This window comes from Triturus cristatus, chromosome 2_1, assembly GCF_964204655.1.
Source record: "Triturus cristatus chromosome 2_1, aTriCri1.1, whole genome shotgun sequence".
In the NCBI taxonomy this organism is placed as follows: Eukaryota; Metazoa; Chordata; class Amphibia; order Caudata; family Salamandridae; genus Triturus; species Triturus cristatus.
In genome coordinates, this window is record NC_140581.1 from 22744923 (window position 1) to 22889101 (window position 144179).

General features: G+C 49.9%; 1 protein-coding gene across 1 annotated transcript; it reads left to right on the forward strand.

Moving 5' to 3' along the window:
• Window positions 1-28154: 28154 nt before the first annotated feature.
• On the forward strand, window positions 28155-106826 carry LOC146863631 (cyclic AMP-responsive element-binding protein 3-like). The gene is made up of 10 exons (XM_085627694.1): window positions 28155-28345; window positions 61810-61947; window positions 77510-77837; window positions 78977-79068; window positions 80079-80171; window positions 80537-80643; window positions 85633-85701; window positions 101875-101959; window positions 102064-102148; window positions 103381-106826. Exons 2-10 carry the CDS (start codon window positions 61810-61812, stop codon window positions 103773-103775), a joined length of 1392 nt encoding a protein of 463 aa, XP_085483820.1. The 5' UTR covers window positions 28155-28345; the 3' UTR covers window positions 103776-106826.
• The last annotated feature ends 37353 nt before the right edge of the window (window positions 106827-144179 follow it).

The following is a 144179-nucleotide window of genomic DNA, read 5'->3' on the forward strand; positions in this document are numbered from 1 at the left end:
AGACCACCCAGCCCATTTTTTCACCTTTCCCCCTACATAATAGGTACAGTGCACTGTCTGATCTGGGCACTTTGGACTGACCATCAACCATCTCGTCAGATTCAGCAATCAGGAATTATTCTAATACACTCGGCCCAGCAGGGGATTCACTTATTGATCCAACTACAGTGATTGCTAATGATGATAAGGTGCCCAAGGGCAATAGCTATGTTTTTACCCCGGTACCATCTACTAACAATCTGGCAATCCTGAGCTGGAATGTAGCAGGTTTAAATGCTAAAGTCACAAATGGGGACTGGGTGGACTGGGTTTCTAAAATTGATATCTTGATGTTTCAAGAAACTTGGTGCACCACTCCTCTATTTTTTGATGGTTTCAGTTGTTTTAACCAAATCGTTCCAATACCTGCTATGGGTAGACCTAGCGGGGGATTATCAACATGGGTCAAAATAGGTGCAGATGTCAAAATTGAACCACTGGAAACGCACAATAGAAACTTCCAGGCATTGCTTTATATTAGTAGTGTTAGAATATGTTTAATACATTTTTATAACAATGATTTTAAAACACATCCCAATATGAATTTTATAAGGCTGTTTAATTTTATCGACGATATTATAGAAGGACAAAAGTGTGGCAAACTTGATGGGATATGTGTAGGAGGTGATTTTAACGCACACATTCACCGTCAAACTCCTCCCTGTAAAAGAGGTGAAGAATTATCCAACCTTCTGGCCACAAGGGACCTAATTAACGTTATGGAAAAAGCAAATACTATGGAAAATAACTGCCCCGTGGCTACTTATATTGGGCATGGGAGTGCTTCCACAATTGATTATGTATTTATGACCCCTACGCTTGTGGACCTTTTATTAGAGGCCACAGTAGTTAGGTCTATATATAGCGACCATTACCCTATCCTATCCACTCTTAAACTTCCTTACAAAAAGTTGAAGCGGATAGAAATAGGGGCAAAAAACCTAGTCGCGTCGACGGACAAGCTCAGGGTGGTCTGGAAGGGGATTGACAATAAGGGGGTGTTAGCCCGAGTTGTAAAATCCTATCCTGGATTAGTATTCACCTGCCTATCCTCCGACTGCCCTGACTATGCGATTGTGGAAGCATTCACGGAACTGTGTAGGACTATAAAGAAGGAGATATCTAAGCCAGTTTTAATTAATACTAATGATAGGGATCAGGGTATCTAAAATATGCCCACTACCACGGATAGAGTAATCTCACAGTTACACGCACATGCATACATCATACGCTAGGGCCCATTTCACTAACATACGCTCAAATACTCTACCAGCAATAAACCTGTGGAAAGAAAACACCTAAACACCCTGCATCGATATCAGGTCGATCAGATCTGGTTTTGTGACTGTCCTAATCAATAACACAATCTACACAACATTTACAATAATGATCAGAAATATAAACCCAATAATTGACAAGAAAGAAAATTCAACACCATGTTTAAAATTATATTGCTTTATCTAAAATTAGTCAAAATAAATCAATCAGAATAAATCATTTCTCATAATTACCTATTCTAACTAAGTGTCAGAACGGGTCAGGACAAGTCTCTCGGTAAAGTCTCTCAAGACGAAGTCCCTCAGCATCGATCCTCAGCAACGCAGATTCACGCGGCAAAGGCAAAATGGCAAGTGGCAAAGCCCTCCCTAGGCTAACATTTTTTATAGTAAAAATTACAATGGAAACACACATAAAGTTTGCAATATACACTGAATCACTGAGCAGAGCGAGAAGGAAGAAATGTAACATTGCTACATCTGAAAATCTCCGCTCAGGAAAAGTCACAAGACGAAAACTACGGAACAGGAACCAAAAAACTATTAAAGTATCCGATTTGTTCAACTTCCCTCGGCAGCCGAACCACAGTTCATTGTTCATTTCTAAAACTCCTTTGTTTCCCAAGGCTACCCTGGATGTTCCATTTCTTTTGGAGATCCTCCAAAACTGCTGCTGTCCTCATGGAAAGTTTTCATACGAGGACCATGGTCAGTCAACTTCAGGACCATTTCCAGCAGGGGTCTCCCTCGTCACGTCTTTCATTTTACAAATCACGGGCAGGCTTCAAAATTCAGCCATCTTAACACAGGCCTCCATAGGCCACAATAGACCATCTTAATTAAAGAGACAAAATAAACGTTACTACAGCATAGTGATTAAACAGTGTTAATCCCACTAATACCCTTATGTGTATGCATTTATCTAGCTTTTGCAACATAAAAAAGCATTAATTCAGACAGCGTTTTGTGCTCAAAATAAACAGCACACAGCAACGTTTAAACATGAAAACCTGCACGTTATTTTTTAGAAAACAGAAACAGCACACACATGCTAACCCTCGTGTAACTTTCTCTTATGTTAAGACAAACGGATTGATTAATAAAAACACACTTGCACAAGACAAATAATTAATTGTTATTTATTAATAATTAATAAAACGCATAGACATACTAGAGCTTCAAAAGCCCCTGAATTTTCTAAATGAAAACTCTGCTCCAGCACTAACATTAACCCTAGATGGTTTGATAACTCCTGCTCTCGAGCAAATAGAGATTTGAGAGCTGCCCTAAAGGCTGACCCACCAGATCAGTCTTTGGTGAGGACCCTGAGGTCTAGTTACAAACGTACTTTAAGAACACGATCCGAAGAGCTTTTAAAAACTCATTGGGAATCACTCGTACGAACTGCAGCAACAAAGGATGTTGCTGGGTTTTGGAGCGAGGTCAAGAACCTGAAATCACTTGGCTCCAATATCACTCCCATAAATTGTAGCATACCAGGGGACGTATGGGTGAAGCACTTTACAAATATTTACATGGCATCGACTCCTCCCATTGAAAACTGTCAATCATCTAAGTTTCCGCACATTTCAATAACGGAAGTAGAGGATGCAATTCTTCAAAGCGCAGGAAATAAAGCGCCAGGGCCCGATGGAGTATCTATTGACTTAATAAAATCAGAGCCTGACCTATGGTCCCCACTCTTGTGTAATGTTTTTAATAACTTATCCACTACCTCATTGCCCGATTCTTGGTCCAATAGCACCATCGTACCCATCTTTAAAAAAGGGAACAGACTTGATCCTGGGAGTTATCGCCCAATATCATTAATTGACAATACACTGAAGATTTTGGGCAGGGTCATTTTTAATAAGATCAGTACTTGGGCCGAAGAAAACAAAATTTTACACCCATGTCAGTTAGGTTTTAGAAGCAATGTAGGGACGGTTGAACAGTGCTTGAACCTAAACTTAGTTTTAGATAAATATATTATAGCTAAAAAATCCCCACTTTACCTAGGTTTTATGGATCTAAGCTCTGCTTTTGATTTTGTCAACCGATCCCGCCTATGGACAGCCTTGCTGAGATATGGTTTGGATGAACCTTTGGTCCAATTCCTGGCCCATTTACACAGTGATTTAAAAGCCTGTGTTCGTATTAATAACGATGGTGAAGTTTCGGGCGAGATTTTAATCGGCAGGGGTGTAAGACAAGGTTGTGTCTTGGCTCCCCTGCTTTTTATCTTATATATAATGAATTAAGCACATCCTTGGATAAATTGACTACTGATGTCCCGCTCGTCAACGGCAATCCCCTCCCTGTATTGCTTTATGCCGACGATGCGGTACTATTAGGCCGTACACCTAATGCACTCCGCACTTTAATTTCAGGCTTTGTCTCCTATACGGCCGACCTTGACCTATGTACAAATTTTTAAAAATCTTATATAATGTCTTGTGGGCCAAAGAAACATAAAATCCGCCATATTACGTCAGGGAATAATGTTTTAAATAGCACTAGCACTTTCCCTTACTTAGGTCTGTTGTTTTCCGATTTCGGATCCTGGCAACCTCACGTTGCCAGAAGGAGGAATAAACTGGGCAAAGCCATTAACTCTATAATTACTTTACGCCAACCACAGCATACTGAAGTCATTCTATCACTTCTACAAATCTATAAAACCCAGTGCGTCCCTACAGGAACTTACGGTGCCGAGGTGTGGGGATACTCGAGTTGCACCAACATTCAGACAGAAGAAAATAAATTCTGTAGGAAGGTCCTGGCGGGAGTTATTTCGGCACCATCATACGTGTGCCATAGAGAATTGAATCTCCCATATATAGAGGACTTTATAAAATCTAGACCCGCTTTGTTTTGGTTAAAAATCTGGCGTAACCCAGCCGCCTCACTGACCCGTGACATAATTTTAGATAGCCTAAAAAGCGAGCGGGCTTAATGCGGTACAGATGAGCCTTTTAAGCGTAGAAATGGGGCATCTTTTCTCAGCACCCGAAACAATTGACTCATCACATAAGACTACAGTGAAAAGGGCCTTATTTGATCTGTATCGAGTGAACAGAGAAAAAATTGAATTTACAAAGCCAGCAATTCTTGGGTACATACCCTTACAAGTATTATGTACTAGACCATTTAACATGCCCCAAGGCTACCTACGCAAGAAACTGGGCAGATGGAATCGGAGTTTGCTGTTTAGATTTAGGGATGGGAGTGTGGTAAACTTACTCTGCTTCCCCTTAGGTTACACCCATAATTTGGGAAATTCATCTTGCCCATGTAACCTGGGTGGAAAGCAAAGTCTGCTGCATTTCACATTGTTCTGTGGCTTTTATGTAAAATATACCAAACACTTTCTAATCCCCTATTTGAGAGCCAATGCCCTGACGGATTTTAATGAGGCTTTTAGAGTTCTACGGATGCTAAGTACTGACGATGTAATTTACAGAGTTAGTCACTTTCTTCAAATTGCTGTCCGTTCCCGTTCCTCAATGAATACGACCTGAAGTGTGTTCATTATTCTGCTCACTCAACATACTGTATTTTGCACAATGGTTGTTCATTTACCCCAATGAATTTGGCTTGACAGCCTGTTCATTATTTGCACATTGTATTTTTGCACATTAGGTGTACTTTTAGACATGCTGTTTTATAAGATCTGTTTTCATTAATGTATCCGGTTGTTTTATCACTTGCACATTGCATATTTGCACATTGGATGTACTTTTAGACATGCTGTTTTCCTAAGACCTGTTTTATTGTTCATTGGGATGACTTTTTATGTATTTTAACGGACGCATCCTTTAGAGCTTTCTGACGCGAACTAAATGAACATGTTAGTTTTAGAACTATCTTTGCACTATTTGCACATTGATATTTGCACTTATTTGGCGTTGTATAGGAATGTTTGACGTAATTTGTATGTACTTTTATGGATGTTTTTGAATATATCCGAATAAAGATCATTTTCTATTGAATTGAACTAGCCAGGTCGTCACACTGAAGATTTGAGGTGACAAGTGAGTCCACCTTCAACCCAGAACTCTTCATGACCTTGAGCAGGGTGAAGATTGTTTTAGAGGGGCTATTACTCGCCGAGAATTTTCCAGCTATGAACTCTGCTCTGGCTCTCCGGGCCAGTTTATGATAGAGCTTAATAGATGCTCGGTACTTGTTTTTAGCTATCGCATCATAAGTGCGCCTCCAGGCGCGCTCAAGTTGTTTGCAGTGTTTTTTAGCTTTACTCAGCGACCAAGGATTAGATTGCCCTCTTTTTTTTACACTCAATTTGGCTGGGATGCAACTATCCGAAACAAGCGTCAGCCAATCCTGGAAACGCGAATTAGCATTCTCAACGTCAGGTGGAAGCTGAGGCTTGTGGTTTAACATTAAATCCATAAAATGGTTGATGTCTAACTTGTGCCAAGGACGTTTTAAGACTGGTACGGGGCAGTTCAAAACAGGCTTTCCTTGTCACCGCAGGGAGAAAGAGATGAGAAAATGATCTGACCAGACCACAGGGATCGGCGACAGAACCTTTAGGGAACCCAAGTTGGAGAATATAGGGTCCAACAGGTGACCTGCTACATGTGTGCTCTTAGGGACACATTGAGCCAGCTGACAGGCCTCTAAGTCTGCCAAAAAACTGGCGATCTCCGATTTGCCAACGTTTTCAAGATGTAAATTGAGGTGACCCAAAATAGTAAAATTCTCCGCTTTACTAGCTAAGGGGATACACTTTATTCAGCAATTCTTCCCTGAACACTTTGGATGGCCCTGGAGGTCGATAAATAAGAAGACCAGTGACAGTGAGATTATGATTTAGCATTATTTAGTAAAAGGCGCTTTCGCTGTCAGGGATGTCCTCCTTAATAAAACTGCAGTGGTACGACTCTTTAAAAATTACTGTAATGCCACCCCGTCATTGGGCCTCAACACTCTGCAACCGGCCGCCCTAGTTCCGCTGAGGGTGTAACAAGAGTGCATTCTTGCCCCTGGGGGACCCCTGAGTCTAACCCCAGAATACCAATTCCCACAACCGAAAACTTATTTTTGAACTGATGACCCTATTTTCCTCCATAGGATAACATTGACTGTTTTTCTGTGAAAAGTTTGTAAGTGTGGAGTTGGAAAATCTATGAAACCCTTTAAAACTGTAACTAAATAACAGAAATGCTTTTACTTACCCGTTTAAAGGAAATGTCCCAGTGCAACCAGGTATAGTGCACTGTGTAAGAAAGGTAACAGCGGTGGGGCCGGGTTGGTTAAGTAGAAGCTAAGGTCCATGCAGGTAAAAGCGGTGGGGCCGGGTTGAGTAAGTAGCAGCCACGGTCCGTGCAGGTAACAGCGGTGAGGCCGGGTTGGGAACGTAGCAGCCAAGGTCTGTGCAGGTAATAGCAGTGGGGCCGGGTTGGGTAAGCAGCAGCCGCGGTCCGCGCAGGTAACAGCAATGGGGCCGGGTTGGGTAAGCAGCAGTCACAGTCCATGCAGTTAACAGCGGTGGGGACGGGTTGGGTAAGTAGCAGCTACATCTGTGCAGGTAACAGCGGTGGGGCCAGGTTGGGTAAGTAGCAGCTAAGGTCCGTGCAGGTAACAGCGGTGGGGCCGGGTTGGGTAAGTAGCAGCCACGGCCTGTGCAGGTAACAGCGGTGGGGTGGTGGGGCCGGGTTGGGTAAGTGGCAGCCACGGCCCGTGCAGGTAACAGCGGTGGGGCCGGGTTGGGTAAGTAGCAGCCAAGGTCTGTGCAGGTAATAGCGATGGTGCCAGGTTGGGTAAGTAGCAGCCAAGGTCTGTGCAGGTAACAGCAAAGAACTCTTCAACATCATCAAGGAGTTCGCCCAACCCACCAGCAAGTCCACCGACATCCCTCCCTCACAAGACCTCTGCGACAAACTCAGCACCTTTTTCCACCACAAAATCAAGAGCATCAACGACAACTTTGATGAAGACAACCAACACACTGAACCCTCACCAACCACCCCCGACACCCTGAAGCCAGCGATCGACAACTGGACAGCCCTCACCACCGATACACTCTGAAGACGATGAAGTCAATCCACTCCGGGGCCCCCACGGACCCATGCCACCACCACATTTTCAACAGAGCCGCCGACACCATCGCACCCATGCTCTGCCACACCATCAACCGCTCCCTGGCAACCGCCTTGTTCCCTGACAAGTGGAAACACGCTGAGATCAACCTCCTCCTGAAGAAACCCTCGGCAGACCCCACCGACCTCATAAACTACAGAACCATCTCCCTGCTCCCGTTCGCAGCGTAAGTCATCGAGAAAGCCATCAACAGCCAACTCGCCACATTCATCGAAGAGCACAATATACTCGACTCCTCCCAATCCGGCTTCAGAAAAAACACAGTACGGAAACCGCCCTCTTCGCCGCAACAGAAGACATCCGCACCTTACTGGACAAAGGAGAAACAGCAGCCCTCATCCTCCTCGACCTCTCAGCGGCGTTCGACACAGTCTCTCACCGCACCCTAATACGCAGACTCCACGACGCAGGAATCCAAGACAAGGCCCTCGACTGGATCCACTCCACCCTATCCTCTCGGGCCCTACATCTACACCTGAGGAGTCCCCCAAGGGTCCTCCCTCAGCCCTACGCTCTTAAACAGCTACATGGCTCCGCTCACCCCATCGTCAGAACCTATGGACTCAACATTGTGTCATACGCAGACGACACCCAACTCATCCTCTTCCTATCCAACGAACTCAACACCGCCAGACACAACTTTCAAGAAGGCATGAAAGCTGTCGCCAAATGGATGAAAAACAACTGCCTACAACTAAACACCAACAAAATGGAAGTACTCATCATGGGCCCAAACCCCGACGCCTGGAACGACACCTGGTGCCCCCCCACCGCCCTCAGAAGCCCGCCCACCCCCACGGACCACGCACGCAACCTGCGTCACCAGATCAACTCCGTCTCATCCTCCTGCTTCCACACCCTCTGCCTCCTACGTAAGACCTTCAAATGGATCCCCCTTGAACACAGAAAGACCGTCACTCATGCCCTGGTCACCATCAGGCTCAACTACGGCAATGCACTCTATGCCAGAATAAACAAAAAACCAAACCCACAAGCTTCAGAACATCCAAAACGCCGCAGCAAGACTGGTCCTCAACCTGCCAAGACACAGTCACATCTCCCAGCACCTGCGCACACTCCACTGGCTCCCCATCAAAGCTAGAGTCACCTTCAAGATGCTAATTCACGCTCACAAGGCCCTCCACGACACCGGACCAGTATACCTGAACAGCTGACTCAAATTCCACGCACCCCAAAAGACCCTACGGTCAGCCCAGCTCTCCTACGACGTGGTCCCCCTCACCAGAAAGACCAGATTGGGAGGCCGCTCCTTTTCCTTCTGCATGGCTAGAGCCTGGAACGACCTTCTGCTCCACCTCAGACAGATAACATCGCTCCCCATCTTCGGAAGAAACCTCAAAACCTGGCTCATCAATAGACCCGCTTCTTGATGGACTGGAACCTGCGACACCCCCAACCCAAAAGCGCCTTGAGACCCTTACTGGTGAGTAGTCGCACTTTAAAAACAACCTGATTGAAAAAAAAACCTCACATTCTACTAAAAAGCCAATACAAAGTATATGTACAGTATTTCAAAAGCATGCATTACTAGTAGCTCTACTGCAATCAAACCAAAGTGCATATACAATTACAATTAAAACTGTTTACAAACTGCTGCATTACTACTGTAAAGTATTTGTTGCTTACCTGTGCCAGGGGTACTTGGTTCTAGAGAATAAAATAACTAAAAGAATATTTTTATACAAAACCAATTGGTCTGAAGTTCAGTCTTTGAGTGTGTGATATCATTTGTTGATTGAGTGTGTACAACAAATGCTTAACACTAGCCTCTGATAACCCCTTACTGCTCGATCACAGTACCACAAATAGAGATTAAGGTGCTATCTACTTTTACCTCTGCCTCCCTTTGGGGTTCCACTGGACTCTGTGCACACTATACATCACTTTGTTATAGTGTATACAGAGCCAGCTTCCTACACCTGGCTAAGCAACATAACTCTGACCAATCAGGACGGATCAGTGGAAGGCTGAATGTTGGCTTACAGATGAGAAAAATCTTATAGCTTCTTGTCTGTACATTTTAGGATACATTCAACAATAGCATCCCGCCTCCCTCTCCCCTACTTAATGGAGGCCGCTGCATGTCCGCGCAGTAGATGCGTGCAACAGGGGTGCCACTGGCTCGCCAAAGGCAAGCCCGTCTGCGCCCGTCCGCAACCCAACCGTGACCAGCACCAGAGACTCTGCATCTCGGACAACCCACCGCTACAACTCAGCCGCCCTCCTCAGACTCAGAGACTGCAAACAGGCCACGCCTGACACAACCCACGACCAGTTCTGCTGCCTCCACTGCCACCAGACCTTCTCCTTCACGACCAACCCTGCTTCCAGCACCACCAAAACCAACACCAGTAACGCCCTCAGATGCATCCCCCTCAACGTGCGCTCCGTGCACAAACATGCCGTGGAAATCTGGAAACCTGCTCCACTCTCTCTTGCCAGACACTGCCTTCTTCACAGAGACCTGGACCAACACCTCCTCCAGCCCAGACATCAGCACCACCATCACAGAAGGATACAAGATCCAGAGGAAGGACCACCCCAACCACCCGGGAGGGGGCCTCGCCATCGCCCACAAGAGCACCCTCCGCCTCACCACCTCCAGCGAAACTTTCCCCTCCGCCGAACACCTGCTCTTCCAGATCCAGACCAGCCCCAACTCCACACCCCCGGAACCCTGATCTACAGACCCCCCGGGCCCCTAGGCCCCCTTCACCACCACCATCACTGACCTCATTACACCCCACGCCATATCCTCAATGAACTACATACTCATCAGTGACCTGAACGCCCACCTCAACAACCCCAGCGACCCCAACTCCACCACCCTTCAGGACAACCTCACCAACATCTGACTTAACCTACTCGTCACCGCACCGACACACAGGGCAGGACACACCCTTGACCGCATCTTTGCAGCAGAAAACAGCGTCCACTTCAGCCACACAACGCAACCCCCATGGACTGACCACCACTGCGTACACTTCACCGTCGACAATCCCAAGGCACCCAAACCTGTCCACGCCCACCACGAAGGAACTGGAGCAAGGTGACCGACGAGCAACTCAACTCCACCCTCACCCGGGACAACCACACCCCGGCATCCGACGCCAATGCCGCAGCCAAGAGAATTCCACACCTGGATCGCCAACTGCGCAGACTCGCCCGCTTCGCAACGCCGACAAACAGCGCCCCAGGAAAGCCCCCTGGTTCACCACCGATCTCCAAGAAGCTAGACGCACCTCCAGACGCCTGGAGAAGAACTGGTGAAACGCCAAGACACCTGAAAACCACACCACCTACAAAGAAGCCGTGAAGGACTACCACAACCAAATCATAACCACCAAATGGTCTTTCATCCACAACAAAATCCTCTCAAACTCCACCAACTCCAAGGAACTCTTCACCGTCATTCAGGAATTCACCAACCCTCGCAGCGAAGCCACAGACATCACCCCGTCCCAAGACCTCTGCAAAAAGCTTGGAACCTTCTTCCACCTCAAGATCAAAAACCTCTAAGACAACTTCGCCAACCACCCATCAAACACCACAGCCTGCCCTTCCCCAGACACACCAGTCAGCCCACCATCAACACCTGGACTCCGATCACAGCCGAAGACACCACCTCGTCCATGAAAGGCATCCACTCAGGGGCCTTCATGGACCCCTGCCCCCTCACATCTACCAAAGAGCCATCACCACCATCGCACCCAAACTACAACACATCATTAACACCACCTTCGAAACTGGCACCTTCCCAGATGACTGGAAATGCTCAGAAGTCAGGCACCTGCTCAAGAAGCCCACAACTGACCCCACGACCTCAAGAACTACCGGCCCATCTTGCTCCTCCCCTTCGCAGCCAAAGTTGCAGAAAAAACAGTCAACGGAGAACTGACACGATTCATCGAAGACGATGCCGTCCTCGACCCATCCCAATCTGGATTCCGGAGCAACCACGGTACCGACACTGCCCGACTCGCCACCACGGACGACATCCGCACCCTCCTGGACCAAGGACGCTCTGCAGCCCTTATCCTACTAGACCAATCAGTGGCCTTCGACACCGTCTCCCACCGTACACTCATTGCCAGACTACATGACGCCGGCATACAAGGAACAGCCCTAGACTGGATCCGATAATTCCTTACCGGAAGAAGCCAAAGAATCAGCCTGCCATCCTTCCTTTCCGACCCCATGAATATCACATGCGGAGTCCCACAGGGGTTGTCACTGAGCCCAACCCTCTTCAATGTCTACATGGCTCACGGCCTCAACATCGTATCCTACGGTGACGACACCCAGCTCATCCTCTCGATCACCAAAGACCCCGCCACCGCCAGATTCAACTTCCAAAAAGGGATACACGAAGTAGCAATCTGGATGACCAACAGCTGCCTTAAGCTCAACGCTGAGAAGACAGAAGTCCTCGTACTTGGAACCACCCCCTCGGCATGGGACAACACCTGGTGGCCTTCCACCCACGGAAGCCCACCGACTCCCTTGGACCACGCAAAAACCCTTGGCATCGTACTCGACTCATCCCTCACCATGAACCGACAGGTCAACGCCGTCACCTCCAGCTGCTTCAACATCCTCCGAATACTCCGCAAGACTTTCAAGTGGATCCCCCTGAGTCAAGAAAGACAGTCACCAACGCCCTCATCACCAGCAGACTTGACTATGGAAACGCGCTGTACGCCGGCATAAACTAGTCCCTACTCCGAAAACTCCAGACGATACAGAACACCGCCGCCAGACTCGTTCTCGGCACACTCCGGCACAAACACATCAGCCAACACCTACGAAGGCTCCACTGGCTCCCCGTGGAGAAAAGAGTCACCTTCAAAATCCTCACCCACGCCCACAAATGCCTGCACAACACCGGACCCGAATACGTCAATGACAAAATCAACTTCCACGTACCCAAAAGAAACCTCCAATCTTCCAACCTCGCACTGGCCAAAACCCCATGCATCCACAGAGCCAGAGCAGGTGGAAGATCATTCTCCCACATCATGGCCAAAACATGTAATGAACTGCCGGCAGACATCAGGCACACCCCCTCCCTGAACACCTTCAGGAAGACTCTCAAGACCTGGCTCTTCAGCTGAACGGATCTGCTGACCCCCCCCCCCCACTCCTCCTCAGCGCCTTGAGACCCTCACAGGTGAGTTGCGCGCTTCACAAAACTCTGATTGATTGATTGATTATAAGGTTCCTCCTTTTTTGTAGCTGACCCCCACCCCTGGGACAACTAGAGGAGACCCTGAGGGTACCTAATATGCCACAATATTATAGTTTATCAATTTTTAAGTGACCCAAACACCAAAGTCGAGTTTGGGCACAATTTACATTTTTAAAGCGGTCTTGCAACACTGCACAATGACCTCAGGCTTCAGCAGTGCACACATGCAAGTGCAGAAAGGGCTGCTGGCCTCTAAACTGCCATGCCCTATTATATACTAGGGACATGACACCGCTCGCAAACATTGTTCGATCACACGATCTCAACATAATCTCATATGCCGACGACACCCAACTGATCCTCTCCCTCAGCAAAGACCCCACCACTGCCAAAACCAACTTCCACGCAGGGATGAAGGCCGTCGCCAAATGGATGAAGAGCAGTCGCCTGAAATTTAACTCAGACAAGACGGAGGTCCTCATTCTCCGCTCCAACCATTTCGCCTGAGATGACTCCTGGTGGCCAGCCTCGCTGGGAACTGCCCCGACACCCATCAACCACACACGCAACCTGGGGTTTGTTGTAACTTACGTTTATCTGCTGCGCAGCCAGAATGAGTGTGGCGTGGAATGTTGGATGGATGGAATGTTGGATGTCTGTGAGTGTCAGTTGGGTATGGGGCTGAGCAGAAGGACAGTTGCTCCTGGTGGGGTTTTCCTCATTTATACATGTAACAACTTAATAAAAGAACATAACTAATCTACGCTAGAAGTCCAGAACATCATTTGGATTACAACATTTTGGCGACGATTTAGAAGAAGAATCCAAGTATGCCACCTAAAGGAACTTAAAAAAAAAAGTGAAAACTTGACTGAAATAGAAAAGAGATGTCCAAGCTTGTTGGAAAACTGAAACCTGATAGGTACAGTAAATAGAAGCCAAGGAAACCACAAGGTAAAAGACTTTTTACGGAAATTAAAAGTATGTGTGTAATGCTGTCTGGCACCCAAACCCCACCAGTGACCCTGCCACCAGTCGCCCTAAAACCCGAGCGTGCCAGATCCAGCTGTACTTATCAAGGGCGAAGTACCATTAATTATTTTATTGAAACATCTTATCGAGGGCAAAGATGGGGCCCTGGAGTTTTCTGTTGGTGTTTAGCAGTGATGAAATGTCAAGTGAGGGCAAAGATTAAGCCCCGGTGTTTATTATAGAAATATATTACTCGGGGGAAAATACCGGGCCCCCGGTGAGAAGCTGTTAAGCAGTCTGTTGACTTTCACCATAAATATGTTGATCAGGGGCAAGGATCGGGCCCCGTTGTTGTCTGATCCTGTTTGGCAGGGATGAATTACATCGATTCTTTGGAAGTGTTGAGTGAGGGCAATGATTAACAGAAGGCTCTGAGGTTGACAAATCATGAAACAACGCTTATATTATTTGGCAGCAAACATTTTCAGGAGTAGAGATGTGCTGATGTTGACTGAATTACAACTTTATTCAATGGTTTTCACTGCTTTGTCAGGGTGTGCCGTGTATGTGCGGTTGTGTCCTCAGTAACGATTAACTGTTACAGTTTAAACTAACAAATCCTGCACGAGATGGACAACACACGCGCCAACTTACCTCCTCATGGGGACCTTCAGCGTCACCATGTCACCATCTCTTTTGTGACGACTCCTCACTCCATCGGCGTCAGTACTCCTGTGTGGTGATTATGGGTGCATGTTCGTGCCGAGAACCACCCGGTTCTACGTTGATATGCGTGCCTCCATTTTATGTGAATAACCCAGGCGTACACAGTTTACAGGATCAGGTATTGACAACAATGTCAATTGAGAATTTCAGATTACCAGGAACCTTGCTGCGCGGAGATCGGCAGTGGGTCAGAGAGATATGTGGCTATATTTTTAACAGTTAACCTTCCTGCCTTGCTGATGTGTGATATATCGTATTTTATTAAGAGCTGAAGATTACTGTGTAAATTGCTGTGAGAATATCAACAGCGTGTCCTTGAACTCAGAATGACTGAATAAAACACAAGTGAGAGGAAAAGAGCAAGCCTTCCTGCCTTTGCTGATGTGTGATAACCTGGTAAATTGCTGTGAGAATATCGACAGTGTGTTCTTCAATTCAAAATGACAAAAAAAAAAGTGTGAGGATAAGAGAAAAACAGTCCAGAACAGAAACCAGAGTTAATATTGACCTTAGAACCAGGACATCAAGTTCAAGAGTGAGTCAGACAGCATAAAATAGGGACAAGGTCCCAGAACTGGAAGCAGCGGGTCAGTGAGTCCATAATGGGGACAAATGTCCCAGAAACAAAACCAAGACAGAGAGTGTAAAAAAAAAAAAGAGAGAAGAGAAGAGTGATTAGTGGCCGAGAGCCCAGAACCGGGACAGTGATTCTAGAAGTTAGAGTCGAGAGTGAGCCTGGAACAGGGATAGTGATCCTAGAAGTTGGTCATTGAGTTAGAGTTTGGAGGGGACAAAGATCCCAGAACTTGAACCACGACTGAGAGCCCAAAAACAGGGACAAGGAGCCCATGTTGGGGACAAAGGTCCCAGAAATTGAACCACAACAGTTAGCTCTAAACGGGGACAAGGGTCCCAGAAGTGGAAGATTGTTGTGTATGAGTTGGCGTTGAGGTGTGTAAGAAGGGATGGAGGGGTCTCAATCCCCTGTAACATAAGGACCAGGATACAGCAGTAGATTCAGAGGATGTGAGCTTTTATTTACATAGTTCCAGCTCAAAGAAATAAGCAGACCACCCAAGGAACAGTCTCTGAAGAAGTCGGAGTTCTCGGGGAGCTCTGAGTAGTCCGGTCTGGTCGTTCTCCTTATCAGCCAGGGACGCTTCCGGCTTGAATGCGACAGGGGTCCAGAGGAGTCTCTCGGGTATAAAGGAAACAGAAACTGGGGGTTACTTCCAATATCGGGAGTTCCGTATATGAAAGGAGGGGGAGGGGAAGTGACGGGATCACCAGGGAACCTTTACCGTGCGAAAACGTACTTGTGTAGGGGAGGTGTGCTTTCTCTTGAAAAAAACCCACCCAACCGTCCTGTGACCACCGTCACCCACCCCTACCTGTTCCCTCCCCGTGAGAACACGAGCCCCCTTAATTAGGCCCGTACCTTGTGGTGCCACACTTCTCCAGAAGTGTGGCGGGGGGGGGGGAGCGTGGTCTCGTTGGCCTCCCGGCTTTCTCTGCTCCTGGGACGCCGAAGCCTCTGGATCGTCTCTCTTCTCCTCCTGCGGTGGCACTGCTTCGAATTCCTCCGACTCCTGGCTCCTAAGGACCTCCGTAACTGTTCGGGACGACTTCTCCTCTCCTGTCTGTGTCGCGCCGTGTTCTTCCGGACGCCGTCCTATGAATGGCACTGAGGCTTCTGATTGGTGGACGGCCGGTGATGTCAGAGGCGGGGTCCCATCCTCCGGGAATGTCCGCTCCGTCTTAAAGGGACCATGTCCATCCTGCAGTCGGGGCGGAAACGAATACGGATTAAAGTCCTCCCCCGGCTCGTGGCAGGTAGGGACCCCCTGACAAGGTGTTAGGCCACTCATTGGTTTGAGTCGTGTATGAGATGGCTGTGTTCTGTTAAATCACTCATTACTACATATTTGTTGTTGATTGATAGTATGTGATAAGTCACCCATTGACTTAGTGTTTGAATTTGAACCACGACGGAGAGCCATGTCCCATAATTGGAATTGGGAAGGGACATAGGTCCCAGAATTTTGAAACACTGTTAATGTTGTGTATGAAGTGGTTGTTAACTGTTCGGCCACTCATCGGGTTGAGTCGTGTTTGAGATGGCTGTGTTCTGTTTAGTCACTCATTACAAGGTACTATTTGTTGTATAATGGTGCGTGAATGAGACACCCATTGTCTTAGTGTTTGAGGTTTGTGGTAAGTGAGAGTAGTAGTTTTATTGGAAGTGTGTGTAGAAGTGTTATGAGGGTGTTTGTTTACTGACCTGCGGTGCGCACGTTGTTTCCTGATACATATATATTGTCTTAAGGTTTGTTCCCTGTATGTTGCTCGTCGTACCGGTCTGGCCAACTGGTGTGATCTGTGGCATATGGATTTTGGTGTATGATGCAGGATGGTGGTTTAATTCAGGAAGTGACGTGATACTTTGGTCTGAATTTAATGTGGTGTGAAATATCTAGTGTAGTTTCCCTGCGAGTTGTGATGTAGTATGGTGTTAAAGAATGTTTTTTTTTGTTATTCACTGTGTGCGAGATGAGATGTAGTATGGTGTGATAGGGAGATGAGATGTAGTTTGGTGTGATAGGATGTTTCTTTTATGTGAGTTTGATGAGATGTGGTATGGTGTGACAGGTTGTGATGCGAGATGTTTATATTGTATTGCATTTTTTTATTATTATTAGTGCATTGTATTCAATTTCTTGACTATATGTTATTTGCCATATTGTCATTATTTTAATTGTTTCATCTAATCTATTTCACAATGCATTTATTCCCCGTATAGAAGGGAGATATGTTGTAACTTACGTTTATCTGCTGCTCAGACAAAATGAGTGTGGCGTGGAATGTTGGATGGATGGAATGTTGGATGTCTGTGAGTGTCAGTTGGGTATGGGGCTGAGCAGCAGGACAGTTGCTCCTGGTGGGGGTTTCCTCATTTATACATGTAACAACTTAATAAAAGAACCTAACTAATCTACGCTAGAAGTCCAGAACATCATTTGGATTACAACAGGGTTCATCTTGGACTCTTCGCTGTCAATGACCCAACAAGTCAACGCCGTCTCCTTCTCCTGCTTCAACACCCTCCGTATGCTTCACAAGATCTACAGATGGATCCCCACCGGAACCAGGAGGACGGTCACCCAGGCCCTTGTCACCAGCAGGGTGGACTACGGCAACACCCTCTGTAGGAGAGTAGGATCTGCTTCACATGGGTACCCCCACTTTTGGCTGGTGTTTCGCTGTTTTTCGACTTTAGTCGGCCTGTGGCCCTGCTAATCAGGACCACAGCCTAGCTGCTTCCTCTCTAAAATGGTTTCCATGTACATTAGGTACATATCTAATTGGATTCTGGAGTGCCTTATAAGCCCCTAGAAAAGGTATACTATGTACCTAGGGCATAGGTACCTCAGAGGCCTACCAGGGGCTGCAGCATGTATTATGCCACCCCTGGAAAGCACTCCAAAATGACACCACAGGTCTGCTACTGCATTCTGCGTAAGGGTGCGCTTGCACCCCTTACTGTGGTATAGGCTACCTATATCACTACCTTATACAGACACATATAAACCTATGAGCCACTCCTATGGCAGGCCTTGACAATCCTGAAGGCAGAGTGCTTGGTTTTATGTGAGAGGGTGCCCAAGCATGAGCTGAGTCCCTCTGCAGCATTTGGAAATACTTCCTTATGGCTGTTCTGTGATACAGCCACACCATATACTCTTAAGTGCATTATAACCTCGCTGTAAATGCTAACTTTGGAATGGCTGCATCAAAACATGTCGTGTTTGGTGTCAAACGCTTTGGAATACTACCCCCCCCCCCATTCCACCCTTCTAGAGGGAGAGACATGTTCACACTGGCATAACCCGGTTAAATCCTTTCAAAGCCCTGGCATCACAAAATGGATGTCACTGCCACAGACACGGGTCTGGCCTCCTGCTGCTGGGGGAAACTCTGGCAGGGGAGGCCTGGACAATAGGTTTCCTGTCACAGGGAGGTGTAACCACCTCCCCAGACAGGCAGATGTGTATTGGGACAGGGTGAGTGCATTCAGAGAATGCATTGAGACACTGCCTGGGGCACACAAGGTGTCCTGGTGCATAGCCCAGTTCAAACCTGTTGTAGGGGCACTCAGCCCCTGCTCTGGCGCGAAACTGGACGAATGGGAAGGGGTGTAACCACTCCCTCCCCAGGCCCACCCATAGGTGGAGCCTTAGAGTTAGTCCATCCCCTAAACTTAGTATAAGTATAGGAATCCAGTCCCTAGGACTTTAGATTAACATGGACAAACCTCTGAAACATATATCCTGGACCTTCGACTTTCTATCACGACTAGAAGACGGAAGAAATCTCCCTTGGCAGGCACTAAAGAAAAAACTGACCGGTCTGCATTGCCCCAGAGGTGGATGTCCAGACTTCCCCAAGGCAACCCTGAGCCCACAGCAAAGCTGAGGCCTGTGGCTATCGTGGGTGATGTGGAACCGTGACCCCTGGACACCGTGAACGTTTGCAGCAACACTATCTTCCTGGTCATCCTCGAAGTTGTGCTTTGGGCTCTGAGTAGCTCCAGCCTTGAGCACCTCCTGCACCGAAGATTGTTGGCCTCCACTCCATGGAGGCAACCATATAGTCAGATTCCACCTTCCTGCAGTCACAGCTTCCCATAAAGCGCCGACTAGAGGGCTAGATTGATTATTTTGTATTTTGTGCATGGATTTCATGAACTGGTGCCTTCTTGCTATGTTTTGCTGTGTCAGTCCGAATTCCAAACGAATTTGGGCTGGGGAAGCATTACAGGGCAAATGAAATACCTGTTTGTATGTTTTGATTTGTAATCTGTCTAACATTTTGGAATCCCTACTATGCATCGTCATACTTGCATAGGTTAGAGAAGGAAGCAATTTTGCTTCAATAGCAGAGAAAAGTGGTTGGTAGGAGGGATTGTCGAGTGTTTTTGCGAGCAAACTGAATGCGTGTATTAAAGCATTGTTCTTCCTAACCATATACTGCTGGTGGGCATGAAAGTTCAAATTTTTATCAAAATTGAAACCCAAGTACTTATAGGTACTGACTTCTTCTATAATTACATTATCCAGCTTGATCTTTAAAGAGGCACCCAGATTGTTCCCAATAAGCATGGATTTTGTTTTGGCAATGTTTATTTCTAGTTTGTTAAGTTTGGTATACGCCGCTGTTTCTTTGATCAATCTTTGAAGTCCGATTTCTGTATGACTCAGCAGAACAAAATGTCATCAGCGAACGATAGATCATTAGTGAACCAAACCTTGGAGCAAGTGAGTTAACTAGATCCAGGTGGGTAGTCAAATCTGCCATAAATAGGTTAAACAGATGTGGAGCTAGCACACACCCTTGTTTGAGACCCCTTGCGGTTGGTATTTTCCCTGATAGTTTGGTCCCGTCCCCTACCTTAATTTCTTGTATACCCCAATGTCTTAATTTAGCCCATAGGAGTGGTTGATCCACTCAATCAAAAGCAGCTTTCAGATCTATAAAGCGTAGTTGTAGTTTTTTCTTTAGGCGTTTGCTTTTCTCTGCAATTAATGCTACTGTTATCATGTTAATTGAGGTACCATACCCTTTCCGGAATACTGTTTGCTGGGGTGGAATCAGGTTCTTAGAGTTTGACCACTCTATTAGGTCTTCCAATATTATTGATGCATAATATTTTGCTTCTGAGTCAATAAGGGCTATTAATCTATAATTAGATGGTTTTGTTTAGTCTCCACCCTTAAAAATAGGGTTTATTATAGATCCCCGCCAACCATCTGGAATCATACCTGTATTTTCCACCTCTTTAAATAGTTGCATTATCGGATTGGCCCAATATTTTGTGTCCAATTTAAATATGGCCTGCGGGATGCCATTTGGTCCTGGGGCACTGTCACTTCTTCCTGATTTATTAACATTTTTGACTCTAGTGAACGTACACGATGTATTATCTAAAGTGGGTACGAGCTCATGATAAGGCAATATTTTAATCCCGTTTGCTAATCCAGGTTCAATAGCTTTCTCAATTTTGTTAATTTTATTTACTTGCACCTGTTCTTCGTCGATAAAAAGTTTTTTCAGATACACTACCCAATCTTGTCCTGTAACATTCGATGATACCGTTACTTTATAAGTCTTGTTCAAACCGTTTATTGTTTTCCAAAATGCTTGTAGACCAACTTTGCCCAAAACTCATCCGTTGTTTTTCTTTTTTCTAGCCAAACATGTTTCTTAACCCTTTGCGTGCGGAGGACGGCCCCCGGCCGTCCGACATCACGGTGGGCGTGTGCGGAGGACGGCCGGAGGCCGTCCTAACCACGCCCACTCATAAATCACCCGCACCGCGGCGGAATTCGCACAGCGGTCAACAGGGTAAATTCCTTTTTAAGTTGTTTTAACTTGTCCCATGCGTCTGGTTGGTTGCCTCGTTTTTTTTACCTTCCTTATTTCTCTTCTCAGTTCTTTTTTTAGCTCTTTAATTTTCTTTAATGATGGGTGAATATAGATTTTGGTCTGTCTCGATGTTGAATTTGATTTCTGGTTTGTTACTTTAATCACAAATTTGATCCAGGTATTTAATGCGGTAGAACATAACGCTATACTATCCTCCAATATTGTTTTGGCTTTGCCTGCCAGTTCCGGAAGGCGATTAGATGACCAATTCACTCCGTGGGTAGTTACTGTCTTTCCTCGTCGATTGTTGGAACAGACTGGTATCTATCCAGATGTATGTTTATTGCTATTTGCTGAATTGAATTATCGCTATCCGTTGTGCACTTAATTTTAAACGTGCTTAATTGCTGGATTAGTGGCAAGGAAAGAATAGTATAGTCAATGACAGACCCTGAAGTTGGGCCATAATATGTTAAACTTGGTGGATTATCATCCGGCGTTCTCCCTTTACTTACTCTCAAACCTAAATGTTCTAGAGTGGTGACCAATTCCTTACCTACTTTATTAGGTTTCCTCCAGGGATGGGCCGTTTGATGGTTAACCGACCAAATTTCATTTTCTACTGTTAACAGGTCATCTGTGTCCGGTGTAAAAATAAGGTGGGTATTGAAATCTCCTGTTATAACTATTTCCCAATTCGGAGTAATATATCTTACTTTGGATATTTCGAGTATTAACTTTTTGAATGTTATTGATTTATCTTGGGCGTTTGGATGAGCGTATATGTTGAAGAAAATTAAAGAGGTTATCCAGAGATTGCTGCCAAAGTTGAGTCTAATAATTTGTATATTATTTGTAGTTGTCGACATCTGTTCTGATTCTACCTTAATGTTGTTTGATATGTAGACCGATAATCCGCCTTTCGGTCTTCCAAAGCGGTTCGTTTTTACGGCATCCACCTGATGTAGTGTAAATACCGGCAATTGAATTGAACCTGTCAACCAGGTTTCTTGCAGTGTTATGATGTTATATAGAGCCCAAGTTTCCACTAGGATCCTATCGGTAAACTTGGTTGTTGCACCTGCAATGTCCAGGAAAATATATTTAATTTAGCAGCTTGCAGGGCACATGTTGGTTCAGAAACTGGTCATTGCATATTTACGTATTTTGATATTAGCGGTGACCAATGCCTATGGTTATGCCTACTTTCTGTTGGAGTTGCTGTTTCTATACCCGTGGGTCCTCAGGCATTATGCAAAATCGAATATACAGAAGAATGGGTGCTATTCTTATTATCCCAATGAGCCAATGGAGCGGGGTAGCGCTGCAGTGTAGATTTTATTATTGTTATGCCCCATGACTCGAATTGCTCTTTGGCATCAAGAATTTGATTTGCTATTTTTTCTGACTTCCATGATGTTGCAGTTATCTCTGTCAGTTGATTGTGTGTGTTTGGCAGAAACTTCACCGATAATAAGAGTTGTTTCGATAAAACGTAATGTTCGCACCTCACCTAGCAGCCTCAAAATATTTCCCCTATTTAAAATATCTTGCTTGCCTCTTGAAATGTATTGGGGGATTAATGTGATTTGCCATCGGTCGCTGGAATCCTTTGTTTCTGTTGGTAAAATCTGTTCAGATAATGCTTCATTTATATGATCCTGCATTGAGGTGGTTTGTGAGTGACAGGGGCTGGGGGAGCTCCAGGAGACAGTGTGAGTCAGCACTAGGATGAATAGACCTATCTGCATTGGGAGTGGTGGGATGAGTATGCCGGGATCAACAAGCATCTCATCAGGAGACTGCAGAACATCTAGAACTTGGTAGCCAGAATCACTTCCACCCTCACATGACACTCACACAGCTAACCTCATCTCAAGGATCTACATTGGCTACCCATACCCAAATTAACACATTTTAAACTCCTCGCCTAAACTTTCAAGGCACTCTGGCCCAGCATACCTCAATAATATCATCTGCTGTCACAAACCTTCCAGCCACCTCAGGTTGGCAATACTCCTACTTGTTCACAACTCATGCATATGGAAAAGCAGATCTGGTGGTCGAGCCTTCTCCCACATCGCCCCTAAAGCATGAAATAATGTGCTGTTACATATTCGAGCCTCCTCTTCATTTCTTCATTCCACAAGAAGCTGAAGCCCTGGCTTTTTGAGTAACTACACTAGGCCCTAGGTTTGGCTAATCTCACACCTACTCAGTGCCAGTACACGCTCCTGAGTGAGAGTGCGCTTTACAAACCAACATAACATGACATGGCCCAAGAGAAGAAAATACACTTTATGGAGCATTCAGTTCAGACTCGTACAAAACCCAACCATGACTGAACTATTCTGTTAGTCTGGATGATTGCTTTTGTTTCCAATGTTTTGCGCCTGTTTGCCTCTGTGCCCACATCCATAATATGGACAGGCTAAGAGGCAAAATGGTTCCCTTGTTTGCATGGGGTCATGGCCTATGCAAATGATGAAACATCCTCTGAATATAGTGTTGGAGATACAAGTGTCAGCGCTCTTGGTATTACCAGGGCTTTAAGTGGGATGAAAAAACTGGGAGGTCTCTCAAAGAGGCATGGCCAATGTAATTAAGGGCGTGGCTTAAAAACATGTAAGCTAAACATCTGTGCTTAGCATCTTGTATTTTGCTGTTTCTGTCAGTCAATCAATCAATCAATCAATCATGGAATTTATATCGCGCACTACTCACCCGGAAGGGTCTCAAGGCGCTTGGGGGAGGGGGTCTGCTACTGCTCGAACAGCCAGGTCTTGAGCTGTTTCCTGAAGGCGAGGTGGTCCTGGGTCAGCCGCAGGTGGACGGGCAGGGAGTTCCATGTCTTAGCCGCCAGGTAGGAGAAGGATCTTCCTCCGGCGGTGGCTCTCTGGATGCGAGGGACGACGGCGAGGGCGAGGTTCGCGGATCGTAGCTGTCGGGTGGGCGTGTAGAAGGTCAGGCGGTCGTTGAGGTACCTTAGGCCCAGGTCGTGGAGGGATTTGTGTGCGTGGGTGAGGAGTCTGAACGTGATCCTCTTGTTGACAGGGAGCCAGTGCAGGTCTCTCAGGTGGCTCGAGATGTGGCTGCGTCGGGGGGCGTCCAGGATGAGACGGGCGGAGGCGTTCTGGATACGCTGAAGTCTTTTCTGAAGCTTGGCTGTTGTACCGGCGTAGAGGGTGTTTCCGTAGTCTAGTCTGCTGGTGACGAGGGCCTGGGTGACAGTCTTCCTGGTCTCGGTCGGGATCCATCTGAAGATCTTGCGGAGCATGCGGAGGTTGTGGAAGCAAGATGAGGAGACGGCGTTGACTTGTCTGGTCATCGATAGGGAGGAGTCAAGGATGACGCCCAAGTTGCGTGCGTGGTCCGTTGGCTTGGGTGCGGTGCCCAGGGCCGGGGGCCACCAGGAGTCGTCCCATGCGGAGGGCGACGGTCCCAGGATGAGGACTTCTGTCTTGTCCGTGTTCAACTTCAGGCGGCTGATGTTCATCCATTCGGCGACATCTTTCATCCCTTCGTGTAGGTCGGCTTTGGCGGTGTCGGGGTCTCTGGTGAGGGAGAGAATCAGCTGGGTGTCATCGGCGTAGGAAATGATGTTGAGGTTGTGTTGGCATGCGATGGCAGCGAGGGGTTTCATGTAGATGTTGAAGAGAGTGGGGCTGAGCGATGATCCTTGCGGGACGCCGCAGATGACTTCGGTGGCCTCAGAGCGGAACGGAGGGAGGCGTACTCTCTGTGTTCTGCCGGAGAGGTATGAGATGATCCATTCCAGAGCAATCCCCTGGATGCCGGTGTCGTTGAGGCGTTGGACTAGGGTGCGGTGGCAGACAGTGTCAAATGCTGCGGAGAGGTCAAGGAGGATGAGTGCCGCTGTTTCACCTTTGTCGAGCAGGGCTCGGATGTCGTCGGTGGCTGCGATGAGGGCGGTCTCGGTGCTGTGGTTGGCTCTGAATCCGGATTGCGATGGGTCGAGGGATCCGTTTGTCTCGAGGAAGGCGGCCAGCTGCTTGTTGACGACCTTCTCGATGACTTTGGCAGGGAATGGAAGGAGCGAGATAGGGCGGAAGTTCTTGAGGTCGGTCGGGTCCGCAGTTGGTTTCTTCAGTAGTGCGCTGAGCTCGGCGTGCTTCCAGCTCTCCGGGAAGGTGGCTGTGTCGAAGGAGGCGTTGATGATGTCTCGGAGGTGGGGTGCGATGGTAGAGGCGGCCTTGTTGAAGACATGGTGGGGGCATGGGTCGGTCGGAGATCCGGAGTGGATGGTGTTCATCATGCGTGTCGTGTCTTCGGGGGTCACTTTGGTCCATGTCTGGAGGATAGCGGCGGGGTGCGTAGGTTCGGTCGATGGGTGCGGGGGTGGAGCGCCGAAACTGTTGTGGATGTCGGCGATCTTGCGGTGGAAGTACGAGGCGAGGGAGTCGCAGAGGTCCTGCGAGGGAGTGATGTCGTTGTTGCCGGTGCTGGGGTTGGAGAACTCCTTGACGATGTTGAAGAGCTCCTTGCTGTCATGGGCGTTCTTGTCCAGTCGTTCCTTCAAAGATTTCTTCTTGGTGGTGCGGATGAGCTGGTGATGTCTGCGGGTGGCGAGTTTGAGGGCGGTCATGTTGTCGGTGGTCTTGTCGAGGAGCCAGGCCTTCTCGAGGGTGCGGCAGGACTTCTTGGAGTCCTTGAGTTTGTCGGTGAACCAGGGGGCCTTCTTGCTTCTGGGCCTGGTGACTGGGTTCTTCAGTGGGGCGAGGTCATTGGCACAGGAGGTCAGCCATTGCGTGAGGTCGAGGGCTGCTGTGTTAGGGTCCGTTGTCCTGACCGGTGGGTTCTGGCTGAGGGAGGTGGTGAGCTGGTCGACGGTGATCTTGCTCCAGTTTCTGTGGGGAACCTGCTTCGGGTGGTGGTGGACCGTGTTCTTCTTGAAGCTGAAGTGGACGCAGCTGTGGTCAGTCCAGTGGAGTCCGGTGCAGTGGCTGAAGGTGACGTGCTTGCTGGATGAGAAGAGGGGGTCGAGCGTGAGGCCGGCGTAGTGGGTGGGGGTGTTGACCAGTTGCTGGAGTCCGAGGTTGGCGAGGTTGTCCAGCAGGGTGGTCGTGTTGCGGTCGTTGTTGTTCTCCAGGTGGAAGTTGAGGTCCCCGAGGAGGATGTAGTCGGTGGAGGGGAGGGCGTGAGGGCTGATTAAGTCCGTGATGTCTTCGCAGAACTGTGCGCGTGGTCCCGGGGGTCTGTAGATGAGGGTGCCTCTGAGGGTAGTCTTGGGGTCGGTGTGGATCTGGAAGTGCAGGTATTCGGCGGTGTTGAATGCGTCGGTGGAGTCAGTCGAGATGCGAATGGTGCTTTTGTGAGCGATGGCGATGCCCCCTCCGGTCTGGTTGTTGCGATCCCTCCTGATGTTCTTGTAGCCGTCCGGGATGGCTATGGCGATGTCGGGGGCTGAGGAGTCGTTCATCCAGGTTTCCGTGAGGAAGGCGATGTCTGGAGATGCGGTGTCGAGGAGGTTCCAGAGTTCCACGGCGTGTCTGTGGATGGAGCGGGTGTTGATCAGGATGCACTTGAGGTGGTTGCTGTTGTCCGTCTTGGTGGGCGTGGTGCTTGTTCGGAGGCAGGAGAAGTTGCAGGATCGGCAGACGAAGGGTCCATGGGTGCGTCGCGGGGACGCTCGGTAGCATCCGGGGGCTCGGGCGGTTTTGAGTGCGATGAGCGTAGCAAAGTCGTAGGTTCTGCGGGGGGGCTGGCGGGCGCGGGGGCCAGGGGGTCTGGCGCTGGGCGCGGTCCAGGCGCAGACGGGCTTACCTTTGGCGCACCTTCGGCGCTCAGTCGGCGCTCAGTCGGCGCGCGTCCGCTGCGCGGTCGCTGGGGGGGCGTCATAAGTAAGGAGCCGGGAGGGAGGGTCCGCTGGGAGGCGGGAGGCTGGGTGGCCAATGGGCAGGGAGGAGAGGCGGGACTGCGGGGTCAGCGGCGGGAAACCAGGAAGTCAGTACATCCAGATGTATGATACAACAAGTATCATCATACCTACAAGTCAGTACTATTGGCTTTGTCAATGGTCGTTAGTTGCATAAGATAAATAAGCAGCAACTATGGATTTTATATAATATTAAAACAGCTTCCACTTAAAGCCCTGGTGACACCACAACAATGTTGCTGCTCCTGAGTTTCAAAAAGAGAAGGGAAATCCAGAGAGAAAATGACTCTCTTTAAAGGATTTCCCTTCCCCTACAACTCTCACCAGGCATGACGTCAGTACCGTAACTTCTCCACTAGTGAGAGGTGAGGAGTGTGAGCAGGTGCACATCCATGTGCCTGCTCTCACTGCAGTCACGAAAAAACAGACTGCCCAAAAACAGACCGCCTGTGCCAGGGCACAAAACAGAGCCCGATAGAGAACCGTTTCGAGGCCCCCTTTAAAAAACTGCCGGTGGTCAGCACCGGTGAGACCCGGCCCACTTAAAGCCCTGGGTATTACACAACCATCTGCGGCCCTTTCTGTAACCAGGGCACTATGTGTAATACGGCAGCAGAAGGTTACTTGTTTGGCTGCAATTACTGGGTTTACACTTGGCAGGCATGAAAACTGTTCTTGGTTGTCAACAATACTTTTTTTTTCCAAATGTGCTGCTGTTTTAAAAACTTTTTTATCAAGGAAAGTACACCGCAAAAAATTGACATGAAAATAAAAACTTACAAAGTTCACACTATGCAAAGAAATAGGTGTTGGGCAAATTGCAAGGAGTAAGTAATCAGTCTTCCTAGTGCGAAATGTCAAGACTTAGGTGTGGTAACAAGGATCGCCTTAACCTTGAACTACTAGAATCTGCTTGAATCCAGGTGCCTGTATTGAAGCCCGGCCCACTGCAAATTAAGAGGGTTGGGGCTGGAGTATAGACACCCGCTCTTACTCTCACATAACACTCTAGACGCACTATATACCCGTTTGGAAGAAGATCTGAAGTAAACCGTGGGCTTTTAGGCTACCTACAGAATTAACAAAAATTAACCTTATATTAGCCCGCCCGACCGAACGACTTGGCCCGTCCAGATGAAAATTCCTGGAACCGGTCCTGCTCTAGCTTAAGCCGCTGTGCGCGACAGCGCCACCTCCACTCACGTGCGTGAGTGTCACTCGCAAGGAGTGAGACCCGCGGCACTTGTACTCTTTGGGTGGGTTTGCTCCCAATCCTTCCTCAGTGTCTATCCTTCATTTCCGGGGCACGTCAGGTCCAGGGCGTCTTGTCTCTTATGTCCTCGCCTCGGGGTTTTCCAGGCTTGCGAGCCTCGAGAGAACTGTCAGAGCACCGGACCGATTTGCACGCTGGGACATGTGGTTTATTGTGCTTCCGGTTTCCTCTGTTCGCCGGCCCGTATCCATAGTGATGGTGTGATAACGAACCACCGAGACCGGCATGCCTCGCGCGGCTGACGTCTTTTCTGTGGTGTTGGAAGTTGCCGAGAGTACACTGCAGGAGCCGGGGCTGCGCAGCGGATATCGGGGTCCAGGAGAGCTACGAGCAGAGCGGGGTACGGGATACCCTGGCACCGGAGCCCACAAGCCAGGAGCTGAGCCAGCGGCACCGGCTGTAAGGTGAGAGCCCCAGGAGGGGAGAACCAGACCTGGAGGAGATCCGAGCTGGAGCCAGGCCAGATCCGTGGAAACCCAACCAGAGGGTCGGTTCAGCAGGGACGGAGCTGCGGGGAGAAGCTGCAGAGAGAGGGGCATGCACCGGAGGGCAGGACTGAAGGGAGGGGGCTGGGACGAGAGGGGCTCCATAGAGAGAGCCACACCCCTGAGGACTGCAGGGAGGGGCTGGGACCAGAGGGGCACCATGGAGAGCCACACCCCTAAGGACTGCAGGGAGGGGCTGGGACCAGAGGGGCACCCTACAGGTAGGGGCTGGGACCAGAGGGACACCATGGAGAGAGCCACACCCCTGAGGACTACAGAGAGGGACCACACCCCTGCGAACAGCAGGGAGGGGCTGGGACCAGAGGGACACTAGAGAGAGCCACACCCCTGAGAACTACAGGGAGGGGGCGCACCCCTGAAGACTACAAGGAGGGGCTGGGACCAGAGGAACACCACAGAGAGCCACACCCCTGGGAACTACAGGGAGGGGCCGCACCACTAATAACAGCAGGGAGGGGCCACACCCCAGGGAACTACAGGGAGGGGCTGGGACCAGAGGGGCTACATAGAGAGAACCACACCCCTGAGGAGTACAGGGAGGGGCCACACCCCTGAGGACTACAGGGAGGGGCCACACCCCTGAGAACTACAGGGAGGGGCTGGGACCTGAGGGGATTCCACAGAGAGCCACACCCCTGAGAACTACAGGGAGGGGCTGGGACCAGAGGGACATCATATAGAGAGCCACACCCCTAAGAATTACAGGGAGGGTCCACACCCCTGAGAACTATAGGGAGGGGCAGATACCAGAGGGGACACCACAGAGAGCGACACCCCTGATAACTACCGGGAAGGGCTGGGTCCAGAGGGGACACCACAGAGAGCCACACCTCTGAGAACTACAGGGAGGGGCTGGGACCAGAGAAACACCATAGAGAGCCACCCCCTGAGAACTACAGAGAGGGGGCCACACCCCTGAGAACTACAGAGAGACACCACAGAGAGCCACACCCCTGAGAACTACAGGGAGGGGCTGGGACCAGAGGGGCACCACAGAGAGCCACACCCCTGAGAACTACAGGGAGAGGGCCACACCCCTGAGAACTACAGGGAGGGGAAGGGACCAGAGGGACACCACAGAGAGCCACACCCCTGAGAACTACAGGGAGGGGCCACACCCGTGAGAACTACAGGGAGAGGCTGCACCCCTGAACTACAGGGAGTTGGCCACACCCCTGAGAACTACAGGGAGGGGCTGGGACCAAAAGGGACACCACAGAGAGAGCCACACCCCTGAGAACTACAGGGAGGGGCTGGGACCAGAGAAACACCATAGAGAGCCACACCCCTGACAACTACATGGAGGGGCTGGGACCTGAGGGAACACCACAGAGAGCCACCCCCCCCCCCCAGACCTACAGGGAGGGTCCACACCCCTGAGGACTACCGGGAGGGGCTGGGACCAGAGGGAAGCTATGGAGAGCCACACCCCTGAGGACTACCGGGAGGGGCTGGGACCAGAGGGACACCATAGAGAGCCACACCCCTGAGAACTACAGGGAGGGGCTCTGACCAGAAGGGACACCACAGAGAGCCTCACCCCTGAGAACTACAGGGAGGGGCCACACCCCTGAGAACTACAGGGAGGGGCCATACCCCTGAGACGAGCAGGGAGGGGGGGGGCCCGGGATCAGAGAGACACCAGAGCGAGCCTCACCCCTGAGAACTACAGGGAGAGACCGCACCCCTGAGAACTACAGGGAGGGGGCCACACCCCTGAGAACTACAGGGAGGGGCTGGGACTTGAGGGGATTCCACAGAGAGCCACACCCCTGAGAACTACAGGGAGGGTCCACACCCCTGAGAACTATAGGGAGGGGCAGATACCAGAGGGGACACCACAGAGAGCGACACCCCTGATAACTACTGGGAAGGGCTGGGACCAGAGGAGACACTACAGAGAGCCACACCCCTGAGAGCTACAGGGAGGGGCTGGGACCAGAGAAACACCATAGAGAGCCACCCCCTGAAAACTACAGAGGGGGCCACAACCCTGAGAACTACAGAGAGACACCACAGAGAGCCACACCCCTGAGAACTACAGGGAGGGGCTGGGACCAGAGGGGCACCATAGAGAGCGCCACACCCCTGAGAACTACAGGGAGGGGCCACACCCTGAGAACTACAGGGACCAGAGGGGGCACCACAGAGAGCCACACCCCTGAAAACTACAGGGAGGGGCTGGGACCAGAGGGACACCATAGAGAGCCACACCCCTGAGAACTACAGGGAGGGGCCACACCCCTGAGAACTACAGGGAGAGGCCGCACCCCTGAACTACAGGGAGAGGGCCACACCCCTGAGAACTACATGGAGGGGCCACACCCCTGATAACTACAGGGAGGGGCAGGGACCAGAGGGGGCACCACAGAGAGCCACCCCCTGAGAATCACAGAGAGGGGCCACACCCCTGAGAACTACAGGGAGGGGCAAAAAAAAGAGGGGACATCACAGAGAGCCACCCCCAGAGAACTACAAGGAGGTGCCACATCCCTGAGAACTACAGGGAGGGGCAGGGACCAGAGGGGACACCACAGAGAGCCACCCCCCTGAGAACTACAGCGAGAGGCCACACCCCTGAGAACTACAGGGAGGGGCAGGGACCAGAGGGGACAGCACAGAGAGCCACCCCCCTGAGAACTACAGGGAGGGGCTGAGACCAGAGGGGACAGCACAGAGTGCCACCCCCCTGAGAACTTCAGGGAGGGGCTGGGACCAGAGAGACCCCACAGAGAGCCACCCCCTGAGAATTACAGAGAGGGGCCACACCCCTGAGAACTACAGGGAGGGGCAGGGACCAGAGAGACCCCACAGAGAGCCACCCCTGAGAACTACAGGGAGGGGCTGGGACCAGAGGGGCACCATAGAGAGCGCCACACTCCTGAGAACTACAGGGAGGGGGCCACACCCCTGAGAACTACAGGGACCAGAGGGGGCACCACAGAGAGCCACACCCCTGAGAACTACAGGGAGGGGCTGGGACCAGAGGGGCACCATAAAGAGCGCCACACCCCTGAGAACTACAGGGAGAGGGCCACACCCCTGAGAACTACATGGAGGGGCCACACCCCTGATAACTACAGGGAGGGGCAGGGACCAGAGGGGGCACCACAGAGAGCCACCCCCTGAGAATTACAGAGAGGGGCCACACCCCTGAGAACTACAGGGAGGGGCAGAAAAAAGATGGGACATCACAGAGAGCCACCCCCAGAGAACTACAAGGAGGTGCCACATCCCTGAGAACTACAGGGAGGGGCTGAGACCAGAGGGGCACCATAGAGAGCGCCACACTCCTGAGAACTACAGGGAGGGGGCCACACCCCTGAGAACTACAGGGATCAGAGGGGGCACCACAGAGAGCCACCCCTGAGAACTACAGGGAGGGGCTGGGACCAGAGAGACACCACAGAGAGCCACCCCCCTGACAACTACAGGGAGGGGCTGGGACCAGAGGGACACCATAGAGAGCGCCACACCCCTGAGAACTACAGGGAGGGGGCCACACCCCTGAGAACTATTAGGAGGGGGCCACACCCCTGAGAACTACAGGGAGGCGCAGGGACCAGAGGGGACACCACAGAAAGCCACTCCCCTGAGAACTACAGGGAGGGGCTGGGACCAGAGGGGACACTACAGAGAGCCACCCCCTGAGAACTACAGGGAGGGGCAACACCCCTGAGAACTACAGGGAGGGGCTGGGACCAGAGGGACACCATAGAGAGCGCCACATCCCTGAGAACTACAGGGAGGGGGCCACACCACTGAGAACTACAGGGAGGGGGCCACACGCCTGAGAACTACAAGGAAGGACAGGGATCAGAGAGGACACCACAGAGAGCCACACCCCTGAGGACTACAGGGAGGGGCCATGCCCCTGAGAACTACGAGGGACCACTCCCCTGAGTACTACAGGGAGCGGCTGGGACCCGAGGGACACCGTAGAGAGCCACACCCCTGAGGACTACAGGGAGGGGCCATGCCCCTGAGAACTACAAGGAGGTGCCACACCCCTGAGAACTACAGGGAGGGGCAGGGACCAGAGGGGACACCACAGAGAGCCACCCCCTGAGAACTACAGGGAGGGGGCTACACCCCTGAGAACTAGGAGGGGCCACACCCCTGAGAACTACAGGGAGGGACAGGGACCAGAGGGGACACCACAGAAAGCCACTCCCTTGAGAACTACAGGGAGGGGCTGGGACCAGAGGGGACACCACAGAGAGCCACCCCCTGAGAACTACAGGGAGGGGCAACACCCCTGAGAACTACAGGGAGGGGCTGGGACCAGAGGGACACCATAGAGAGCGCCACACCCCTGAGAACTACAGGGAGGGGGCCACACCCCTGAGAACTACAGGGAGGGGGCCACACCCCTGAGAACTACAGGGAGGGGCTGGGACCAGAGGGGACACCACAGAGAGCCACACCCCTGAGGACTAAATGGAGGGGCCGTGCCCCTGAGGACTACAGGGAGGGGCCATGCCCCTGAGAACTACGAGGGACCACTCCCCTGAGTACTACAGGGAGGGGCTGGGACCCGAGGGACACCGTAGAGAGCCACACCCCTGAGGACTACAGGGAGGGACCATGCCCGTGAGAACTACAAGTAGGTGCCACACCCCTGAGAACTACAGGGAGGGGCTGGGACCAGAGGGGACACCACAGAGAGCCTCACCCCAGAGATATACAGGGAGGGGCTGGGACCAGAGAGACACCATAGAGAGCCTCACCCCTGAGAACTACAGGGAGGGTCCACACCCCTGAGAACTACAAGGAGGTGCCACACCCCTGAGAACTACAGGGAGGGGCAGGGACCAGAGGGGACACCACAGAGAGCCACCCCCTGAGAATTACAGAGAGGGGCCACACCCCTGAGAACTACAGGGAGGGGCAGGGACCAGAGAGGCCCACAGAGAGCCACCCCTGAGAACTACAGGGAGGGGCTGGGACCAGAGAGACACCACAGAGAGCCACCCCCCTGACAACTACAGGGGGGGCTGGGACCAGAGGGGACACCACAGAGAGCCACCCACTGAGAACTACAGGGAGGGGCAACACCCCTGAGAACTACAGGGAGGGGCTGGGACCAGAGGGGACACCACAGAGAGCCACACCCCTGAGAACTAAAGGGAGGGGCTGGGACCAGAGGGACTCCATAGAGAGCGCCACACCCCTGAGAACTACAGGGAGGGGGCCACACCCCTGAGAACTAGAAGGAGGGGCCACACCCCTGAGAACTACAGGGAGGGACAGGGACCAGAGGGGACACCACAGAAAGCCACTCCCGTGAGAACTACAGGGAGGGGCTGGGACCAGAGGGACACCACAGAGAGCCACCTCCTGAGAACTACAGGGAGGGGGCCACACCCCTGAGAACTACAGGGAGGGGGCCACACCCCTGAGAACTACAGGGAGGGGGCCACACCCCTCAGAATTACAAGGAAGGACAGGGACCAGAGGGGACACCACAGAGAGCCTCACCCCAGAGATATACAGGGAGGGGCTGGGACCAGAGAGACACCATAGAGAGCCTCACCCCTGAGAACTACAGGGAGGGTCCACACCCCTGAGAACTACAAGGAGGTGCCACACCCCTGAGAACTACAGGGAGGGGCAGGGACCAGAGGGGACACCACAGAGAGCCACCCCCTGAGAATTACAGAGAGGGGCCACACCCCTGAGAACTACAGGGAGGGGCAGGGACCAGAGAGGCCCACAGAGAGCCACCCCTGAGAACTACAGGGAGGGGCTGGGACCAGAGAGACACCACAGAGAGCCACCCCCCTGACAACTACAGGGGGGGCTGGGACCAGAGGGGACACCACAGAGAGCCACCCACTGAGAACTACAGGGAGGGGCAACACCCCTGAGAACTACAGGGAGGGGCTGGGACCAGAGGGGACACCACAGAGAGCCACACCCCTGAGAACTAAAGGGAGGGGCTGGGACCAGAGGGACTCCATAGAGAGCGCCACACCCCTGAGAACTACAGGGAGGGGGCCACACCCATGAGAACTAGAAGGAGGGGCCACACCCCTGAGAACTACAGGGAGGGACAGGGACCAGAGGGGACACCACAGAAAGCCACTCCCGTGAGAACTACAGGGAGGGGCTGGGACCAGAGGGACACCACAGAGAGCCACCTCCTGAGAACTACAGGGAGGGGGCCACACCCCTGAGAACTACAGGGAGGGGGCCACACCCCTGAGAACTACAGGGAGGGGGCCACACCCCTCAGAACTACAAGGAAGGACAGGGATCAGAGGGGACACCACAGAGAGCCACACCCCTGAGGACTACAGGGAGGGACCATGCCCCTGAGAACTACGAGGGACCACTCCCCTGAGTACTACAGGGAGGGGCTGGGACCCGAGGGACACCGTAGAGAGCCACATCCCTGAGGACTACAGGGAGGGGCCATGCCCCTGAGAACTACAGGGAGGGGCAGGGACCAGAGGGGACACCACAGAGAGCCACCCCCTGAGATCTACAGGGAGGGGCTGGGACCAGAGAGACACCATAGAGAGCCTCACCCCTGAGAACTACAGGGAGGGTCCACACCCCTGAGAACTACAGGGAGGGTCCACACCCCTGAGAACTACAGGGTGAGGCCGCACCCCTGAGAACTACAGGGAGGGGCAGGGACCAGAGGGGACACCACAGAGAGCCACCCCCCTGAGAACTACAGGGAGGGGCAGGGACCAGAGGGGACACCACAGAGAGCCACCCCCCTGAGAACTACAGGGAGGGGCAGGGACCAGAGGGGACACCATAGAGAGCGCCACACCCATGAGAACTACAGGGAGGGGGCCAAACCCCTGAGAACTACAGGGACCAGACGGGGCACCAAAGAGAGCCACCCCCTGAGAATTACAGAGAGGGGCCACACCCCTGACAACTACTGGGAGGGGCAGAAAAAAGAGGGGACAGCACAGAGAGCCACCCCCAGAGAACTACAAGTAGGGGGCCACACCCCTGAGAACTACAGGGAGGGGGCCACACCCCTGAGAACTACAGGGAGGGGGCCACACCCCTGAGAACTACAAGGAAGGACAGGGATCAGAGGGGACACCACAGAGAGCCACACCCCTGAGGACTACAGGGAGGGGCCATGCCTCTGAGGACTACAGGGAGGGGCTATGCCCCTGAGAACTACGAGGGACCACTCCCCTGAGTACTACAAGGAGGGGCTGGGACCCGAGGGACACCGTAGAGAGCCACACCCCTGAGGACTACAGGGAGGGGCCATGCCCCTGAGAACTACAGGGAGGGGCAGGGACCAGAGGGGACACCACAGAGAGCCACCCCCTGAGAATTACAGAGAGGGGTCACACCCCTAAGAACTACAGGGAGAGGCTTGGACCAGAGGGGACACCACAGAGAGCCTCACCCCTGAGATCTACAGGGAGGGGCTGGGACCAGAGAGACACCATAGAGAGCCTCACCCCTGAGAACTACAAGGAGGTGCCACACCCCTGAGAACTACAAGGAGGTGCCACACCCCTGAGAACTACAGGGAGAGGCCGCACCCCTGAGAACTACAGGGAGGGGCAGGGACCAGAGGGGACACCACAGAGAGCCACCCCCCTGAGAACTACAGGGAGGGGCAGGGACCAGAGGGGACACCACAGAGAGCCACCCCCCTGAGAACTACAGGGAGGGGCTGGGACCAGAGGGACACCATAGAGAGCGCCACACCCCTGAGAACTACAGGGAGGGGGGCAAATCCCTGAGAACTACAGGGACCAGAGGGGGCACCACAGAGAACCACCCCCTGAGAATTACAGAGAGGGGCCACACCCCTGACAACTACTGGGAGGGGCAGAAAAAAGAGGGGACATCACAGAGAGCCACCCCCAGAGAACTACAAGGAGGTGCCACACCCCTGAGGACTACAGGGAGGGGCAGGGACCAGAGGGGACACCACAGAGAGCCACCCCCTGAGAATTACAGGGAGGGGCCACACCCCTGAGAACTACAGGGGGGGCTGGGACCAGAGGGGACACCACAGAGAGCCTCACCCCTGAGATCTACAGGGAGGGGCTGGGACCAGAGGGACACCATAGAGAGCGCCACTTCCCTGAGAACTACAGGGAGGGGGCCACACCACTGAGAACTACAGGGAGGGGGCCACACGCCTGAGAACTACAAGGAAGGACAGGGATCAGAGGGGACACCACAGAGAGCCACACCCCTGAGGACTACAGGGAGGGGCCATGCCCCTGAGAACTACGAGGGACCACTCCCCTGAGTACTACAGGGAGGGGCTGGGACCCGAGGGACACCGTAGAGAGCCACACCCCTGAGGACTACAGGGAGGGGCCATGCCCCTGAGAACTACAAGGAGGTGCCACACCCCTGAGAACTACAGGGAGGGGCAGGGACCAGAGGGGACACCACAGAGAGCCACCCCCTGAGAACTACAGGGAGGGGCCTACACCCCTGAGAACTAGAAGGAGGGGCCACACACCTGAGAACTACGGGGAGGGACAGGGACCAGAGGGGACACCACAGAAAGCCACTCCCCTGAGAACTACAGGGAGGGGCTGGGACCAGAGGGGACACCACAGAGAGCCACCCCCTGAGAACTACAGGGAGGGGCAACACCCCTGAGAACTACAGGGAGGGGCTGGGACCAGAGGGACACCATAGAGAGCGCCACACCCCTGAGAACTACAGGGAGGGGGCCACACCCCTGAGAACTACAGGGAGGGGGCCACACCCCTGAGAACTACAAGGAAGGACAGGGATCAGAGGGGATACCACAGAGAGCCACACCCCTGAGGACTACATGGAGGGGCCGTGCCTCTGAGGACTACAGGGAGGGGCCATGCCCCTGAGAACTACGAGGGACCACTCCCCTGAGTACTACAGGGAGGGGCTGGGACCCGAGGGACACCGTAGAGAGCCACACCCCTGAGGACTACAGGGAGGGACCATGCCCGTGAGAACTACAAGTAGGTGCCACACCCCTGAGAACTACAGGGAGGGGCTGGGACCAGAGGGGACACCACAGAGAGCCTCACCCCTGAGATCTACAGGGAGGGGCTGGGACCAGAGAGACACCATAGAGAGCCTCACCCCTGAGAACTACAGGGAGGGTCCACACCCCTGAGAACTACAAGGAGGTGCCACACCCCTGAGAACTACAGGGAGGGGCTGGGACCAGAGGGGACATCACAGAGAGCCACACCCCTGAGAACTACAGGGAGGGACTGGGACCAGAGGGACACCATAGAGAGCGCCACACCCCTGAGAACTACAGGGAGGCGGCCACGCCCCTGAGAACTACAGGGACCAGAGGGGGCACCACAGAGAGCCACCCCCTGAGAATTACATTACAGAGAGGGGCCACACCCCTGAGAAGTACAGGGAGGGGCAGAAAAAAGAGGGGACATCACAGAGAGCCATCACCTGAGAACTACAGGGAGGGGCTGAGACCAGAGGGGACAGCACAGAGTGCCACCCCCCTGAGAACTCTAGGAGGGGCTGGGACCAAAGAGACCCCACAGAGAGCCACCCCCTGAGAATTACAGAGAGGGGCCACACCCCTGAGAACTACAGGGAGGGGCAGGGACCAGAGAGACCCACAGAGAGCCACCCCTGAGAACTACAGGGAGGGGCTGGGACCAGAGAGACACCACAGAGAGCCACCCCCCTGACAACTACAGGGGGGGCTGGGACCAGAGGGGACACCACAGAGAGCCACCCACTGAGAACTACAGGGAGGGGCAACACCCCTGAGAACTACAGGGAGGGGCTGGGACCAGAGGGGACACCACAGAGAGCCACACCCCTGAGAACTAAAGGGAGGGGCTGGGACCAGAGGGACACCATAGAGAGCGCCACACCCCTGAGAACTACAGGGAGGGGGCCACACCCCTGAGAACTAGAAGGAGGGGCCACACCCCTGAGAACTACAGGGAGGGACAGGGACCTGAGGGGACACCACAGAAAGCCACTCCCGTGAGAACTACAGGGAGGGGCTGGGACCAGAGGGACAACACAGAGAGCCACCTCCTGAGAACTACAGGGAGGGGGCCACACCCCTGAGAACTACAGGGAGGGGGCCACACCCCTCAGAACTACAGGGAGGGGGCCACACCCCTCAGAACTACAAGGAAGGACAGGGATCAGAGGGGACACCACAGAGAGCCACACCCCTGAGGACTACAGGGAGGGGCCATGCCCCTGAGAACTACAAGGGACCACTCCCCTGAGTACTACAGGGAGGGGCTGGGACCCGAGGGACACCGTAGAGAGCCACATCCCTGAGGACTACAGGGAGGGGCCATGCCCCTGAGAACTACAGGGAGGGGCAGGGACCAGAGGGGACACCACAGAGAGCCACCCCCTGAGAACTACAGCGAGAGGCCACACCCCTGAGAACTACAGGGAGGGGCAGGGACCAGAGGGGACAGCACAGAGAGCCACCCCCCTGAGAACTACAGGGAGGGGCTGAGACCAGAGGGGACAGCACAGAGTGCCACCCCCCTGAGAACTTCAGGGAGGGGCTGGGACCAGAGAGACCCCACAGAGAGCCACCCCCTGAGAATTACAGAGAGGGGCCACACCCCTGAGAACTACAGGGAGGGGCAGGGACCAGAGAGACCCCACAGAGAGCCACCCCTGAGAACTACAGGGAGGGGCTGGGACCAGAGGGGCACCATAGAGAGCGCCACACTCCTGAGAACTACAGGGAGGGGGCCACACCCCTGAGAACTACAGGGACCAGAGGGGGCACCACAGAGAGCCACACCCCTGAGAACTACAGGGAGGGGCTGGGACCAGAGGGGCACCATAAAGAGCGCCACACCCCTGAGAACTACAGGGAGATGGCCACACCCCTGAGAACTACATGGAGGGGCCACACCCCTGATAACTACAGGGAGGGGCAGGGACCAGAGGGGGCACCACAGAGAGCCACCCCCTGAGAATTACAGAGAGGGGCCACACCCCTGAGAACTACAGGGAGGGGCAGAAAAAAGATGGGACATCACAGAGAGCCACCCCCAGAGAACTACAAGGAGGTGCCACATCCCTGAGAACTACAGGGAGGGGCTGAGACCAGAGGGGCACCATAGAGAGCGCCACACTCCTGAGAACTACAGGGAGGGGGCCACACCCCTGAGAACTACAGGGATCAGAGGGGGCACCACAGAGAGCCACCCCTGAGAACTACAGGGAGGGGCTGGGACCAGAGAGACACCACAGAGAGCCACCCCCCTGACAACTACAGGGAGGGGCTGGGACCAGAGGGACACCATAGAGAGCGCCACACCCCTGAGAACTACAGGGAGGGGGCCACACCCCTGAGAACTATTAGGAGGGGGCCACACCCCTGAGAACTACAGGGAGGCGCAGGGACCAGAGGGGACACCACAGAAAGCCACTCCCCTGAGAACTACAGGGAGGGGCTGGGACCAGAGGGGACACTACAGAGAGCCACCCCCTGAGAACTACAGGGAGGGGCAACACCCCTGAGAACTACAGGGAGGGGCTGGGACCAGAGGGACACCATAGAGAGCGCCACATCCCTGAGAACTACAGGGAGGGGGCCACACCACTGAGAACTACAGGGAGGGGGCCACACGCCTGAGAACTACAAGGAAGGACAGGGATCAGAGGGGACACCACAGAGAGCCACACCCCTGAGGACTACAGGGAGGGGCCATGCCCCTGAGAACTACGAGGGACCACTCCCCTGAGTACTACAGGGAGCGGCTGGGACCCGAGGGACACCGTAGAGAGCCACACCCCTGAGGACTACAGGGAGGGGCCATGCCCCTGAGAACTACAAGGAGGTGCCACACCCCTGAGAACTACAGGGAGGGGCAGGGACCAGAGGGGACACCACAGAGAGCCACCCCCTGAGAACTACAGGGAGGGGGCTACACCCCTGAGAACTAGGAGGGGCCACACCCCTGAGAACTACAGGGAGGGACAGGGACCAGAGGGGACACCACAGAAAGCCACTCCCTTGAGAACTACAGGGAGGGGCTGGGACCAGAGGGGACACCACAGAGAGCCACCCCCTGAGAACTACAGGGAGGGGCAACACCCCTGAGAACTACAGGGAGGGGCTGGGACCAGAGGGACACCATAGAGAGCGCCACACCCCTGAGAACTACAGGGAGGGGGCCACACCCCTGAGAACTACAGGGAGGGGGCCACACCCCTGAGAACTACAGGGAGGGGCTGGGACCAGAGGGGACACCACAGAGAGCCACACCCCTGAGGACTAAATGGAGGGGCCGTGCCCCTGAGGACTACAGGGAGGGGCCATGCCCCTGAGAACTACGAGGGACCACTCCCCTGAGTACTACAGGGAGGGGCTGGGACCCGAGGGACACCGTAGAGAGCCACACCCCTGAGGACTACAGGGAGGGACCATGCCCGTGAGAACTACAAGTAGGTGCCACACCCCTGAGAACTACAGGGAGGGGCTGGGACCAGAGGGGACACCACAGAGAGCCTCACCCCAGAGATATACAGGGAGGGGCTGGGACCAGAGAGACACCATAGAGAGCCTCACCCCTGAGAACTACAGGGAGGGTCCACACCCCTGAGAACTACAAGGAGGTGCCACACCCCTGAGAACTACAGGGAGGGGCAGGGACCAGAGGGGACACCACAGAGAGCCACCCCCTGAGAATTACAGAGAGGGGCCACACCCCTGAGAACTACAGGGAGGGGCAGGGACCAGAGAGGCCCACAGAGAGCCACCCCTGAGAACTACAGGGAGGGGCTGGGACCAGAGAGACACCACAGAGAGCCACCCCCCTGACAACTACAGGGGGGGCTGGGACCAGAGGGGACACCACAGAGAGCCACCCACTGAGAACTACAGGGAGGGGCAACACCCCTGAGAACTACAGGGAGGGGCTGGGACCAGAGGGGACACCACAGAGAGCCACACCCCTGAGAACTAAAGGGAGGGGCTGGGACCAGAGGGACTCCATAGAGAGCGCCACACCCCTGAGAACTACAGGGAGGGGGCCACACCCCTGAGAACTAGAAGGAGGGGCCACACCCCTGAGAACTACAGGGAGGGACAGGGACCAGAGGGGACACCACAGAAAGCCACTCCCGTGAGAACTACAGGGAGGGGCTGGGACCAGAGGGACACCACAGAGAGCCACCTCCTGAGAACTACAGGGAGGGGGCCACACCCCTGAGAACTACAGGGAGGGGGCCACACCCCTGAGAACTACAGGGAGGGGGCCACACCCCTCAGAACTACAAGGAAGGACAGGGACCAGAGGGGACACCACAGAGAGCCTCACCCCAGAGATATACAGGGAGGGGCTGGGACCAGAGAGACACCATAGAGAGCCTCACCCCTGAGAACTACAGGGAGGGTCCACACCCCTGAGAACTACAAGGAGGTGCCACACCCCTGAGAACTACAGGGAGGGGCAGGGACCAGAGGGGACACCACAGAGAGCCACCCCCTGAGAATTACAGAGAGGGGCCACACCCCTGAGAACTACAGGGAGGGGCAGGGACCAGAGAGGCCCACAGAGAGCCACCCCTGAGAACTACAGGGAGGGGCTGGGACCAGAGAGACACCACAGAGAGCCACCCCCCTGACAACTACAGGGGGGGCTGGGACCAGAGGGGACACCACAGAGAGCCACCCACTGAGAACTACAGGGAGGGGCAACACCCCTGAGAACTACAGGGAGGGGCTGGGACCAGAGGGGACACCACAGAGAGCCACACCCCTGAGAACTAAAGGGAGGGGCTGGGACCAGAGGGACTCCATAGAGAGCGCCACACCCCTGAGAACTACAGGGAGGGGGCCACACCCCTGAGAACTAGAAGGAGGGGCCACACCCCTGAGAACTACAGGGAGGGACAGGGACCAGAGGGGACACCACAGAAAGCCACTCCCGTGAGAACTACAGGGAGGGGCTGGGACCAGAGGGACACCACAGAGAGCCACCTCCTGAGAACTACAGGGAGGGGGCCACACCCCTGAGAACTACAGGGAGGGGGCCACACCCCTGAGAACTACAGGGAGGGGGCCACACCCCTCAGAACTACAAGGAAGGACAGGGATCAGAGGGGACACCACAGAGAGCCACACCCCTGAGGACTACAGGGAGGGACCATGCCCCTGAGAACTACGAGGGACCACTCCCCTGAGTACTACAGGGAGGGGCTGGGACCCGAGGGACACCGTAGAGAGCCACATCCCTGAGGACTACAGGGAGGGGCCATGCCCCTGAGAACTACAGGGAGGGGCAGGGACCAGAGGGGACACCACAGAGAGCCACCCCCTGAGATCTACAGGGAGGGGCTGGGACCAGAGAGACACCATAGAGAGCCTCACCCCTGAGAACTACAGGGAGGGTCCACACCCCTGAGAACTACAAGGAGGTGCCACACCCCTGAGAACTACAGGGTGAGGCCGCACCCCTGAGAACTACAGGGAGGGGCAGGGACCAGAGGGGACACCACAGAGAGCCACCCCCCTGAGAACTACAGGGAGGGGCAGGGACCAGAGGGGACACCACAGAGAGCCACCCCCCTGAGAACTACAGGGAGGGGCAGGGACCAGAGGGGACACCATAGAGAGCGCCACACCCATGAGAACTACAGGGAGGGGGCCAAACCCCTGAGAACTACAGGGACCAGACGGGGCACCAAAGAGAGCCACCCCCTGAGAATTACAGAGAGGGGCCACACCCCTGACAACTACTGGGAGGGGCAGAAAAAAGAGGGGACATCACAGAGAGCCACCCCCAGAGAACTACAAGTAGGGGGCCACACCCCTGAGAACTACAGGGAGGGGGCCACACCCCTGAGAACTACAGGGAGGGGGCCACACCCCTGAGAACTACAAGGAAGGACAGGGATCAGAGGGGACACCACAGAGAGCCACACCCCTGAGGACTACAGGGAGGGGCCATGCCTCTGAGGACTACAGGGAGGGGCTATGCCCCTGAGAACTACGAGGGACCACTCCCCTGAGTACTACAAGGAGGGGCTGGGACCCGAGGGACACCGTAGAGAGCCACACCCCTGAGGACTACAGGGAGGGGCCATGCCCCTGAGAACTACAGGGAGGGGCAGGGACCAGAGGGGACACCACAGAGAGCCACCCCCTGAGAATTACAGAGAGGGGTCACACCCCTAAGAACTACAGGGAGAGGCTTGGACCAGAGGGGACACCACAGAGAGCCTCACCCCTGAGATCTACAGGGAGGGGCTGGGACCAGAGAGACACCATAGAGAGCCTCACCCCTGAGAACTACAAGGAGGTGCCACACCCCTGAGAACTACAAGGAGGTGCCACACCCCTGAGAACTACAGGGAGAGGCCGCACCCCTGAGAACTACAGGGAGGGGCAGGGACCAGAGGGGACACCACAGAGAGCCACCCCCCTGAGAACTACAGGGAGGGGCAGGGACCAGAGGGGACACCACAGAGAGCCACCCCCCTGAGAACTACAGGGAGGGGCAGGGACCAGAGGGGACACCACAGAGCGCCACACCCCTGAGAACTACAGGGAGGGGGGCAAATCCCTGAGAACTACAGGGACCAGAGGGGGCACCACAGAGAACCACCCCCTGAGAATTACAGAGAGGGGCCACACCCCTGACAACTACTGGGAGGGGCAGAAAAAAGAGGGGACATCACAGAGAGCCACCCCCAGAGAACTACAAGGAGGTGCCACACCCCTGAGGACTACAGGGAGGGGCAGGGACCAGAGGGGACACCACAGAGAGCCACCCCCTGAGAATTACAGGGAGGGGCCACACCCCTGAGAACTACAGGGGGGGCTGGGACCAGAGGGGACACCACAGAGAGCCTCACCCCTGAGATCTACAGGGAGGGGCTGGGACCAGAGGGACACCATAGAGAGCGCCACTTCCCTGAGAACTACAGGGAGGGGGCCACACCACTGAGAACTACAGGGAGGGGGCCACACGCCTGAGAACTACAAGGAAGGACAGGGATCAGAGGGGACACCACAGAGAGCCACACCCCTGAGGACTACAGGGAGGGGCCATGCCCCTGAGAACTACGAGGGACCACTCCCCTGAGTACTACAGGGAGGGGCTGGGACCCGAGGGACACCGTAGAGAGCCACACCCCTGAGGACTACAGGGAGGGGCCATGCCCCTGAGAACTACAAGGAGGTGCCACACCCCTGAGAACTACAGGGAGGGGCAGGGACCAGAGGGGACACCACAGAGAGCCACCCCCTGAGAACTACAGGGAGGGGCCTACACCCCTGAGAACTAGAAGGAGGGGCCACACACCTGAGAACTACGGGGAGGGACAGGGACCAGAGGGGACACCACAGAAAGCCACTCCCCTGAGAACTACAGGGAGGGGCTGGGACCAGAGGGGACACCACAGAGAGCCACCCCCTGAGAACTACAGGGAGGGGCAACACCCCTGAGAACTACAGGGAGGGGCTGGGACCAGAGGGACACCATAGAGAGCGCCACACCCCTGAGAACTACAGGGAGGGGGCCACACCCCTGAGAACTACAGGGAGGGGGCCACACCCCTGAGAACTACAAGGAAGGACAGGGATCAGAGGGGATACCACAGAGAGCCACACCCCTGAGGACTACATGGAGGGGCCGTGCCTCTGAGGACTACAGGGAGGGGCCATGCCCCTGAGAACTACGAGGGACCACTCCCCTGAGTACTACAGGGAGGGGCTGGGACCCGAGGGACACCGTAGAGAGCCACACCCCTGAGGACTACAGGGAGGGACCATGCCCGTGAGAACTACAAGTAGGTGCCACACCCCTGAGAACTACAGGGAGGGGCTGGGACCAGAGGGGACACCACAGAGAGCCTCACCCCTGAGATCTACAGGGAGGGGCTGGGACCAGAGAGACACCATAGAGAGCCTCACCCCTGAGAACTACAGGGAGGGTCCACACCCCTGAGAACTACAAGGAGGTGCCACACCCCTGAGAACTACAGGGAGGGGCTGGGACCAGAGGGGACATCACAGAGAGCCACACCCCTGAGAACTACAGGGAGGGACTGGGACCAGAGGGACACCATAGAGAGCGCCACACCCCTGAGAACTACAGGGAGGCGGCCACGCCCCTGAGAACTACAGGGACCAGAGGGGGCACCACAGAGAGCCACCCCCTGAGAATTACATTACAGAGAGGGGCCACACCCCTGAGAAGTACAGGGAGGGGCAGAAAAAAGAGGGGACATCACAGAGAGCCATCACCTGAGAACTACAGGGAGGGGCTGAGACCAGAGGGGACAGCACAGAGTGCCACCCCCCTGAGAACTCTAGGAGGGGCTGGGACCAAAGAGACCCCACAGAGAGCCACCCCCTGAGAATTACAGAGAGGGGCCACACCCCTGAGAACTACAGGGAGGGGCAGGGACCAGAGAGACCCACAGAGAGCCACCCCTGAGAACTACAGGGAGGGGCTGGGACCAGAGAGACACCACAGAGAGCCACCCCCCTGACAACTACAGGGGGGGCTGGGACCAGAGGGGACACCACAGAGAGCCACCCACTGAGAACTACAGGGAGGGGCAACACCCCTGAGAACTACAGGGAGGGGCTGGGACCAGAGGGGACACCACAGAGAGCCACACCCCTGAGAACTAAAGGGAGGGGCTGGGACCAGAGGGACACCATAGAGAGCGCCACACCCCTGAGAACTACAGGGAGGGGGCCACACCCCTGAGAACTAGAAGGAGGGGCCACACCCCTGAGAACTACAGGGAGGGACAGGGACCTGAGGGGACACCACAGAAAGCCACTCCCGTGAGAACTACAGGGAGGGGCTGGGACCAGAGGGACAACACAGAGAGCCACCTCCTGAGAACTACAGGGAGGGGGCCACACCCCTGAGAACTACAGGGAGGGGGCCACACCCCTCAGAACTACAGGGAGGGGGCCACACCCCTCAGAACTACAAGGAAGGACAGGGATCAGAGGGGACACCACAGAGAGCCACACCCCTGAGGACTACAGGGAGGGGCCATGCCCCTGAGAACTACAAGGGACCACTCCCCTGAGTACTACAGGGAGGGGCTGGGACCCGAGGGACACCGTAGAGAGCCACATCCCTGAGGACTACAGGGAGGGGCCATGCCCCTGAGAACTACAGGGAGGGGCAGGGACCAGAGGGGACACCACAGAGAGCCACCCCCTGAGAATTACAGAGAGGGGCCACACCCCTGGGAACTACAGGGAGGGGCTTGGACCAGAGGGGACAACACAGAGAGCCTCACCCCTGAGATCTACAGGGAGGGGCTGGGACCAGAGAGACACCATAGAGAGCCTCACCCCTGAGAACTACAGGGAGGTGCCACACCCCTGAGAACTACAAGCAGGTGCCACACCCCTGAGAACTACAGGGAGAGGCCGCACCCCTGAGAACTACAGGGAGGGGCAGGGACCAGAGGGGACACCACAGAGAGACACCCCCCTGAGAACTACAGGGAGGGGCAGGGACCAGAGGGGACACCACAGAGAGCCACCCCCCTGAGAACTACAGGGAGGGGCTGGGACCAGAGGGACACCATAGAGAGCGCTACACCCCTGAGAACTACAGGGAGGGGGGCAAATCCCTGAGAACTACAGGGACCAGAGGGGGCACCACAGAGAGCCACCCCCTGAGAATTACAGAGAGGGGCCACACCCCTGACAACTACTGGGAGGGGCAGAAAAAAGAGGGGACATCACAGAGAGCCACCCCCAGAGAACTACAAGGAGGTGCCACACCCCTGAGAACTACAGGGAGGGGCAGGGACCAGAGGGGACACCACAGAGAGCCACCCCCTGAGAATTACAGAGAGGGCCACACCCCTGAGAACTACAGGGGAGGGCTGGGACCAGAGGGGACACCACAGAGAGCCTCACCCCAGAGATCTACAGGGAGGGGCTGGGACCAGAGAGACACCATAGAGAGCCACACCCCTGAGAACTACAGGGAGAGGCTGGGACCAGAGGGGCTCCACAGAAAGCCACACCCCTGAGAACTACAGGGAGGGGCAGGGACCAGAGGGGACAGCACAGAGAGCCGCACCCCTGGGAACTACAGGGAGGGGCAGGGACCAGAGGGGACAGCACAGAGAGCCACCCCCTGAGGACTGCAGCTAGGAGCTTGGACTATAGGGACACCATAGAGAGCGTCACCCCCCTGAGAACTACAGGGACCAGAGGGAAATCTTAAAACTTTATTTGTTAAGTAGGGACTTTTGTTGTTTTCCACTCTAATAATAGTTGTGCAATAGAAAATAAACCTTTACAAAAGCTCTTTTTGAGCCCACGTAGTAGTTCAGGAAATACCCAGAATGTGCTTAGTGGGTAGGGTGGCACAACTTTACACAGCCATTCATGGGACTTTCATCCCAACAACATTACATTATCAGTAGCACTCTTTCTCTAGCACCAACGCTAAGCTTGTCTAATTGCAATTATTATTTTCATTGTAATATTTTATTAAATAATTTTCAGCTCTATGTAATGGCATTCAATTCAATGAAAATTTATGGATGGTCAATAATGAATTGCATATTTTTATAATCGACTTTTTTTTATTAATGTTTGCAAGAAACCACCATAACATGCAGTGCAGTTGTAATGTGCAGTTACTAGATAACAGCGAGACTCTTGGTACATTATGGACAATGACTCAGACAATAACATTCCCACCACCTACTACATATCTTCGCAGGTTTCCGGGGACAGGCCTGTGCCACATATATGGGTCAATCCATTTTTGCTCACTGTCCATAGGTTTTTCCATTCTGCAGTAGTGAGGGATTTCTAGAGTTCCAGTGTTTTGCTGTCCCCTGTTTATCAAGAAGTGTACCCCCAATGTCTGTTCTCCCCTGAGTGCCCCCAAGTCTTACAGCGGACCTACCTAATAGGGTAATATCGGACGTATTGGAAAGTTAGGTGAAAATACCTTGTTAATACATGGCAATAAGTGGCCATTCCCAGATCACATGAAAGACATTCCTCACCTATTCAGGGCATGAGAAGCACTCCGCCATGGGACAGCAGCCAGCCTGTCAGTCTCTGAGGTGCAAGGTAGGTAACATGCAAAAAATTACTTTGGACAAGGCCAAGCCGGGTAGACATGGTTAGCGTCCGGGGGCCAGTCTAGCATCTCTCCAGTCGCCTGCTAAATAATGGATTACATTTTACCCTTTGACAAGGTTATGGCACACGGTGCAAAGGCAGATGAAAACGTTGTTGGGAAGGTTGTTTTGTCGCGATAATGGTCATTCGAGGTATTGTTAGAGAGGGAACGGTATCTTCCCAGTGCTGGTGGATGGTGTCCGTTTGCTGGGGCAACATCTTAGAACCTAGCCCTGTACATTCATTTGCTCTCTTCCAGTTGTGCAGCTCATTTGGGTCTGGTCACTCACAGCAGTAGCTTCTGGTGCCAGAGTAAGGAGGTGTGCGCCTGGTACCCCAGAGATGGAAGAGAGCAACTTCACATCTGGAACTCTCCACCAGTGCTTGTTCTTTCCTCACTAACTGGGCTCGTGGCATTCAGTATCAAATTGTGTATCTGGTCTGTGTTCTGTGCTCTCGGTTAGCTGTGTTGCTGCGCCCATCACGCCATTGTGGTGTGCATCTTGGTGTAACGAATCTATACATAAAACTGATTAGTGGAATGAAGGGGCACATTGATAAACCGTCCCTAAATGACTCCATGACGTGCTGGTAGTGCTGCATTGCCTACATGTTGAGAAGGGTTGAATATTGCTGGAGAGATATGAAGATATTCATGACTGGTGGCACTTGCACATAGTGGGTGCCACTTTAATGTTGTGTACTTGTGATGTAAGGTGGATTTGTACAGCTCTGCTTGTCACCCGTGAGGGTATCCAGGCGCTGAGTAGGTGAGTGTAGGCGCGTGGTGAGGCTGGGCCTGAGTACAGGCAGACTCGATGGTCCCGCAAGAAGACTAATTGAAAAGCCAGGTCTTCAGCTTCTTGCGGAATTGAAGTGAGGAGTAGGCGCTGATGTGTTGGGATGAGGCCGCTCCACGATTCTCCCCAATACCTATAGGTGGCAGATCTGCCAGTATATAACAGTCCTTTGACTCTCAGCACTTAGAGGTCAGAAAAATCTTGAACAGGATCACTCAGAGGTGAGCTTTGAGAAGAGAGGAAAGGGGACATGATGAGTATCTAACTCTCATTGGCTCAGGTCGGCTGTGTGGCACGCGTTGTTGAAGGATCACAATTGTGTAAGTGAAAAGTTTTTGGCAGTAGGTCCTCAAGCTAGAAATCCAAATGGTAAATCCCTGTTACCCTTCCGTTTCATTTTTCCAACTGCCAGAGCTTCTCCCTACAAATAACCACTTGCTAGCGCTAAGTGCAGGTTTAGCTCATTATATTAAAGACATTTTGGGTAGGATACAATACATTCGTGGTCAAACTAAATATGAAAAAGAGTCTAAAAATGCAAATGATCAAAGGAAATCATTTGTCAATCTTTTTTTTCTCTTTTCTTGCATGGAATTTTACTGTCAAAACATGACCACTTATATCGCAGCAGAAAGAGTCCATATCAAAATCCAGTTATTTACACTTGTGCTGAGTCTTGCATAGTACAATCTTCAAGTTTTGATATTTGAAGTCATTTGCGATGTCTTGCAGCCGGTTGCGATGTCTTGCAGCCAGCGTGTTTCACGGGTCACCCCTCTTCTTCAGGGCTGTTGGGCAGTGAGAGGCCCATAAATCACTTGACAGAAAGGCCGCATAGTAGCCCAAAATATCTCACCTAATTAGAAACTGTGAGACTTTCATAGAAATGTTTTCATACTTGAATTCCTCTCACATGTACGTCATAGTAGTGGAACACTCAAATATTGATTAAATCACTCCATGAGGGTCAAAGTCAGCCATAGCCAAATCAAAAATACCATGGTAACAGCAGTCAAAAGCAACTGGAAACGTTCTCCAGTCAAACAGGCATATGATCAAAGATCTGTCAGCCTAACGTCCACATCATAGCTCCATGGAGCATTCATCAAGCTGTCGGGTCTGATGAAAAAGGTTTTGCTAATCTTTCACAAGCACTCCCTGTAGGAAGCTGGCGCTATATATAGTGTACCAAAAAGAGGTGTACTGTACAGAGTCCAGGTATTCCCTTATGAGTGGGCAGGGGCTTGCTCTAGCAATCCCAAGGTGCTCTTCTAGGGGGCAGTGTGGTCAGGCAGCCATAGGCTTATCACAGAGAAGTGTTAGACATCTGGAAATACACAAGTCAATAAATGGTGCACACGACTCAAGAAGGAGATCCACACCAATTTACAAAAATAACATGTATCTTTATATATGTTTAGGTACCAAAATCAATATGATCAGGTAAGTATGTTTCGAAATAGATTTAGGTTTCAAAAGTGCTATTTTCCTAGACAACATTGTTATCCTATGCATACAAGTTCTTTACAGTGACTTAAGGTGAGTATAGAGCAAGGTCCAAGGCAGCACCAGCAGGACACCTCCAGCGGCACCAGGGCGGCCAGGTGCAGTGGTGCAATACAGCGTCAGGTGCCCAATGTTGGTGTTGCAGGTGGCGGGTGAACAAAGCGGGGCAGCCGGGCACGCAGGTTACGTCCGGGCCGTCCGAGGCTTGGAGATGCTCACAGCGCCGATTCCGGCGGGAGGGTGAAGGTGCGCAGCGAGCCTCCGGCGAGCGAGGTGACGGGGGCAGCCCAGCACAGCGTAGGGGGAGCGGCTCAGATTGAGCGAGGCTCTTCCCAAGGCGGGGGTGGCTAAGCAGTCCTGGTCACGGCTCAAGGAAGGACTGGGGCACGAGGGTCACAGCTCCGGCGAGGGAAAGGACACCACAGTCCAGCGGCAGGCGAGTGAAGATCAGGTAGAGCCCAATGGTCCTGGGGCTCAGTTCAGGGGGCAAGCTCAGTTCCAAGCCCTTGGAGATCGTTTTGGAAAGCACAAGTCTTGAAAGTAAAAATAAAGCAAAGTCTTCAGCAAAAGGTTCCTCTTCTCTCCTTTGGCAGCAAGGTCACCACTGCAGGCCAGTCCCCCAGGATAGGGACAGTCTTCCTCCTTACAGCTTTCCCGGTGCCTCCTCCTCAGGCAGAGATTCTTCTTGGTCAAAAGCGGATCTAGTTTCTTAGGAGCAGGGCTCCTACATTTATACAGCAAATCTTTTGTTCTCCCAGGCCAGGGGGGCCCTTGCCTAGTCCAGTCCGGTTTCTGAGCACTTTGTTTACGCGATGCAGGCTTCTTTCAGAGTGCAGGGCAGAGTCATCAGACGCTCCACAGGGGGCGCAGCCGGCATTGTGGTGGCAGAGCACTGTCCTATTCAGAGCCTAGGAGTACTCCTCCCACCCATCTACCTGTCGATCGTCCTATTCACCACCAGGCTACCTAGCCCTGCCCATCTGGGTTCCCCCAGCCCTGTCACTCACACCAGCCAGACATCAGATACACATCACGCAGAGGCGGCTGAAATGTTTAGGCAAGCAAAGGCCAGCTTTCTAAAAGCGGCATTTGCAAACGCGGAATACTAAAATAAACCTTGGGAAAAGATGTACCTTATTATTCCGAGTTCAGGTATACTAAACTCGATCTTCTACCATGTTCCCTGGGTCGGCTGGGATCATAGGATGTAACAATCCTAGCCGCCCATACTGGCCTATGAGAACAGGGTAGCCTTACAGTAGTGAACAACAAGATGGCGGTAATTCACTACTAGGACATGCCACGCATCCAGGCTTGTCCTACCTTATGCTTACAACGCACCCTGCCCGTGGGCCTACCAGAGGGGTGACTAACATGAAGTTAAGGGAAGGTTTAGGGACCGGCACGTGTGGGCACTTGCCAGTCAGCATGTCAGTACCAGACTGCACGCAGGTTCTGCGATGGCAGACCTTAGACATATTTTACCGGCCGCTTCTGTGGGTGGCACAACCAGTGCTGCAAGCCCACCAGCGGTGTTTGCATTTACATGCCCTGGCGCTCCTGGCGCACTTTACTGGGGTCTGACAGTAAACCAAACAATCCAATCATGGAATCCAACCAACATATACAATTTACATAGGGAGCACTCGCACCGCGACACTGGTTGGCAGTGGCACAGCGCGCTGAGCGGCCAACACCATAAAAGCACATGAGGCACAGCGACAAAAAGAGGAGGGGAGACTCACGCCAAGGTGCCAGGTCTAACACGTGTCCCCTCCAGCTGAAAAGTGGGGAGAACTACCCTACCCCAGGGAGTTCCTCATCACTAAGGCGGAAAAATCTGGACAGACCGTCAGCATTGGTGTGATCTGTACCAGGGCGATGTTCCACCGTGAAATCCATACCCTGTAGGGAAATGGACCACCTCAACAGCTTTGGATTCTCACCCCTCATATGCATCAACCATCTGAGGGGCCTGTGGTCCGTCTGAACCCGGAAGTGAGACCCAAACAGGTAGGGTCTTAGCTTCTTCAGCGCCCAGACCACAGCAAATGCCTCACGCTCAATAGCACTCCACCTCTGTTCCCGTGGAAGTAACCTCCTGCTAAGAAAGGCTACGGGTTGATCTAGGCCCTCCTCATTAATCTGTGAAAGAACAGCCCCCACGCCATGCTCTGAAGCGTCTGTCTGAACGATAAACTCTTTGGAGAAGTTGGGAGCCAAGAGCATGGGCGCCGTGCACATAGCAGTTTTCAGGGCCTCAAAAGCTTTCTGATAGGTGTCAGTCCAAATCATTTTCCTGGGCTGCTTCTTCGAAGTCAGCGCTGTCAAGGGGGCAACCATGTTGCCATACCCCTTGACAAACCTCCTGTAGTACCCGGTGAGACCTAGGAAGGCTCTCACCTCTGTCTGGGTTTTGGGCGACTCCCAATTCAGGATGGTTTCTATCTTGGGCTGAAGGGGTGCCACCTGGCCACTCCCAACTTGGTGCCCCAAGTACATCACGGACCCCTGCCCGATCTGGCACTTACTTGCCTTGATCGTGAGGCCTGCCTTGCGCAGCGCCATCAGCACTTCCCAGAGGTGGCGCAGGTGTTCTTCCCAAGTGGAGCTGAACACTGCAATGTCATCCAGGTAGGCTGCACTGAACGAATCCAGCCCAGCCAACACCTGGTTGACCAATCTCTGAAAGGTGGCAGGGGCATTCGTCATCCCAAAGGGTATAACCCGGAACTGGTAGTGCCCATCTGGGGTGGAAAATGCTGACCTCTCTTTGGCCCCCTCGGTCAAGGCGATCTGCCAATACCCAGACGTTAAATCAAACGTGCTGAGGTAGTTGGCAGCCCCTAGCCGATCTATGAGCTCATCAGCTCTGGGGATGGGGTGTGCGTCAGTCCTAGTGACCGAATTGAGTCCTCTGTAGTCCACACAGAACCGGAGTTCGGGTGTGGCTCCCGGCGCTGCAGCCTTTGGGACCAAGACCACTGGACTGGCCCAAGGACTGCTGGAGGACTCAATTACCCCGAGTGCAAACATCTTGGAGACCTCCTCCTTGGTGCATGTCCTCACCCTGTCAGTCACCCTGTAGGCCTTGTGCCGCACAGGCGTACTATCCCCAGTGTCCACATCATGGACGCACCAATCAGTAACACCGGGAACCAGGGAAAATAGGTCAGAAAATTGTCCCAGCAACTGGCGACAATCATTCTGCTGATCAGGGGTCAGGGTGGAAGAGAGGATGACACCATCCACTGACCCATCTTGCTCCTTGGCTGACAGGAGGTCAGGAAGAGGTTCTGTCTCCTCTTCCATTCCAGCATCTGTTGCCAAGAGCATGCCCACTTGGGACCTCTCCAAGTGGGGCTTGAGGCGGTTGACATGTAGGACCCTTAAGGGGTTCCTAGGAGACTTCAGGTCCACCACGTAGGTAACAGGACTCTTGTGCTCCACCACCTCAAAGGGACCGGTCCACTTATCCTGGAGCGCACACGGCTCCACGGGGGCCAAGACCCATACTTTTTGTCCGGGCTGAAGCTCTACCAGAGTGGCATTCTGGTCGTACCACCGCTTCATCTCCTCCTGGCTGGCTTCCAGATTTGCCTCAGCAAGTTGCCTGAATCGCCTAGTCTGATTCCTGAAGGGCAGCATGTAACTATATACATTCTGGGGAGGTTTCCTGGGAGATTGCTCCCAGCCTTCCTTGACCAGACTTAGAGGTCCTCTGACTGGGTGACCATACAGCAGCTCAAAGGGACTGAACCCCAGAGACATCTGTGGCACCTCACGGTAAGCGAAGAGAAGGCATGGTAAGAGGACGTCCCACTTACGCCTCATGGGTCCTTCTAGGCGCATTATCATGCCTTTGAGGGTTCGGTTGAATCTCTCAACCAACCCGTTTCCTTGGGGGTGGTAAGGGGTGGTGAACTTGTAGGTTATACCACACTCTTGCCAAAGGGATTTCATGTATTTGGACATGACATTTTTACCTCGGTCAGACACCACCTCTAGAGGGAATCCCACTCGGGAGAAAATTCTCATCAGTGCACGTCCCACCACGGGGGCCGTCGCTGTCCTCAGAGGAATGGCTTCCGGGTACCGGGTGGCATGGTCCACCAGGACCAGGATGAACCTATTGCCCATCGCTGTCCTGGGGTCCAGTGGCCCTACAATGTCAATCCCCACTCGCTGGAATGGGGTACCGACCACAGGGAATGGCTGGAGTGGAGCCTTCTGCTTCCTTCCACTCTTTCCGCTTGCCTGGCAAGTCTGGCATGTCCTGCAGTGAGTATCCGAACTCCTGCGCATTTGAGGCCAATAAAAGTGGGTGACAAGCCTTTCAAAGGTCTTGTCCTTCCCCAAATGCCCTGCCAATGGCACATCGTGAGCCAGCCCCAGTAGGAAGGCTCTGAAGTCCTGGGGTACCACCAGCGCACGGGCTGACCCAGTTTCAGCAACCTTAGGCTCTGTATATAGGAGGTTGTTCTCCCAGTAAATGAAATGTGATCCGGACTGATCACCTGCGGCCTGGTCTGCAGCCTGCTGCCGCATACCCACGAGAGAAGGGCATTCCTTTTGCGCCTTACAAAAGTCCTCCCTGGTGGGACCTCCTTCCTGCTGCCAAGGTCAGCTCAGGCAGGTCTCCCAGTTCAGCTATCTGTTCCCCTGTAGGCTCCAGGGCATCCCCCTCAAGGTCTGCTTCCTCCTGGACCGTGGGAACTTCAGGGGCCGGCTTCCCGCGCCCCTCGCTCCTTCTCTCTGAGGCCGGTTCCTGGGCCTCCCTCTCAGGCTCCAGGACCTCTTGAGTCCCTTTACTGGCTGCCATGGACCGTGTGGTGACACACGCCCAATCCGGCATACCCAACATCTCCAGGTGAGCACTCCGCTCCACCTTAGCCCAAGGTGAGCTCTCCAAATCGATCCCTAACAAACAGTCTACAGGCATGGCGGGCCTCACAGCTACCTGAAGAGTACCAGAGACCCCCCCCCCCCACTCGAAGGGAACCTGAGCCACCTTGCAGTGCCTCTCTGTGTTGTCAGCGGGAACAACGGGATAGAATGCATTGGGGACCACCTGCTCTTGAGACACCAGGTGACAGCTGTCTCACTGGCTCCTGTAGCTCTAAGAGCTTCCACTCTATGGCCACCCACTGCCTGTACTTCTTAGTGTTCTCCGGCAGCTGGGTTGGAGGGACCACTTCACGGTCTCCTCGCGAGACTAGGGACATCTCTGCGGGACCCCACCCACCTTGGATACCCCTCTCCTCCCCCAAGGCTACACTAGTCACCTGCCGGGGTGGAGCACCAGTGGGTGCTGGTTTACCAAACAATGGGCACTTTACATCAGAGGCAAAATGCCCCAAATTGTTACACCTGTAACATCTTACGGGCCCCTTCTGAACAGGAGGACCTGTCGGGGCCCCGTTCGGTTTCGGGGGTGGGGGAGGCTGAGAACCTTTCCCTTGGTTCCCTTGGGGATTATTTTGGGGCCTTCTAGGGAACTCCCTCTGGTTACCCCTGTCCCCCCCACTCCTCTGCTGGGGACCCTGCCCACCTTTGGCGGAATCTCCCACGTGACCCTTGTGGACCCTGGTACTGACCCAGCGGTCCGCCTCCTCAGCAAGCTTCCTAGGGTTAGTCAGCCTACTATCTATCAGGTGCTGGCGTAGCTCAGGAAAACAATTACTGGACAAGTGCTCCCATGCCATTAAATCAAGAAGCCCTTGATAATCATTTACCTTACTACCCTTTACCCAACCATCCAGCGCTCTGCAAAAGAAAGTCACATACTCCACATACGTACTATTGGGAATCTTAGTGCAACCCCTGAACCTCTGTCTATATAACTCAGGGGTCAACCCATACCTAGTCATCAAGGCTTCCTTCATATGGGTGTAAGAATTATGAACATCAGCAGGTAAATCTAACAGTGTGTCCCGCCCCTCACTCAGGAACCGTCCCCACAACCCCGCTCCCCAATCTCTCTCAGGGACCCGGTGGGAAGACATGGCTACCTCGTAGGCTCTGAACCACTGCCCGATGTCGTCATTTTTAAAGAACTCCTTAACTACATCCTTGGGAATATAAACTCTTGGTTCCGCCGGTACTGGCGGTGTGCTGCCACCAGAGGGATTAAGCTCCAAACTTTTTGCTTTCAGCTCAAGCTCCCTCAGCTTCATTTCATGCTCTAATTGTAGTTTCTTTTCTTCCATGGCTAATCTCTGTTTTTCCATATCCCTCTGCCCATTAAGTCTTGCCATCTCCACTTCGTGTGCCCGGGTTGCTGCCCTGTCTGCCATCTCTTCTGGCGACAGGCCTCTGCCAAACTCATGGACACTTTCTGGTGGAACCATTTCCACCTGATTCTCTGGTGCCTTTGACTCATACCAGGCCCTCCGCGCCTTCACGAGTTGGGCCTTGTTTTTCAATCCAGTTTGGGCAATTCTGAACTTGGAGCAAAAACCTCTCAATTCTTCATTGGTATGATTCTGAAGTGCGCCTTCTTCCCAATCTATGTCCTCAAATCCAGAGATTATAGAGGCTGCCCTTCCGGCGGAGAGTGAACCAGGCATGGCTCTTAACAACGGAGATTCTTGGCAAAACAAAAACAATTTCTAGTCTTGTGGCTGTCTTACTGGTCTGCTCTCACTACGTGGTGATCAGTGGTTCACTATACGCAAACCACAAATGCAAATCCGTAAATCCTCACCGCTGCCACCAATGTTAGAAATGAGGGGGCTCTGGTTGATGCAGGTGTGTACCCACAACAAGCAGGGACCCTTTACTTCTTGTCATGGCGAAGGATGACTCCCCAGAATAACCCCTGCTCACCCTCTAGGTGCGTGGCGCGATCAGTCTAGGCTAAGTCTTAGGCGTACACGGTTAAGCAAATGCAATTACACATACAGTAAACCCCTTGCATGCACCACAAACGGACACCAATCAGGAAGTATATAAAAATAAGCTTTTATGTAGATTCAGCAGATTCAAATACAAGGCCCAGTAACGTTGAACTGATGGGGCCACAACTCTTGGAAATACGGTAAAGTCTCTTTGTTACGGAAAGTTCTTTAGGCGGGCACAAGGTAACTGTGGGCCTCAGCGCACTTCGTGCTGAGGCGGCGCCCGGGAAGCACACGGCAGATGACAGGGAAATCAGAACGTTGCGGACCCTGGATCCGATGCGAGCTCGCGGTCGAGTTCGTAAGTACAGTACCTTGTTTCTTGACGCGAAGGCGGGTGCGGGATTTCAGCGGCTCTTCGACAGAAGGGCGAGGCGGCGTCCGGGGCTCCCACACTTCACGATGGGGTCTGATCTTTAGGCTCACGACGAGCGGGGTGTTGCAGGTGGCGGGTGAACAAAGCGGGGCAGCCGGGCACGCAGGTTACGTCCGGCCCGTCCGAGGCTTGGAGATGCTCACAGCGCCGATTCCGGCGGGAGGGTGAAGGTGCGCAGCGAGCCTCCGGCGAGCGAGGTGACAGGGGCAGCCCAGCACAGCGTAGGGGGAGCGGCTCAGATCGAGCGAGGCTCTTCCCAAGGCGGGGGTGGCTAAGCAGTCCTGGTCACGGCTCATGGAAGGACTGGGGCATGAGGGTCACAGCTCCGGCGAGGGAAAGGACACCACAGTCCAGCGGCAGGCGAGTGAAGATCAGGTAGAGCCCAATGGTCCTGGGGCTCAGTTCAGGGGGCAAGCTCAGTTCCAAGCCCTTGGAGATCGTTTTGGAAAGCACAAGTCTTGAAAGTAAAATAAAGCAAAGTCTTCAGCAAAAGGTTCCTCTTCTCTCCTTTGGCAGCAAGGTCACCACTGCAGGCCAGTCCCCCAGGATAGGGACAGTCTTCCTCCTTACAGCTTTCCCGGTGCCTCCTCCTCAGGCAGAGATTCTTCTTGGTCAAAAGCGGATCTAGTTTCTTAGGAGCAGGGCTCCTACATTTATACAGCAAATCTTTTGTTCTCCCAGGCCAGGGGGGCCCTTGCCTAGTCCAGTCTGGTTTCTGAGCACTTTGTTTACGCGATGCAGGCTTCTTTCAGAGTGCAGGGCAGAGTCATCAGATGCTCCACAGGGGGCGGAGCCGGCATTGTGGTGGCAGAGCACTGTCCTATTCAGAGCCTAGGAGTACTCCTCCCACCCATCTACCTGTCGATCGTCCTATTCACCACCAGGCTACCTAGCCCTGCCCATCTGGGTTCCCCCAGCCCTGTCACTCACACCAGCCAGACATCAGATACACATCACGCAGAGGCGGCTGAAATGTTTAGGCAAGCAAAGGCCAGCTTTCTAAAAGCGGCATTTGCAAACGCGGAATACTAAAATAAACCTTGGGAAAAGATGTACCTTATTATTCCGAGTTCAGGTATACTAAACTCGATCTTCTACCATGTTCCCTGGGTCGGCTAGGATCATAGGATGTAACAATCCTAGCCACCCATACTGGCCTATGAGAACAGGGTAGCCTTACAGTAGTGAACAACAAGATGGCGGTAATTCACTACTAGGACATGCCACGCATCCAGGCTTGTCCTACTTATGCTTACAAAGCACCCTGCCCGTGGGCCTACCAGAGGGGTGACTAACATGAAGTTAAGGGAAGGTTTAGGGACTGGCACGTGTGGGCACTTGCCAGTCAGCATGTCAGTACCAGACTGCACGCAGGTTCTGCGATGGCAGACCTTAGACATATTTTACCGGCCGCTTCTGTGGATGGCACAACCAGTGCTGCAAGCCCACCAGCGGTGTTTGCATTTACATGCCCTGGCGCTCCTGGCGCACTTTACTGGGGTCTGACAGTAAACCAAACAATCCAATCATGGAATCCAACCAACATATACAATTTACATAGGGAGCACTCGCACCGCGACACTGGTTGGCAGTGGCACAGCGCGCTGAGCGGCCAACACCATAAAAGCACATGAGGCACAGCGACAAAAAGAGGAGGGGAGACTCACACCAAGGTGCCAGGTCTAACACTGAGCATTCCACAATCTGGCCGCATTGTAGGAAAAAGAACAGCCTCCTCTTCTTGATGTTTTTATTTTGGGTACTGTGACAAGCAGCGAGCTTGCTGAGCGCAAGCTTCTAGTTGGACGGTAAGGAATAATTAATGAATGATTGATTGCTGGTCCTTTTCCCCAAAATGATTTATGGGTTATGCAGAGTGCCTTGAACTTAGCTCTCTCCAACACAGGTTTGGCCGATTGCCGATAAGGGACGTCCAGGAGCAAACGCGCTGCACAGTTCTGAATGATCTGGAGTCTCGCCATGGTGGCTTTGGGAGCTCCTAGATAAAGTGCATTTCCATAGTCCATGCGAGACAGAATCAACGCCTGGACCATAATCCTTCTTGCCTGGAAAGGGAGGACTTTTCGCAGCATTCTGAAGACACCATAGCAGGTTGCCGATAGTTTTGCTGTGTGGTGTTTAAAAGTCAAGGACTGATCCAGCTACATTCCTAGACTTTTTATTTGGCCTTTTGGTGGAGGGGCAGGACCAAGGCAGTTTGGCCAGTGCAACTCCATGTTGGAGTTTATAGAGTTGCCTAGGAGCATCAGCTCCGTCTTGTCTCGGTTCAAATTTAGACAAGAGAGCTCCATCTATTTAGCCACCTGTTCTAAAAAAGGGCCTAGATTTGTGGGAGCGTTATCTGGGCGATTCAAGGCCAGGAACAGTTGTGTATTGTCTGCATATGTGTTGATTTTTATGCCAAAAGGTTGATCTATATCCGCTAATGGTCTCATATATACGTTGAATAACGTTGGGCTCAGGGAGGATCCCTGAGGCACACGGCATCTGAGAGCCATACCCTTTGACACTGTTTCTCCCTCGATAACCTGAAAGGTGCGGTCTCCTAAGAAGGGTTGAAGCCAGGTAATCACAACCCCGGTCACTCCTATGTTGTTGAGTCTGAGGATTAGGGTGTCATGATTGACAGTATCAAAGCGGTGCTGAGGCCCAGGAGGATGATTGCCGTTTCGCCACCCTGGTCTAAGATCCTCCTCGACTCTTCCGCCACCGCTAGGAGTGCTGTCTCTGTTCCATGTAGGGGCCGAAAGCCTGTCTGTGATGGGTGTAATAGGTTATTGGATTCTAAGAATCCTGATAGCACTACGTTCACATGCCTCTCGAAGATTTTGCTTATTGTAGGGAGAAGGGAAATGTGCCGATAATTACCCATCACCTCTGGGTCTAGATTAGGTTTTTTTTTAATAATGCCTTTACCATGGCACATTTCCATGAGAGAGGAACCACTCCAGATGTAATTGAGGCATTAATCAGATCTTGTGGTATTGCCAATTGGGGAACCAAATGTACAGTTTTGGTAAAGAGAGCAGGCATTGGGGACCTGGATAGCAGGAACCTAGTGCGCTTCTGTCAAAATTGCATTGGGCACCAGACAAAAGGTGGGGGGACCATGTCAAAAAGGGGCGCTTTTCTACACTCCCATCCTGTTGCTTGGGGGAGCATGGACGCTTTACTGCACGTGCCCCTCTGTCAGTGACCCCTCAGCTCATTCACCGTCTCATAAATTGATAATGCATTGCGGCTCAGTCCTGTAAATAAGTGGTACATAACTGATGGTACTTTGGGTTGGTGAGTAGCGTACCTGGGTACAGCCATGCCATTTAAACTTGTCTCGCAAAGTCTTAAGATTCTGGGCCTCTGACTTGCTTGCTATAGCTTCTCAGATGTAGAACTTCCAAGAAGTTACTAGCAGTGTCGTAGTCAGTATGGTTTAGTTGTGGACAGCTTGGATCTAGTGATAAAAGATATCCAGCGGTCCTGACCACTAAACAGGCTAGAACAGGTGATAAATGATTTCCTTACCAGGCCTGCTCATTGTTTAAGTTTGACAGACTTACACCTTGAGGACCTGACACTAACCACACCACTGCACACACTACGATTCCTGCATGTGTGATTTCTAGGTTTACGTTTCATATTTAGTTTCCTTTCTTTTACTCCAGATGCTCTGCTCAGAAGACATGGCTGAATTTGGCGATCAGGAGCTGCTGGATTTCCTTCTGCAGGACCGGCTTTCATCCCCTGAGTTCTTGGATGATGAAGGAAAAGCGACAGAGGACTGGGACTTACCCGAGCCTGATGTAAGAACCGTTGAAAATGAAGTTTTTTGAGCACAGTAGTGGAGGTCTCAGAATCTCCAGTGGGGGACTGACAGGAAACCTATGTAGATATAATTTTGATATTTGTGCAAGCCTACTTTATTTTTAGGTTGGGCTTGACCGAGGCGGACAGAGCTTTTGTCATTAATACATATGCATACAATGAGCGTAAGGGGCGTAAATATCTCTCTCCTCATGCTACTGGCTGTGTTCTTTTTGTTCATCAACTAAGAAGGTGATTTCCTTTCAATGCAGAGGTGGACTGTTTTGAAATCTAAAATGAATTCTTTCACTTTTTGTCACATGCATTCCTTGATGCCAGACATAAATTTGAAACATAAGCAATTATTTTCATTGCGGCACAGCAAAGTTACTTTTTAATGTATTTTTCAGGCTCTGAAGTGACTTTAACATGGCTTCCTAATGTTTTTTCTTCTTTGCATAGGAGTACCACCTTGCCCCAAAATGGCCAATCCAAGGTCTCTTGAGACACTACTTCTCTTTACTTCTGCTGTGACACAATATTTTTTTTTAGCTTTAAGTTCCTGGTGGCTTCAATTTTCTAACAAAAGGTGGCTAAGCCCAATGTTTGCACATCTATCCACTGTATAGGGCAGTAAACATGAAGCACAAAATTCAAGGCAACATGCAATGTCTGTCCTTTGTGGTGCCAGCGCCCAGCCACCTCAAGTGCAAATAAGCAACACTGCACAGCAGTGCAGAACAATATAGTAAAACTACGGCACCGAAGCGCACACACTGCACTGTTTTTTCTCCTTTTCTAACACCCAATCCTTGTTAAGAAAATCCAGTTTGAACATGAATGGTGTACTGTTCTCTTTTAATTCATGATTCAGAGTACATCGTTATTCAAAAAGAATCAGCCGACGTATTTCGTCCTCCTGGACTTTTGAAAGGCGGCAAGACCATGTATGACAATTATTTGTTTGGAACTTATTGACACTAATATATCGTGCCACCACCTCAAGAATGTGCCATCACTCCCATCTGCTGGCACAGCAACAAGGCTGAATTTTTAAAGTGCATCAAAGAAGAAGAAACGCCAAGAGGAAGGGCAGTGTTTGAAAGCCGTCACCACGTCCGGTTTAAAAAAGATTGCCTGTTATGTGATTAGCAGCAAATAGAAACAGGCTTGTCGACCCAGTAATAAGCATGTGATACCCAAAAGCAATGAATAAAAAAAAAAACAAATCCATATGTTGTTGAAAAGAGTGTAGACCTCAGTGAAAAATACCCATTTGGTATTAAAAGCCCTCACTCGCCAACCTGGTTGGTGACATGCTTCATCATCGGGCTCCACTGGGATGACCGAATGTCATCCCAGTGTGCTGCAACGCCAGGTTACTGCGGAGCGGGGTTCTTGTGTGGGGATAGTGAATTTAAAATATCCAATTAAGTCAAAAAATAAAACTTTAATAATTTTGCTAATTGGAAAAGACTAAAAGGGAGTGAGGGTCAAAAAAATAAAAGACCTGGTTCACTCCGCGGCGGTCAACATGTTTCTGCCTCTATGAGTGTTAGTCAGGCATTCTTCAGGACCAGAGTGGATGTGCGGAGCCCCGGTGGTATGAACACGCTAAGGTTCACCCTACCGTGGACTGCTGTGTGAAAAATTGTTATTTACAGTGAAAAATCCGCCAGAATATATTAATTATGGGGAGAGGAACGAGTTTATTCTGACATTGAGAAAGACAAACAAACAAACAGACAAAACAAGAGAAGAATCATCAGTGTTTGTCGCAAACTCGTACTCTAAATCTCAAGAGTTAAGACCAGTAGTGCTCAGAGGACAAATGAGTGCCACTAGATCTACCTCAGGTGCAGAAAGGTGAAGATATGTGCACCTAGGTGTATCCAAGTATCAGTGTTTGATAAAGCCAATGGCTCGATATCATATCGGAAGTGACTAATAGTCATATATCGGAACGCACGTGAAATGTTTGCGGCGTGCCACTCAAAATACGAAAAAATGGGGAGGGCTAGGGAATGTTTCAACTGCCCCCGATGCTCAATATGCAAGAATTTGGGTAAAATCTTACAAAGAGGCCAATCCGTTCGATGCCTCAAGGATCCCGGGAGGGGGGTGGGAGCAAAATGGCACACCCTGCATCATGGAAAAGGAGAGAAAAAAAAAGGAAAGAAAAAAGAGAGGACGGGTCACTATCTCGAATGGAGACGAGCGATCCCGCTTACCTTCTAGGGCGGGGAGCAGTGTAAATAACTTACGCCCTTGCTGCTCGGCACCCGTGTTCCACCTACACAGCCTCTTGGTGCCGGGTCCGGATGGTAGAGACCTGGGACCGGAGGTGCGTATAAGAAGGCAGTCTGAGAGTCCCCGGTCGGGCTGACAGAGAGAGCTAAGACGTGATTGGTATGGTGTTTTCTAAGCTCGTGATGTTGTTGAGTAATTTCAGTAGGTCCTTAGTATCCTTAAGGTAAGTAGTGGATTTTTGGACCAAGGGTTTCAGGAAATGGTCGCAGTAACGTGAGAGGGGTTCCAAAAGAGAGCCGATCCCCGAGACTATGGGACGTCCAGGGGGAGGGAATCTCTCTTTGTGGATTTTTGGGAGTGTGTAGAAGTAAGGGATATTTCCCGGTTCCTCACGTTACTGCGACCATTTCCTGAAACCCTTGGTCCAAAAATCCACTACTTACCTTAAGGATACTAAGGACCTACTGAAATTACTCAACAACATCACGTGCTTAGAAAACACCATACTGGTGACATTAGACATAGAAAGTCTATATACGAGCATCCCCCAGGACGAAACCATCAGGGTCCTGGAAGAATCACTTGACTCCACTCCTTGGGAGTATAGAACTACAAAGGAGTTCATAATTCAATGTGCCTCTTTGGCCTTGAAAAATAATTTCTTTGAATACCAGGGACATCTCTATCTCCAATCCACAGGTACTTCCATGGGGAGTACCTTCGCTCCCAGTGTGGCTGGATTGTACGTATATGCCTTTGAACAAGAGTTTATCCTTCCTGCTTCGAATCCACATCACTCTTCCATAGGCTTATGGAAGCGATACATAGACGATGTGTTATTGATCTGGCATGGCAGTAGCAACGCCCTCCAGTCTTTCCTCACATGGATCAATACCCTGAATCCAAACCTGAACTTCACATACACCTTTGATCAGTCTGAAGTTGTATTCCTTGATGTCGTGATCACTAAGACACAAGGCTCGTTTCAGACTAGGACCTATTACAAGCCTACCTCGAGGAACAACCTCCTCGAGTTCACTAGTTTCCATCCACGCACTTTGAGGGAGAATTTACCCTATGGACAATTTCTCCGCCTACGACGGAACTGCACTACCTTGAGCGATTTCAAGGCCCAATCTCATGATCTGACTACCAAACTGAGAGCTAGAGGGTATCCTTCCCCTCTCCTCTCCAGAAGCTATAAGCGTGCGAGAAATCAACCAAGGGATGTACTCCTAACTGACTATGTGAAAGATACTGCTTCCATTCCACTAACATGTGTTACCACCTATAGTACCCTATCCAACCAACTGAAGAAAACTATCAACAAACATTGGGGGATAATTAACAGCATTAATCGCAAGTGGGAAAAACCGCTCTTCTCATTTAAACGCGCTCAGAGCCTCCGCAATAGTCTTGTACACACACGCCCTTTGATGCTCTCTGATACCTCACAAAGAACTATAACTGAAGCATGGGGACTCCCCAAGATAACTGGACATTTTCCTTGCTCTGATTGTAGCATATGCCATCTGACCTCACACACTAAAACCCTCAATCTTGAACCCAACAAGGTCTGGACCCAAAGAGGTCATACGAACTGCAACACATCAAATGTGATTTACCTTATAACATGTCCTTGTGGTCTACGATACGTAGGGATGACGACGAGGAAGGTCAAACTCCGGATATGCGAGCACCGGAGCAATGTCAGGTGTAAACGTGCTACCACTAAATTGAGCGAACACTTTTTATCCGCCAACCACACAACTAATGACTTAAAATGGACTGTCATTGAAGAGATATCAACAGGCAGAAACATCCCCAAGACACTCTTTGAAAAGGAGCAGAGATGGGTTTACCGTCTGGGGACTAACCTTCATGGGTTGAATGACAATGTACCTTGGACTAACATTCTATAACGTACTTATGGTCAACAGGAGGGGTAGCGGCCACCTTTGGTACTCTATGTACTCGTGTGACCGGAGACCCTATCACTGAATTATGCAATTTTGCAGAATCTACGTTCCCAGCTATTATGACACACTGCTTGCTAACATAACTCGGATTATTACTATATATTATATCAGAGACAGCCGGGGTCACATTAGGTTCCTCTGCCCCTGATTTACTTATGCATTAGTTAGGCACCACCTGAACACGCGAGTTTACTGATCAGTTACTCCAAGCACAGCCAACCTCAGCGCATGCATAGTACTTTGCCTTTCCCCATATGTGGTCTGGTCCTAATAACTGGCCCCTCGGCACGTTCTCCGTGTGGACTGTGTTAGTCTCATCTGTGTCCAAATCGGAACCGGTCAATAAAGTTTTGTGCCCCCCCCCTTTTTTTCTATCTGACACGTCGCTCAATACGAGGAACGACTTCTTTTCACTCTTTCTTTTCCTTATTCCCATTGGATATCCTTACATCCAATCAGCAACGGAGTTGGGTGATTCTACCCAATCACGTCTTAGCTCTCTTTGTCAGCCCGACCGGGGACTCTCAGACTGCCTTCTTATACGCACCTCCGGTCCCAGGTCTCTACCATCCGGACCCGGCAGCAAGAGGCTGTGTAGGTGGAACACGGGTGCCGAGCAGCAAGGGCGTAAGTTATTTACACTGCTCCCCGCCCTAGAAGGTAAGCGGGATCGCTCGTCTCCATTCGAGATAGTGACCCGTCCTCTCTTTTTTCTTTCCTTTTTTTCTCTCCTTTTCCATGATGCAGGGTGTGCCATTTTGCTCCCACCCCCCTCCCGGGATCCTTGAGGCATCGAACGGATTGGCCTCTTTGTAAGATTTTACCCAAATTCTTGCATATTGAGCATCGGGGGCAGTTGAAACATTCCCTAGCCCTCCCCATTTTTTCGTATTTTGAGTGGCACGCCGCAAACATTTCACGTGCGTTCCGATATATGACTATTAGTCACTTCCGATATGATATCGAGCCATTGGCTTTATCAAACACTGATACTTGGATACACCTAGGTGCACATATCTTCACCTTTCTGCACCTGAGGTAGATCTAGTGGCACTCATTTGTCCTCTGAGCACTATTGGTCTTAACTCTTGAGATTTAGAGTACGAGTTTGCGACAAACACTGATGATTCTTCTCTTGTTTTGTCTGTTTGTTTGTTTGTCTTTCTCAATGTCAGAATAAACTCGTTCCTCTCCCCATAATTAATATATTCTGGCGGATTTTTCACTGTAAATAACAATTTTTCACACAGCAGTCCACGGTAGGGTGAACCTTAGCGTGTTCATACCACCGGGGCTCCGCACATCCACTCTGGTCCTGAAGAATGCCTGACTAACACTCATAGAGGCAGAAACATGTTGACCGCCGCGGAGTGAACCAGGTCTTTTATTTTTTTGACCCTCACTCCCTTTTAGTCTTTTCCAATTAGCAAAATTATTAAAGTTTTATTTTTTGACTTAATTGGATATTTTAAATTCACTATCCCCACACAAGAACCCCGCTCCGCAGTAACCTGGCGTTGCAGCACACTGGGATGACATTCGGTCATCCCAGTGGAGCCCGATGATGAAGCATGTCACCAACCAGGTTGGCGAGTGAGGGCTTTTAATACCAAATGGGTATTTTTCACTGATGTCTACACTCTTTTCAACAACATATGGATTTGTCTGGAATCTGTGGACCATTGCTCCTTCGATTAACAGTGCCCCCTTTTTGGATTTAATTTACACTGGCTTTGTTGATTTTGAATAAACCATTGAGGGGACTAGCCGTGTAGATCCCTTCCTCTCTTGTTGATTCTTTGTAAAAAAAAAAACACACAAAGCATATTTTCATTTGTGGTGCAACCCATGCATGTTATGTGGAAATGAACAAAAAACTTAAGTTGATTTTTCAATAGTTCAAGCATCCCGTACACCTCGTCAAATTCCCATCTTTTGATTAACAACGCTGTTGAATCCGTAATCGTTTGGAACTGTATAAAAAGACATCTGTTTGTCTGGGTATTGGTACAAATGTCCATATATTAAATGTTGGTGTACATACATATGACCTCGCCCCATCGTTGGAGAAGTAAAAGCATATGCACTTAACCCCTTATTCTTGTGATGCTTGTATGCCGATTAATGTTCCCCGGGGGCACCCATGTTCCTTCATTAAAACTGGTATGTGGATTGCAGGACCCTGATAAGCCTGCTAAATAAAGTTACATAAAAAGCATGCTATGATGTATAGGAAGGTGGAGGTAGTCCAAAAAATTAGAAAAAGAAAAAAAAAAAACACAAACACAGCAGGGTGAAACTTCTTTATTCCGTGATCTGTAAGTAGACCCCAGACGTCTAGCGTGTGTGAAAGTCTTTGCGTATCCAAAAGCGTGCTTGTGACGCTTAAAAATATGAGTAGAGGACGGACGCGGGGAATGTCCCCGATCACAGTGTAACCGCCATGTTGACGTGGTAAATGTATAGCATTATCCAATGTTGTCATGGGTGTAAACATAGAATATGCAGTCATAGGCTCACCTGCTCTTAGGGAATTTGTAAGTCATTACATGGTGCAAAATTATTTGCAGCTTCATCATGATTTGATTCATGATGTAGCCGAAGACAAGTCAGATATAAGTTAAACCCCACATATAGGTGTATCTTGAACAAAATAGAAAACGGACACTGTGCATGGCTTGGTCGTGTTGTGGCTGTCGTATCCATTTGTTAAATAAATTGTATTCACAATGTCGTCAAATGCTTTATACAGACTTGTTTGATCCATAAGATCGCCACACAGTAGCGAGTATGTGCATTTCTATGGGGAACAACGTTGAAGTAACATAATGATCAGAATGATTTGATAACTGGGATGAATTCCAGTAACTGTTAAAAACCCATGTGTAAATCTATTTTTGGGAGTCTGGATCCAACCAGTATAAGAATAGGATTCCCCAAGTGCAAGCACCCTTTAGAGTTTCAGACCACCCCAGTGAAACTACTGTCATGTGATGATTTCTAACTACCTCGTTCATACATGTATGTTACATTTTGTGGCTATTCGTCAGCCTATGCGATGGGTTCCCTTAGGGCAATTGGCAATCATTATGATTGATTGAAACTTAAGTATATGGCACCCTAGTTGCTTATATACCCTGTGCTCGTTCAAGCTGTGCGAGACCAAAAGACCAGTGTATGGCATTTTTGTCCATGTGTTACGGTTGGTGTGCATATCATTTATCGCCGGTGTGCTACACAACTGTGTGTCATTGTTAGTCACTAATACAATAGAAGAGAAACCAGTCATATATACAAGGAGACGGGTACATCTGTATGGGTACGCAACTTTCTACTACATCCTATATAGATGCAAACTTGTATGTTACTTAGCATAGTATTTAGAGACCAGTCTCCTGTGAAAGCAGTCCCGGTATTTAAAGAAACACATGTTATGTTATGTTATAAAGTTTTTGTATAGCGCCTATCACCGCCGGTCTCTAAGCGCTTAAACAGAAAGAACATAACATACTGTCACCCCGAAACCCCATGCCATCTCTGATTAGGCCGGAGATATAGCTTTTTTAAAGAGGTACGTCTTAAGTTTTTTCCTGAAGGAAAGTAGCTGTGAGTCTTCCTTCAGATTGGCCGGTAGCTCATTCCACAGTTGCGGAAGAATCACCGAAAAGGCCCTGCCTCCTTTGGTTTTTAATTTAAATCTGGGTTGAAACAGATTGGATGCCTGACCTGAGCGCAAGGTTCTGCCAGGGACATACCTCCTCAGGCGTTGCTTAATGTACTCTGGGGCTTTGCCAAAGAGTGCCTTATGGGCCACACAGAGACATTTGAATTGAACCCTGAACTTCACAGGCAGCCAGTGCAGCTTCCAGAGGAGTGGAGTCGCGTGGGAGTTTCTCGGTAGAGAAAAAATCAACCTGGCTGCATCATTCTGCAAGACCTGCAGCTTCCTCAGCAACTCCTGTGACAAACCAAGATACAGAGCGTTGCCATAGTCTAGCCTCGAGATGACTGTGGCAGAGACGATGGTTTGTAGGGTGGAGGCTGAGAGAATGGGAGTCAGCTTGTGTAATTGCCTCATTACACCCGTACAGGAGCCCACCACAGCCGAAACTTGAGGGGCCATGGTAAGATCTGCATCAATCTTTAGGCCTAGACTCTTTACCACCGTACCGGGAGAGGGAGTTTTTCCTAATTCAGGGGGCCAGTACAGATCACCCCAAGGATTAGCCTGGTTGGTAAGCACCAGTACCTCCGTTTTCTCAGCATTCACCTTCAAAAGGTTGTTGGTCATCCAATTGACCGTGAATCTGAGCAAGTTCCTCACTGATTCCTGAGCCTCCTTTGTTTCTTCTAGCTGCACCAGCAGCTGAGTATCATCTGCGTAGTTAAAGATTTCACAATTCCTACGCGAGAGTTCCTCCATCAGCGGTTGTAGGTAGATGTTAAAAAGTAAGGGGGAGAGTGCAGACCCCTGGGGCACGCCCCATGTCACCTCATTAATCCCAGACAGCTGGTCCCCCATCTGGACCCTCTGAGAACGTCCTGACAGGAAGGATTCTAGCCACTTGAGCGCCTGTCCAGTTATCCCCAGCTTAGCGATACGGTCCAGCAAGATGGTGTGGCTGACCGTATCAAATGCTGCCGACAGGTCTAGTAGAATCAAAGCGCATGGTTGTTTCTTGTCAGCTCTGACTCTCCGCTCATCAATGACCGTGGCCATAACTAGTTCTGTACTATGCTGTGGCCAGAACCCAGCCTGCCTGGCATGGAGTAGATGGTGTTCCTCCAAATAGCTGGCTAAGGTGTTCAGGACGTGTTTTTCTAGGATCTTACTCAGGAGTGGCAGCTGGGAGATAGGCCTATAGTTTTTCAATACCTTAGCATTGGCTCCCACTTTCTTAAGGAGAGGGGAGACTCTAGCTTCCTTCAACTGGGTTGGGAGGTAGCCCGCTTCTAGTGAGGCATTCAGTAGGCTCAACAACTGAGGCTGAATACCAGGCAAGGCCAATTTAAACATTTTGGGGGGACAAGGATCTGTGCTGGAGCCTGATTTAACATGGCCGACAAGCTCCACCAGTTGCGTTTCATCAATATAAGGGAAACTATTCAAGACCCCGGTTTCCAGCTGACTATCTGAGCAGGATAGCAGAGACAATCCGGCTGGAATCGTGGTGATATCTGTCAAGATGTCCTGAACTTTCTGAAGGAAAAAGCCTTGAAAGGTCTTGCAATCAGGTTGATCATCTGCAAGCCTTTTCTCGCCTAGCTGCGTAAGTTCCCTTAAAATCACAAAGGTCTCCCTTTGTTTGTTTGTGGCCTCCCTAATTCTATTCTCATAATAGGTGGATTTCCTCGCCAGAATGTCCATCTTATAACTGGCCAGAAGTGATTTAAAGGTTAATGATTCTGCTGGACAGTAGTTGAGTCTCCACCTTCGCTCCGCCTTGCGAAGGGCTTGCTTCTTTTCCTTGAGCGAGACGTCAAACCATGGGGCTCCCTTTCCCTTTGTTCTGGTCCTCTCCAATCGCTCCGGGGCAAGCTTATCTAGAGCAGACCGGATCCAGGTCATCAGGGCAGTAGTATCAGAGTCCAGGTTCTTCTGTGTCATCTTAGGGAGAGGAGAGGAAAGCAGGGTCGAGATTAAGGAAACAGCCTCAATCTTCTTCCAAGATCTAACTTTCCTCCTCGTTTGCTTTGAGGCAGCCGGCGAGGGATCTCCCGGAACCCAGCACTTGATTAAGGAATGGTCTGACCAAATACAAGGACCGACTTCAGTTATTTCCATAGAGGACAGGGAGGACCAAACGAGGTCCAGTGTGTGGCCCTTCACATGGGTAGGACCCGTTACTAGTTGTTGTAGATTAAGAGCAGAGAGATTAGTTTCAAACTCTGTCTCCGTGGGCTCTCTGGGAACCTTATCCCAGTGGTAATTAAAGTCGCCTACCACAATAAGGGACATATATCTAGAGGTCAAATCTGTCAGAAGTTTAAAGAAGATATCATTAAAATCAGGTGAACTCTGGGGTGGGCGATATACTAGCAACAGCAGGATGCATGAGGATTTAAGTGATATTTTTTATCCCTAGCAGCTCTGCGCAATCACAATTTTCTGCTATCATCTGTGTCACTTTAAGACTCTTTTTAAACAAGATGGCCACACCCCCCCCCCCTGATTTCCTTAGGGCGATTGTACCAAAATGCATCAAAATCAGGAGGCAGGGCTGCTAGAACGTCCGGTGTCGATGACGTACCCAGCCATGTCTCTGAGAGAGCAAGGATGTCAATCTCGCCCTCGGCCAGAAGTGAGAATACCTCTAAGTGATGCTTTTGCAGGGAGCGTGTATTTAATGTAGCAATTATTAGGCCTTGAGTCCTGGTACGGGTAAGTACATTCTCTCCCTGCAGCAAAGCCTCTGATTGTAGTGTGGCGTGGCTTATCCCATCTAACATCGTATTACCTGTGTTAAGGGACCTGAGGGTATCGGGCGAGTATATACGTGGTCGACCAGGGGGGGTGGCCCCCTGGCCCGGACGGGCACAGACGGGCTTTCCTCTGGCGCGACGCAGTGCGCGTGCGCTGCGCGCGACCATTATAGTGCCCTAAATAGCGTATGGCAAGGGGTGCTCATCCAGACTAGAGCGCTAGCCCCGGAAGCGTCGTGGGAGCGTTTCAGACCCACACCCAAAATGGCGGTCGGGAGTGAGGCAGCGCGAAAACACCCAAATGGTGAGTTTGTGCAAACAATTTAATGTGCAAGCAATGCGGGCGTTAGGGGAGACAGGAACGCGTTATTTATGCACTTTAAAAACACAACAAGTTCACATATTACAAAGCTAAAAACTCGGCGAAAATAACAACAAGCGGCAATAAATTTGGAATGACAGCGTTAGCGTGACAGTCCAGTCTGTAATGACATGTAATTCCTTGTCTACATTCATACCCTATCCTACCTCCCTTAGTTTAATGATCCAGTTGCTTTCCAACTGTCTAAGTCCAAGCATTCTTTCCCCACCCCTGGGTAGAGGACCTACCACATCAGTACCATGAAAGCTAATGTTCATTAATTCCTTTGTCTTGTGCACCGTGTTGAAAAGTGTGGCTATTGGGTGGTATGCAGTGTTGTTTCTGATGGCTCCCATGTGTTCTTGTATTCTTTCCGTCCGTGGTATCACAGTGCTGCCTATGTAGATCTGGTCACATATACATTTTATACAGTAAACCATATACTTTGTATTGCAATTAATGAACTTATAAATGGTGTACATTTTATGCGTATTATACATAAATGTTGTGGTTTTGTATGAGGCAAAGCAGCAGATACAACATGAGCCACATTTGTAGAGCCTTTTGGAGGAGATGGTAACCAAGGGCCTCTTTTTTGCGGTGGTACATAACTTGGACAGAGGAATTGTTTCAATGTTTTCCCACTGCCTTGTGTGATTATTGGTCTATCCCCAATTACCTCCTCTAAGATGTCATCATGGATCAGCAAGTGCCAATGTTTTGATAAAATTCTATGTCCTTCAGCACTCCGCGATAGATAGGGTGTAATGAATGTTATCTTTCTCTTCTTTGTTTTCTTCTTATTCGTGACCAGTAGGCTCTCGCGCTTTACATTTGTGCGTTTGCGTCATGCTTGTATTAGTACGTCCTTGATGAACCCTCTTTCAGTAAATCTACGTTCCACCCTATCCAATTCTTGGTTCGGTTTCCCTTTGTCACTACAGTTTCTTTTTGTTCTCAGCATTTCCCAGTTGTTGAATAACGATGTACTCTGAATCATTCATGAATTAAAAGAGAACAGTACACCATTCACATTCGAGCTTGATTTTCTTATCCAGGAAAAAAGCCGCAGTGTGTGTGCTTTGGTGGCGTTGTTGTTTGGCTTCATTTTCTGCTGTTTGGTGGAGCATTGTTAAGCTCCTGTCGGCTTCTGTGCACTGACACCACGGTACAGAAGTGTTTTGGGTCGCTCCTTGGCAAAGACGTCTTCATGATAAATATGAGTTTGTATCTGTGCCATTGAAACCTCTCTCTACATTCAATGCCAGTGAAAATACATGTGGGTAAATTAAACATGTTATTTGGAACAAGTGTACCAACAAATACACTTTCAGTCGTTTGTTACTACAAAACCCAGAAACGCGTTTCTAGTGATAACAGCACTACCTGCACCAACTTTGGTGAAAAACTACAGCAACTGTGAAGTAAGCGTACTGCATTTACCAGAATGCAAAGGTGTGATCTGTGCTGGAATGAGATGGTGTGCTCCCCCCTCCTTGAATTTGTTACTACTGTTTAACAGTTGATCCCATGATTTTGCCATGTACATCTGCATCTCCAGGGTCCTATGGGCGATGGTCATCTTCTGTAACTTAAATGTTTCACGTTCGCGGCCTATGCAGTTACGTTATACTTGGAGTTGCTTAAATAACTATGTGAGTAACTAACAATCATGAAAGGACAGGATGGTATAAACCATACTCGTGGAGGGGAGGTGGATCAGGAACCATTCTAGGCTTCGCATTGCGTGAGTCCTGACCGATCTCCTTACCCAGCAGTAGCAATAAATATCTTATTGCAATCTGAACATCTGCATATTAGACATTCAGCGATAGTGACTCTGTGTTTAAGGTCAAGTCGCAGTTTCCATTGAAACAATATTTTGCCTTTGCATATAACGTAGGTGTTATTTTGTGCAAAAATTTCCAAAATGTGATCGATTTAGGTTTGACTTATCACATTTTGTGCAGACCCTACCAGCGGAGAGAGAAAAATGAGAAGTATTAAAAAAAAAAAAAGAATTCTAAAAAAGTATTTCAGCTCCATTAGGAATCTTTGCTCTCTGCTACAGAAAAAAGACCGAACAGAATGCACTAAACTTGACTTCAAACTAGAACTTTATGCAGAAGAGTGTCTTGCTAGGTTTGCTGTAAATCAGGTCAGCAGTTTCAGCAAGGGGTGGCAAAGTTAAAATGGGAGCAGAAACATGTCCATCTGCTAATAACTTTGGTGCTGTCTAGTTGATCTGCATCAACCCATCGCGGGTATCCTATGTTTTATGGAAATAAAAGAAAGGGAGCGGGGGAAAAATATTTGATTTGGTAATCATTTTAGTGGTATTTCATCAATGTGCGCAAAAAGTGCCAGACACTTAGCTTTTTTGGCATGCTTGTGGTATGTTGAATTCTCTGCAGACCCATCAATGGGGCATGGTTAAATTGAAGGCAGATGGGGAATCAAGAAGTGTTCTAATAAGTTTGACAAATCTGAACTAAGTGCGTCGGGGTTTACATAGTTAGCTTTGTTTTGGTATGGGGTCGAAAAAGCTTTGATTGACTAACATCCTTAGCACCATTTGATGGATTTGCATTCGAGTTGTGATGCCAGAGTTGGGTTCTACTTGAAAACTGTATGTGCAGCTGCCGGGTGACTGTACAGCAGACTGATAGTCATACGAAGCAGGGTTAGCCGCCGTGCACACCTGCCACGCAAACCATAACTCACACCAAGTACAGTGCATCTGTCGTAAAACTCACAAAGCCAGGCTCCATCTTGAACCGGTTGACTTAGCCTTGGCCTTTGGTCCACATTCAGCATAGCATTATCTTTTGCACAACTTGTAAAAGAGTCAATTCATCTAAACAGTGACTTTTCTATGACATAAGGGGGCACAAGTCTTCCACAAGATACGCGATATCTACGTTTCAAAGTTTGACAATAGACGTGTAGAATAAACCTATAGTCTTGAGTTGATGTATTTTCATTATGCTGGTTTAGACTGGTTATGTCTCGGAGTGTTGGAAAGTGCCCCATGTAGGCTAAAAGTCATTGGTCAACTCTGGATCAACTCCATGAATTGCCCACAGTTTTCGGAAGGCCTTCATACCAGGTGATCATGAGAGGTCCTGCCAGACTGCTGTAGCATCCACTCTTATGCCACAAGTCGATACGGGAAGGGGCTGATTGTGTGTTTTCTTTCCTGGCTGAATTCTGATGACCACAGCTGATCGGCTATGAGCAGGTGTGCAGTGCGCTGGGCCCCTAGAGACTCTAGAGGCAACTTAGCTACTCCATGCTCTCAAATTGTAGCACATAGTTGCAGTTTTGTGCAGCTGAAACTCGACCCGAAGGAATTGGGGGCTTTACTTGAGCAGCAGTAACATTACATCACATTATACCAGTATCTTCCTGTAATTATTTAGCTCGGGGTAGGGCCGCTGTGACCCATAGGAGTTTGGATCTATGTTGTGCACAAAAGGGTGTTGTGAAGTTGGTGGGACGTGTTCTCTTGTCTCTGAGAGAGAGCAGTTGTAGTGTGAGACTACTGCAGGTTTACTGTGACACATATATGGCTTTAGAGCTGTGTTGTACATGATGCGGTGTGCACCAATTGAACATGTTCTGCTTTGGACACGTATTTCACATCTGACTCCACTGCAGATTCCTTGGCTGTGGGTTTTCCGTGTTCTTCAATAATAAATTGCAATGTTGTCCTTTCTGAAACCCTAGAGATGGTGCATGAAAACGGGGGGCTGAAAACAGGGTAGGCAGCCCCTGTATTCTAATGGATGAATCTGTGAATGCAAGAGAGGTGGCGCTTCAGCAGCTTGGTGGTCCTGTGTAACCTTCGCTGTGAGATGCTCTAAATATCCTCCTCGCTTGCAGGGAACAGAGGTGAAGCCCTCACCCACAGGGCACCCTTGGACTCACCGCAGATTGGGTCCTTTCCGGTACTAGACCGGGGAGTGTGCGTCCAGGCACTGGAAGCTTCCTCTCGTGTTGAATCACATCTGGTCCACGCTACACGTCACTCTTGCTTCTGCACACTTTAATTAATCCTAGTGATCGCCTCACCACCGCCACTCTCCATTGGCAGCAGGTGGTTGCTGTGCTGGGGCTTGGGCGACAGTCCCTTGGAAGGCTAGAAGTGCCAGGATACACAGAGACTGTGATGAGAGAGCAGGTGGCATGCCGCGACTCCGTGGGCCGACTAAGGGCTCTGCTCCCGTCATCTTAGAGCTGCCCTCTCACAGAAGCCGACTGTGCAGCCCCGCCATGGCGGCCCCATCCCTCATTGACCACTGGATGCCGTGCTGCTGTAATTGCAGCTCCGACAGTCGCGGGCACTTACCTGCTTCACCCTCAGTGCTGTGGTGGTCAAAATATGTGACTAATGCATTTTAATGCAGTGATGCGGACCACCACATTAAAATGCGTTTGTCTAACGCCTGATGCGTTGTACTATGCAGGGCTGCTGTTCGGGTTCAGTGAAGAGCTGAGGGTTATCAGATGCACAACAAAACCATGAATTCTTTTTGTTTTTTGCAGATGTTGACTAAGAATGACATGGAAGATTTTCTCAGCTCTATACTAGGGCCCTTTGAAGATGACTTGGGCGTCACACAACAGCACTCTCCTCCAGGAAGTGACAGTGGCATATCTGAGGACAATCTACCTTTTTGCAGTCCGAACGCATGGGAAACGTCTCCCTCATCCAGTCCCAAAATCTGTGGCGTCTTGGACAGCCCTAGAAATTCTGAGATTGTGCAGTTCGATCATACATACTCGCTTCACCAGGACTTGCAGGATGCGGAAGAATCTGTCCTTGAGAGTGTGCGATCGGAGACGTCTGAAGGAGATGTCTTCATTGATCTAGGTAAGGCTGGGATCCTGAGTTTATACCTTCACCGTGGTATGAGCGACTGAGTAAAGGCAAGGCCTTCAGTGTCCCTTTAGTTGAATGTTTTATGGTTAAAAGTCCTGTATGATTTTAGACTTTTAGTAGATTTGCTGTGTTGGTCTAACAATCTCTGTATTTCCTGTCAAAGAGCAGTATTGGGTCAATGACTGGGTGTCTTCAGAGAAGGCTGGGAGTCCGGGGGGTGGCTAGGCATGAGTTTGTTTTGCCATTTACATGATGGAATGTTTGGGACTGTGAAGAGAGCAGGTCTGCCAGTCTGTGTAATGGCCGCTTAGTGATTGGGAGGGGACTGTGTATAAATGGGTCTTGCGTGATCAGTTTTGATTGCGCTGGAAGGAAGGTTTTTGGTGAGTATGTTGGCACTTGCAATATTTGAATATGTGTCAGTGTGTTGTGAGTGTGATTGATAAGGGTTTGCGGGGTTATTGCATGTCTTTGTGGAGCAGCATTTTCAGTATGAGAATTTTGGAATTAATTTGAGGTATGATGAGAAAGGACGGGTGAGAGAATTTTTGTGATTCCTTAGGAGGTAATTCTTGGGTGGGAATCAGAGCGTAATGATGGGAGTCTCGTAGGTGAGTAAGAGTGCACTGGGCGGGGTGGTAGAGTGTGGCGATAAGTCCGTGAATGGAGTTCTGTACTGTTATTGAATGAGAGTGTACGTAGGGAAGGATACGCCAGTGCTGGAATATAATAGTACAAGCTTGTACAGGGACTAATAATGTCAGTGTTGTTCCGAGTGGTGGAGTGGAATGCTAGATTTTGATTAAATAAGTGTATCTTGGCGAGGGTTAGTCGTGTGATGCTTGAGTGGAGAGCGGTACTAGGACTGGATAGTGGAACATGCTTGGAAGGATATTATGCCGTTTAGTAGCTCAGTTTTAGCTTCTGCAGGGACGCTCTAGATTGGTATTTGCACTGGATTGGATGGTATCTTATGATTGGTAGTAGGGTGTGACGGGAAGAGCTGGTGGGAGGTTTCTGTTCAGTGGATCTTTTAGTTCACTTCTTTCACTCTTGTTAAGTATGTGCATGATGTAGTATTGTACATATGTAGTGGTTACTCACTTTTTCAGTCTTGTTTCCTTTCCCAGAACCCTGGGTGCCTGACATGACAGAAGAGATGGACTCCAGTTCTCCCATTACAGTTTGCTCAGATGACTACACTTCCAAGTATCCAAATCAGGTATGCATAGCTGCGTGAAATGTCACTACATAGTCTGACCTGTTTACAATCTGCTTCCTTAACTGAAGCTTCTCAAAAAAACACTGCTACCAAGCCAGGTGAACTGAAATGCCCTTCGGATGTGAGTTTTTGCCTTTTCCATGCTCCACATTTGCCTGTTATCTCTTTTCTGTCCCTTTTCTTTGATACTATATAATTCATATTTCTTGGAGAATCGCTTCTGGGTCATCTATTGCAAGCATACGGTCTGCTATTCTCATGTCCTGATTGTTCGTTTTGAATTTTGGGCAATTCAAGCTATAAACCTGGACTGCAGCCCAGTGCCAGTAAAAAACAAAAACCCATTCTTAGAAAATGAGACCGCTGCGATTATTTATCATTGTTTTATTATCCTTATTAGATAGTAACATAGAAGTTTTGATAATTGAAGTATCTTAAATGCAAACATTACACACAAATGTTCTTGACCACCCTTTCAGAAGTTTTTACACAAAGAATATTAGCCTCCTTGTACTTATATTCCAAGAGCTACAGTAACATGTTAGTCCTCCTATTTTTCTCTGAACATTTCAAACCTAAAACATCCTTTTGAAACATGAAAGATAATTTTAGAATTGCATGCATGGTTGTGGGAAACAAAATATTTTAAACAACTTGCATAGACTTGATACTTTGTGAAATGTAATGTTAACATTGAGCTGATTAAGTGTTATTTACTTGTTGTGTTTTTCAGTGTCCAACTCTTACCACCTCTTTGAGTTCTGAACTTTACTACCTCTTGTGAAACACATGCTTAGAGGTAGTAACAAGGTTATCTAGTTGGGGCCTTAATTTATTGGACCTAAGACACCAGTAGAAAATTACTTTACCTACAAAGAACGGTGCCATGAAAACACTGACTGCCCGACAAACCCCAGAACACACTCACACCAGTCCCAGTACACCATGTGCTCAGCCAATCTGCATCTTTGAACTTACTCATGCGGGCTGTCCTTGATTCTTTTTCGTAGGCTGAGTTCCCTGAGCTGATCCTTACAGAAGAGGAGAAGCGGCTTTTGGGGAAGGAGGGACTCACTTTACCTACACACCTCCCCCTGACAAAGGTGAGAATGGCAGATAAAGAGTCCGTGGTCCGGGTGGTGCTTGTTTCTTCTTTTTTTTAATTGTCTGTTGTCACAAAAGGTTTGCATTTTACAGCATGAAAGTGAATGGTCGAAATTGAACCCAGAGTTAATAATTTGAATTGGTTCAATTTTAAATGCATTGTGTATAAATTCACTTTTATACATCAAACTCATTGACTCCACATTGTCTGCATTCATCTTTTGACTGGCGAGTTTTTGAATGGCTGCAGTTTGGAGGTGTTGATAAGCGTCAGTGGGTCGTTACCACATCAAATGTCTCGAAAAGCTCTCCATTTCATTTGACTCTCTCTTTCACTTTGTAACACACGGGTGTTTACTTTCAGTCCGAAGAACGGGTCTTAAAGAGAGTCAGAAGGAAAATCCGGAACAAGCAGTCCGCCCAAGAGAGTCGGCGCAAGAAAAAAGACTATGTGGGTGGACTAGAGAACAGGTACTGGGTGTGAGATATGTTTGTGTACCCTTTGGAACATATTTTATCTGTGTCATTCATCCAATCTTGCCCTCAATTGTCTGTGTAAATACTTTTGCAGACTCCAAGTCAACTAGCAAAACCAAAGGAAATGAGGGACGGAGTGTTGAACATTGCAAGCACTCACCCCCAGTCAACTGATCTGGGCAGTTCGGGCTGGACTGTTCCCATGAGGCACAGGGTCAGACTGATTTGCATATGGCCATGTCTGAACTGGGGTGGCAGAGTGGGCTAAAGAACGGTGATGGATTAAACCCAGATCAGTTGACTGGGGGTGAGTGCTTGCAATGTTCAACACTCCGTCCATCATTTCCTTTGGTTTTCCAAGTCAACTAGGACAGCAATGAATGTTCTGTTTTGGGCAAGTCAGATAGTTTCACCCTCATGCTTTGTAAAATGCACTTGTAACAACTTAGGGCTGTATTTAGAGTTTGGTGGACGAGATTTTCCTTCACAAACATGACTCGTCTCATCCTCTGAATTACAAGTGCGTTATAGCTTGTAGCCAATGTAATATTATATGACGGACTAGATAGCTGCCACGTTTTTACAGAGTATCTCTTCTGGCAAACATTAAATGAAGCCAGTAGACTTTTATACTCCGAGAATTGGTTCCTACACACATAGTGTAAGTTTGACATATATAATCCAACACCACAGGAAGCAAAATGGTCCTATAAAAATATCTATGTCTCCCTGTTCCTCCTCCCCCCTCTGCTCCTCTCTACGTCCATCATTACCTCACTCTCCCTCCCTGGGGTTGTTGATTGTCACCTCAGGATTTTAGGCTGTTATTTTTGAATGATTTATCATCATGTGAGGACTGAATCAGCCTCAGAAAAGAATACTACACACCAGACCATTACATTCATACACGTCGTACTGTATGATTACATGTGAAGTCCAAGCTTGTCATTTCAGTAGTCTTCTCTACAGTCCATAATTAAATATGAAACACACATGTAACTAGACTAAGAGCACTAACTACCAGTGTCCAGCTAAGGCTGCTTCTGCTCAGCTAATATGCAAGGCACTGGACGAGTTATAGGTGAACATGTGAGCACACACGTGTGGGCTTCACATGTGAGACTACTGTCTTAACCGGCCTTGTACCTGTGCACAGGTAGCCTGTCTCCGAAGGGACTCTCCAACGATTGCTACTGACCTGGAGTAGGCCTTATAACCTCAGTGACTCTTCAGATTGGTACTGACCTGGAGTACGCCTTATAACCTCAGTGACTCTTCAAAGATTGGTACTGACCTGGATTCGGCCTTATAGCCTCACTGCTACAGTGCACAAAAAGTGATGGATGTAATGCCTAAATTAATCACAGACATTGGTAATTAATCTGGGCCGCATCCCAATCCACTGTTATTTTGCGCACCAGCCTACCTCAGTTTGGATCCAGCTATATGCAAATCAGTCTTGACCCTGCTCCAATGAGATGCAGCCCGAGCCATTGCCAGTTGCTGACATTAATTTAACCATTCCATCCTCAACTTGTTGTTTGTGCATTATAACCTCAATGGGCATTTATAGCGTCGGTCGGTAGTGTTTACACTGTGTTACACGTTATAAGCAAAACTTCCACTAAAGTGCAGTTTTGCTCAATTTAGGACTACTAGGTTCAGCGAGACCCCAATATAGAAGTAAACATGCACCTCGAGTGTAGATTTACAGTCCCTAACATATCTACACTCCATATCACACTTTAAGAATTGTTATCTTTACCTGGCTCTGCCAGATTCCAAGCCTTTGCCCCCACCTCCCTTTAATGGGCATAGTTAATCATTCTGATCTCTCCAGCAGGAGGGTCAAAGGCCTCCCCGTACAATAAAGCAATTAACAGTAAACGACCAAGTTCCTAGGAAATGAAGGGGCGGGGAGGAAATCTACTTCTGTTAATTAGATTGCCACTACTCGGCCAGGTCCACAGAACAAGAGGGCGGACAGACTTCTGGAGCCAACACGGGAGGGGCTCGCATTTGAAGTTGTGGTGGAAAGGTATCAGGCAACTGTGTCAGCTAGGGTTGGAAATGAGGCTCTCAACGGAGTTGTTTCCACAGGAAACTTGAACTCCATATACTGGATTGTCCCAGAATGCTGTGGAGTGATGTGCCACCCTGATGCCCTTTGGCTCCAGCTGACCCTCAGGACTAGGATGGGCCCCTCCAGGGTCAATGGCGTTGGCCCCATAATGCCCCCTGAGGAACAATTGAGCATAATAGACCAACTGGAAGAATCTGGATGGTCCCCTTGGACCTTCTCTTTGCTGGTCTTTGACTCAGCTGCTGATACAGTTGCCCTACAAGGTGACCAGGCGACCATGGGCCCATGGGAGTGTGGCAGAGAGGGTAGTCTGCCTATTGGCTGTGGATGAAATGATATAGAGCCCCCCTCTTCCCCTATCCCCACAAAAGCAGAAAATAGCCTCAAGAGTGCAGGCAGATGACAGGTCTGGCGCAGGGAGCCAGAAAATTAAGCTCCCAAGCAAATCATCCTTTTATAGGCCAGTAGGCGCGGTGCTTTGCTTTATATCTCTTGGTGGGCCATGGCCTTGAGGACGGCACAGCTTTAATGAATTACTGTCTCCTGGGAGGTGATAGGCATGGGGCCCCTCCCCAAGATTGCTCTTTGCACTGGGACTCCATCCCAATGGGCCTGGTTTGAGAATGTCGTCCTGGCGGAACCCCATACCCCGGGACAGATAGGCATGTCCTGGAATGCCCATGCACTCTTACGAATCCTGCTCCCGGGGAGGCCAGAGCCCTTGATGTGAAGGCAGAGCATCTCCTCTTCTCCCGTTGTGTCTGAGGGCGCAGAACCCGCCTGCACTCCACATGGGTGGAAGAGAAGACACAGCAACTGCAGGCAGCTCCCATGCTGCACACCCGCAGAGGCCCTGCAACCCCATAATGGAAGTCAGAGCTGGGAGTGCTCCAGGTGGGACCGGGGCACCCAGACATTTAAAATGAAAACATGTTGCACAGCCATGTACTTATAGGATACCTCCCTGCCCTGTGGCGGAAATATCTGCCCCACGGAAGGACACCATCCAAGCCTTTTCAAACCTGCATAGAGGCTACATGATGTGCAGCATCCCCCAGGTTGTTTTAAAACCTAACTCTGCCTCTCCCAGAGGATTAAATCTGTGAGCCCTGGTGCGGTTTGCTTTCATTGCAAGCACTACGCTAGCCTGTGCCTTGTAAAGAGGTTCAGAAGTGCGGGGACCTCTATTGGTTGGTTCTCCAATTACAGTAGCAGTCTAATTAACCCCTTGCATGCCCGCCCCTTTCCCCGCCCAGTGCCGCGCTTTGCATTAGCGGGCGGAGTTCATGACGAGCTGGACTCGTCATGGGCACAGCGCCACCGCAGCCCATGACGAGTCCAGCTCGTCATGGGCACTGAAGGGGTTAAAGTAAAAGAAAGACTCTGAGACATATGTATTAAAGGCAATACTTTATTCCCCAAGGGTAAGGGATGACAGTGCAAAGTTTAACAGTGTAACAAATGCTCATGACTGTTGGTGAATTATACCACATGGCTGTTTTTACTCCTCGGGTGATACACTGATAAAGCCAGTAGGCCAGCCTCTTCAATAATGACCAACACTTCTATTGTGTTGTTGCTTATATGTTGGCGGAGGAGTGGGGAGTGTTGGAATAATAGGGTTAAGGACTCACTAAGAGTGCAACTTGATATGATGGTGTCAGCAGTGGTATTTTAATTTACCTGCTTGTAAATATTTGCAGTTTATTACGTAGTATTCAGTAGTGTGTGTAATCAAAGTTCTTTTCCTTTTTTAAAAGATAAAGCATTGGTTGGACAATGTATTAAGTGTTGCTGTTGCATTCCAATGAGTTGGGGTTACTAGTCCACACCACCTCTCCTGAGGAGGCTTTCGACTGCTCTGTTTTGCTGCCCTGAGAGAGTCCAGCACTGTAGTGGAGCACTTCGTTCCCAGTAAAAAGAAAATTGCGGACTCGTTTCTTGTGATTTACACACTTCCTTCGCAACTTATGACCCAGTTGCTTACAGTGGATGTCAATAATCGCCCATTATGACAAATGTTTTTGCCCTTCCACCCTCACCTGCCTTTTTCAGTAGGCCCCTCATCCCACAAGTGCATAAAACAGCTTCTGTCCTCCTCATCTTCTGCTCTTCTCTGCAGCTGTCTCTGTGGCTATGTTCTCTGCACTCAATCAAAAAGTGGAGAGCATGCGCCATTGTCTGCACCAGGAGAAATCCCCTTTTGGTCGCAGGTCTGCACAGTACCAGTGTCCCTGTTTGCAGACCTTAGGGGGTGGACGAATGCAGGTAACAATTCTATGGATCAGCACCCACATACCCACCACTTCACAAATAGTGTTCTTGCTCTTGTGACCGGTGCACTCGGTGCCCTCTTGTGGCCCCTTCCAAAAGGGAGACGCCTCCTCTGTAAAAGGGGCTTCAGATAAATAAACCATCCTGCCACTCTGAAATACTTGCACACACAGATTCCTCCCCACCACTATTTAAACCGTTCTTCTTTATTTCCCCTCTCATTACTCTTGCACACCCACTTGGATGGCAGGGATTAGGGTGTTATTGCTTAACAAGTTACATTTAACACAGAACTTTGCTCCAGGCTCTATTGTTTACCTTAATAATTCTCATCACATCTTTTCATTTCTGTAACTACCACAAAAGTCATTGGTTTTTAAGTGACAACATTTGTGTTCAAAAGTCTTCAATGTCAGTCAACCTGTTGCGTCACCGGTAGGTGCCAACTACAAAGCTGCCATCGTGTACCCTTGTCTGATGACTGCGTTTCTCTGTTGGGCCTTTCTTGGCTGCCTCTCAATCCAACCCCAGATCAAGTCTCTTCATTCTGTATTTGACTTGACATTTACAAACTCTACTCAAGTAAAATATAACTTTTCTCTCCTCTTTTCCTTTGCTGCCTGTAGGGTTGCGGCCTGCACAGTGCAGAACCAGGAGCTGCAGAAGAAGGTGCAGCAGCTGCAGAAGCAGAACATGTGAGTCTGACTCCTCGGTCTCTCTGGTCTTGTAAGGTGTTGCCTCTGCTGATTTAATTTCCTTGCATTGACTGGAGGCGCCCTTTATCTTTGCAACCTTCATCACCATATGACTACTATATGTGTATCTTCAGATAGCAGTGTGTGTCATGCATTCGCTCCCATGCAGTCTTCCTGTCTCTTTGCTGGCATAGATGTGCATCTGTCACTAACCTACAGCTGCCGTCTCCCCTTATCTATACTTGTTGAGATGCAAGTACCTCACTGGCCTCCAGCTGCAGTTTCTATTTGTATGTCTGTAGATGTGTTTCCTTCACTGACTTTCAGCTGCAGTCGCACAGTCTCTTTACTGGCGTAGATGTGCATCCGTCAGTAACCTACAGCTGCCGTCTCCCCTTATCTATTCTTGTTGAGATGCGAGTACCTCACTGGCCTCCAGCTGCAGTTTCTATTTGTACGTCTGTAGATGTGTTTCCTTCACTGACTTTCAGCTGCAGTCGCACAGTCTCTTTACTGGCGTAGATGTGCATCCGTCAGTAACCTACAGCTGCCGTCTCCCCTTATCTATACTTGTTGAGATGCGAGTACCTCACTGGCCTCCAGCTGCAGTTTCTATTTGTACGTCTGTAGATGTGTTTCCTTCACTGACTTTCAGCTGCAGTCGCACAGTCTCTTTACTGGCATAGATGTGCATCCGTCACTAACCTACAGCTGCCGTCTCCCGTTATCTATACTTGTTGAGATGCGAGTACCTCACTGGCCTCCAGCTGCAGTTTCTATTTGTACGTCTGTAGATGTGTTTCCTTCACTGACTTTCAACTGCAGTTGCACAGTCTCTTTACTGGCATAGATGTGCATCCGTCAGTAACCTTCTGCTGCAGTCGCACTGTGATTCACTGGCAAAAATGTGCATCCGTCAGTAACCTTCCTCTGCAGTCGCACTGTGTCTTCACAGGCATAGATGTGCATCCGTCAGTAACCTTCTGCTGCAGTCGCACTGTGTCTTCAGTGGCATAGATGTGCATCCGTCAGTAACCTTCCGCTGCAGTCGCACTGTGATTCACTGGCATAAATGTGCATCCATCAGTAACCTTCCTCTGCAGTCGCACTGTGTCTTGACTGGCATAAATGTGCATCCGTCAGTAACTTTACACTGCAGTCGCTCTGTGTCTTTACTGCCATAAATGTGAATCCGTCAGTAACCTCCTACTGCAGCAGCACTGTCTTCACTGGCATAAATGTGCTTCCATCAGTAACCTTCCTCTGCATTCGCACTGTGTCTTCACTGGCATAGATGTGCATCCGTCAGTAACCTGCCGCTGCAGTCGCACTGTGTCTTCACTGGCATAGATGTGCATCCCTCAGTAACCTTCCGCTGCAGTCGCACTGTGTCTTTACTGGCATAGATGTGCATCCGTCAGTAACCTTCTGCTGCAGTGGCACTGTGTCTTCACTTACATAGATGTGCATCCGTCAGTAACCTTTTACTGCAGTCACACTGTGTCTTTACTGGCATAGATGTATATCCATCAGTAAACTTCTGCTGCAGCTTCACTGTCTCTTCACTGGCATAGATGTGCATCCGTCAGTAACCTCCCGCTGCAGTCGCACTGTCTCTTCACTGGCATAGATGTGCATCCGTCAGTGACCTTCCGCTGCAGACGCACTGTCTTCACTGGCATAGATGTGCATCTGTCAGTAACCTTACACTGCAGTCGCACTGTGTCTTCACAGGCATAATGTGCATCCGTCAGTAACCTTCTGCTGCAGTCTCACTGTGTCTTCACAGGCATAGATGTGCATCCGTCCGTAATCTCCTGCTGCAGTAGCACTGTGTCTTCACTTACATAGATGTGCATCCATCAGTAACCTTCCGCTGCAGTCGCACTGTCTTCACTGGCATAGATGTGCATCCATCAGTAACCTTCCGCTGCAGACGCACTGTGTCTTCACTGGCATAACTTTCTGCTGCAGTTGCACTGTGTCTTTACTGGCATAGATGTGCATCCATCAGTAACCTTCCGCTGCAGTCGCACTGTCTTCACTGGCATAGATGTGCATCCATCAGTAACCTTCCGCTGCAGACGCACTGTGTCTTCACTGGCATAGATGTGCATCTGTCAGTAACCTTCCGCTGCAGTCGCACTGTGTCTTCACTGGCATAGATGTGCATCCATCATTAACCTTCCTATGCAGTCGCACTGTGTCTTTACTGGCATAGATGTGTATCCGTCATTAACCTTCGGCTGCAGCCGCACTGTGTATTCACTGGCATAGATTTGCATCTGTCAGTAACCTTCCGCTGCAGTCGCACTGTGTCTTCACTGGCATAGATGTGCATCCATCATTAACCTTCCTATGCAGTCACACTGTGTCTTTACTGGCATAGATGTGTATCCGTCATTAACCTTCTGCTGCAGCCGCACTGTGTCTTCACTGGCATAGATGTGTATCCCTGGGGGCGCTAGGTGGCGCCGGACCAAGATGGCCGCGCTTTAGTGAGGCTCTGGCTGCCCGACCCGCTGATCCATCCATTATTTGCTTAAAGCCCCCCTTCCCACGGACGAAACAACTATGCCCGTGAACCTCATGGAGGGCTAAGGACTCGCTGCCAGTTTGACGCGCCGAGGCCCGGGAGATATCCGCTACGGAAGCAGCCCTGGGGGAAGACGACCGCCTCGGCCGGTGACGAGAGGCGGACGCGGCTTCCACGCGAATGCCGGTGCGGCCATGCGGCGGTAGGCCTGAGGACAGGAGTGACGCGGGAAGGCCGTCGCGGGCCTCTACACGGGACCTGGTGACGGCGCCTGCTGACTGCGACCCGAGAAGAGGTGCTGGTGCTCCCCCAGGGCATGGCTGCTGCCATCCCCTCCCCCCCCCCCACCCCCCTGTATAAGGTGGCAGCCCAGAACTAGAGCCCAGAGTCTGCGGCCCGGAGGATGCGGCGATAGGAGCGCCGCTGCTGCGTGGATCTGCCCCCTCGACCGCGGGTAAGACGCGGCTGGCGCCTAATAACGAGAGACTGTGCCTGGCCTTGCTGGCTGAGCGGCGAATGCCCATCCTGCTACCTGGCTGCGAGACTGGCGGAGACTGCGTGGTGCTGGGGCCGCTCCCGGACAGGGGAGAGAGTAAACACACACCGGGCATTGGGCGGCGGCGCGCCTTCATATATGCTGAACACTGCATGACAGGAGCCCTTAGATACCGAACTGAAGATAGGGATCCTGCTGCATTGAGCTCCAATTGCATACTGAGCTGAGACCGACCAGCGCCACAACAGGACATAGCCCAGGCACAGGAAACAATATTAGGATAGGAAGAAGGAGAGTGCAGAGGAGGGGCGGATTGAAGTGCTGTAACGCCTGGAGCGGCGCGATCATACGGAGTGGGTTTCGGTGGTGCATTATCGCGCATACATCAGTGAGGGGCGAAACATGGGGAAAGCGGAGGCGCGCCAATCTAAACTGCCCTTCGAGCAGAAGAAAACGTCCACGCGCTCTGTCGCTGAAGACCCAGGCGTCCCGGCTCCGACGCCGCAGAATCCTCCAGAAGCCTCCACTAACGAAGAATTGAAAAGCATGCTTACAGTGATGCAGCAAAGCTTGAGTGCCCTCTCGGGGAAAATAGACACCATGAACACTCGCCTCGACTTCCTGGTGTTGAAAGTGGACAAACATGAAGAGCAGATTAAAGAGGCTGAGAAGAGAATCACCGACACTGAGGACAATGCTACCAATATGGCCAAGCAAGTGTCGCAAATGGACAAGCTGCTTAACGTGATTGCGGCCAAGAACGAGGATCTTGAGGCACGTAGTCGAAGGAACAATATTCGCCTGATAGGCATTCCGGAGACCACAGCTACGGGACGCATGGAAGACTATGTAGAACGGCTACTTACCTCCTTGCTCGGATCGGAACATTTCTCAGCGCAGTTGATAGTTGAACGGGCGCACAGAACCCTAGGCCCGTGACCTCCGGCTGGTGCACCACCGAGGCCAATAGTGGCAAGGCTGCTGAACTATCGAGACCGCGACGCTGTCCTGCGGAGAGCGCGAGACATGTCGGAGCTGCAGTTTGAAGGAAATCCGTTCTCCATTTACCCGGACTTCACACTAGCCGTCCAGGAGGCGCGAAAGAAATATGTACAGGTGAAGCAGAAACTGCGCAAGGCAAACGTGGAGTATGCATTATTATACCCTGCCAAGCTGAGGATATGCCACCGAGACCGCACGGTTATTTGCAACAACCCGCACCAAGCGGAGGACTTTCTCAAGTCATTGAAGCGCTCTTCCCCGGTGCGCGGCGGCGCTGGCGGGCGCTCAGGATCTCAGTCACCAGGGGAGGACGACTGATGGCGGCATATAGTGAGCACGGCTGCTACAGTCAAGCCTTCCTGGGCACGGACTGAGTGCCCATGATGAATGGCAGGAGGGCCTACCCTGGACACCTTCTGCGACAGGGGCGACGCATGGGGAATCTGCTGCGGGCGGCCACATCAACCGTGCCACGCAGACATCACCGGCAGCGACGATGATCGAATGCTACACACTTACTGGCAGATGAGTATCCGGGGCTGGGAATGATCTGCGTTAATAACTGTTGAGGCGGGAATACCCCCCACAAGAAGGCACGATATGATCCACTGTATATGGGCTTGCCTGGACTGTTAAAAAGAAGTGGGTTCACAGGGGCACAACTAACGTGGGTTGGGCACCCTCCACCCTGACCCTCCTGCGCCCCAGGTCCATTGGGGAGGGTACGGGGAGTCCCTCTGTTTGGAAGGACGCGAGGGTTTAAGAGACACACCAGCACCCCACTGAGGGAGGTCCCCCAATACCTACGGATAGGAAGTATCAAGACTCTCTATCCTGTTATTGCTAGATGCCACTGTTTAGCGTCTGGCAGATGTTACTGGTTGGAGGGAGGGGGGAGGGCTCGCGGATTCCGGCGCAATTGGGGTGCTGATGTGCGTCGGTAGGGCGGGAGGGCTGGGGGGGGCAGAGCCTCAAGGGAGAGTTGGAGGGGACCATTGTATGATTGGTACTAGAGATGCTGCTCTATTTTCACACCACTGCTCCGGGACAATTGCCACTGTAGTACGCTGTGAGCCACAAAGGGGAAATGTAGCGCACATAGCGCTTGCACTCATAATCATGTCTTACACTAGGATACACACATGGAGGGGTCAGGACGAGACACGGTGAAGCTCCTGTCATGGAATGTTCGGGGGCTGCGAGATCCCAGGAAGAAGAGACAAATTCTCTCTTACTTAGACCGACATGACCTCAGTATAGCGCCACTTCAGGAGACACACACTGACCCTAGATGCCCCCCGACCTTCGGCAGCAGATGGGCTTCCTATAGAGTATTCTCAGCTTACTCCACGTATGCTCGGGGCACAGCAATCCTGCTCAAGAGAGGTGTACCCCCTTTCGTTTTGAAGGAACGCGAGAGGACAGAGAGGGCAGATATTGCATGATGTGGGGATCGCTAGAGGCTCACTTGGTGGTCATAATTAGCTATTACGGCCCCAACACGGACAGCCCTGACACTTTGACTACACTGTGGGGACAGATACTAGACATTGGAGCCACTCACGTGTTATGGGCGGGTGACTTCAACACGGTCAGTGACCCTGTCAGGGATCGATCTACACACTCGCCTCATCACTACACGCGAAGCCAGGGCACATTGCAGGGACTTCTGGGAGACGGGGGCTTAGTTGACCTGTGGAGATATAGGCACCCAGAGAAACGAGAGGGCACCTTTCACTCGTCGTTACACGAGTCCTGGTCAAGGCTGGATTATTGGCTCGGCTCCCGAGGGGCTTGCCTGTGGGTTCGGGGAGCGGATCATCTGGCCCGGACGTTGTGAGACCATGCCCCTGTATGCATCACGCTTACTGTCCCCAGCCTGGACGCAGGCCACAGGTGTTGGAGACTTGCCCCCGAGGCGCTGCTGGATGAGGTGTTTAAAACGGAAGTGGGGGAGGCTATTGCTGATTTCTTCGAACGGAATAAGGGATCGGTCGAACGGGTGGGGACACTATGGGAGGCGTTTAAAGTGACCATGCGGGGGATTTGCATGTCCAAAAGTTTTGGGGTCTTGAGGGACATCCGCCGGCGGCTTCACCTTTTGGACGGGGAACTCAAAACCCTCAAAGCGAAAGTCTTGCAGGCTGACTCGGGGGAAGATAGGGCTAAGATGAGGGAGACGCTGACGGAGTACACGGAGACGGCAGAAAGAGAGATAAAATTCCGAGGGAAATACGCGCAGGCAAGGCGCTATGGGGAAGGCGGCAGACCTGGGAGGGCCCTTGCTCAAGACATCAGAATGCCCCGGTATGCTAGTTATATCCTTGGGATAGAGGATGGGGAAGGTAAATGCCACAAGGATAGTGCTCAGATACTGCAGACCTTTACTGATTTTTACGCTGAGCTATATAGATCCAAAGGAACCAATACACTTGACCTCCCAAGCTTTTTTGGGGACATCACGCTGGGATACTTGGAGGACAATCAGAGGGAGTTTCTCTGTGCGCCATTTACTAATGATGAACTCAGAGAGGCGGTCCTCCAGCTGCGGTCCGAGAAGGCGCCGGGGCCAGACGGACTCCCAAGCGACTTTTATAAAGTATACCTAGACCAGCTGGCCCCTGTTCTGCAGGACGTTTATGCGGAGGCTCTTGAGGCTCAGGTATTGCCGCCCACAATGAGAGAGGCCCTTATTATTCCATCCTGAAGCCAGGGAAACCGGCCAATAAGTGCGATTCATACCGGCCCCTTTCCCTTATAAACGTAGATAGTAAAATCCTCACTAAGCTGCTGGCTAACCGACTTAACCTCCTGATGGATAAGCTAATTCTGCCGGATCAGGCAGGTTTTATTCCTGGACGATCCACTTCCCATAACCTTCGCACCCTCTTTTCGATTATCCAACAGGTGGCCCCGCAACTGCCACTGGCGGCTGTCTTCTTGGATGCCACCAAGGCATTCGACTCGGTAGAGTGGGATTATCTGCATGCGGTGCTTCGAAGCATGGGGTTCCCGGTCGGGTTTTCCGCTTGGATCAAATTGATCTATATGGCCCCGGTGGCCCGAGTGCAGATTAATGGCCGCGTATCCGCGGCTGTACCGCTATCCCGTGGCACTAGACAGGGGTGCCCGCTGTCGCCGTTGTTGTTCGCCTTGGCGATGGAGCCATTGGCGGCCAAGATTCGCCAATATCATCAGGAGAAAGCCCTGAGATGCCTGCTGCGTCCTATCCTGATTTCGCTATATGCGGACGATGTCACCCTATACATCAAGGACCCGGTACACAACCTCAACCCGATCCTTCGGGAGTTCGTACGATTTTGGGGGGGCTCTCAGGAATACAAATTAATTGGTCGAAATCCCAAATTCTTCCTCTGACCCCGGCTGCTGCCCCCTTTGCGGTTGACTACCCGCTGGAGTGGTGTGACACTACCGTTCGGTACTTGGGCGTCAACGTCTCCCTAGTCGGGGAGGAACTGATCCGTGACCATTACGGCCGGGCCATCGATACACTCCGCGATACTATAACGAGGTGGATAGCCATGCCGCTGTCCATGGCCGACAGGATATCCCTGGTCAAAATGATAGTGCTACCTAAGTTCCTTTACTACTTCTTGAATATCCCATACCACCCTGGGCGACCCTTCTTCGACACTCTGCGGACAGAACTTATACGACTGGTGTGGGGCGGTAAGCAACCGCGCATTAAGTGGGAGACGCTGGCCAGTCCGTATCCGATGGGAGGGCTCGAGCTTCCTAACTTTGAATTATACTATATATGCGCCCAGGCGCACTATGCGTACTACTGGTTCAGTGGCCCGAAGTACACTGCTCACCTGGCTGTGGAGCATTGGCTGGCGGACCCTGTCCTGATAGAGGGTGCAGTGCTGCAACAAACATCGCGGTGCGAGCGGGCCCCCACGACGGTAGACTGCACGGTGCGTGCATGACAATGGATCGTACGCAAAATGCAGGCCCCCATGGTCTATTCCCCCCGTTTGCCGCTGGCGTTCCATCCCCAATTGACCCTCTTGCAGGAGGGTATTTTTAAAAAATTCAAAAGGCAGCGAGGAATCCACACGTGGGGTGACCTATATAAAAATGGGAAATTTGTCACGCTACATCAGCTGTGTGGCGATTCTCCGCCAACTGGCATGGAAACATTCCTTTACGCCCGACTCCGGGAAGGCATACGGGCTTGCACCCCGGGATATCCGCAGTAGCCGCAGGTGCTTCCTCAGATGCACACGCTCCTGGCGGCGAAGACTGCGTCTCACTTGGTTTCCATCCTCTATAGATCCCTCTACGCGGAAATGAGCACACCGCAGTGCGCTGCTCGAGCTAGGTGGTCGCACGAGCTGGGGCAGGAGATCTCGGACCAGGAGTGGCTCTATTGCTGCGCACAGACGGAGAAGGTGTCTGCTAGCTATAGGCTGCGTATTACGCACTACAAGTATCTACAACACTACTATTACACGCCCGCCCGCCTGCACCCATACGGACTGAGAGGGGACGCCAGATGTGATAGATGTCGCGCTGATGATGCGGATATGCTTCACCTGGCTTGGAGCTGCCCGGCCCTTCAGGAATATTGGGAACGGATATTTGAAGCAGTCGGGAAAATGTTGGACACTTCGCTTTCACCTTCTCCGCTGCTGGGCATACTGGGGTATACGGAAAAGCTCCCGATGATACACAGGAGATTCGCCTCTGTCCGTTTCCTCCTTGCTAAATGGAAGGTGGCTTGCAGATGGGGCAGAGGAAGGGCGCCTAAATTTAAGGATTGGCTCGTAACGATGATTTGCTGGCAGGAGCGGCTTGCCCTGTACTCTGACCTCCTTCCGTCGGCTTCCCGACCCCGGGACATATGGGGCCCACTGAAGGCGTACCTGCTGCGCACCCCGCTGGCATCTGACGTAGCGCCTCCGTCCTCATCGCCCGGCTAGAGAGCTGAGAAATTCTTGCGACGCGGACTGGGGCTGGGGCGGCAGGTGGCAGCTTTCGACACACTGCAGCGGTTGAACACTTGGCAGGGCCGGCTGAGCACTGAGGGTTCCAGGGGTGGCTGCACAGCTTACTGGGTGGTGTGCTGGGATCGCCATTGGGGCATGAGAGACTGATCAGGTGGGAGAGACCCCCTCTGCTGTAGCTACGTACTTAAGACTGTGTCCTGGGGTACGGGCGGCTCATTAGGCAAAAGTGCTAGGGTACCCTTAGAGACCACTCTCACCATGAGGCTAGTTGACTGGGGGTTTTGTTAACTGTTCTCCAACATTGTTAGGGTTTGCGATCCCTAGTTCCACCTAAAGTAAAAGGGAGGGAAACATACAAAAGGGGAAAGGCGGGGGGGGGGGAGAAAAAACTGAAACCGGCTTCTGGTTCTTGACGCGGCCTGCCCTCTTGGGTTGTTGGCGATCCGCTGTGTACACTCCTACCCTTTCCTTATCATAACGCGCTGCCGGCCAAGGATGGTTGTAGGCATCATGCTGTGTACGAACACTATGTACTTAATAAAGGTTTTGGAAAAAAAAAATAGATGTGTATCCGTCATTAACCTTCTGCTGCAGCCGCACTGTGTCTTCACTGGCATAGATGTGCATCTGTCACTAACCTTCCGCTGCAGTCGCACTGTGTCTTCACTTGCATAGATGTGCATCCATCATTAACCTTCCTATGCAGTCGCACTGTCTTCACTGGCATAGATGTGCATCCGTCAGTAACCTTCCGTTGCAGCCGCACTGTGTCTTTACTGGCATAGATGTGCATCCGTCAGTAACCTTCCGCTGCAGTCGCACTGTGATTCACTGGCATAGATGTGCATCCGTCAGTAACCTTCCACCGCAATCACCATGTGTCTGCTTGAGTGTGGCTCATGAGGTTAAGATACAAGTTATAGCTAACAGGGCAAGATGCTCCTCTAGGCATTAACTAGAAGAGTGCAAACGATGCACTCTTGATAGTGTCTCAATAGGGGCTTTGGGAAGCACGCCTGTTACAAGTCTGCTCTTTTTTTCAATTTAAAGGGTAGTTAGAAGGCGGCGTTATCAGTGGATCTGCCAAAAAGTGTCTGATACCCTGTCCATTCTTCTGGCCCGGACTGACTGTGAAGTGGCATAATGGCAGATTTTCTTTGGGTGAAATCTCACCCGGCTCTCATTTTCAGAGTCCCCTTTGTGGGTAATAAATCTGCTGACTTTTTTCCTACCTGTCCCTGTGTTTTCGTATCTGTTACTTGAAGGCATGGTGGGGTTTGACCAGAAAATGTCTCCTACACGTTGGCATAAACTGCCATCTGTTAGAATGATATGGGCCAACCATGTATTCCTGGGAACCTGGGTATTTTCTAATCAAGAAACACCGATCGTTCCCTCGAAGAAAGATTGAAGCCTATACTTACCTGGAACCATGAAACGATCCACACATTTATTTATAAATACAGATGTATTTAATTTGTTGCATATTCATCTTTCATAGATGGATAAACTTGTAGGGTGTAGATGCTCCAATTAAAGTGGCGCAGTACTGCTGATCGGTGACAGTAGTGACTGATAATGCACTGGTGCTATTTAAAAGACAGATGCAACGCTGTGGATTGGTACGCATCTAAAATGTTGTCAATGCAATGTTACAATAGTACAATGAATGCCAATCTACAGGTAAATGCATCGAAGTTTCAACCCCATTGATGTTTCCAAAGGGTCATAGTCAGGACAAATCTGGTCAGGGAAATCTAGTTCAGTCAGGCCCCCCAATGTCAGTGTGTGTATATATATATATATATTCACTGAAAAAACCATAGGTTTCACACATGTTATAGTTAGCGGAAATTTTACTGATAAAAAACCAATGAAATTCCCCCGTTATAGTTAGTGCAGGCAACTATAACTCACGCGACCGCAATCCTCTGCTGATGCTAATACTGTATTTAGACACTTATTTGCCCATGTCTTCTTCCATACATTTTTAGCTATACATATATTACAAATATTTTTTTCATAAAGACACATATGTCATCAGCAGAAGATTGCGGTCGCGTGAGTTATAGTTGCCTGCACTAACTATAACGGGGGAATTTCATTGGTTTTTTATCAGTAAAATTTCCGCTAACTATAACATGTGTGAAACCTATGGTTTTTTCAGTGAATTTGCAAGGTTTTTTAAATGCTAATTCCTAACTATAACGTGTGTGAAACCTATGGTTTTTTCAGTGAATTTGTACGGTTTTTTAAATGCTAAGTTACTTTACGCCATTCGTGGCGTGCGCGCCCACTTAACGCAGTTCGTTCCGTGCGCGTTCCGTGCGCGCACGGTGCGCTTCGCGCACCGTGCGCCCACTTTACGCAGTTAGTGCCGTGCACGCACGGTGGGCACGCGGTGCGATGACAAAGCAAGAAAGCACGTCAACAAATCTGTTTCTGCTTTCCTCCGTGACTATGGTATGGGTGCCATTTACCACAACAACTTGCGTTATGACATGCAAGACATTTATAGAGGAGATGGTGTGCACTTCAATGATGAACAGAGTCTTCCTCTTGAACCTTAGACTCTGCATCGGTACTTACTTGTAGGTACCACTAAAAAATCATTTCATAAACACAACGGCTCTTTTTAGAGCTCCCTAATATCTAAACTCTTAAATCTGCTTTTCATTTATTTTATTTTATTTTTTCTACCGTACGCTTACCGTAAGCTTACCGTACGCGTACCCCGTGATTTTTTTAAAAATCAATAAATGTTTTCTTTGTACTTTACAGTCCTTCTTTGACCCCCTCACAAATGTAAGGGGGTCTGTAACTCTCCTCATTGCCCCCTTTTCTTGTTTTCACTCTTTTTTTTCAGAGTGAAATACACAAAATGGCGGCCGCCGCTTCCTGGTTTCGGCCGATTCGAATGTTTACTAAGATCTAAGAGCCAATCAGAATCGCGCTCGCGCACGCCACCGTACGCTTACCGTAAGCGTACGGTAAGCGTACCGTAAGCGGGCTCAGATATATATATTGATTTAAAGGCTATTTTCTCAGAATCTACTGAACAGATTTACACCAAACCTACAAAAGGCACTTCCTTGACCTAGGGACTACCTCTCTGCCAAATTTTGAGTAATTCTGTTCAGCCGTTCGGGCTGTAGCTCGTTCTAAAGGTCCTATGGAAAAATGCATGGGAAAAACGCGTTTTGGGACCCCCCTTTTATCTCAGCCCCCGCTTGACGGATCCCCCCGAGACTTTCAGGGTAGGAGCGGAGCGTAGCGCCCCACCTATTTTGAGAAATTCGCGAGGATTCGTCGACCGGCGCCAAAGTTATTCAAAATAGAATGTTGAGGTTTTCCTATGGAAACGTGGTCCTAACTATAACTACCTACTGGCGACCGCCAGTAGGTAATATATATATATATATATATATTCACTTAAAAAACCATAGGTTTCACACATGTTATAGTTAGCTGGACATTTCCCTCGTAAAAAACCAATGAAATTCCCCCGTTATAGTTAGTAAAGGGAACTATAACTCACGCGACCGCAATCCACTGCTGATGACATCAGATATTACATCACTGCATTTATTCACTTATTTACCCATTTTTCTTTCCTTTAACCTTTAGCTATACATATTTAATAAATATTTATTTTACAGAAAGACACATGTCATCAGTGATGTAATATCTGACGTCATCAGCAGTGGATTGCGGTCGCGTGAGTTATAGTTCCCTTTACTAACTATAACGGGGGAATTTCATTGGTTGTTTACGAGGGAAATGTCCAGCTAACTATAACATGTGTGAAACCTATGGTTTTTTCAGTGAATTTGTACGTTTTTTAAAATGCTAAGTTATGTAATTATTATTTACATTTTTTTTTTTTAAGGTTTTTCACCGTGCGCGTACCGTGCGCGCACAGTGCGCATCGCGCACCGTGCGCGCTCTGTGGGCGCGCGGTGCGCTTCGCGCGCCCACGTTACGCACGAGCGCGATTCTGATTGGTTGTTAGATCTTAGTAAACATTAGAATCGGTCGAAACCAGGAAGTGTCAGCCGCCATTTTATCTCTCGCAGTCTGAGGTGGTGAAAAACAAAGGTGGAGAACGTGAAAAGGGGGCAGGGTGGACAGTTCCTGACCCCCTAGCCTTTGTCAGGGGGTCCCAGAAGGACCCCCAAGGGCAAAAATTAATTGTAATTTTTTTTCGAAAAATCGCGGAATGCGCGCAGCGTACGCGCACGGCGTAAACGGAAAAATTCCACGGACTTCGCGTAACGATTCCGCGACTACGCGTACCGTGCGCGCACGGCAAAAAAAAACAAAAAAAAAACTTAGCATTTAAAAAAACGTACAAATTCACTGAAAAAACCATAGGTTTCACACATGTTATAGTTAGTAGGACATTTCACTCGTGAAAAACCAATGAAATTCCCCCGTTTTAGTTAGTGCAGGCAACTATAACTCACGCGACCGCAATCCTCTGCTGATGACGTCAGATATTACATCACTGATGACATATGTGTTTTTCTGAAAAAAAAATATTTCTAATATATGTATAGCGCAAAATTAATGGAAGAAGACATGGGTAAATAGGTGTCTAAATACAGTGATGTAATATCTGACGTCATCAGTAGAGGATTGCGGTCGCGTGAGTTATAGTTGCCTGCACTAACTATAACGGGGGAATTTCATTGGTTTTTCACGAGTGAAATGTCCTACTAGCTATAACATGTGTGAAACCTATGGTTTTTTAAGTGAATATATATATATATATATATACTCTCTCACTCTCTTGTGTACTGCACATACCGTAATTAGTGCAGGGTTGGAGGATGCCAGCACACAGCTTAGGTGCTTTTGATGTATTAATAGTGTGTTGCCCGCATAGCATTACACTGTCATAGCTGGTGGGAAAAGAGGTGTTAATCTAAAAATTGCTGTGAAGTAAAAAATTGTGGTAAGCACACCACTAAAAAGGGAGAATCTTTCTGATACATTTTAAGGTCAGGCACAATAAAATGGTAGTTCTGAATTGTTATGGAAAACAATGGACATGGAAAAGATACTCAAATGAATGTACGAATGTCTGTTGTAAACCTCCAATGTTAATATATTCCATGTGGGAAGATATCACAAAAGGTTCTAGTGATAAAACTACAAGTTCCGTCTGTACATTTCTTAACAGATCTCGGACCATTATGTGTAGTTATTTTGGGAAATAGAAAACTAAATAAATCAACAACAAAGCATTGTTCATTGACGCAAATCACCATATATGTTATTATTTGTTATACATTTCAAGGATGCTTAGACCGTCATACCAAACAGGCAATGAAAACATGAGGCGATCGTGAGTCCCTGTAAGGAGCACGTTAGCCTAAAAGAACATGGGCTGCTGTCAATCCTCTGTGCTGTATAGTCCATGTGATTTGGAATCGAGCACGTCAATCTATTTCAGTTCTTTTCTTGAATTCGCAGTTGTCTTGTCACGACCTCCCTTGCAAGACCACCTGTTCCGTGACCTGCCAATGGATGCCCTCAGCTGTGTGTTTGAAGCGTTGAGAATGTTCAATTACAGGTGCCCCAATGACAGAACATGTAATGCAGCTCCTGTGTTGGAGCATGCGGGTCTCCATCTTACCATTTGTTGGGTATATATATATATATATATATATATATATATCTATCTATAGATATATATATATATATCTTGTTGTATGGGCGCCATATAACATAGATAACATCTTTAGAATTACCGTGTGTAAATCCTTTCAGGCCAAATTTAACACTGCCATGAATAAAGACCTTCTATGCAATAGATTCAAGCTAGGAAATGCCCACATTGGTAGTGCCCCACCACCAGCGGTAAACCCCACTGTGAATACAAAGTGGATACAGTCAGTCTTGGTAAACGTGCTCTGACTATTGAATCCTTTATTTTGGGACCTCTTTTGAAGGAAAATTACAGTTTCTCTGGATTGGGCAGCAATTATTTAATTAGATACCAGTGCCTGAAAATAATCTTTCTGAGTTCATTGCTTGCCGTGCTAAAAGTGTTAACACAGATCAAGCAGTCTGTATCTCCCTCTCATGTAGGTGGTTTTCTCCGGGATTATTCCAAGCTCTCGAGCATGCTTGTTTTACTAATCCTTTGGGATAACCCCTTTTGAGTAATTTTGTGAAAAGTATGTCTGTTTTCCCTGAACATATTCTCCCTTTTGGTCCAAATCCTGAAGATACACAAGAACTGCCCAAAGTGCAGCTCGTCTCTTGGGTAGGCCTGGGCGAAGCACTACGCTACGCTCGCGTAGTTTGCGAAGTTCGCGCTACTTCGCACTACGCGAACTGCACGTAGCACAGTGCGAACACGCGTAGCGTAGTGTTGCGTAGTGCTGCGGTCATTTTTTGCTTGCTCGTGGTCCTCAACGTCAAGTTGGCGACCGCGAGCAAGCAAAATGACATCCCGGCGAGACTTTTTCCTTGTTCGCGATCGCGAGCATGGAAAATAAACCTCCCGGCGAGATTCCCAACGCGAGGAGGTCAGGTTTCTCATTGCGAGGGGTCGCGTATGCTCGCGACCGCTCGCGATGAGAAACTACCAGTTCGCGTTGAGAAAACTGCCGCTCGAGGAAAAATCTACTCGAGCAGCAGAAAACTACAGCTCGCACTGTGCAAGATGCCATTTTCAATGATTGCACAGTGCCGGTTGCTTGTCCGCACTGTGCAATCATTGAAAACAACATCTTGCACAGTGCGAACATGTTACTACGCAGTTCGCGAAGTGCTACGCGTAGCTCGCGTAGTGCGAACTTCACTTTGCGTAGCTTCGCGAAGTGCTACTTCGCGAACTACGCCCACCCTTACTCTTGGGCTCCTTGGCTGGACTGAGGTATTCCAATAGAGAGTTTCTTTCCGTAGGTTTTCTGTAAAATGAGGGAAAATTACCTTTTGCCCTCCAGGTGGTATTCGCGCTCCACATTGCCACACGCTTCATGTTTGTCAGATGTGGCGGGCTTGACACTTTGATGACAGCTTGACTGATCTGGTGCTTGAGTGACTGCAGTGCCATCGGGAGCACGCTGCTTCCTTAGAATGCAGTCGCTCTACGGTAGTGTGTGATGAGCAGGGTGTGCTACCATTTGCTGACGTCTCTTCTTTGCCTTTAGATCTCTGCTGCAGCAGCTTAGAAATCTCCAGGCTCTTTTAAGGCAAACTTCGACAAAGACCACCACCTCCAGCACCTGTGTCATGGTGAGTTTTCTTCCTGCTCTTGGCGAAGAGACCTCCGGGCCCTTCTTTCAGCTGTTGCACAGGGTGGTGTCGCTGTCCTAATGCCTGTGTTTCTGTCTCTGCAGATGTTGCTGCTCTCCTTCTGTCTCATACTGTTTCCAAGTTTTTACCCTTTTGGTGCAAGGGGGCGTAATCAGGAGCTCAGAGGAGGTAAGTGGTGGCCTTGTGGAGAGAACATCTATGTGCCAGATAGAAGGTACGAAGAGCTGGCAGATGGACGCAGATGAACAAATAGATGCAGGCAGTGAAATATTTGAGTGTTCGTAGTCCTACCTGGCCAGATCACCTGTATGAGGTACTTGCTGAGGCACAGGCAGACACTTGAGAAAGCAAGAGACCTGTCCTGTACCCCCTGGAAGAGAAGACAGGGAAGATATTTGTAGTCAGAAAAGGTAAAACGAGCAATCTGGGAATCCGCCTTCTAGTGAGCTTGTCTTCAATTGAAGGCACAGTAGTACTTGGACAGTCTAGGAAGGACAGGCCAGGAAGGACAGGCCAGGATGGACAGGCCAGGGTAATTAACAGGTGGTCCAGATGAGTCACAGACATCCGTTGCAGTACTTTAGGTGTTTACATAGTTATTAACAGTTTTCAAAAAAGGAATCCTTAATGGTTGTAAGGGATGTCTTAATGGCAGAAAAATAAGCCCTGAGAAGCTAAGGGTAACGGTGGGAGCCAGTGAAACATGCCTAATGTAAACAGTATGTGGTTTACTCCAATAGATACCATGTCTAGCACCAATACAGTAAATTACTCCAAGGGACGCCGGTGTTCCTGTAACATTATAATGATGGTGGTGCGCTGAAGAAGGGGCTGGGCGCGGTGATCTGGAGGTCCCAGCACACAAGTACAGTAATGGTCAAGAAAAGAAAGCAAGGGAAGTGTCTAGGCCCTGGTGGACAATCCTCCGTTAGCACAGTTCTAGTGATCTCTACACTGCAACTTGAGGTGCATTTGATGTTTAGGGACCCTCTGAGTGCTCGTGGTTTGTAACTTAGTGAAACAAAGCTGTGCTCTCCAAGGAGTCTGAGGCGTTGCAGGAGGCGCACCGAGGTAGCAGCAGAAGGGGCATCCTGGAGAATCTTCAGGGCCTAGAAAGCCCTCCTAGCTCTCGGCCTTGGAGGTGGGCAACAGATGCAGATGGGTTCTTGGGTGGGAATGTTGCATTGGAAAGTGATATCCCTGCAGATCATGAAAGGTGGCCAACCTAAGGGTACCCCATCAGAGGAGGTTTGTGACTCAGGATTGTGAGGACAAAGCCTCTCACATCAAGGGCTTCCACAAGACCTTGTATTAGCCACAGCTGGAGGTTTGGGAGCTGCAGCAGGGTCCGGTGGTCCTTTACCAAGGTTGACTTTCTCTTGGTTTCTGTCTTTTTTTAGTTCTTTCGCGTCAAATCCGCGAATTCCGGTCAGAAGTCAGCAGTCCACAGGACCCACTGCTCAGTGTTCTAAGTGAAGGAGAAATGTACTCCGAAAAAGAAGCAGTGGAGCTCACTGTGGAAGTCTCAAACTCGGGGTTATCCAGCATTGTGAATGATACGCCAGGGATGGAGGACGTAGGAAAGGCGGAGTCCGGCTCATCTGTCAACAGTAACTCTTCATCCGACGGCTCTTCGGACCCCCAAGCTGACCAGGCTCCAGCCAGCCTGGGTCAAGAGGCTGGAGGTGAGGTGCAGGACTCGCACGCACTTCCTGTTGTAAACAGGAAGAAGCAGGAGTGGCCGGAAGTGACGACTCGTGTGGTGATCCAGCCGCGACACTCGGATGAAATGTGACCTGCGGAACTTGACTCTGGGTCCTGGAACTATGTAAGAACCCCAAAAATGGGGTCTCTTTGTAAATATGTGAATGTTTTCCAACACCTGTATATCCCAAGTGGGGCATTATTTAGGAAGGCTGTGACCTGGCGCAGCTTTGGCCCAGTGATGGGTCCCTTTTCCTCATTTGTCTGGGACAGAGTGGATTCCGCTGCCCTGGCCAGTCTGTTAGTACTGCTTTCCCCGCGGTGAGTACAGCATTGATAACATTTCTTTGCCCAAAAGGGTGCAAGCCTCTGGGTCTAACTAATCCGAAGGAAGAAGCCTCGCTGTTTGTGTTTAGCAGTGTTGTCCCCATAAGCAGGATGTCTGTTGGTAAAGAGCTCAGTGAGTTAAGCTCTTGCAGCTACCCTGTGTGTCTGACCTGCAGATAGATTTAAATGTGGTTGGGGGTGACTTGACTCCATCCTTTCACCTTTCTGAAGTAGATGCAGTGAGAACCATGAAACTGAGTGATTGTAACACCGTTAATGCTAGCAATCTGTGGTCACTAGCAGTGTATTTCAATAGTTTATTGTGATTCGAATGTCACTAAAGGCCTTGCTGCTGGCAGACGCATCATGGTAGACCTACACACGTCCTCGTGAAAGGTTCACAGGAGGATGGGAGTGAGATAGAGTGGCCGCTGTGTGCTGTACAGATGCCACAGAGAAATGCCCTCTGCAACAGCATCCTCTGGTGGGCAGGGGGAGCGTTCAGGTGTTTCGGTGTGGCTGTTGATCCACATACTTGTTTGTCTTTCATGGTATCATATCCGTTTCAGTATCGCCCCTCGCATTCGCGTTGTGTGCACTTCAGTGCGTATGCAGAGAGATCTTGCTTATCTCCTAAATTGTGTATGGTCGTAAGTGCACACCATGAGCCAGTCGCCTTTAGACCCCACCTCTTCTTGTGCCACTTCATAAATCACTAGTGAGGCACACAAATTTGTTTAAATTGCCTTCCTGTTGGCCAAGACGGATAACCTTCAATGGTGCTGGATATCATTGAAGTGCATGATGATTCTGCTGACAAGTTGTTAAATTTGTTATAAGTGGTTCTTTGTCTCTCCAATAAGTTGTTTAAACTTTTTTTAAATGGTTCTTTGTCTTTGAATACTGTATGCAATTTTACCCTGTGCTTGGCAGTCTAGAACTGGTGTTCAACTACACGTTTTCTTCCGGAGACCACATCTGATTTTGAAGGACACTACATAATTGTTGTATATGAGGCATAGAGGATATTTTGCCTGCCTCACCTGGGAAACTGATACCACCTATCACTTTGGGCTTTTTAGTGTGCCCTCTGTGTTTTCTGCAAACCGAGTCCCTTTTAAATAGCATCACATGTGTGTCACAGGTCCCATTGTGAGCACCCTTTGAACAGGCTTTTATGCTAGTTATCTTTTTTCTGTACGTTGACATTTTCTTTTAATAGCTCCAAATCTCTGAACGTTTACACCTCTGTGTATCTGTGAACATGTATATTCAAGACCATCTCTCAGAACTGTTCTAATTATATTGTTTCTGTTAAGCACAGACCCTTTTCCACATCATGTTAACTTTCTTTTGTTTCATAGAAAGGCAGCAGTCTTCTTGCAGTTTGTACCTTCTGTTAGTCTTCGTTCCCAGCTGTCTTTTTGCTGCTGCTTCTACCTCAATGGGGGGTGTATTATCGCTGGCTCCTTCTCACCTGTCTGGAGATCACTAACTTGTGATGTCCATGGTGCCTGTGGAGGAGGCCTCATCGCTGTGTTCCGCCTCCATGAAGAGGGTTACAGGTGTCCCAGATGCACCAGCACCTTCCCACGTGTCTTCAGGAATTGTTTCATTTTACAGACTCCCATATCATTAGCGTTCTTCGGTCGAATCGTTCAGTGAGTGGCCCAAATTTTAACCCTGATATCCTTGAGCCTTTAGTACTACACAGAGACTTTATCCCTAACACAGGAATAGCCAGTTCCGTTGGTTGCTTAAGATAAACTAACAGTGGTAATAGCGCTCACTGAACGCCAATACCCTAAGATTGTCCACTTGTGTCTTGCTTTGAAACAAAATGTATCCGTTCAGCTGCGGAACCTAGAAGCACCAGCCCAAAAGTGGAGCGCAGTTTAGTGATTTTTTTTTTTTTTTGTGGCATTTCCCAGACGGGGACTGATTTTATTATAGCTCGGGATAGCCAGTTGATCCCAGCTGGAGTCATCCCAGGATGCCCTAGCACATCAGTCTGCTTTGTTGCCAATCTACACAGGCTCAGGTTGTGCTCCTGTTTCAAGACCTTAGAAGGGCCTTCAGCATGGGAGCTGCTTGAGTGTGAATGATTTTTATTCTCATCAACAAGTTTATGAAACGGGATCTCCTGATTATGAGCAGTGATCACAAACTGCTTAAAGTTTGCATTCAAACAATCCCTCTGTGGTCAGGGGCAACTGCCATAGCTGCTTTTAGTTGAAGAGGTGGTTTGTCTAATCTGGAAATAACACTGTCATTGGGCTGTGTCCCTTTGCCTCTACCGCAGTGAGACTGTGCCTATTTATATTTGAAGTGTCTGGCCAAGCTCTGGAATGTATCCTTGTGCCTGTCCGTGCACTGCATTGGTTCTTGTTTATCTGCTTTGAAATAGTTATATATTTTTATTATACAAGAGAGTTTTATGAGAAGGCAAGCTGGAGTTGAAATCACATTGATTTAGCGCTTGATTGCTGCCCTCTGCCCGGCACTGCTGCTGCTGTTAGTCTATTGTAAGTTGTGTTTATTGAGCTGTCCTCCTCCAGGTAGCTGTTTTCTGTTCCTGCTGCAGTAATGATTGATGGGAGGGAGTGGGCCAGTCATTTGACAGGTGTAGAACCCACCACCCTGTTCATGCAGCCGTAGCCTGTGAATCAGAGGCCTGCTTTGCCTTTCCATGTGGAGAGGAAGGTTGAGAAGATGCAGATGTTCCTTCAGTTGAATTAAGCATGTGTGAAGGAAGGCTCAGATGATTTTACTAGAGTGATAAAAAGTCATTTTATTATAATAAAATATGGAACCAATGTTGTTTGTCATCCTTGTGTGTCATTGTCTCTACATTGTGAAATCAGTCTGTGTCTTGTTAAAAAAAAAAAAAGCTTCTTCCTTTTTTGAGGGCCCTGCGAAGTGTACTGGACCTGGGCTGTGCTCAATTCACTGCGATAGTCCTTTGTAATTTCATCATCTGATTAAACATCATAAAGCATCTTAAAACAGGATAATTTAGCTAATTCTACATCAGAACGAGGCAGTGGAGTGGAAGGGTTTTTAGGAGAACATTTTGTGGTAATCCCGAATGACACCCAAGTAGTATAAAAAGTACTTTATTCTTACAACTGTCCCCAGCAGCAGAGATCAGCGACTAGCCACAGCAATGAGCAGAATCCAACTGCTTAGAAACTTTCAACTGAAACCTTCCACAGCTGTGGAACTTGTATTAAAAGGATACGACCAGCAAGTATGATGTAAGCAGGTGGGAGCCTGTGCAGCTCGTGTCCAGAGAACCATACAATTTATAATGAAACACAAAATGCAATAATACAATACAATGTGATTTAATGTAAAAATAAGAATTAACTCACTACATCATATCTCCTCCCTTTACCATAACTAAAAGAAGCAATGATCAATTAAAACTGTAAATACTAATTAGGAGAAGAAAGATGAGAAACCATATTAATTTAAAAGAAAATCTGAAAGATTTTTAGGTGTCGTAATCTTTCTCTTAGGACGACAGTCCTTCTAATTCCTAATGCAAGAAGAAACATTGTTATATGTAGACAAAGTGGTAGGTTCAATGAGTTCAGAATCAGAAATATATTTAGTTTGAACAGAATCATCCTTTAAACTAGCTGAATAGGTGGGTTCAATGAAATCCAAATCCACCTGAGAGTCCATAATCGAGCTACCGGAACCTTCTCCAGAAGCCCCTTCCTCAATGGCCAATTCGACATTAGAATCTGATAAAGAAATCACTGTGAAGAAGAGTACACGTCACTCTCACATACATAAGTCATTGTTATCACTGGTTAAAGGCCATCAACAACTTTGGCTAGCTAGTTCTTACTCCACCAGGATCCGTTGTTGAGTTTTACATACGTTTTCCCAACCCTGGTAATTTTAAAGTTTTTGATTTACAATTTTTCAAATTATAGGGGAGTTTCATTTTAAAACCATCACCAACAAGTAACTTAAATTTTCCTTGACTTGACCTATCGGGTTTTTGATTGCTCTCCACATTAACTATTCTTTTAGACTCCACATTTATTTTTAGTTTCTCGTACATAGCTTTGATGTCCAACATGGATAATCCCTTCTCGATCCAAGAAGAAGTGAGAGATGTACATGGCATGTGGTCTTTAAGCATACAAAATTACTCCTGTGCCTCAGTTGGGGGTAGAGTGATATGTCCACATTTTTTCTATAACTCCCTTGCATCAACCTGGTTAGCGAGTGCTGCCTGCACAGCTTCAACAATATCCCTATTAACTCTTTCTACAAGACCATTCTTATTAGGTGAGTAAACTGCAGTGTGCACATGGTATGTACCATTATAGTTAACCTTTGAAATTTAAGAGAAGTAAATTGTTTTCCATTATGTGTGACTATACTGGATGGCAAAACCTCTGTGAAAACACTCCCTTAAATATGTGTGTATCAGTGGTAGGCTGGGATACCCATGGGACATGTGCCCACTTGGGAAAGTAGTCAATTAAAACAAAAGCATACATTTTGCAATAATATCATAGGGGCCTAAATGTGCAGTGCAAATTTTCCCCATGGTCTGTTGGGAAATTTAGAATTAATGGGAGTTGATTTGTTGGTACAAAGAGACTTGTCAGAGTTAACACAATTAAGAGATTTTTTTACAAATCCTGTGATTTGTGAGTTCATGTAGGGCCACCAAAATACTTCTCCGGCACGTTTCTTAGTGAAAATGTCCATTGTGTGCTAATGTAATAATATTGTGTCAAGTATCTTTAGGAGGAATAACATAATCCTCTTTTAAAACCATGTCCTCAGAAACTGAGGTAAATTCTCTAACTTTACAAGCTGTCTGCATTGATGAAGTTAAAATGTTCTCACAAGGCCATCCTTTGGCGAATGCCCACATTTTGTTATTTTAACTCCTTGTCTTCTCGACAACTCTCCATCCATACTATTCTAGATAACTCCCCACCACATGCAGACAAAACATCGTCCACAACCGCAACCACACGTACTTCAATGGTCTCCGAATAAGATTCTGCAGAGACATTCGGTAATCCTGATAAATGATCTTCTACACTATTGTGAACCTCTTGTATGTAATCTGCTCAAAAATTATATTCATAAATTTTAGAAAAAAATCTGACCAATCATGATGTCCCTACCAGTGCCATTTACTATTTAGTAACACCATAAGAAATTTGTGATCTGTTTTGAGGGTGAATTCTCTTCCCCATAGGTACATTTCAAAGTGTTCAATTAGCCGCATACAGGTTAAACCCTCTCTTTCTATGATACAATATCTGGCTTCAGAACAAGAAAGAGGTCTCGAAGCAAAAGCCGCTGTGTTCTCCAAACCTTGGCATCTCAGATTAAGGATATCCCCCCAAACCTTCAGAGCTAGCATCAACGTACAAATAACAGTGCAGTCTTTGGTTAAAAGGGGTTAAGGGTAAAGCCTTGACAATTTAATTTTTGAGTTGTCTAAATGCTTCCTGATGTTCGAAAGACTAATTTGAATTTTACACCATTCTTGAATAAGTTTCTCAATGGTAATACTATTTGAGAAAATGTATTCACTAATCTGGAGTAAAACTTACACAACCCAAGATAGAATCTCAGTTGATCTTTGCTGGTGGGTGTACACACTTCTTAATTGCTTGAACCAAACATGGCTGAAACCCTTTGCCGAAATGGTGTGACCCAAATAATCTACTTCCGGAGTGAGAAGTTTTGTATTTCTTAATTTTAATGTGGTGCCTTTTTCCTTTAAAACTTGTAGCACTTTAGACAACTGTAAATTGTGCAATTCATTGGTCTCAGCAAAAACAATAATGTCATCTTGATGCGCCATAACTCCTTCCATACCCTACCTTTAAAAAGAGTCAAATAAGTTTTTGAAAGATTGATGCAGTTGACGCTAGGCCAAAAAAAGGCAGGTGGACATATCTAAAACCTCCATCATGTGTGATAAATGTGGTCAGGTGTTTACAACCCTCTTTCAACAGAATCTGGTGATTTGCAGATTTGAGGTCTAATGATGTAAAAAAAAAAAAGCCCCCTACCAGTTGTGCTAACAGTCCTTGTATTTGTGGAAGCATATGGCAGTCAACAATGATCTGTTTATTTAGAAACCTCAAATCAGCACGCATCAGAAGAGAGCCAGACTTTTTCTTCCCCAAAGGGATGACTCAACAGGTTCAATTACCCCTTCATCCAACAACTGTTGTAACAAGGTACTAAGTTTATGTTCGAGGCATATGAGCTGCAGATTATACACTGTGCATAGATCGCCATCTGGTGTTGGGCCCGGATGTTTGCAGTTTGTTTTTCCTCTTGGAAAGTCTTTGGGAGTCACGAGGACGGTGACTCCTCCTCTGGTTAGTATTGCGCATGGGCTTCGGCTCCATCCTCAGATTGTTTTTTTCCGCCATCGGGCTCGGATGTAATACTTCGCGCTCCGGTTCCGAACTTCCCAGTTCACCGATCGACGCAAAAATCCTCGCTCATCGAGCTTCTTCAAAGATATAAATCATCTTACTCATCTTCTCTTCGGCACTTCTTTGATTCCGGTGGTCGACGGCGGCCTTCGGGCCTATTCCGGCTCCGGTCTCGGCTGATGGAAAGAACTCCCTTCAAGAAGTGCCCTCGATGTGGGTCCAAGTTTCCCCACACCGATCTCCATGAGGTGTGCAACCTCTGCCTCTCCCCAGAACACGAGGCCCGAGACTGTCCCGCCTGCAAGTCTTTTCGCTCAAAAAAGACCATTCGAGATCGACGGGCTAGACGCAACATGGCGCACTCCTCGACCTCCGCTCCAGTCGACATCTTCGGGGACGACGTCGAAGCTCCAGGACATAGAACAGGAGGACGACGACCTCGTCAGCGCTTCTGAGGCCGACAACTCAGATGTGGAGGACATCACCCCGTCGCAGCGGGTCCTGAGTACAATTCCCCCTCCCACGCCCAGGCCGATACCGAAAAAGGCTTCGGTCACACCTTCGCCTCCGGGCCTAGGAAAGACCAAGGACATTGCTTCTCACACCCCACCTTCGGGCCCGGTAAAGAAGCCTTCCGGCAGCTCGGGCTCGAGCCAGCCGGCCACCGGTGCCGAGAAACACCCTTCGGCACCGAAGAAAAAATCGGCCTCCACCTCCGCACCGAAGTCTTCGGTGCCGAAACCTGCTCCTCCGGCGCCGACCAAACATCACAAGACCACTGGCACCGACACTCCCGTGCCGAGACCTGCTTCGGCACCGACCAAAAAACCGGAGGCTCCCAGGAAGCACGGCTTCAACAAACCTAAAAAGCCGTCGGCCCCGAAACCTTCGGCGCCGACCGGACAACCAGTGTCACAGGAGCTCTTCACACCGGATCCTTTGCAAAAAACCCTCACCAAGGATCCAAAGACCGGACACTTGATATTGTCTTAAAAAAAGAGACACTTGGACAAGCCGGCTCCACCTCCAAAGAGAAAGGACATTGCTACCTCTCCTTTCAGGGTGCCTTCCCCACCTCCTCTACCTCCTCCACCCTCTCCACCTCCACCCCCTCCACCTCATCGTTCCCCCACCTTGTCTCCTGTCCCAGACTATTTGGGGGACCCTTACTATGATCCAGCAGATGTGCCACAAGATCCCACCCCTACTGGATCTCCAGACCCATGGGATGATTATAACAATCCGGACATCCCAGATGTCTCACAGAATGACCTTTATCCATCTAGGCCATCCCCTCCTGAAGATTCCTTGGGTTTTCACTATTTGTTACAACGGGCGGCACGCTACCACGGGGTGGAGTTACATATCGACCCAGTGGAGGAGGACTTCCTCCTAGACACCTTTGACGATACACATAGGTCCACTGCCATTCTACCTATGTTAACCCCTTCGATGCTGCGCAGATTCCGCCGCTGTGCTGGCGGAATCTTGCGCGGGTGTGGTCATGACGGAATGGTTCCGTCATGAGCACAGCTCAACCGTGGGTCATGACGGAACCATTCCGTCATGAGCACCGAAGGGGTTAAAGGGCGTAATTAAACATGCCCCTGAGGTCTTTAAAGACCCAGTCAGGGCCAGGGTCCTAAACCCTCGGATAGAGAAGAAATACACAGCCGCCCCTACAGACCCTTCTTACATTAAAGGCCCTGCACCATTAGATTCCCTAGAGGTATCTACAGCCAGGAAGCGCTCAAACTCTCAGGCGTCAGGCGAGGCGCCCCCACCTGACAGAGTCCAAGCTCCTAGATGCGTCAGGGAAGCGCACCGCGTCACAAGCGGCCACTATATGACGTATTGCCAATTCACAAGCGCTGTTGGCCTGATACGACAGGGCGCATTATGATGAGCTAGAGACCATCATGCACCATCTCCCTGAAAAGTACAAGACTAGGGCTAATGAACTTATTCAAGAGGGAAAAACAATAACCAATACCTCGATACGATGTGCCCTAGATGCAGCAGATACAGCCTCCAGGGCCATAAACACCAGTGTCCTTCTCCGTCGCCATGCCTGGCTCAGGGTTTCAGGGTTTAAACCAGAGGTTCAAGCCTCTATATTAAATCACCCATTCGACCAAGATCATCTATTTGGCCCTAAAGTAGATGAAGCCCTGGAAAAAATGAAAAAAGATACAGACACGGCGAAATCTATGGGAGCCCTACAAACACAGACTCCCAGGCGCTCCTTTCGCCGGTCTTCCTTTCGGGGCACGGGCAGAGGCTACTCCTCGGACAGTGCATCCACGTCCTATAAATCCCCTCCTCAATCTACCTTCATGAAGGGTTATCAAAGAGGCGGATACAGAGGCAATAATAATAAGGGCAGAGGCAAAACAAATACCACCCGCTCTGCCAGACCTCCTGCCCAATGACTTTCCCCTGCTCCCTCCGGACCATTCCACTCCGGTCGGAGGCAGACTACAACATTTTCTTCACGTCTGGGAGACAATCACCTCAGACAGATGGGTGACACAAATTATTCAGTCAGGGTATTGCCTGGAATTAACATCTACACACCCCAACATTCCACCCAGGCACCGCCCTATGTCGCAAGAACATACTGCGCTACTATCACAAGAGGTGATCTCCCTCCTGCAAAAAGGAGCAATAGAGCAGGTCCCCATAAATCAACAAAATTTAGGGGTCTACTCCCTCTACTTTCTAATTGCAAAGACGGACGAGACCCTACGACCTATCTTAGATCTCAGACCTCTAAACACCTACATTCATTCAGACCATTTTCACATGGTAACCCTCCAACAGGTTCTTCCACTTCTCTCCCAGAACGATTTTCTCACCACTCTGGACTTGAAAGACGCGTACTTTCACATCCCAGTACACCAGTCTCACAGAAAGTACCTCAGGTTTGTGGTAGACGGACAACACTACCAGTTCAAGGTGCTCCCGTTCGGGGTCACAACAGCACCAAGGGTTTTCACCAAGTGCCTGGCAGTAGTGGCTGCACACCTCAGAAGACAGCACATTCACGTCTTCCCCTATCTGGACAATTGGCTGATAAAAGCCACGTCCTACCAACAGTGTGTGCAACATACCGCCGCTACGGTCCAACTACTTCCCCAGCTAGGTTTCACGGTGAACCATCAAAAATCCCACCTGGTGCCATCACACACAAAACAATATCTCGGTGCCACCATAGACACCTCTAAAGCCATAGCCTATCCCAATCCTGCCAGGATTGCAAAAATACAGGCGCTGCGTCAAAAATTCCTATCTCAACACTCTCTCCCAGCAAGAGTGTTTATGCAGCTCATAGGGATGATGGCCTCTTGCATCTTTATAGTGCCCCATGCAAGACTCCAAATGCGTCCCCTCCAAGAGTGCTTGGCGCGCCAGTGGAACCAGGCCCAGGGACAACTGACAGATCTGGTGTTGGTAGACGGTCGCACCCATCGCTCTCTGCAGTGGTGGAACACCACAAACCTTTCCAGAGATCGACCGTTTCTGGACCCGGTCCCACAAATAATCCTAACGGCAGATGCATCGCTCTCCGGCTGGGGAGCTCATCTGTTACATCTCACAGCACAGGGCACATGGACGCCGCAACAGAAGTTACTCCACATAAACCATCTGGAGTTACTGGCGATCTTCCTCGCCCTAAAATCCTTCCAGGCGCAGATTTCAGGCAAGGCAGTCCTCATTCGCAGACATGACTGCCATGTACTACATTCAAAAACAGGGGGGCACACACTCTCCACAGCTCTCTGTTAGCACAGAGCATATGGAGATGGGCAATTCCACAAAAGATTTTTCTCCTAGCCCAACACGTCCCAGGAGTACAAAACACCATGGCAGATCTGCTGAGCAGACAGACACAGCAGATCCACGAGTGGGAACTCCACCCACAGGTTCTTCACCCGTTCTTTCAGAAGTGGGGGCATCCACACATAGACCTATTCGCCACCCACGAAAACAAAAAATGCCCAAGCTTCGCCGCCAGATATCCACACCCATTGTCCGAAGGCAATGCGATATGGATGAACTGGTCAAACAAATTTGCGTACACCTTTCCACCTCTCCCACTAATTCCATTAGTGGTGCGGAAGCTACAGCAGCATTCCCTAACTCTGATCCTAGTAGCTCCAACATGGGCCAGGCAACCGTGGTACACCACACTGCTGGGACTCTCAGTAGTACCGCACCAAAAGCTACGCCTCTCCCCATGCCTCCTAACCCAGAACCATGGAGAGATCAGGCACCCGGACCCAGCTCAACTCAACCTTGCGATCTGGCTCCTGAGGTCCTAGAATTTGGATACCTTAACCTTCCCCCTGATTGCATGAACATTATCAGGGAAGCTAGACGCCCTACTACTAGGGCGTGCTATGCAGCAAAGTGGAAAAGATTTGTTGTTTACTGCCACAACAACGCAATCAATCCCTTAAATGTATCCATACAACACATTATATGTTATTTACTCCATTTACAAAGGTGTAACCTAGCATATACCTCCATTCGGTTACACCTTGCTGCAATTGCTGCCTATTTACAAAACAGGCAGCACCTCTCACTTTTCAAAGTGCCTGCCATCAAAGCCTTTATGGAAGGGCTCAAAAGAGTAATTCCACCCAGAGTGCCACCCTCACCGGTTTGGAACTTGAATATAGTCCTCACACGGTTAATGGGACCCCCTTTCGAACCATTACATAAGTGCGAGCTGCAATTCCTCACATGGAAAACAGCTTTTCTAGTGGCCATCACTTCCCTCAGAAGGGTTAGTGAAATACAAGCACTCACTATACAGGAACCTTTTTTTCAGATGCATCACAACAAGGTTGTACTCCGCACCAATCCAAATTTCTACCCAAAGTCATTTCTCCATTCCATCTAAACCAGTCGGTAGAATTACCAGTCTTTTTCTCGCAACCCCAAACAGTTGCGGAAAGAGCCTTACACACACTGGATGTTAAAAGGGCTTTACTTTACTACATCCAGAGAACACAACCTTTCAGGAAAACCAAACAACTATTTGTTTCCTTCTCCCCACCACACAAAGGCAACCCTATTTCCAAATCAGGGATAGCTAGGTGGATTGTAAAATGCATACAGATTTGCTACCACAAAGCAAAACGAACGCTATCGGTTCCCCCTAAAGCCCACTCTACAAAGAAGATAGGGGCTTCTATGGCTTTCCTAGGGAACATACCACTAGATGACATCTGCAAAGCAGCGACTTGGTCAACACCACACACCTTCACAAAACATTACTGTGTAGATGTGCAAACCAAGCAACAAGCTAGTGTGGGCCAAGCTGTACTAAAAACACTGTTTCAGACAACTGCAACGGGTGCCGGTGGTCACCGCTAGGGTTGGGTACTGCTATATAATCTATGCACAGTGTATAATCTGCAGCTCATATGCCTCGAACGGAATATGCTACTTACCAGTATGCATCTGTTCTTGGCATGTAGAGCTGCAGATCTATACACGCCCACCCGCCTCCCCGGCTACCTGTACCCGTTCCAGTCTTATCTTATTTAGATACAATACACATGGGTTTCTTTTCTGTTACTACTACGCTCCATCTTTCCCTGCTGGCGAAAAACAATCTGAGGATGGAGCCGAAGCCCATGCGCAATACTAACCAGAGGAGGAGTCACCAACCTCGTGACTCCCAAAGACTTTCCAAGAGGAAAAACAAACTGCAAACATCCGGGCCCAACACCAGATGGCAATCTATGCACAGTGTATAGATCTGCAGCTCTACATGCCAAGAACAGATGCATACTGGTAAGTAGCATATTCCTTTTTGCGTTAAGGGGTACATCCCTGAGTTTGTGTCTTACAGGTGACGCCCCTACCTTAAGTTTAATCTAGTGAGGAAAAATCCTTAGCCATATCCAATTCACTTCTGAAAACATCTTTGTACTGGGAAATACTACCATCAATACCTTGATGAATAGTCATGCAGTACAAAGGAATATCAAAAGCTGGATCCATAACATGTCTTAGGATCCAATGATGTCTCCATCCTAAAACATGTTGACCACTTTTGACAATGTACACTTTTCATAGAATAGTGCGAGACTTCTACCAAATGGAAGCTACAACATAAACCAATATGTTAATGATAGTTTGACCATAACCATAAGCTTTCACATCATTATTTTCTATGTTTCTGTTACTCCAATGTGTTTTTAAAAACGTTTCAGAAATTAAAGAACATGGTGATGTTGAATCCACCAACATGATGTTTTTACCTTCATCAATATAAACCTCACAATTAAGAATCTTACAATGATCATTATCAATAGATGTGCTCCAGATCTCATCATGAATATTCTCCTTACCATTTATTGTTAGAATTAGATTTTCCTATTCTTGTGCATCTTGACATTAGTCCATTTTACTCTCCTCTGTGGAATTACCATTGCGACCTGCAAACCGAAGAGAAATTCCCAATTGAACCGCACTTGAACCATTGCTTAGCTATAGCAGTTCATGAAGACAGCATGTACTCCAAATCCACATTTAGGACATTTAACTTTTTTGCTGTTATTTATATAAATACCTTTGTTGAATTTACTATCTGATAAAAACATCTGAAAGAGGCACGTTAGTGATAGATTCCTTACCTTAGAATATCAGACTGGATCCAGAAAGTTTTCGTCAGCAGTACCCCTGCTCGTCGGTAGGCATCATCGCGCGGCTCCACGTACGTCACTGGCGTCGTAGTCGCCGAAATGATATCGTCGGTGCTACTTAGACGCGCCCACGTGCGCTGTCTTCAGTTCTTTCTTTTTCCGCGCCAGCAAGCGAAGATCCGAGAGACAGTGGTACTCCTATTAATATTTGACTTGGTTTCTGAGTCTTGTTTTGTTGAGAAATCGACTTCTGGTGCAGTAGGGATGCCCGGGTTCAAGTCCTGTAGGGACCGTCGGAACAGGTCGGTGGCGGACCCGCATGACATGTGTCTCTTCTGCTTGGGGCACGCCCATAATCCCGAGACGTGCCCCGATTGTCGGGTCATGGCGCCGAAGGCCTTGCGGGAGTGTTCCCATAAGTTGTTGGAGATCCAGCAATCTGTTCCGCGCCACTCAAGGTCCCGCTCCCGTGGCAGGTCGAGGGACCGTGTGCGGAGGCAACACCATTGTTCATCAGAATCAGGGACAGGTAAGTCGAGGCGCCATAAAAAGTGAAAGAAGCGGCGTCGCTCTTCATCTTCCCCTCACGGGACACGGTGGAGGGGGCGGTTGGTCACTCCCCCCTCGCTCCGATGGAGCCTCAGTTGTTGGCTGCGGCCTACCCGCCCTTCCCGGGGCTGGGCGCGACTTCGGAAGAAACACAGGGTTTCCTGTCGGCCATGGGCTGTTTATTTGCCCAATTGGGCCCCTCCGAAGCCCCTTCGGGCCCCATTGACCCATTGGGTGGTTCTGCCCCCGTGCCGCCGCCTTTGGCCCCCGCTATGACGGCCAGATATCCTGCGGCACCGTTGGCTCCAGCGTCGGGGCTGACGCCACCTCCGCTGTCGGGGCCGAAGCCGGACATGATGCCGTTGCCCCCGGGCCTGGACTACGTCGAGCCTGGATTGGTCTATTATCCTCCGATTCGTATTCCAGGGGGGGAATTTATTCCCTTTCCCCAGGCCCCTCGTCCTTACCAGCCTCTTAAGCAGGCGGTGGACGAAGGGGAGTGCTGGGAGGGGCTGTGGACCCTCTCGCAGCCCAGTGTGAGGATGAACTGGACTGAGAGGGCGATGTGGAGAGTCCTGATGATCTGGATTTCTCTCCACACCCTGGTACGCTGTCCCCTTCTTCCGTAGCTACAGAGGAGGTTGGGTCCATTTCTGTGGTGTTGCGTAGGGCGGCTGAGACTCTTAAGCTCGAGCTCCCATCGGTGCCTTCTCAGGACCAATCTCTTGACTGAGGTGCTGCAGCTGGGGACCTCCTCGGCGGACGCACTTACAGACATTCTGTTAAGCACCTGGAACAAACCTAACACACGGGTTCCTGTGGATAGGGGTGTGGCGCAACGCCATCGCCCGGCCCTGGGTGACCCCGGTTTTCTCACACAATACCCAACGCCTGAGAGTCTGGTTGTTCAGGCCTCTGCCTTTCCAAGCGCATTCCCTTCCGCTCCTCCGGACAAGGAATCTAAAAAATTTGAGCAGTTTGGGAAAAAGTTTTTCACTTCTGCCAGTGGGCGGTCAATACTGCATGCCTTTTGGGCCGCTATTCACACTCTGTGTGAGACACGGTGGCACAGGTGCTGCCTCAATGTCCGGCAGACACCCGGGCGGTGCTCTCCCAAGCCATTACCGAGGGGAGAGATGCTGCGAAATTCACTATCCGTTGTGGTCTTGGCTCCGCCGTTACACCTAGCTCAGGACAACTGGCTTCTCAGGGGATGTCCAGAACACTTTGTTGGACACGCGCCTCTTTGGTGACAAAGCGGATAGCACATTGGAACGCTTTAAGGACTCCCGGGCTACGGTCCAATCCTTGGGCCTGGCCACCACGCGCACTCCCTTGGGGTCTGCTTTTTGCTCCTTTCGGGGTCAGGGTAGACGTGCTCAGACGCGTTCCTTTCAGAGCCGCCGGCCTGCGCAGCAACAGTTTCACTGCAGCCACTGGCACACCATCAGACAGATGGGTTCTGTAAATAGTCCGGAAGGGCTACTCCCTCCCCTTCGCCTCTGCACCTCAAGCCATGCCACCTCAATACCACCGCATGTCAGGGGATCACTTGGCACTTCTCCAGCAGGAAGTTGCGGTCCTCTTGGCCAAAGGGGCCATCAAGTGCGTTCCAACGCCAGAAGTGGGTTGTGGCTGTGTTAGACTTGGGGGTCTCTAGTTGGCACAGGTATGCACTTGTGACAAATAGGGACCCTCGCCTCTAGTCAAGGAAAGGGGGTACACTCCTAAAATAACCCCTGCTCACCCCCTTGGTAGCTTGGCACGAGCAGACCATCTATCTCAGAGGCAGTGTGTAAAGCATTTGTGAACCCATACAGTAAAGTGACAACACTACAGATGGACACCACACAGGTTTTATATCAAAAATAAGTATTATTTATATAGATTTACAACAAGACCATAAACGACAAAAATCCACACTACTGTTACTTTAAGATGGTAGAATTTAGCTTAGTTCTCTTTAGTTCTTAAATGCAACACTTTAAGTCAATGTACCTTTTAGATGCGACACGCAGGGCAACGAAAGTGTTGCAACGATGTTGATGCGTTGAAGATTTTGGTGCAAAGAAATAAAGACGTGAAGATGTTCCAGATGTGGCACGCTTCTCCGATGTTGCGAGAAGACTCGACTCGATGCGTCAGCTGCAGCGGCGACACCACTCTACGTGATTCGACGACAGCGACTTTGGTGGCGACACTCTTCTCCGACGTTGCGAGACGCTTCCGCTCGATGCAACAGCTGCAGCAGCGACACACTTTACGCGATGCGACAACAACAGCTCTGACAGTGGCACTCTTCTCCGTGGATGCGAGGTGCTTTTCTTGATGCGGTGCAATGCGTCAACTACGATGGCTGCGATGGTGACACGCTTCTTCCTCAAGGCGAGACTCTTCTCTTGATGCGGTGCAATGTGTCAGCTACGATGGCTGCGATGGCGACACGCTTCAGCGTTGCGAGACACTTCTTCGATGATGCGAGACGCTTCCGCTCGATGTGACAACTGCAGCGGCGACACCACTTTACGCAATGCGACGACAGCGGCTCCGACGGCGGCACGCTTCTCCTTCTTGAGTCGCGCTTCCAGCTCCTTGCAACACGCAGTCCCTCAGAAGGCCCCAAAACCGCAGCAGTCACTTCCAAAGAACTTTGGGGAGCTGGTGGTTGAAGTCTGTTGTCCATGAGACTCCAGCAAGAGGCAAGCTCTTTTCCAAGCCCTTGGAGATCCTTCACAAGTTGAGCAAAAGTACACACAAAGTTCCTTTCTCTTCTCTTTGGCAGTAGACAGCCCCTGCAGGCCAATACCCCAGTTTCAGGGATAGTCTCTCCTCAGCTTCTTCTTGGTTCCTCTCCTCAGCAGAGGTTTCTTCTCCTTTTCCCAAAGTGATCTAAATTCTTGGGATCAGGGTCCCAATAATTATACCCAAAAATCCTTTGTCCTCTGAAGGCAGAGGGGCCTTTGCCTTGTTCAAACCGGTTCTGGTCAGTCCTGGAGCACATTGTTTACCTGACTCCTTCTTTCCTTTCAGAGTGCAGGCCAGAGACATCAGATGCACCACAGGGGGTGGAGCCAGCATTGTTGAGGGAAGGCACAGCCCTATTCAGGTCCCAGGTGCAACTCCTCCCACCCATTTAGATGCAGATCTCTCTATTCACCACTGGGCCACCTCACCCTGTCTCCTGGAATTCCCCAGCCCTGCCAATCAAACTCCAGACAGGGAATACACAGCCTAGCAGAGGCAGGTTTGAATGGTTAGACAAGAAAATGCCTACTTTCTAAAAGTGGCATTTTCAAACACAGAATGTTAAAACCAACTTCACTTAAAGATGTATTTTATCATTCTGAGTTCAGGCATACTAAATTAGAATTTCTACCATGTTCCCGGAGTCAGTTAGGATTATAAGATGTAATAATCAAACTGCCCATTTTGGCCTATGGAGAACAGGTATCCTTGCAATAGTGAAACACGAAAATGGCTGTAATTCACTATTAGAACATGCCAAACACACCAGGGCATGTCCTACCTTATCCTTACAATGCACCCTGCCCTTGGACCTACCATGGGGGTGTCCGATATGAAGAAAAGGGAAGGTTTAGGCACTGGCAAGTGGGTGCAATTGCCCAGTCAGCATGACAGTACCAGACTGCATGCAGGCTCTGCAATGGCAGACCTTAGAGACACTTTTACAGGCTGCTTCTGTGGGTGGCACAACCAGTGCTGCAAGCCCACCAGCAGCATTTGGATTTACAAGCCCTGGGCACTCCTGGTGCACTGTACTAGGGTCTGACCGGTAAACCAACCAATCACAAATTCATACATTAATTTACAATAGGGAGCACTTACACTGTGGCACTGGACAGCAGTGGCACAGTGCCCTGAGCAACTAACACCAGCAAAAACATACGAGGCAACAGCAAAAAATGGAAGGGAGACCCACACCAAGGTGCCAGGTCTAACAGGCTGTTATTCCCACTACTTCTTAATTCCGAAGAAGGACAAGGGCCTGAGTCCTTTCTTAGACCTCTGGAACGTCAATTGCTTCCTCCGGAAGGAGAAGTTCAAGATGCTCACGCTTGCTCAGGTCTTGTCTGCCCTAGACCCGCAAGACTGGATGGTAGCTTTGGACTTGCAGGATGCATGATTTCATATCCCCATCCTACCAGCCCACCGACGTTACCCATGGTTCAAGGTAGGCCAAGCACTTTAAGTTCACCGTGCTCCCTTTCGGCCTTACCAGCGCCCCTCAGGAAAGTGATGACGGTGGTCGCAGCTCATCTGCGCGGATCAGGGGTTTCAGTCTTCCCCTATCTCGACGACTGGCTGTTGAAGGCGGGCTCTCCCCAGGCAATCGTCTCCCACCTCCAGACTACGGCGGACCTCTTGCATTTGCTGGGGTTCTCCATCAACGTGCCGAAGTCGCATCTGATTCCCTCTCAGAAGCTCCTCTTCATCGGAGCGGTTCTGGACAATGCGCAATTTCGGGTTTATCCTCCTGAACAGCGAGTCCAGGACATTCGGGCTATGATTCCGACCTTTCAGCCTGTACTGGGTTTCGGTCAGAAAGACACTGAGGCTGCTGGGCCTCATGCATCCTGCTGATCAATCATGCCAGATGGCAAATGCGGGCTCTGCAGTGGGGCCTGAAGTTCCAGTGGACGCAGCATCATGGAAACCTGTCCGACTACATCCAGATCTCGGAGAGCACTGCACAAGACTTGCAGTGGTGGCTCACGGACCAGTGTTGGGTCAGCAGCAGATCTCTCTCCCTTCCCCAACCGGAGCACACAGTGGTGGCGGATGCGGCCCTCCTGGGTTGGGGTGGCCACATGGGAGAGGCAGAGATCAGAGGCCTCTGGTCTCGGGCGGAGTCCAAGCTCCATATCAATCTTTTGGAGCTCAGGGCGATCCGACTTGCACTGAAAGCATTCCTTACCTCTGTCCAGGGGAGAGTAGTGCAGGTGTTCACAGACACCACCACCGCCATGTGGTACTGCAACAAGCAAGGCGGGGTGGGGTCGTGGACCCTATGTCGGGAGGCTCTGCGCCTCTGGACATGGCTGGAACGCCAGGGCATTCTCCTGGTGGTTCAACACTTGGCAGGTTCTTCGAACGCCAGGGTGGACGAACTCAGCCACTGGTGCATGCTGGGTCACGAATTGCGTCTTCACTCGGAGGTGGTGATAGGTCTCTTTCACAAGTAGGGGAAAACCTTGGTTAGATCTATTTGCCACCGAAGAGAACGCGCAATGTCAGCAGTTCTGAGCATTGGAGTTTCCAAGTCAGCACTCGCTCGGAGACGCTTTTCGTCGCGAGTGGAGATGCTGTCTGTTGTATGCCTTTCCGCCTATACCACTTCTATCCAGAGTGCTGAAGATCAGACGCGACCGGGCCCAAGTCATTCTTGTGGTGCTGGACTGGGCTCGAAGAGTTGGGTATCCCGAGCTACTCAGTATGAGCGTGGATCCCTGGATCCGACTGCTTCTTCGGGAGGATCTGCTGTCGCAGCAGCAGGGGGCGGTTATCCACCTGAACCTATCCAGCCTCCACCTCCTTGCGTGGAGATTGAGCAGCGACGGTTGATTCCTTTCAACTTGCCTCCTGAAGTCTGTAATGTGATTCTGGCAGCCAGGCGTCCCTCAACTAAAACTGTATACGCCTGCCGGTGGAACAACTTTGTGGCATGGTGCACAGCGAAAGCTGTAGATCCCCTTTCTGCACCTCATTCTGAGGTCCTATTGTTCCTTCTCTCTTTGGCCCAGCAGGCCTCTGTTCTGGGCACTATTAAGTGCTACCTTTCTGCTCTTTCAGCCATTCTCAGGCTGCCTGATCAGCCCTCTCTTTTCAAGTCCCCTGTTGTCTATAGATTTCTCAAAGGCATTACTCACCTTTTCCCTCCTATTCCTTTTGTTATGCCTCAGTGGGACTTGAACCTGGTTCTCCCATACTTAATGTGTGCTCCCTTTGAGCCTCTTCATAACTGTCTTTTAAGGTTATTGACTTTGAAAACTGTCTTCCTGGAGGCTATCACCTCCGCTAGGCGTGTGAGTGAACTCCAGGCTCTTTCATGCAAACCTCCTGTTCGAGGCATATGAGCTGCAGATTACACACTGTGCATAGATCGCCATCTGGTGTTGTGCCCGGATGTTGCAGTTGTTTTTCTCTTGGAAAGTCTTTGGAAGTCACGAGGTATGTGACTTCTCCTTTGGATCATATTGCGCATGGGCTTCGGCTCCATCCTCAGATTGTTTTTTTCCACCATCGGGCTCAGATGTGTTCTTCGCGCTCCAGTTCAGCACCGTTCCAGTTTTCCTGTTCGGCGCGTAATCCTTCCCCCTTCGACGGTATTGTCTTTATCACATTCTCCACACTGGACACGACTCTCAACAATCGAAGTCTTCGATTTTGGTCGTCGACGAAGGCCTTCGGGCCTACCTGGGCTCCTGTCCTGGCTGATGGAAAGAACACCATTTAAAAGTGTCCTTGATGTGGGTCGAAGTTTCCCCACACCGATCTACATGCGGTGTGCAACTTCTGCCTCTCTCCAGAACACGAGGCAAGGGACTGTCCAGCTTGCGCCTTCTTCCGATCGAAGAAGACGATCCGGGACCGACGAGCAAGGAGAACTATGGCTCACTCGTCGACTTCGATCCCCGACGACATCTTCGAAGAAGGCGTCGATGTTCCGGAAGAACAGCACACCAAAGAAGGCCTCGTCAGCGCCTCCGAAGCTGACTCCGACATCGAGGACATCACTCCGGCACAGGGGGGCGTGAGTACACACGTCGACCTCAACCCCAAACCCCCCTCCGTGCCATTAAAATAGGCTTAGGTCACATCTTCGCCTTCGGGCCTAGGTATACACCGAGAGACGGCTTCCCATACCTCGCTTCCGGGCCTGGTTAAGAAGCCCATCAAGCCTTCAGGCAGCTCGGGCTCGAGCCAGCCTACCTTCGGTGCCGAAAAACTCTAATCGACATCGGCACCGAAAAAGAAAACGTCCCTTTCCTCGTCCGCGCCGAGCTCGACACCAAAGCACTCGGCGCTGAAGACTAGCTCCGGCTCCTCGGCACCGATAACATCCTCGGAGCCGAGCAAGAAAACGAAAAGCCTCGACTCCCAAACCTCGAAGCCGAAAGCCACCTCGGAACCGAGGAAGTCAAAAGACACTTCTAAACCCCACAGTTCCAAACCAAGAACCAGTGCAGAATCCACGCCTAAAAAACTCTGCTCCGACACCATCGGCACCGAAGGATCTGCCCTTTACAGAGGAACTGTTTTGACCCGATCCTTACCAAAAAGCCCTCGTAAAGGATCCAAAGACTAGGCATTTGATGCTTCGCACCAGAAAAAGATCACTGGACAAGCCTGCAGCAGCTCCACCACCAAAAAGGAGAGACTTTGCCAACTCCCCTTTGAGGATTCCTTCTCCTCCTCTTCCTCTTCCTCTTCCTCCTCCTCCTCCTCCTCCTCCTCCTCCTCCTCCTCCTCCTCCTCCACCTCCTCCTCCTCCTCCTTCGCCTCTCCCACCCCGTCATTCTCCCACCCCATCTCCAGATGAGGATGATGATGATGACATCTACGACACAGAGGACGGGGCGGACAACCAACCAACAGGGGACCCTACTCCTACAGGCTCCCCAGACCCATGGGACGACTACAACATCCCAGACGTCCCTTACGTCCCACATGACGATCTTTTCCCTTCCAGACCCTCCCCCCCCCCCCCCCCCCCAGAGGACACAATGGGCTTTAACCAGCTTCTCCATAGGGCTGCCCACTACCACGGGGTTGATCTCCACACAGACCCCGTGGAGGAGAATTTCCTCTTAGATACATTTGGCACTACACAGAGGTCCACCTCCGTTCTGCCCATCAACCCTCGCATTGAGAAAAAATATAAGGCCGCCCCCAACAGATCCAACCTACATTAGAGGCCCCGCACCACTAGACTCCCTGGTAGTCTCCAATGCGAGGAAATGTGCCAATTCCCAGGCATCAGGTGAGGCTCCACCGCCAGATAAGGAGTCTAAACTCCTGGACGCCTCTGGCAAGCGGACAGCGTCCCAAGCAGCCAACATATGGCGCATTGCTAACACCCAAGTGCTCCTAGCCAGATATGACAGGGCACATTATGATGAGCTGGAGTCAATAATGCAATACCTCCCTGACAAATATAAACATAGGGCCAACAAACCAATTCAAGAGGGTAAAACTATCACCAATACCTCCATCCGTTGTGCCCTCGATGCAGCTGACACCGCCTCCAGGGCAATAAATACTAGCGTCCTTCTGCGTAGTCATGCCTGGCTACGCATTTCAGGGTTCAAACCTGAGGTTCAGAGTTCCATCCTCAACCACCCCTTTGTTGAGAAACACCTGTTTGGCCCTAATGTCGACGTAGCCCTCGAAAAAATGAAAAAAGACACAGACACGGCTAAATCTATGGGATCCTTGCAGTCGCAAGCTCCCAGGCGCTCATTTCGCCGTTCCTCCTTTAGAAGCACCACCAGAGGCTACTCCTCCGACAGCGCCTCCACTTCCTACAAGGCCCTACCCAATCCACCTTCACTAGGGGTTACCAAAGAGGCAGCTACAGGGGTAACAACAACAAAGGCAGAAGCAAAACTAACACCTCCCGCTCTGCCTCCAACCCCACCCAGTGGCTTCCCTCCACTTCCCCCAGACTATTCCACTCCAGTCGGGGGCAGACTCCACAATTTCCTTTCTGTCTGGGCTACCATCACCTCAGACAGATGGGTGCAACAGATAATTCAATCAGGCTACTGTCTAGAACCAACATCTGCCCCCCCCCCCCAACCATTCCACCCAAACAGCGCCCAATGTCACAGGAACATTTTAAAGCAGGAGGTGATCTCCCTCCTACAAAAAATTGCAATAGAACCACTTCCTACCCACCAACAAAACAAGGGAGTTTACTCCCTATATTTTCTCATACCAAAAAAGGAAGGCTCTCTAAGACCCATTCTGGACCTCAGACCCCTAAACCAATACATACACTCAGACCACTTTCACATGGTCACACTCCAGCAGGTACTTCCTCTGCTCTCCCAGAACGACTTCCTTGCCACCATAGACCTCAAGGACGCCTATTTCCACATTCCCATTCACAACGCTCACAGGAAGTTTCTCAGATTCGTAGTGGACTGTCAGCACTACCAATTCAAAGCACTCCCATTCGGAGTCACCACAGCACCATGAGTGTTTACCAAGTGCCTAGCCGTAGTGGCCGCACACCTGAGAAGACAACACATCCACGTCTTCCCATACCTAGACGACTGGCTCATAAAAGCCAGCTCATACAACCAGTGTGTACAACACACTCGTGCCACTATCCAACTCCTTCACGACCTGGGCTTCACAGTGAACTACGCCAAGTCCCATCTGCATCTGTCCCACGTACAACAATACCTCGGTGCCACCATAGACACCTCAAGAGCATTCGCCTACCCCAGTCCCGCCAGGATAGCAAGCATACAGGCTCTTCACGCCAAATTTCAACCACAACACTCTCTTCCAGCCCGAGTGTTTATGCAACTTATAGGGATGATGGCCTCTTGCATATTCATAGTACCTCATGCAAGACTCCAGATGAGTCCTCTCCAAGAGTGCTTAGCACGCCAATGGAACCAGGCTCAGGGTCAATTATCAGATCTGGTGTTGGTAGACGGTCGTGCCCATCGCTCTCTGCAGTGTTGGACCACCAAAAACCTTTCCAAAGGACGACCGTTCCTAGAGCCGGTTCCTCAAATAGTTCTAACTGCGGACGCATCGCTCTCCGGCTGGGGAGCTCACCTACTACATCACACATGCAGGGCAGGTGGACACCTCAACAAAAGTTACTCCACATCAACCATCTGGAGTTACTTGCCATATTCCTAGCTCTAAAAGCCCTTCAAACTCACGTCTCAGGCAAGGCTGTCTTAGTCCGCACAGACAACATGACAGTCATGTACCACATGCAAAAACAGGGCGGCACACACTCTCTGCAGCTCTCTCAGCTAGCACAGAGCATATGGAGGTGGGCCATACCTCAAAAAAAATTCTCCTAGTCCAACATGTCCCAGGAGTCCAAAACACCATTGCAGATCTGTTGAGCTGTCAAAAACAACGGATCCACGAGTGGGAACTTCATCCACAAGTTCTTCAACCATTCTTTCAAATGTGGGGCCAACCAGATATCCACACCCATTGTCCAAAGGCAATGCGATATGGATGAACTGGTCAGGCAGATTTGTGTACGCTTTTCCGCCTCTCCCACTCATTCCATTAGTGGTGCGCAAACTGCAGCAACATTCCCTAACTCTCATCCTAGTTGCTCTGACTTGGGCCAGACAACCGTGGTACACCACATTGCTGGAACTCTCCGTAGTTCCGCACCAAAAGTTACACCTCTCACCACGCCTCTTAACCCAGAACCATGGAGAGATCAGACACCTGGACCCAGCTCAGCTCAACCTTGCGATCTGGCTCCTGAAATCCTAGAATTTGGTTACCTTAATCTTCCCCCTGACTGTATGAACGTCATTAAAGAAGCTAGACAACCTACCACTAGAGCTTGCTACGCAGCCAAGTGGAAACGTTTTGTTATCTATTGTCACAACAATAACGTCAATCCCTTAGATGTGTCTATCCAACACATCATAGGCTACTTACTACACCTACAAAGATGCAACCTAGCCTACATGTCTATTAAACTACACCTTGCTGCCATAGCAGCTTATCTACAAAATAGACAGCATCTATCACTCTTCAGAGTACCTGCTATAAAAGCCTTCATGGAGGGCCTTAAGAGAATAATTCCACCCAGAGTGCCACCCTCACCAGTGTGGAACCTAAACATCGTTCTCACAAGACTAATGGGGCCTCCATTTGAACCTCTACATAAATCTGAGCTTCAATTTTTAACATGGAAAACTGCTTTCCTTGTATTCATTACTTCGCTCAGAAGGGTCAGTGAGATACAAGCACTCACCATTCAAGAACCCTTTCTGCAAATGCATCATAATAAGGTTGTTCTCCGCACTAATCCAGAATTCCTTCCTAAAGTCATTTCTCCCTTTCACCTCAATCAATTTGTGCAACTGCCCGTATTCTTCTCGCAGCCATAAACCATTGCAGAAAGAGCTCTACACACTCTAGATGTCAAAAGAGCTTTACTCTACTACATCGAGAGAACACAACCTTTTCGTAAGACCAAACAACTATTCGTGTCTTTCTCACCACCACACAAAGGCAACCCCATCTCCAAATCTGGGATAGCTAGGTGGATTGTTAAATGCATACATATTTGCTACCACAAAGCCCACTCTACACGTAAGATAGGGGCTTCCATGGCATTTTTAGGGAACATCCCCTTAGATGATATCTGCAAAGCAGCTACATGGTCTACACCGCACACTTTCACTAAACACTATTGTGAAGGTGTGCAAACTAAGCAACAAGCTATTGTGGGCCAGGCTGTCCTCAAAACACTGTTTCAAACAACTGCAACAGATACTGGTGGTCGCTGCTAGGAGCGAGTACTGCTATATAATCTATGCACAGTGTGTAATCGGCTGCTCATATGCCTCAAATGGAATATGCTACTTACCAGTATGTATCTGTTCTTGGCATGTAGAGCTGCAGATCTACACACGCCCACCCGCCTCCCCAGCTACCTTTATCTTTTCCAGTTTTATCTTATTTAGATACAGCACGCATGGGCATCTTTCCTGTTTCTTACAAAGCTCCATAATTTCAATCTGAGGATGGAGCCGAAGCCCATGCACAATATGATCCAAAGGAGGAGTCACATACCTCGTGACTTCCAAAGACTTTCCAAGAGAAAAAACAACTGCAACCTCCGGGCCCAACACCAGATGGCGATCTATGCACAGTGTGTAGATCTGCAGCTCTACATGCCGAGAACAGATGTATACTGGTAAGTAGCATATTCCTTCCTGGCGGTTCATCCGGACAAGGTTGTGCTTCGGCCACATCCCTCCTTTCTACCAAAAGTAGTCACTGCCTTTCATCTGGGACAAACTGTCACTCAGCCCACTTTATTTCCGCCTCCGCACCCTTCCAGAGAGGAAAAGAGGCTCCACCGTCTGGACCCAAAACGTGCGCTTTCATTCTACCTCAACCGCACACAACCATTCCGGGTGGATGCCCAGCTCTTTGTTGGCTACGTGGGCGCCAAGAAAGGCCGGGCTGTGCACAAGAGGACTATCTCCTGCTGGGTTGTCTTGTGTATTCAAGCCTGTTACTCTTTGGCTAAAAAGGAGCCTCCGGTAGGGTTGCGCGCCCATTCCACCAGGACATTAGTTAATGATAGATTCCTTACCGCCCGCCCATCCTCCCCGTTCTGCAAACTGTTCTCTATGGTTCAGGTCATCCCTTTCGGGGCCCTAGTTCTATTACACCAGTAGTCGGTCTCTGGCATGGCTCTGCGTTCCTGGCCCGGAAAGTCGTGTACAGAACTGACGTCAGCTCGTGTGGGTGCCTCTAAGTAGCTCCGACAACGTCATCTCGGCGACTGCAACATACGCAGAGCAGCACGACGATGCATACCGATGCGCAGGGGTACTGCTGACAAACTTTCAGGATCCAGTCTGACGCCTGGGGATATTCTAAGGTAAGGAATCTATTACTAACTAATGTCTCATAATGGTATATTGTTACACAAGTAAGTAACTTGTGCATCTAGTTGCAGATTTCTTACCTTTTAGACCTTCAGGTGTCCGGCTGGATCCGGAAGATTTTTCTTAGCTGTACCCCTGTGCGCCGGTCGATGGTTTTGGTTGACTCTGCGTAACGTTGTTCTCGGTCGTGTTAGTCATCGTTGTGACGCCCATGTCGTCAATATAATTGCCACTCCGGTGCGCTGACGTGAGTTATTTTCTTTATGGGCCATCAGCGGCGATCTGTTGAGAGCTACCCCCTGTCATTTTTTGACAGACGTTTTCAACTTTTTGTCGACTTCGTCGGTGTGTTAGGAAGTCATAGAGCGTTAGAAGACTTCGGGGTTGAAGCCGTGCAGCGCCTGTCACCGCGCCATGTCGGTCACGGACACCCACTTAGTTTGTCTTTGGTGCCTGGAGCGTTTTCCTCCCTTTCCTTGGCCGCGAGCGACCCCCGTCCTGTTGAAGGAATTTTATGACGTTATGTGCACCATAGTTGGGTGGCTTGACCCTACCAGCCCGCGTTCGGGCCCCGCAGGCTCAGAGAAGCAGAGGCCCTCGTGGTTCTCATGCCGTCAGCTCTGGCGCCATGGCCTCCGAGAAGACCTGTTCCGGGTCTGTAACGACGTCGATTGCACACCCAGAGCGACTTTCTTAGGCATCGCATCCAGCACCAAGATCCTCAGCGTCGCTGGCGCCCACCGGTGGGGCCTCCCCGATCTTCATTTCCGACGACACAGAGTCGGTCGGGTGTCCTCCGATGCCGAGATCGGCGTTGACGGAGCCATACAGCTCCATGCCGCTCACCCTGTCCTATTCTGAAGGGTTAGGGATGGAGGAGGAGGATGGGAGGGGAAGGGGGAGCAGAATCCCTTAGAAATCCCACAGCAACAACATCTGGACTGGTATGAGGAACTGGGTGATGCCAGTGGCCTTGACACCTTCCCAGACTCTAGCATGCTTTCCCCTCCTAACCTGGCTATGGAGGAGGGAGCATCTTTTGCCATGGTGGTACTTAGGGCTGTGGAGGTCCTCGACCTGCAGCTACCTACAGTGGCGGTCAGGACTAAGGTCCTGCAGCCTGTGGTCTCAAGTTCGGAACCCCTACTGCCCTTCAATGAGGCATCAACAGACGTCCTCCTGGGGACTTGGTCCAAACCCAGCACAGGGGCTCCTGCAAACAGGACGATCGCCCGTCACCATTGCCCTGCACCGGGAGACCCACTTTTCCTCAACACACACCCCACCCTTCAAAGCTTGGTGGTCCAAGCTTACACTTCTCATGGCACATTCACTTTCGTACCACCTTACAGGAAATCCAAGAGGCTGGAGAACTTCAGCAGAAAATGTTTTCTTCTGCCAGTCTGGCGAACACCTGTTGGGCTGCTACTCCCATTCTATATGGGATATGGTAGCGCAGGTGCTGCCCAGAGTCTCGGCGGATGACCGGGCTCTTCTCTCCCAAGCTATCTCAGACGGGAGGGACGCAGCTAAGATCGCCATCCGATGTGGTTTGGATACGACGGACTCGCTAGGTAGAGCGATTTCCACGGCAGTGACTGTTCGTCGCAACGCCTGGTTGAGAATGTCTGTTTTTTCAGGGTATGTACAGGCTAACCTCATGGACATGCCCTTTGATGGTTCCCATCTCTTCAGATACTAGGTGGATACTTCCCTTGAGCTCTCTAAAGATTCGCAGGCCACAGCCAAGTCTCCATCTGCTTTTCACTCCTTTTGTGGCTACGGAGGGGACTACCAGCCGCTCCAACCCTATTCTGGCCAGCGGGCCCTGCAAGTTCAGCAATCTCTGCAGCACCGTGGACGCTGTTCACCCCAGCCCTGTGAGTTGGGAAACTAGAAGTCAAACCAAGCCATGTTCCCTCCTCCGCCGCAAAACCTTCCTAGTGAGATCCCCCAGGATCACTCACGGCCAGTCGGTGGCAGAGTACGCCACCATCTCCACCACTGGAAAAACATTACATCGGAAAGGTGGGTGTTGCAAATAGTCCGAAGGGCCTACCGCCTCCCCTTCGAGACTGCTCCTTCATCTATGCCTTCAGTGTACGATGGGCTGACTGAGGATCTCCTTTATTTGCTCCGCGAGGAAGTCAAAGCTCTCTTGGCCAAGGGAGCTATATAGAGAGGGTTCCTGGGACCGAAGTAGGCTGTGGTTGCTATTCCCACTACTTTCTGGTCCCCAAGAAGGACAGAGGCCTTTGTCCTACCCTAGACCTCAGTGTCCTCAATTACTTCCTCAAAAAGGAGAAATTCAAGATGCTCACCCTTGCTCAGATCCTGCCTGCCTTGGACCCAGGAGAATGGATAGTAGCGCTGGATTTGCAGGATGCCTATTTTCATGTTCCCATCCTGCCTGCCCATTGTTGCTACCTGCAGTTTACGGTGGATCACAAGCACTTTCAATTTGCGGTACTCCCCTTTGGCCTCACCAGCGCCTCTATGGTGTTCACAAAGGTGACGGTGGTCGTACAGCCCATCTGTGGAGATCAGGAGTTCGTCTTCCCCCTATCTCGATGACTGGTTGTTGAAGGCGGGCATGCCCCAAGCTGTTGCCTCCCACCTCCAGGCTACGGCGAACCTCCTGCATTCTCTAAGGTTCACTGTTAACTATTCACTATCATCGTGCCGAAGTCTCACCTGACTCCCTCTCAGAGGCTCCTTTTTATGGAGTGGTTCTGGACACGGTGTAGTTTCGGGCCTATCCTCCTGAACGGCAAGTCCACGATGTTCAGGCTATGATACCGATGTTTCAGCCTCTATCCTGGATCTCAGTGAGAATGACTCTGAGGCAGTTGGGCCTCATGGCCTCCTACATCCTGCTAGTGACCCATGCATGGTGGCATATGCGGACTCTGCAGTGGGACCGGAAGATCCAATGGGCACAGCATCAAGGAAATCTCACTGACCTGGTTCTGATTTCAGAGTGCACTGCATAACTACCCTCTGCGGTTGCTCACCATCAAGCGATTTGTTTGTGGCAATAACCTCTGCCAGGAGGGTAAGTAAACTGCAGGGACTGTCTTCACAGCCTCCTTACCTGACGATCTTTCCAGACAAAGTGGTCGTCGGACTAGGGCATCTTTTCTGCCTACGGTGGTAACTTCCTTCCATCTGGGACAGTTGATTACCCTGCCCACCTTCTGGAGAGTCTCCATCGTCGGGACCCCAAAAGAGCCTTCGCGTTCTACCTCGATCTAACCAGAGAGTTCCAGCAGGAAGACCAACTCTTTATAGGACACGTGGGTGCAAGAAAGACCGTGCTGTCCTGAAGAGGCCTATATCCCTATGGGTTATCCTCTGTATAAAAACTGTTACACCTTAGCGAATGAGGATCCCCCTGAAGAGCTTGGGCCCCCTCCATCAAGGCAAAAGCAGTCACCACGGCTCTTCAATGAGGTGTTCCAGTTTCTGATATCTGCCAAGCTGCCACGTGGGCATCTCGGCACACTTTCGCTGTACACTACTGTGTGGATTCCCAGGTTCGCAGAGAAGGCCTGTTTGGTCGTTCGGTTTTGCAGGATTTTCTGGTCTAAGCCATTCCTCCGGGGATTGTATCTGTTCAAAGGTAATGAATCTGCGGCTAGATGTCTCGAACAGATGGACCAGTTACGTTCCTTCGGTAACGCCGTATCTGGTTGAGACATGATATACCGTCGCACCCATCCTCCCCCTCCACTGCGGAATTGGTTTTAAGTGTCAGGGATGTTCCCCTTCAGGGCACTATCTGTTCATTTTTTAACACACCACGGTCAGTCACTTCTTGGCTTTGCGCTTTTGGCTTGGAAAGTCGTGAAAAGTACTTGCGTCCGAACGCGGGAGTGGCGGTTATATTGACGACGCGTATGCTATGACGACGATCGCGAGGCTGACCATGCCACCCGGAGTCGGCCAATGCCACCTACTGGCTCGAAGTTCGAAGGTAAGGAATCTGCGGCTAGATCATGTCTCTACCAGATAAGGTGTTACGGTAGGTAAATACCTTGTCCTTTGTTAACATTGCGCACTAAAGAAACCTCAAGATGATTATCCGTTTCCTCATTAAGCATCTTGCATGAGCGCACTGTTCTCGACATACATTTTGCCACCTCTACAACATCAGCTCATTTTGGATTTTTATGTCTTAATAATTGTTCCTAAATTCTTTTACTGTAGCAATGCATGATCCCTTGATTTCTAATACATTTGTCAATAATAATGCCAATCTCACACGTTGCTGCTAAACTGCGAAGAGCAGCAACATAACTCGACAGGGTCTGCAGCTCCCTGACTTCTTGAGGTAAAGTTAAAGCGCTCCATCACAACATTTGGCTCAATTGTAAAATGTGATTTTTAGCCCGTCTGAAGTTTAACAAAATTCCTCATATTCTTCTACTCCAACAGGCACTTGATGCTGAGGTAATTGATGAAATATTCTCTGCATCTCTGGACTAATGGCATAGAACAATAACCCTTTCTTTCTTGTGGCGGAAATGAATTGGCAACAATGGCAATCGTTAAGTTATTAAACAAACCAATCCATTTAATCCATTTCTTAGGTAAATGTGGATTTTGGAGTAACGGCGGAGGTGGATTACAACACTGCTGCCGATTTGAAAAATTTATGGTATAGTTAATGCCTGAGTGTCCAGAAAAGAGATAGTGTAGTAATATAATGTAAAACACTGCCTGAAAAGAAATTGGCTTTTCCACGGAAGCAGTACAAAAAACAAAAAATCGGAAATGAATTCTCAGTTCTCTTACATTTGATTACGTCACATCATTGTTTCCCCCATCTCATCCTCTTTTGTTTTCTTATACATATCTTCCTTCCATTCATCTAATTCTATATCTCCTCTTTCTCGTTCTCTTGTTTCTTTCTCCCTTTTCTTTGCCACTTCTCTTTTTATTTTATTTTGTAATTTTCTTCTTTTTACACATACGCATCCTAGTCTCAAAATCAATATTAGGATTACCACACAAGTTACTGGCATTAGAGTCTTACCTACAAATGTACTACCTATTTTGATTAAGAAGCTTTTTATATTAGAAAACCCTTTACCAATCTTTTCCCAAACACTTTCAACCTTCAGTGGAACAATTTCCTCATGCAAGTCAGTTATATTCTTAATATATTTCTTCAAATCTTGACTCTCATCCGGAAAGTAAGTACAACAATGTTGCACTTTCAGCATTCCACAGACTCCTCCCTGTTTTGCCAAAATAATATCAAGGGCAAGTCGATTTTGCATCAACATGGCTCTCATGGCAACCATTTCGGTATTTACCAGTAAGAACCCTCCAGCAGTGCTTGTCGATAAGCGATCCACTACTGTAGACAATTTTCTAATTTTATGTGCAGTCAGAGATATTCCAACGGCTGGTATCAGTGCTTCAGAGATATCCCCAACAATTTCTGACCAACTTTCTCTCCTTCTACGTGTTAGTTGTATACCTATCTCATGCACACCATCTTTTCCCCTTCCCACGTGAAATATCTTCGGGAAGACCAGGCCTAGGTAACGTGCCATACCAATCCGGCAACCGATAATAAGCTTTGTTCCCGCAGATAAAAAATAATCCAGGGAATACCGGATCGTTCCCTCCTTTAAATCCCCATCCTCCCATGATTCTATATGTATCATGGCATTCACTCGCACCTATAAAATAGTTATCATAAACAGTTTCATTTCTTCTGATACACAATTTCCCTCTCTGAGGCCAATCTAAAGCCATAGCCGGACTGGTTTCTTCCTTCAGATGTTTTTCCCTTTCAACATCCCAAACTGTCGTCTCTCCATTTCCCTCGGGTATCTTTCTTTGCATCTTAATTCTCCTTTCCTCAACCATGTCCAAGAAAGTCTTCTCTTCCTTCCTCAGACTACAAGTAAGATTATTTTTAAACACTTCTTCTAAAGTTAATTCTTTAGTTTCTAAAAAATAATCACCTAAAACTTTACCAGGTTTTATCTTATTTAGTTCAGGAACTACTGGTACTTGTGAAAAAATATTATCTACATTAGAGTGATAATAATCTAATTTCCCTGTTTTATAAAACAAACTAGCTAATACACTACATGTTATTCCATATGTCACAGGAAGGTGGTGATAGGTAACACCTTCTGACACCGATGCAGGTAACTGCATGCAAACATAACAATCTCTAACATCCATAGTTTTTACATATCCATACAGTAACTTTGAAAAAACGGTATTAGAAAAATCTGTTAGACCTATCCTTATGTAAGTCAGTTCTATCTATCAATCTAGTTGTATGAGTATCCTGAATCTTCCCTACATTAGTCTTATTCTCAATATGACTATCTTTTCGAACGTTACTCTAAATGAAATTATTATAGCTAATATACTCCATAGAAGCATTAGTAATCCTGTACAACAACAACACACCTTGCACCATCTTCGAAGGAACACACATGTAGGTTTTCTACCTTCAGTGTTTGCCATTTCGGAAATGATCAGTGTCTTTTGACTTAGCCTCTTTATTTACAACTAACTTTTGTCTAAACCCAAAGCTCTAAGTGCCTACTTGGTTCCTTTACAGTTATGGGTCTTATCTGGTAATTTCAATCTCTCTGCAACTTCCTCCTGTTGCTTCAATCTGGCGTTTGATAGTCTTTTATCTTGTTTTCACAATCTTGATTCAGAATTTCCTGAACATCCGTTTCTTCTCTGATATCAGACAAGATAACTCTCAGGATTTCCGACTCTTCTTCCTCTTCAACCACTTCTGGTATAGTCACACTTAGACTTTCTTGGCTGTCTGCTCTCTCTTGTACTTCAGGAAGTGCCACATATGTCCATTCCGGTGACTTATACATCTGGTTGGGTTTCTGAATTTGTTTCTCCTTCTTCAATTGTACCTGATCAGTGTCCTCAGTATTCTCTTGACTGGACACTTCATTCACTTGTTCTGCCTTAGATGCTTTCACTCTTGTCAATCGATACCTCAGTCTTTTTATCTTGTTTGGCCAAATCTCCTCTTTCGCTAGCCTTTTCAACCTAGTTCCCTTCTCACCTCATTCGGTTTTCCAAGCTCTCTTCCTCAAGACTCGTCCTTATTGTACTTCTCGGTCACTTTCTTCAGATTCGGTCTCCGTGTGACCTTTACCTTCTTTCGGCTTTTCCTTCACAACTCCCTGTTCTCTTCCAGGGGATCCTCATCAATAGTCATAAGCACTGAATATTCCCGCCCATGTGCGGGGACCCCGGAAATAATAAAATCATATATGTAAAAAACATACATATATATACAGCTCTGTATATGTATAAACATATATTATTTTTTCCAAGCAAATGCAGCCCCTAAAAAAGAAGGCTAGGCAATGTATAAATACACATCCAATAATACATATAGGTATAATAAAACACCTAAATCTCTTTTTTTTTTTTTAATGAGGTAAACACTCATGAGAAAGCAAAAAAAGAGAAAACTGTGTGAAACACATATCCACAACACATTGCTAGCCTGCAGGCTGCATTGCAATATAATACCATAGAGACTAAAAAGCCCTGTATAGGTAAAAACTGGCACCGTGCCTTTAAGGCAGCCCTGGCTTCCATATCCCATCATGCCTCAGGGGTGACAGTTAGGTCAGTTGTTCTTTCCGGCTCCTTCAGTCAGGACCCTGGAATTCAGCTCTCTACTTTTTTTGACTCTTTAGTCAAGAATTATTACAACTTTAAGATTTTTTGGACTTCTTCTTATAACATCTGTGAGGAAGTTAGTATCCTGTGTTTTTCTGACTGATTTTTTGCTGTTTTGACAGAAAAATGCCTTCTTTATTTGTTCCATGTCCATCTTGTGGAAAAAAGAAGGCTGCTTCAGACACACATGAGGTGTGTATTATCTGTCTGCCGGACTCTCACTCTCCAGCAACATGCCATCATTGTGAAGACCTTTCCAAAAGGACTTTAAAGGAGAGGGAGAGGATTAGGCTGTATGGCCTAGCAGAACGGTCGACGTCGAAGCAGTTGGTCCCTGTTTGCTCCCCATCGACGTCGGGCTCGGCGTCGAAGACTCCAGCGGCGGGATCGTCGCGGAGAGGTGAGGAGTCAAGGGGAAGTCATGCTTCAAAGAGAAAATCGTCGTCGACTTTAGATTCAGCGTCGAAGCGGATGCGTTCGACGTCGACGGCGTCTAAAAGCTCGGCGTCGAGGACTCGGCGCCACAGTTCAACGTCGAAAAAGCATCTGTCGACGTCAAGAGAAGATCGATCGACGTCTGCACAGAGATATCGTTCGTCGTCGAAAGAAAGACATCGTTCGACGTCGAGGTCGGCGAGACATCATTCGACGTCGCGAGAAGTACGTAGGCGATCTCCACCACAGTCGACGTCGAGACCAAGATCGCCGTCAAGATCAAGATCGCCGTCAAAGAAACATCGTTCGACGGCGAAGAGGCTTTCGACGTCGTCGGAGCATTCGACGTCGAGACAGAAGTCTCCGTCAGGAGTGACGTCGAGGCAGACGCCTCCGTCAGGGCCGACGTCGAGGCAGAGGCCTCCGTCGGAGTCGACGTCGAGGCAGAGGCCTCCGTCGGAGTCGACGTCGAGGCAGAGGCCTCCGTCGGAGTCGACGTCGAGGCAGGTGCCTCCGTCGGAGTCGACGTCGAGGCAGGTGCCTCCGTCCTCACAGGTCTCCAAAGCTTTGGTGAGGTACATGAAGCCTCCGTCGAAGATAATCTCGACGTCGAGACAAGAAGCTCGGAGCCTCGAAGATTTGAGTCCAAGATCTCCGGTGATAGGCCTATCACCGTCGAGGCAGCCCTCTGTTGAGGGTACGCAGGAGGTGTCACATGTTCGCCTCACGATTCGACCAGTCTCAAGGCGAAAATCTCCTCATAGACTGATATATACAACTCCTGAGTCACCGCGTCTCATATCGATCTCGCCTTCAGGATCAGAGGGCTCAGGTTCAAGATCCGAATCACCAGAGCTTGTGCATCAATCTCCAATACCTGCAAGAGAAAGTTCGCAGGAGGAGGACAATGCGGTACCTCAAAGTCCCGTAAGGGAGATGCCTCAGGACCCTGCTATGCCAGACGCAATAAAGGCATCGCTAACAAGAATAAGGGGCGTGGTATTCCCAGCGACACCGATCAGACCAAGATCTCGAGAAAGAGAATCCCGAAGTCACTCTCGAGCACCAAGAAGGCGATTTAGGTCTCCCTCCCGCAGAAGAGAGTCGACCAGATCAGAGAAAAGGCGCCGTAGAACCCCTTCTACCTCCCCTTCTTCCAGATCATCCAAAAGGGATTATTCACCGACACTCTCGTAGACGCCACCCTCTCGGGTATCTCCGGTAGATGATATTTCTACGTTTCAGGAAGTGTTGTGTAGAGGAGCTACAAAATTAAATATCCCTATGCCGGTTCAGGAGACCACTTCATCCATAATCTTTGAAACTCTTCATGAACGCACAGTGTCACGCCCGTTATTGCCATTAGTCCCCGGTTTGTTACAACCGGTAATGGATATCTTTCTCACACCAGCAACCACCAAAACGGCGCCGGCGAGAATTCTAAAAAAGTACCGTCCAGCTCCGGAGGATCCTCTATTCCTTAAATCAGATCCTCCACCGGACTCTGTCATCACCGCCGCTGCCAGGAAGACACATGCAGTAGCTGGGTCTTCAACGGTACCACCAGATAAGGACAGTAAGACACAAGACTCCTGGGGGAGGAAAGTTTGCGGCTCAGCATCCTCAAGCTTAAAGGTGGCGAGTGCCTCGGCGCTTCTGGGGCGCTATGATAGGTCATTATGGGACTCTCTGCAGAGGTTCATTGACAAAGTTCCATCAGAGGACAGACGGGACTTTGAAGAGATTTTGCATGAGGGGAGTCTGGTTTCTAACCAGATCATAAGTGCAGCGGCGGACGGGGCAACACTGGCAGCGCATGAATATGCACATGGAGTCACAGCCAGAAGATCATCCTGGCTTAGATTGACGGCCTTGAAACCGGAAGCGCAGGCAAGAATTTTAAATCTGCCTTTCTCCGGTAGTTCTCTTTTTGGGTCCCATGCAGACGAAGAAATGGCCCGTATGAAGGCAGAGCTGGAGACCATGAAAGCTGTCGGGCTTGAAAAGAGAAAAGAGTTTCGACGCCGCAAGGGAAATGACAGGCGCAGTTACCAACAGAGGGTTCAAACCCCTCATTGGCAAAAGAACCAGGACCAGCAAGGTCAAAAGAAACAGCAATACCAGTCCCGCAAGCCATCCAGGGGACGGGGTAACAACAGGCAGTCTAATGCTGGAAACAAAGCTCCGGGGAAGCAATGAGAAGCCGCTTCCTCCGATGCTGTCCACCGCTCCGGTGGGAGGAAGTGTTGCACATCATCTTCCAGAGTGGCAGTCCATCACAAAGGACAAGTGGGTACTGAATATACTGCGTCATGGGTACTCGCTTCGTTTCAGAAGTCACCCCCCATCGATTCCTCCTGTCAATTCATCCCAGCATCTAAAGCAGCTCAGAGAAGAGGTAGCGACGCTTCTACTCAAATCTGCAATAGAGAAAGTGCCCATAAACCAAAGAGGAAAGGGAGTTTACTCCAGATACTTTCTCATCCAAAAGAGGAGTGTGAAGGTAGAGTTCAGACCCATTTTAGACCTACGGATACTGAACAAACACATAAGAAAGGAAAAATTTCGCATGCTGGCGCTCCACCAAATATATCCTCTTCTCCGGATGGGCGATTGGATGTGTTCATTGGACCTTCAGAATGCATATTTCCATATTCCCATCCTAAGGAATCATCGAAAATTTCTCAGGTTTGTGGTAGGCAACTCTCACTATCAGTTCAAAGTCCTCCCATTTGGCCTGAAGTCAGCTCCTCGAGTATTCACAAAATGCGTGGCAGTAGTAGCGGCTGCTCTGAGGCGCGCAGGAGTCTTCGTCTATCCCTACCTAGACGACTGGCTAATAAAGGGCTCATCACCACAGAATGTGCGGTCACAGCTGTCGCTATGCCTGAACTTATGTTGCAAGTTGGGTCTCAGAGTGAATGCCAAAAAGTCCAATTTTACACCAACGCAGAGGATCCACTACCTGGGCGCAACTATAGACTCCGTAGTAGGAAAAGTGTTTCCTTCGGAGGAAAGACAGTCATCCATTATGCTAAAAGGCAGGCAGATTATAACCAACAATCTGTCGTCGGCAAGGCAAATCTCTTCTCTGCTAGGGGCCATGGCATCCTGCATCTTCCTAGTGCCCAATGCCAGGCTACGGATGCGTCCTCTTCAGCAAGATCTCGAGGACAAGTGGGATCAAAGGAACTCCCTGTGGGAAGAAAAGGTTTGCCTCTCCTCTGCAGCAAAACAGTCAGTCAAGTGGTGGCTGAAGCCAAGGAATCTACAAGTGGGGATCCCCTTCCATCAAGAGCCCCCAACTCAGACCTTAATCACCGACGCTTCCCTTCAGGGATGGGGTGCGCATTTTGGGACTCTGCAAACTCAGGGACAGTGGTCCAGCAGCGAGCAGTTGTACCACATCAACATGCTGGAGCTCAGGGCAGTCCACCTAGCCCTCAAAGCGTTCCTGCCTGCGATCACGACGAGTACCATTCTAGTGCAGACGGACAATACCACCACAATGTACTACCTGAACAAGCAGGGGGGTACTCGATCCAGAACGCTCTCGCTGGAAGCTCAGTCCCTGTGGCACTGGATCCTAGCAAGGAACATCTCATTGAAAGCGGTGCACCTACCAGGAGAACTCAACGTGCAAGCAGACTTACTCAGTCGGCATTTTCAAGAGCCAGAGGACTGGGTAATCAACGACGAGGTGTTAGAAGACATCTTCGGGGAATGGGGGCGTCCGCAAGTGGACCTCTTCGCGGACGAGCAAAACACAAAATGCCGAGGCTTCGCCTCAAGATACCATCGACCAGGATCCCTAGGGAATGCCCTTTTGATCAATTGGTCAATGACATTTGTGTACGCTTTTCCGCCTCTCCCACTAATCCACAAGGTGGTGACCAAGTTGCAGAATTCATCTGCCAAGATGATCCTCATAGCACCGGACTGGCCGAGGCAGTGGTGGTACACGGATCTCCTACACATGTCGATCCGACCCCACAAGCGGCTGCCGTGCAGGCCGGACTTGTTATCCAAGATGCAGGGGAAGATTTACCATCCCAGCCTTCCCTCGCTGAGCTTAACAGCATGGCTCCTGAAGTCCTCCAGTATGGCCATCTGAACCTCCCTCAAGAGTGTATGTCCATACTGAAGGAAGCCAGGAGGCCTTCGACAAGACACTCCTACTTCTGTAAGTGGAAAAGATTTTATATATGGTGTGCTCAGCATCATTATGATCCCACTAAATGCCAGGAGGATGTAATTTTGCCCTATCTTCTACATTTAGCGAGGGCAGGGTTGAAATTTTCATCCATAAATGTTCACCTAGCAGCCATAACAGCATACAGGCGTTCGCCTTCACAGCAGTCATTTTTTAAAGTGGAGGTAGTGAAGGATTTCTTGCAAGGACTCAAGAAAGTCTATCCCCCTGTTAGACCTCCCTCTCCTTCCTGGGAGCTAAACTTGGTTCTGTCGAAGCTCATGGGTTCTCCTTTTGAGCCTATTCATAAGGCTACCCTGCAGCACCTCACATGGAAGACAGCATTTTTAATAGCCATCACTTCAGCACGGAGGGTCAGTGAGATACAGGCCCTCTGTTCTAAAGAGCCCTACACTATTTTTCATCAAAATAGGGTGGTGATGAGAACTCATCCTTCGTTCCTACCCAAGGTGGTATCGGAGTTTCATGTAAACCAGGCCATCTCCTTACCAACCTTTTTTCCCAACCCCTCCTCTCCGGCAGAGAGAGCGTTGCATTCTCTAGATGTCAAAAGGGTCCTAAAATTCTACCTAGATAGGACTAAGAATGTCAGGAAATCTGATCAATTGTTTGTGAACTATGGGGTTGTCCGTATGGGCTTTGTTGCATCCAAACGTTCCATTGCTAGGTGGATTGTTTCAAGTATTACATTGGCCTACCAACTGGCTCAGAAACCATTGGGGGCGCGCCCTAAAGCGCATTCGACAAGAGGAAAAGCGGCTACCGCGGCTTTTCTCAATAATGTCCCACTCTCTGAGATCTGCAAGGCAGCCACTTGGAGATCTGTCCACACTTTTACCAGGCATTATTGTCTGGATTCGGACACCAGAGCAGACACTCAAGTAGGACAAGCCTCCTTGAGGAATCTGTTCCATGCATAATCATTTTCATGATTCGCTTTCTCCATGGGTGATACAACCTTAGTTTCATTTGCCTGCAGGTGGAAGGGGAGCTTGCTACTCTATTCAGTGCTTATGACTATTGATGAGGATCCCCTGGAAGAGAAGGGTAAGTTACTTACCTGTAATTCTAGTTCTCTTCCAGGGGTATCCTCATCAAAGTCATAAGCAACCCACCCACCTCCCCAGGCAAATGAGAAGAAGTGTATTATTCATTATGGAAAAGATATATCTTTGTGTTTAGGACTACGGTCCCGCAAAGAACAACTGACCTAACTGTCACCCCTGAGGCATGATGGGATATGGAAGCCAGGGCTGCCTTAAAGGCACGGTGCCAGTTTTTACCTATACAGGGCTTTTTAGTCTCTATGGTATTATATTGCAATGCAGCCTGCAGGCTAGCAATGTGTTGTGGATATGTGTTTCACACAGTTTTCTCTTTTTTTGCTTTCTCATGAGTGTTTACCTCATTAAAAAAAAAAAAAGAGAGATTTAGGTGTTTTATTATACCTATATGTATTATTGGATGTGTATTTATACATTGCCTATCCTTCTTTTTTAGGGGCTGCATTTGCTTGGAAAAAAT

Coding starts and splice junctions, on each gene's coding strand:
- LOC146863631 (XM_085627694.1), top strand. CDS start 61,810: ATGCTCTGCTCAGAAGACATGGCTGAATTTGGCGATCAGGAGCTGCTG. Junction 79,069..80,078: donor CTTCCAAGTATCCAAATCAG/GTATGCATAGCT, acceptor TCTTTTTCGTAG/GCTGAGTTCCCTGAGCTGAT. Junction 80,172..80,536: donor CACACCTCCCCCTGACAAAG/GTGAGAATGGCA, acceptor GTTTACTTTCAG/TCCGAAGAACGGGTCTTAAA.